This window comes from Oncorhynchus mykiss, chromosome 29 (assembly GCF_057628025.1).
Source record: "Oncorhynchus mykiss isolate SJ-2025 chromosome 29, ASM5762802v1, whole genome shotgun sequence".
NCBI classification, from domain to species: Eukaryota; Metazoa; Chordata; class Actinopteri; order Salmoniformes; family Salmonidae; genus Oncorhynchus; species Oncorhynchus mykiss.
Window position 1 is genome coordinate 29,766,740 of NC_143050.1, and position 144,179 is coordinate 29,910,918.

The 144,179-nt window shown below is 42.9% G+C and overlaps 3 protein-coding genes and 1 pseudogene across 23 annotated transcripts; all 4 read right to left on the bottom strand.

The window, feature by feature from the left end:
- Positions 1-2,510: 2,510 nt before the first annotated feature.
- On the bottom strand, positions 2,511-7,426 carry LOC149970414 (F-box only protein 15-like; annotated as a pseudogene).
- Positions 7,427-9,582: 2,156 nt separating this feature from the next.
- LOC110509741 (RIMS-binding protein 2) lies at positions 9,583-102,350 on the bottom strand. 19 transcript variants are annotated; one of them, XM_090227002.1, is made up of 26 exons: positions 100,633-100,965; positions 90,928-91,071; positions 49,562-49,651; positions 46,586-46,708; positions 40,145-40,249; positions 36,367-36,417; positions 34,720-34,740; positions 31,635-31,839; positions 30,670-30,821; positions 30,212-30,291; positions 27,973-28,082; positions 25,929-26,744; positions 25,696-25,719; positions 24,412-24,563; positions 19,121-19,921; positions 18,857-19,012; positions 18,549-18,695; positions 18,158-18,263; positions 17,597-17,728; positions 16,192-16,361; positions 15,797-15,974; positions 15,383-15,483; positions 15,201-15,272; positions 14,813-14,950; positions 13,881-13,922; positions 11,759-11,901 (listed from the first exon to the last, which is right to left on the bottom strand). In XM_090227002.1, exons 5-25 carry the CDS (start codon positions 40,244-40,246, stop codon positions 13,896-13,898), a joined length of 3,741 nt encoding a protein of 1,246 aa, XP_090083128.1. In that variant the 5' UTR covers positions 40,247-40,249; positions 46,586-46,708; positions 49,562-49,651; positions 90,928-91,071; positions 100,633-100,965; the 3' UTR covers positions 11,759-11,901; positions 13,881-13,895. The 19 variants fall into 19 exon arrangements, with proteins under 19 accessions (XP_036823532.2, XP_090083117.1, XP_090083120.1 ...); XM_036967637.2 differs by lacking the exons at positions 13,881-13,922; positions 100,633-100,965 and adding an exon at positions 102,222-102,350 and having other exon boundaries at positions 9,583-11,901; XM_090226991.1 differs by lacking the exon at positions 13,881-13,922 and having other exon boundaries at positions 9,583-11,901.
- Positions 102,351-108,525: 6,175 nt separating this feature from the next.
- LOC110509739 (syntaxin-2) lies at positions 108,526-115,432 on the bottom strand. The gene is made up of 11 exons (XM_021590815.3): positions 115,083-115,432; positions 114,311-114,400; positions 113,993-114,092; positions 113,343-113,417; positions 112,093-112,166; positions 111,888-111,996; positions 111,461-111,534; positions 111,150-111,287; positions 110,862-110,972; positions 110,197-110,301; positions 108,526-109,856 (listed from the first exon to the last, which is right to left on the bottom strand). Exons 1-10 carry the CDS (start codon positions 115,110-115,112, stop codon positions 110,197-110,199), a joined length of 906 nt encoding a protein of 301 aa, XP_021446490.1. The 5' UTR covers positions 115,113-115,432; the 3' UTR covers positions 108,526-109,856.
- Positions 115,433-139,136: 23,704 nt separating this feature from the next.
- Positions 139,137-141,791, bottom strand: LOC110485777 (uncharacterized). 3 transcript variants are annotated; one of them, XR_016493327.1, is made up of 3 exons: positions 141,534-141,791; positions 139,613-140,428; positions 139,137-139,502 (listed from the first exon to the last, which is right to left on the bottom strand). XR_016493327.1 is itself a non-coding variant. In XM_090227009.1 (3 exons), exons 1-3 carry the CDS (start codon positions 141,716-141,718, stop codon positions 139,494-139,496), a joined length of 441 nt encoding a protein of 146 aa, XP_090083135.1. In that variant the 5' UTR covers positions 141,719-141,789; the 3' UTR covers positions 139,139-139,493. The 3 variants fall into 3 exon arrangements, 1 of the variants encoding a protein (XP_090083135.1); XR_016493326.1 differs by having other exon boundaries at positions 139,138-139,502; positions 139,623-140,428; XM_090227009.1 differs by having other exon boundaries at positions 139,139-139,502; positions 140,182-140,428; positions 141,534-141,789.
- Positions 141,792-144,179: the final 2,388 nt, after the last annotated feature.

The following is a 144,179-nucleotide window of genomic DNA, read 5'->3' on the forward strand; positions in this document are numbered from 1 at the left end:
AAAACAAGTGCCCCTGTTAGTCGTCTAGTGTATATATAAATCATTGGCTGTGACTCACCCTGTGAGTTTTCCTTATTCATTCCCCTCTGTTCTGGCTCTGAAATTAGAATACATTTTCTATTCGGACCCCCAAAAAATTATACTTTAACATCAATGGTTCAGGAAACCTGTCCAAAGACAAATCCTAAGGTATAGTGCAATATGTGTAATATTATATTGTATATAGCAGTATATTTACCATTAACCCTACGATTGCCCCTCACTCATAAAACTTTAGGATCCTTTTCCTGATTTGCAGCCCTGCCCCTGCCAATCCCAGTCGAGATGAAACATGAGAAGAATGTCCATGAATTATCTGTAAGGACACAGGTCACTGGATGATTGGTGGCTCTGTTAACCTTTGCTGACATTAATCCTGTACAGAGATTGACATTGAGCTACTGTGCCTTAATCTGTCATCAACCTCTCCATTACTCTCCATTAGCTGAATGATGATGAGAGGGACTTCATTGTGTCCTTCAAACCTGAGCGGAGAGATTGCTGTAAATCAAATATGCCCGCTCAGTATTGGTACAGTGCTATAGGCTATTGGGAATCTCATGATCGATCATTAGCTCATCAAGTTGAGGTATTTTTTTAATATCACTTAAGACAATATGGTTTGTGAAATAATTTATGAAGACCTATGCGTTGTTGTTATCACGGCCTCCACACAACCTCTAGACAAATCTGCACCATGTTGTCTTGTCTTAAAGGGGGTTCAGTCCAGCAGTTAAGTCAGTCCATATAGGAAGCTCTGGGAGCTCTCAAGACTCGGTTGAGGGGAGGCGATGCCTCGTGGCTAGCCCACTGTGAACGGCCCAGACGAAGATGAATGGCTGGGACTAGGCTGAGCTGCCTGCTTTCCTGGTGTCAATGGCATTACAGTGTGGGATGAAGAATGAATGTGGCTCTCAGAGCGTGGCCACCATACACATCACTCCTCTGCCCCGCGGGAGACCAGGATGAGTTACAGGCCAAGCGGATGGTCCTCCCACCGGCACCTGCTCTCACACATCAATGACAGGCAGGTCAGAGTCTTGCCTTTAGCTACATCCTGGGAAGGAAACCTAATGGGTTGAAGTGGCAGAAGGGTATTCAATGTGATCACACTTTTTTATTTGACTATTTATCACTTGTGCTGACTTAGGGATACGTCTTTTTTTATATGGCATCATTAATTATGGCATCAACTCAGGACTCAAACAAACGCACAAACACACACATGCACGCACACACAAAGGAATGCATGCACACACAGGCACACAATTATTGTTGGAAAAGCTATTTTAAACCTTAACACATTCTCAAGCCAAGTTAAAAGCAGTTAAAGGAACTATGAGGGATTTAAACACACACCTGGCACCAGAAGGTCAGCTGGCACAATACACTACCTAATCTTTACCATCTTTCTCCTTGTAGAGATCCAAGCTGTCTGTTGAGGTTTCCGGGAGGGTAATGGAGATGTGATGGTGAGGTTTTACACAGCACTATTAGGCCCTGTAAAATATTCATCAGAAAAGGCCACCAGAAGATGGATGACTGGTCCCGCCCCTCTGGTGGAGTACTAGGTAGAATGGGTGGCAGAGATGGAGAGGTCACAGCCAGTGAGCATTTTAAACATCCGATGGCCTAAGAGGCCCTGGGAGCTAACAGCTCACTCAGGATCCGAAGGGAGGCACAGGAGCCAGGATGCAGTGATATATGAGTGTAATCTCCACTGTCTTTTTCTCTTTCTTGCTTTTTTTTAGAACGTACGCAGAGCCCCTGTGCCAAATGTACTGAGGCATCGCTGCTTTCCACTCTATCAATAACTCTTTACTAGCTTCTGTACTGTATTGAAAAATACTTGTATGAATGAAGGCTTTGATTTGCAGCCAGTACTTAGAAATAATAACGTGATGCTTATAGAAGGTTTATCTGTGCTGTTAGACAGTTGGCGTCAGTGCATGGTGTATGCACAGTTAGTGTGATGAGTCTTCACTCAGCTTCGACGAAAGCGTTCATGGCCAGCACTGTGAGGGAGCACTTGCTGCAAAGGCCTTTGCACTTTACTCATTCTGGATATATTGCTATTATGGGTGAAGATGACTGCTGCCATCCTGAGGATGTAAAGTCGAACACAGCAGTATGCAGGCAGTTCCCTCTAATGAGCTACTACAGCGCTCTGCTGTAAAATTCCCTATGATTTAGGTCAACTGGTGATTTTAATTAATGCACTATGGCTCACTAAAAAAACAACACCGAAATATATACATCAAAATGTTTTCATACAATCAGATAATCCATCTGTAACATAAACATTCTTAACTCTCTTAACACATTTCACATTTATTTTACTCTATATAATATCTAGGATCACATTTTACCGATGTGTACAAATGATTCACAAAGCAATGCATACAAATATATAAATACATGGAAGAAAACTAAAACTTGCAGGGGCAAACCTCTGGCATAAGGCCTACATAGCTAATACTGTCCTAACAGTGACTTACAAGATGTCATAAACAGTTGTCATGACTGTTTAGGACACCTCGTCATCATTATTTAATCATTATGACAGAGGTATGTAGTACAGTGCCTCCTCTACATGCAGCGTCAGTAGGCTCTCCCAAAGTGCTTGTTGACTTTGGCCGTGGCAATGAAGACTACCAGTTTGATGAGGAAGTACTGTCTCTGCTTTTCCAGCCACACCTACAATACTAAAGAATAAATACATTACTGTTATTATGGAGAAAAAAGTTACATCCACTTCCTGGTTGAGGTTGGTTTACCTTGCCCTCTGGGTCATATAGGGTTGGTTTACCTTGCCCTCTGGGTCATATGAGGTTGGTTTACCTTGCCCTCTGGGTCATATGAGGTTGGTTTACCTTGCCCTCTGGGTCATATGAGGTTGGTTTACCTTGCCCTCTGGGTCATATGGGGTTGGTTTACCTTGCCCTCTGGGTCATATGGGGTTGGTTTACCTTGCCCTCTGGGTCATATGGGGTTGGTTTACCTTGCCCTCTGGGTCATATGAGGTTGGTTTACCTTGCCCTCTGGGTCATGTGAGGTTGGTTTACCTTGCAGCCAGTACTTCATATCCTGGTACTTGATCAGGAAGTGCTGGCCCTCGTATTTGTCGGAGAAGGGCTCCTTGTTGTTTAGCATCATTGAAACGGGCGTGCTGACACACCAGAAGGGATTCTGGTACTCATCCATCAGGGTCAGGCTCATCATGCAGCAGTTCTACAGAGAGGAGGGAGAGATAAAGATACATACAGTGGGGAGAACAAGTATTTGATACACTGCCGATTTTGTAGGTTTTCCTACTTACAAAGCATGTAGAGGTCTGTAATTTTTATCATAGGTACACTTCAACTGTGAGAGACTGAATCTAAATCCAGAAAATCACATTGTATGATTTTTAAGTAATTAATTTGCATTTTATTGCATGACATAAGTATTTGATACATCAGAAAAGGAGAACTTAATATTTGGTACAGAAACCTTTGTTTGCAATTACAGCGATCATACTTTTCCTGTAGTTCTTGACCAGGTTTGCACACACTGCAGCAGGGATTTTGGCCCACTCCTCCATACAGACCTTCTCCAGATCCTTCAGGTTTCGGGGCTGTCGCTGGGCAATACGGACTTTCAGCTCCCTCCAAAGATTTTCTATTGGGTTCAGGTCTGGAGACTGGCTAGGCCACTCCAGGACCTTGAGATGCTTCTTACGGAGCCACTCCTGTTGCCCTGGCTGTGTGTTTCGGGTCATTGTCATGCGGGAAGACCCAGCCACGACCCATCTTCAATGCTCTTACTGAGGAAAGGAGGTTGTTGGCCAAGATCTCGCGATACATGGCCCCATCCATCCTCCCCTCAATACGGTGCAGTCCTCCTGTCCCCTTTGCAGAAAAGCACCCCCAAAGAATGAGGTTTCCACCTCCATGCTTTACGGTTGGGATTGTGTTCTTGGGGTTGTACTCATCCTTCTTCTTCCTCCAAACAAGGCTAGTGGAGTTTAGACCAAAAAGCTCTATTTTTGTCTCATCAGACCACATGACCTTCTCCCATTCCTCCTCTGGATCATCCAGATGGTCATTGGCAAACTTCAGACGGGACATGCACTGGCTTGAACAGGGGGGCCTTGCGTGCGCTGTAGGATTTTAATCCATGACGGCATAGTGTGTTACTAATGGTTTTCTTTGAGACTGTGGTCCCAGCTCTCTTCTGGTCATTGACCAGGTCCTGCCGTGCAGTTCTGGGCTGATCCCTCACCTTCCTCATAATCATTGATGCCCCACGAGGTGAGATCTTGCATGGAGCCCCAGACCGAGGGTGATTGACCGTGATCTTGAACTTCTTCCATTTTCTAATAATTGCGCCAACAGTTGTTGCCATCTCACCAAGGTGCTTGCCTATTGTCCTGTAGCTCATCCCAGCCTTGTGCAGGCCTACAATTTTATCCCTGATGTCCTTACACAGCTCTCTGGTCTTGGCCATTGTGGAGAGGTTGAAGTCTGTTTGATTGAGTGTGTGGACAGGTGTCTTTTATACAGGTGACGAGTTCAAACAGGTGCATTTAATACTGGTAATGAGTGGAGAACAGGAGGGATTCTTAAAGAAAAAATAACAGGTCTGTGAGAGACGGAATTCTTACTGGTTGGTAGGTGATCAAATACTTATGGCATGCAATAAAATGCCAATTAATTCGTTAAAAATCATACAATGTGATTTTCTGGATTTTTGTTTTAGATTCCGTCTCTCACAGTTGAAGTGTACCTATGATAAAAATGACAGACCTCTACATGCTTTGTAAGTAGGAAAACCTGAAAAATTGGTAGTGTATCAAATACTTGTTCTCCCCACTGTATATAGAGAGAGACATATAGAGCGAAAGACACAGAGAGCGAGAGAGACATATATAGAGAAAGAGAGAGAGAGAGACACATATAGAGAGAAAGACATATAAAGACATAGAGAGAAAGAGAGAGAAAGACATATAGACAGAAAGAGAGCGAGAGAGACACATATAGAGAGAAAGACATAAAGACATATAGAGAGAGACAGAGAAAGACATATAGAGAGAAAGACATATAGAGAGAAAGACATATAGAGAGAAAGACCTATAGAGAGAAAGACATATAGAGAGAAAGACATTTAGAGAGAAAGACATATAGAGAGAGACAGAGAAAGACAGATATAGAGAAAGACCTATAGAGAGAAAGACCGAGAAATATCTATAGAGAGAAAGACATATAGAGAGAAAGACATATAGAGACAGAGAAAGACATATAGAGAGAAAGACATATAGAGAGAAAGACCTATAGAGAGAAAGACAGAGAAAGACCTATAGAGAGAAAGACATATAGAGAGAAAGACATATAGAGAGAGACAGAGAAAGACATATAGAGAGAAAGACATATAGAGAGAAAGCCATATAGAGAGAGACAGAGAAAGACATATAGAGAGAAAGATCTATAGAGAGAAAGATCGAGAAAGACCTATAGAGAGAAAGACATATAGAGAGAAAGACATATAGAGAGAAAGACATTTAGAGAGAAAGACATATAGAGAGAAAGACATATAGAGAGAGACAGAGAAAGACATATATAGAGAAAGACATATAGAGAGAAAGACCTATAGAGAGAGACAGAGAAAGACATATATAGAGAAAGACATATAGAGAGAAAGACATTTAGAGAGAAAGACATATAGAGAGAAAGACATATAGAGAGAAAGACCGAGAAAGACCTATAGAGAGAAAGACATATAGAGAGAAAGACATATAGAGAGAAAGACATATAGAGAGAGACAGAGAAAGACATATAGAGAGAAAGAAATAGAGTGAAAGACATATAGAGAGAGCACAAGAGACTGTCTATGTCTGCTGTTCTGTTATTACAATATCCCCATCATCTAGGCCTATTGGTACGCACGCATGACTAAGCCGCTTTCGATAAATCATCTGCTAAATGGCATATATTATTATATAGTGTAACCTCAACCAGTGTACCTCCACGGTGCCCTCCAGAGCCTCACACTTCCAGGGCATACTGATTCTGCCAGAGAGAGGCGTGTGCTGGGACAGGCTTCTCCTATCGATTGACGTTCAGCTGGATGACACTATCATGGACCTGAGCTGGACAACCCCAACCAAAGTCAACTACAGTGTGTTATGGTACAGCTGCATTCTGGTACCCAAAGTATATACAGTAGGTCTAGAATAGAAACTCTCTTGGTAGTAGTTTGTTTACTTTTGCGGCAGTAGAGTTGAGAGAAGTGGCCGGGCCATTATCTGGATTAGAGTGTTGTGCAGTATAATGCAGAGCGTGTAATCATGGAGGCCGAAGTTAGGGTCCACGTCATCAAAAGGAGGCTTGTCCTCTTGCATGGAGTAGGGGGAGGGAATTAATGACTGAATGATTTAATTATTTAATCTATCATGCATTCCATCATCCTTTTCTGCTGAAATGAAACCTGAAATAGAAAGGACATAATCCAGCTCTGCTCAAAAGTCCCCTTTAACCCACCCTTGTCAGACACTGATCTCCCAGGTCACACGCTGGCTCCTGAGGCAGAGGAGAGGAGAGCAAAATACTTTAAATTTAATTGAATCTGGTCCAATGAGTTTCAATGAGTAGGTTGTGACAATACTACAGTAGCATATGTTTTATATACTGTATGTTTTATACTTAACAACAGAGGCAGTACAACTTGAGCACTGCCTGCAGTTAGTCTAACCTGAGGACACTCTCAGTCTGACTGGGCAGGCCTGTGAAGGGGTGAATGTCTCTCAACTGCTTCCTCCACTTGGTGTCGTTAAAGTCAGCCATGGTCCTAAAATATAGCCTTCTCCAGTAGCCCTCTCCTCCACCACCACCACACTCAGCTTGTCCAGCACCTGGTGGGGGGAAACACCAATGATATTACAAAAAGTACTGTGCTTACAAGCATATAGTGCTCATAGCAAGCATCCCTGGTGGGATAAGCAAAAAGGAGTGTTCTAAAATTGAATTTCAATGACCCTTGTCTATACGCTTGAGCCTCCACTTCTTACTCTGTACATACTCCGCCGAGTACATATCGTGCCACGTTCCACTGCAACAAAATACTGTGGGTCAAAAATGATCATGCAAGACTGTAGGGAGGAAGAATAGCCTACAATGTGACCAGTAATTCACTCCTTACTTATTGTGAACCATCTCATAGAAGCGCTTGTTGACGTAGCCTACAGAGAAGAGAGGCATCCATGTACGACAGGATCTTCAGAAGGATCTCCGGTGGCATCCTAATAAAACACCAACTAGACATGATTACAAAATGAATTAGAAAGCTCAATCTTTCCCATCTAGAGCAAACCCAATTGAGCAATCAGATTGCAGGGCATGGAACCAGTAACATTATGCCACCTTTTTATCTGTGTCAAGAGGGTACCATAACAACCCACTTTTACCACTCTGTGATTGTGAGTAACTACACAGCTGGCATGTCCCGTAGACCTCGGCGGCACGCTGCAGGTCAAGGTACAGTGGCCTTCACTGCCTTGTTTTTCCTCTTATTATTTTGTGACAGTGCTTGACTTGGGCAGAATCTCACAGGAGCTGAGTACTGGCATCTCACATGTTTCGCTGCTTGAGCTCTGTTCATCTTAAAATATTAACTTGTGGAGCTCCTGCACCTAAATATAAACTGTTGTGCCAAAAATCTCCCGCCCTGACAGAATCCCCCTCAGAACACGCACACACTCAATTCTTCATTGCTGCGACTTGCTTGCTAGTTAAGAGTTCTGCTCTTCACTCCATTGTCAGTTTAACCGACATTTCACTGATCTTAGTAGCAGAAATTCTTTTTTATTTGTGTCCTTCAAGGCAGATGTTAATGATCACGTTAGATGTCCAATGTCTTATTCGACTAGTAGTTGTTCTGAAACAGTTTACTCCCTCCTCTATGTTTACTATAACACACATACATTAATTATTCATTTTGGTTGCCTTTCCTGACGTGAAGTTTGTTCTATAGAAAGTATTTGACTCTGATGTGTGCCACAGAAAGTATTTGACTCCAGTGACAAAATTAAGGAAATTAGAAGGAGATGGGGGGGGTTTCGGCAAGGTCATTTTCTTGCCTGCCAAAATTCTCCTCCTCCTTCTATCTTGGGACTGCAAGGCCTGGTACACTTCATAATAATTTTGGTAGCTCATGTTGACCAGTAGTGTGTGCCACAGAAAGTATTTGACCCTAGCCACAAATTGAAGGAAATTAGAAGTGGGGGGGGACGACAACTTCTGCTCTACTCTAACCCTGGAAACCTCAACGTGCCTCTCTCGCACGGAACATGACTGATCCCCAGCTCCATGGGCACCCCTACAATTAACACATTCCACTACTTTCCCTAATACTACACATTCCTTTTTATCATGCATTTCTGCACACTTCTCACACCTTGGGCCCTCCCTCCTACACACCGCTACCACATGCCCATAAGCTTGACACCTATAAAATGTATTCGGCACATATGCTTGTACAGGATAACTTATACATACTAACTGCACTTTGTCGGGCAAAGCCTCAACTTCAAAACTCAAATGAACAGACAATGACTCTTCTGTTTCCTCACTCTCGCCAGCCTGTCTGCGTCACATCAAATGACAAGCATCACATACACCGGGAATCTTTCCCCTCAGCTGTTTTATATTTACTGCTACCACAGTTATCACTCCTTTCATTTGTGCCCTTTTCTTGAGAGTGAAACAAGTCACTTTTCTTGCCCCCATTCGTTTTACTCTGAGCACATTCTCCCTCTGACTAACAGAAACACAAACAATTATCACTAGACCACTTCTGGTTACCCTCACCGATTCCACATTACCCAACTCTTTTTCACCCACCGTGAAACCACAAATGGATCATCCATAAGGCAAGAGTCCACTTTTCGATATATACAGTACCTCGGTCTCCGATAACTTCACCACACCTACCACCTCCGATACTTCACCCTCACTCACTTCCATTTCTCCTCCTGTCTTCAGCTCCCTCTGCTTACACTTTCTACCATTCTTCTTTAACAAACCATCTCTCTTTTTCCCACAATTTTTATCAGACTCAAGCTCACCCTCCATCTCGTATGCCTCCTCCTTCCATTCCTCCTCCGTTTTCCAAGTACATGTCTCCTTATGATAATACTGCACTACTCCTGACAACCATCTTGTTCTTGACTCCATTTCCGCAGAGGCCCGTTCCCTCCACCTCCTCTAAGTGCCACCGAAGCTCCCTCCCACTCCGCCATGTGAGTTTGTTATTGTTCTTATCACATTTAAATGGCCATCGGGTCCAGATCACTGCTGCCATCCATAGGATGAAAAGTGTAATAGTAGGCAGTAAAGCTGATCCCTTCAGTAGGTTTCCCCTTTAATGTCTGGTAGACTGTGCTTCAAAATCCACTTTTAATGATGTTATTAGTTTTAATTCATGCGACATGCGTGAGTAATTACATGAATAGGACACTGAGAAAAAGAAAAGAATCACACATACATGAAAGTAATCCAAACACAGATGTTCTACAAAATATCAAATTTATTTTTGATTAAAAAAAAAAATGTTTTTTTTGCACATGCACATGATATTTGATCACCATAAATGATATTTTTCTTTTTCTCTTTGATTCACAGAGCAAGCACATAACCACAGACTTAAACATCTTATCTCGAGGACACCATGGAGAATGCTTGCACTGTTTACAGTAAGAATACATCTCAAAGCACTCAAAAGGCAGTCTGAAAATCAAGTATAAACATTTAGAAATGATCGACAAATGGAAAAAGTACAGAAATGCAACAACATAGACATACACGCATTCACAAATGAATGATTGGGTATTATGACTTGAACACCTTTTAACAAATGGATGCATAACATAATGCATAACTTTGGACACATAATAAAATATAAACTATTTTGCCTGCTCAACACCTCATACATTCCTTTTTGGCAATCCATCGTTAGATTTTCTATTTTTTAATAAACATAGAAGATCCCTGTAATCCTTATACAGCGGGATATTACACTTGCCTTAAATATCTTAGCTGATGGGCATGTCTGATAGGTCTCTCTCCGACTAGTTTTCACTATCAATCGCATTTCAACATATTTCATTGTGACTCATGGATTGACATATTGTCCCTGATGATCATGCACATCAAATGCTGGCTGTACAGCAACTGTAGTGATGCTAAACTCTTACAGAATGGGATCATGGGTTATGAAAATGGGTTAATATAGGGCTTTAAAAGCTGTCAAAAATACAGGACAATGTTTGTCTAACAGCCTCCCTAGTAAATGACAATCAGCTGGATGCATCCTTTATTTAGCCCTCATTTAGCCCATAAGCCACAACTACTGGTTTAGAGGTTGTAGGTACAGTATGTAGGTCATCCCTCCCTTTCTCTTGCCAATAGGTCTATAATAGTGTAAACAAGTAAACGGTGCAGAATCTTGAGGGCACACACCTAGACATCTTTACTGAAATGGCTGAGTGGGTAACACAACCCTCAGAACTGAACATTACTGAACATTACACCGGCAATGTAGTTAGCGGCACACCACTAAGATCACATGACTCCTAACCACGTGTCCTCTTTTTTGGGAAAAAAAGAAAGAACGCACAGACATGAATGCACACTGAGCAAACACACAGCCTACACCTACACCCACACACACAACAGTACTTTTCCATTCATCAGACAAAACATACCCCTTTGTGCAATTGGAAGGCATCATCAAACAAAGCTGCAGAGATGCAGCAGGGGTTCTTGGCAGACTAGTGTTAGTTTAAAAACAACCTTGTTCAACCATAGAAAACGAGGAATGTCATGCTCTATATTGTTTTCATAAAGGCCACTGAGATGGTTCAAACGTCTTACCCAATGTAGCTTCCTCTCCTTGCTGTAATGCTCTGTGGCCAACCACCCTGCAGACTCCTAGGTTCTGTGAGTGATTCAACCATTTGTCACCCTCCTGTCCGTGATATATTGCACTGAATAAAGCCTCTGTGTTAGCAGCCAGCATTACTGACAGAATGCCATCAATAACAGTGTCGTTGAGTTGTTGCTCTAGTGTTCCAGGAGTATGGTCTGTCTCCTAGTATTGACATCTGACTATCACAACAACTTGTTTTTGCCACGCCATGTATTTTAGAGACCTTATATTGACACAATTGCCATGGAAACCAGCTCGGGTTGTAACAAAAAAGAATAGGCTACTCTGTTGTTACCCTACAACAAATGCACACAAATGCATTATCAGCATTGTCCTGATTTCCAAAGTCCCTTAATAACCATTTGATTAAAGAAAACAGCGGTAAAATGTAATGAAAGTCCTAGTTTATACTCCTATTTTTTTCCTCCACCTCAAATATATCACAGTTATACAGTATGTGAGCAAAGTTCTCATTGAATTTGGCACTGAGTATATGTACGTAAATATGTGTATTCAACACTAGAACATGAATGTTGTATCACTGACTATATTAGATTAGGCTCACATATATTGTCCTGTAATACATACGAACACGTAGCCATTGTAGTTGTGTGCTGTAGATTCGGCTGATTTGATTGTGTGTACTGTATGCAATTTACAATACTGGGCCCAGCATCTTTTCTGGGGTCAGCTGGGGACAGTTTATTTAACCGGAGAGAGTCTCTTGAGCAGTTTCTTCCCCTTGGAAAGCAGTCCCTTTTTCTTTTTGTTGTCCCGGGGGTCCCTGGGGCCCCTGGCGGGGCTGATGGGCCGCATGGTGCCTGGAGGACACAGGGGACGCACTGTGGGGGACGCTGCTCGGACAGGCGGGGCCGTACTCTCTGTGGTATCCATGGCTACCTGAAGAGAGATGCCATGGTGGGTGTAGGGGCAGGGAATTACAAAGCAAGTAGTTGTCCTTTGTGGCTTACCCTTTCTCTGTCTGAGGTAGGACTAGGACACACAGTCAGCACTGTGTCCTTCAATAACACTATCACCCCACTGTCACACTATAAGTCCAATGGGACATTAAAAGACTTTGGGTTCAGTGCTCAAGTAGATAATTACTGAAAGTTTCCCAGCCATAGAAATAGAATGAAGGGTTGACATGCCAAAATATCAATTTCTAGAGTCTAATTACAATTCCAACGATACTTGAATTTGATATGCTATGTGTGTTGACCTTGAGACTTCTCAACAATAGCTATCAACATACACAAGTCTGCATACATAACTCTGTATAAAGTTATAGGAAAAAAATACAACAATGCCATTACAGATCATTATACTTACTGTCGGTTTTCCACTAAAATGTGTGTCAAATACATACGTAACATTAATGTTTGGGCAATTCCACGATAACGTAATTATGCTAAGACTCCAATTTTTTCACTTTAAAATGTATGCCAAAAGCAAACCATTGACTTCAAAGTTTAACAAACCATGCTATGCACAATGATTACTTTGAACAATTTAGAATAAAAAAAAAACAGAATCCCTCAGTTTTATTCTGTTACCAAACTGTATCTGCACAGTTCTGTCTTTAAATGTGTTTTTGTAACATTTTATGTGGAAGTTGTTAGAAGTGGTCCTTGTGCATATAATTATATTGTTTATTAAACTTTGAAATCAATGGTTTTTGTTTGGTATACATTTTAAAGTGAAAAAATCTGAATCTCAGCGTAATTCCATTATCGTGGAATTGCTCGTTTCAAATATATATGGGCTGATTTCCCAGACACAGATTTAGCCTAGTCCTGGTCTGAAAGGCATGCTCAATTACAATTCTCCATTGAAATACGTTTTAAGTTCAGGACTAGGATGAATATGTCCAGGAAACCGTTTTTCACCTCTGGAGTGAAATTATTCAGCGTGTCAAAACTGTGTGATTGTACTGTACTGTACCTACAGCTCTGGTTTAAAAACAAGAGAGAAGAAACAAAGAGGTTTATAAAAGAGGTTATGAATCAGGTATTGCTTTTGGACTGTTATTTAAACTATTTCTTTTAGACTCCTGTCCCTCTGTTGATGGGGGACTGAAGACGTTGGTGGGGCTGGTGAGGTTTTATACAAACAAACACTGAGTAGGAAGCCATCAAACAGGTCGTTACTAGTTACCACATCCACAAAGCCTTAACCCCACTTATTTCTACAATGTATCTTCTTGAAATCTGAATTTAAACCTAACCTTAACCACACTGCTAACCTGATGCCTAACCCTAATACCAAAAAGCACATTGTTTTCCAGAATTTGTACGTTTTGACTTTGTGGCTGTGGTAACTAGTGAAAACAGAGCACAACATCACAATACCACAGCTTCTGATAGGTCACCGATCATGAGGGACACACAGAGTCATTTACAACACTCAGGGACACAACTGTCGATACCATCCCTCTTGTCTAATGCACTGGGCTGGCAACCAAACATGCTACCACACAGTTCACCTAGGACCTTTAAAATGGTATCTCAAAGTTAAAGAGGAATCATAACTTTGAAACAAATGGGGATTTGCAGTTCCCATTAGTAAATGGTTTATCAATGACTACAGATATAGGGAACTTTTGAGCTTGCAAAATAGAGCACTATCTCAGAGTGTGGTAGTAGTCCACTGCAAATAAACATTGTGGTTATACTGAAAAGAGGAAAGGCTTTCCTCATTACACCAACTGGTATGTAATACTTTAACGTGCAAGCATGATGAATGACCATGTTGCTATACACCTGTGAATGTGTAAGCAGAATGTTTACTGGCTGCAAATAAACCATTTAACACAGGTGTAATAATCACAATGCCCAGCATTAGATCTGTCAGGCTCGTATCTCTAGTTGCTCACTTACTGTACGAGGCAGATTTTATGATGTGAAATGAACAATCTTCTTCTGTTTGTATTTGCCAAGCAGGTGAGGAAAAAAGGAAATCAGATGTGGTGACATCATCATTTCAGTACAACCCACACGACAACTATGAGGGAAAAAAATAAAAAAAATACTACAATACACACGAACACAGGTCGCGAATGAAAATTATTCATATCCAATTTCTGATTTTATTGTTCCATTGTACCATTACAGTATGGATGTCTCACTGTGGCTGTTATTTCATCTGGTTTAGATCAAACATGGCATATCTATCCAATTTCATCAAGACCTGAAAAATATATATATTTTTAAGTGTGTGCAGTATACAAAAAGAAACAAAGCCTCTCCCAGGAAATACAGCAGTCGGGCCAATAAAGTCTACTATTATATAAAAGGTATCAAGTTTATTTTTGAAAAGGCATGCTTTGCTATATTATCAACCCCTACAGTTTACTCAAATCCTTTTCTTCCATTGGAGAACAACTGATAGAAATCAGGAACTCTTCAGATGTGTTCATAAAGCACTATTAATAGACACAATATCCAGCGTTTGGTTTTGTGTTTCAGTGCAAAGAGGGTACCCAATTAATGACTTAAACCTTTTTCAAATATCCACTGTCCTTTGTCACTGCTATGTGAATATCACCTGCCCCGTACTGACATAGGTCAAGTGTTCTATTTCTCTGTCCACTTTGGCCTTCGCTTCTTCCTTTCTAACAATCAGAAGGTATGACTGTGTTTGTCCCTTTCACCAGGCGGGGGATAAGGTTTGTATATTCACCACTGTCACTGTCAAACACGGACAACACACACACACAGAACACAGACGGCAAGTGGAGGAAGCGAGACGTAAATCAAGAGAGGCGGAGGATGGATGGACAGAGGGCCTAGCGCTGAGAGCGGCGATGTACCCTTTTGGCCTCGGCCCGGTTGGCGGGCTCGTCCTGGGCATAGCGAGACGGAGTGTCCGTCAGGTACACCTCCACGTCGTCAGGCACTTCTTCTAGAAAATTAGAGGGAACGAGGCCGCGGTGGCCATTGATTTCACCCTGCAGAGAGAGGAGAGGAGGGGGCAGTGGGGATGAGAACCATGGCTAGACCCACTGAACTCTGGTGGTCAGGGAAAGAGCCCTCTCCTGTGCAAAAGGACATAATATGTGTATGAACCAGGTTCATTCAATGGCATTTCTTTAAAAAAATGAGTAACTGAAACATCCCTGACTTTAACAACTTGTGAATGGCCCTGTGTAATAAAACAAGTTAGTCACATCATGGAACCAAGAAAAGAGGCAAACTCACATAGTAGAACCCGTCTTCATCAATCTCTCCAAATACAGAGATGATGTCACCAGCACAGAAGGTCAGCTCAGCCTATCAAGAAACAGAAAGGTCATTAACACCCTTACAATGTCTGTCTATCTGGTTACATGTGCAGTGTCAGTATGTTTGTCTGTGTGTTTTGTGTGTTTGTGTGGCAATACCTCCACGTCCACATTGGGGGAGCTCTCTCTGGGGTCATAGTCGTAGAGGGCCACCATCCTCCTGGTGGCCTGGTGCTGGCGGAAGCCACGTCTGTCCTGCCCTGTGAGAGGAAACAAGAGGACACTCCAGGAGGTGATATAGTGACAGATGTTTGTAGAGTCACAGAGAGATACTTGTGCCCTGCCCAGTGTGTTACCTAGGGAAAGTTCGGAAATTCCTATCTACTCCGAGAGTGAAATGCTCTGAATTTACAAACAACCCAGAGCGCACTCTGACACACTGGAGGCAATTTACGAACACACCCCTTGAAAAAGAATACATGGGTACAGTCAAAATGGCTGCCAGTCCACCTATTATGGAATCATTGACTTGAATGAGGATGTCTGTTCTACTCAATCTAGTTCTGTGGTTACCTATTCCTACTTTATCCACTGGTGTGTTGAGTGGGAGGAAGCCCTGCTTGATGAGCTGGTCCATGGTCTCCTCGTCCTCAGCCCTGATCTCTGACACCATGTTGCAGGGCAGGAGCCCCATCCTGCCTCCCCTGATCTCCCCTCGGTAGAAACCATCTGTGTCCTTATCACCATATACCTGGAACAGACCGAGAGAGAGAGAGAGAGAGAGAGAGAGAGAGAGAGAGAGAGAGAGAGAGAGAGAGAAGAAAAGAGTGAGAGAAAGCGCAACAAAAGAGACAAAGAGAGGGAAAGAAAATAATCTTTTCAATGCTGTTTTATGTTGTTCCTCAATTTTTTCAAACACAAGCACAATATCTCAAAACGTATGGCCTAGCCCTGTGTGTGACACCCACCCTAATGATCTGGCCCTCTTTGAAGGGCAGTTCCTCATCTGCTGCGTCCGGGTTGGGAGACATGGACAGGGGGTCGTAGTCAAACAGAGCCACAAAGATCCGGAACGATTCCTCTGGTTCCGACTCATCGTAGTTAGGAGGGGAGCGGCGTTCCCGGTCCCTGTATCCCTCTTAAACACGGGAGAGAGAGAAGAACACATCCACCTGGATCTCATGGGGTCACAGTCTATGGCTTTATGTTACTCTGAAATTAAATTACATTAATCATAGATTCATATAGCATGAGTTTGGCAACTCAGTAACACTAGTGAGTGGTAGTGAGGCAAGTTACGCATGCTATTGTGCATGGCATATACAGACAGGTGTGTTGTTTACAAGTGTTTGACAAGTGAGAGAGCCAAACCATTTAGGTGACCATGCAGTACTACATAATGGATTGAGCTTGCTTCGTTAAACCAACACTTAATTTTGTAGCATGCTAGCAGAATTCTGTGGTCAATCCATCAATTGGTCCCATTATCAGCACAAAGTATATCATGTTATGTGCATCCATCTGACACCACATGTGAGCTTATGACGTTATCAGGCATTACATACTTTACAGTTACACATGGATGGAGGTTGGATAGCATGCCGGATGTGATGGGTTACAAGAACATGGTAGACACCATAGACAAAAGCACTATGACACACAGCAACACGCACACAGACACGAGCACATCGAACACAAGACTGAGTTAAGCATGCATACTATTGAACCCTCAGGTAGTGATCTGACTATTGTGTTAGGCTCCTCTAAAGTACGCTGGGCCTACAGTTTGTCCTAAAACACGTCGCTGTCGGTCCTTCAGTTGACCCCTTGCTTAGAAACGATAAAATAAGACCAGGCCATTAGCAAAGTAAACATATGAAATCCCAAACAAACAAATGAGTTTGTCTCTATGTAAGATGTAAAAATGTATTTTCACTATAACGTTCTGTAACAGTCATTGAGTTTGCTCAGAAAGGATAGCATTGCTGTATAACTGTGTTGCTATATAACTGTGTCTTCAGCAACTATGACTCCTCCCACCCAGTCATGCATAGTAACCCCAGTAAAGGTGTGGTGGGGGTGGTTAGATTGAGAGGGAGAGGGGTTTAGCAGGCATCTGATGGAGTTCAGTGCAAGGGAGGGAGGGGAGAAGCATTCTCTGAGCAGCAGTCATTCCAATCCGCAACATTGGGTGGCCAACATGGGCCCAGTGTGGCTCAGTAAGCCGCCATTTTGGTGCAGTGCAGTGGATCATGCTAGGCGTTCTGAGGCCTGTTAAGCCACTCGTTGATGTCACTACTGTTCTCTCCACTAGCACTGGTGGCTTTTGGCACTGCTTTGGCGGAGGAGCGAGGGAGAAACCACTGCACGTACCATTATAGGAAGGCTTGGAGCCCGTGGGGTGTCGGCGGGACGACCATGTCCTGTGCCGTGCTACACTGCCATAGTAAACATCCTCCGTGACGGATGAGAGGTTCCCATCACTGTTACTCTCTGTGGTTATCTCTACAGGAAACACCAATCAGATGGTGGTGGTTAAAGCGCGGAGGTCACTCATTGGTTGGTTCGTTCTAAGGTCTCTTCCCGTTGATAATCCTAACATATCGCTGGCCATAAACAGAGAAATCAAAAGCAGTTTTTTATAATTGGAATATTCATTGAATTTGATAAATGTGTCTGTGTCCACTGTCACCCTAGAATCCAGGGAACTTTCTAGTATCTGATAATACTGTGTTGATTGATCTCTATAAGTAAGCTGTCAGTACTGGGAAGGCATGAACATGGTTCAAAGACACAGAGGTGATCTGTAGAAACCGAGGAGCTCATGGAGGATTAAAACAGGAAGCAGAATATCTATTAGGGCACGGAGAACATCAAAGCACAAAAAGACTACAATACCCAGAGTCCTCTCTGTGTTCATGTAACCCTACTGACCAATGGAGGGCACCATGAGAGGGCGTCTCTGGGGCTGTGGACCGTCTCGGGGCATTCTTCTCCCCGTCTCCCGATCCAGCTGACCCCCAGAGAGGGTGTTCCCAATCTTAAAAATATCCCACAAAAACAGTGTTTAATGTTCCCACAACTAGCCAAAATGACTTCCGTGCATGTCATTGCTCCAAATAAAGGAGAATGTGAAGGTCAATCAATCAAACAAGATAGAGTAAAGTGTCCTACTGTAGACACATGGCTCGACACGTGCCATATTATCCAACAGTAATAAAGGCGTTTGCATGTTTGCTTGTTTCCATTGTCCGAGTGGTAATCAGAACCAAACTTAAAATGTAACATTTCAATGTTGAGCGTTGAGGAGCTTTGTTATTCATACCTTGAGTGCATTGTGGGAGTTGCGTCGTCGTCCCTCCTCCAGCTGCATCTCAGAGTAGAGCTCCTCCTCATCCTCCTCCATGATGTCAGAAAGGTCAGAGCCTCGGCTGCTGTCACTGTGGTACTCCTCACTGTGGCTGTAGTGGGTCTGACACACACACACACACACACATACGCAAACACACACACACATGCAAACACATATACACACGAACACACAAAAGGTGTGAAATCATACCAAGATATACAGCATCTGCACAAACCTACGGAGATGCGAGTATGTTCGATCCTTTTTATTCTGTGTCTTACCGGCCTGCCCAGCTCGGACCCTCTGAGAAACTCATCCACTGAGGCCCCCTGTCTCCTGCGGCTTCGACCATACCCTTCCTCATCCTCCTCCTCCTCGTCTGAGTTCTGTTGGTGGAAGGCCTGACACTGCTCATTGTAGATGACTCTCCTCTCCATCTAACCCAACCAATAGGAAGATATGTGTAATTTAATTCAAGAGAAAAATGATCAGACTAGAGCTCTAACCAGGGTATCATTGATTGAATTTATGTATGAATGACTCACTCTGCCACTCTCTGCAGCCACCCTCTGTGCTGCCTTGCGGGCGATGGCTTTGGCCATTTGGTCTGGGATGGGGGTGCCCCTGGGCTGGGGCAGGATCCTCTGGGGGGAGGGCGAGCGCAGGTTAGCAGAGGGGGGCGCCTCCAGGGTGTGTCCATGCATGGGGGTAGGAGGAGGCTGGCCGGAGGGGGAGCAGGTAGGGTCCCAGGGCTGGCTGGGGATTCCCCCATGGTGAGCCACCTGCTCTTTCGGTTTCAGGTCTCTGGCACTAACTGGTCTCTGGTGGAGCTGAGGGGGGGGATGAGGCAGCAGGGGTAGGCGGTGCTGGGGCATTGGGTGAGGTGGGTGAGGCTGGAGGTGCAGTGGCTGTGGAGGACCACCAGGGTGAGGGGGGTGAGGCTGTTGGTGAGTCTGGGGCTGGGAGACAGGATGAGGTTGCAGGGGTTGGAGGTGTGTCTGGGGTTGAGGGTGAGGAGGGTGGTTAGGGAGGGGTTGTCTGTGAGGCAGGGGTGAGAGAGGCTGGGGGTGAGGCATGGGGGGGTGGGGGAGGTGAGGTGACTGGAGGTGGGGTGAGGGGGCATGGGGGTGAGGTGGAGGGGGCCCTGCGTGTAGGTGCGGAGGGGACAGGGGGGCATTGTGAGGAAGAGGCACCAGTAGGTTGTTTGGAATGGGGGCGACTTGGGAGTCCTGGGACTCTCCCTGTGCTGACAATGTCCTGACGATGACCTCCCTGGCCTCCAGACACTGGATCCTGTTCAGCTCCACTGTTACATAGTCAGCCAGGGGGTACAACACCTCCGCTATCTAACAGGAAGCACAACATACATAACTCGGGTTGGAGACAGTTGACATTTAATTAATTGTTGCATTCCTTTCAACTGCTTTCACCTCTATTGCTCTTAAATTCAGAGCAAAGCCCACTACTATAGACACAGTTTAACTAACACAGACCCTTTGCAAGTCTACAAAGGGAGGATGTCAATATGTATGTTCACCAGCAGAGGGAGAGAGAGTGCTTTCTAGGGTTTTCACAGACCCATGTATCCTGAACAAAAATATAAACACAACATGCAACTACTTCAAAGATTTTACTGAGTTAAAGTTCATATAAGGAAATCAGTCAATTGAAATAAATTCATTAGGCCCTAATTTATGGTTTTCACATGACTGGGAAGGGGTGCAGCATGGGTGGGCCTTGGGGGGTTTAAGCCCTCCCAATTGGAAGCCGAATTAGGTTTTCCCCAAAAAAGTGTTTTTTTTACAGACAGAAATACTCCTCAGAACCACCACCCCACCCACCCCCGATCCTGCAGGTGAAGAAGCCGGATATGGAGGTCCTGGGCTGGCATGGTTACACGTTTGGTTGTCCTGACAAATTCTCAAAAAGGAGGCAGCATATGGTAGAGAAATTAACAACAGCAGCAGACATTCCTGCAGTCAGCATGCCAATTGCACACTCCTTCAAAACTTGAGACATCTGTGGCATTGCGTTGTGTGACAAAACTGCTCATGTCCTTTTTATTGTCCCCAGCACAAGGGGCACCTGTGTAATGCTCATACTATTTAATCAGCTTCTTGATATGCCACACCTGTCAGGTGGATGGATTATCTTGGCAAAGGAGAAATGCTTACTAACAGGGATGTAAACAAATTTGTGCAGAACATTTTTGAAAAATATGCATTTTGTGCATACGGGAAATGGCAGCTCATGAAACATGGAACCAAAACGTTACATGCTACGTTTATATGTTCCTTCAGAAATTATTCACACACCTTGACTTTTTCTACATTCCACAATTTTACCATCTACTCCAATTTCAAAATGGAAGAAAATTCCAACTTTTCCTTAAAGACTAAAGGAAAATAATATAATACAGTATATCTTCATTAGATAAGTTTTCAACCCCCTGAGTCACTACATGTTAGAATCATATTTTGCAGCGATTACAGCTGTGAGTCCTTTGGTGGTAAATCTATAAGAGCTTTGCACACCTGGATGGTACAATTTTTGCCCATTATTCTTTTTAAAATTCTTCAAGCTCTGTCAAGTTGGTTGTTGATTACTAGACAGCCATTTTCAAGTAACCAACAATGCAGTTTTAATAAAAATAACTGTTAAGTAAAAAAGTTAGTGAATTAGTGAAAAATAGAAAATAAAAGTAACAATAGCGAGGCTATATACTGTACAAGGGGTACCGGTACAGAGTCAATGTGCGGGGCACCAGTTAGTCGAGCTAATTGAAGTAATATGCACATGTAGATAGAGTTAAAGTGACTATGCATAGATAATAAACAATGACTAGCAGCAGCGTAAAAGAGGGGTCTGGGTAGCCCTTTGATTAGCTGTTCAGGAGTCTTATGGCTTGGGGGTAGAAGCTGATAAGAAGCCCGTTGGACCTAGACTTGGCGCTCCGGTACCGCTTGCCGTGCGGTAGCAGAGAGAACAGTCTATGACTAGGGTGGCTGGAGTCTTTGACAATTTTTAGGGCCTTCCTCTGAAACCGCCTGGTATAGAGGTCCTGGATGGCAGGAAGCCATGTTTTGTCGTGCCCTCTTCACGACTGTCTTGGTGTGTTTGGACCATTATAGTTTGTTGGTGATGTGGACACCAAGGAACTTGAAGCTCTCAACCTGCTCCAATACAGCCCCGTAGTCTAGATCAATTACTGAATAATGTGGCAATTAATTGAGGAGACTAAACTGCTGGGTGTAACCCTTGATAGCAAGCTGTCATTGTCAAAACATAAAGACTCAATGGGAAGAAGTCAGTCCATGATAAAATTGCTCTGCTTTCTTGACATCTAAATCAACCAGGCAGGTTGTCTCCCCTGGACTACTGCCCAGTTGTGTGGTCATGTGTGGCAAATAAGAACATTGGAGAATTGCCGTTGGTCCAGAACAGAGCAGAATGTAATGCACATAGATGTGTACATGGAGGGTGAATGTCAGTGGCACGCATGTCAATCTCTCCCAGCTCAAAATTGAGGAGAGATTATAGTGACTGCATCACTATTGGTCTTTGTGCGAAGTGTTGGTTCGAGGTACTGAATGGTACTGAACTGTCTGTTCAAGCAGTTGGCCCACCGTTCGGATGCTCATGAGTACCACACAAGACATGCAACCAGAGGTCCCTTCACAGTCCCCCGGTCCAGAACAGAGCCTGGGAAACGGACAGTATTAAATAGAGCCTTGACTACATGGAACTCTGTCACCCCAGGTAACTCAAGCTGGCAATAAAAAGAGGTAAAATAACACCCACATTTTTGTATATACCGAACAAAAATATACATACAACATGCAACAATTTCAAAGATGTTACTGAGTTACAGTTACAATAAGGAAATCAGTCAATTTAAATCAATTTGTTAGGCCCTAATCTGTGAACTTCACGACTGCTGGGAAGGGGCGCTGCCATGGGTGGACATAGGCCCATCCACTTGGGAGCCCAGCCAATCAGAATAGTTTTTTTTTATTACAGAAATAAATAGTCCTCTGTTTCATCAGCTGTCCGGGTGGCTGGTCTTAGACGATCCCGCAGGTGAAGAATCTGGATGTAGAGGTCCCGGGGTGGCGTGGTTACAGTTCGTCTGCGGTTGTGCGGCCGGTTGGACGTACTGCCAAATTATGTGCTTAGCTCTATTACGTTTATTTTTACCCTAATAAAACTCACTTGTCCTTGCCAATGACGAGCATATCCATAACATGATACAGCCACCACCATGCTTGAAAATATGAAGAGTGATACTCAGTGATGTGTTGTGTTGGATATTCCCCAAACGTAATACTTTGTATTTAGGGCAAAAAGTGTATTTCTTTGCCACATATTTTGCAGTATTAATTTAGTGCCTAATTACAAACAGGATGCATGTTCTGGAATATCTTTATTATGTACAGTTTCTTCCTTATCATTCTGCCATTTACATTAGTATTGTGGAGTAACTACAATGTTGTTAATCCATACTCAGGTTTTTCCTGTCACAGCCATTAAACTTTGTAACTGCTTTAAAGACACCATTCGCCTCATGGTAAAATCCCTGATCGGTTTCCTTCCTCTCCGGCACCTGAGTTAGGAAGGATGCCTGTATATTTGTAGTGACTGGGTGTATTGCTATACCATTCAAAGCGTAATTATTAACTTCAAAATGCTCAAAGGGCTATTCAGTGTCTGCTTTTTTTGTAATTTACCCATCTACCAATAGGTGCCCTTCTTTGTGTGGCAATGTAAATCTTCCCTGGTCTTTGTGGTTGATTCTGTGCTTGAAATTCACTACTCACCTGAGGGACTTTACATATAATTGTATGTGTGGGGTACAGAGATGAGGTAGTCATTCAGAAATCATGTTAAACACTATTATTGCACATAGAGTCCATTCAACTTATTATGTGACTTGTTAAGCACATTTTTACTCCTTACCTTACTTAGTTGTGCCATTACAAAAGGGTTTGAATGCTTATTGACTCAAGACATTTCAGCTTTTCATTTTTAATTACATTTGTTAACATTTCTTAAATCATAATTCCACTTTGACATTGTGGGGTTTTGTGTGTAGATCAATTGGCACAACAACAATGACACAATTACACACATACGCCACGTACTCTGCCACTGTTGTTCACTCACTCTCACATAGTGCATACTTTCTCCCTCACTTCTTTGTCTCTGACCTTCAGTGCACACTCTCTCAACCACCCACTCCCTCACTCACCCTCTGACCTTCAGTGCACACTCTCTCAACCACCCACTCCCTCACTCACCCTCTGACCTTCAGTGCACACTCTCTCAACCACCCACTCCCCCACTCACCCTCTGACCTTCAGTGCACACTCTCTCAACCACCCACTCCCCCACTCACCCTCTGACCTTCAGTGCACACTCTCTCAACCACCCACTCCCCCACTCACCCTCTGACCTTCAGTGCACACTCTCTCAACCACCCACTCCCCCACTCACCCTCTGTCCTTTAGTGCACACTCTCTCAACCACACACTCTCCCACTTACCCTCTGACCTTTAGTGCACACTCTCTCAACCACTCACTCCCCCACTCACCCTCTGCCCTTTAGTGCACACTCTCTCAACCACCCACTCCCTCACTCACCCTCTGACCTTCAGTGCACACTCTCTCAACCACCCACTCCCCCACTCACCCTCTGTCCTTTAGTGCACACTCTCTCAACCACACACTCTCCCACTTACCCTCTGACCTTTAGTGCACACTCTCTCAACCACCCACTCCCCCACTCACCCTCTGTCCTTTAGTGCACACTCTCTCAACCACCCACTCTCTCACTCACCCTCTGTCCTTTAGTGCAGACTGCATATCCGATGACGCTGGCTCCATTGGAGGTTCCGGTGGGTGAGAGGACAGGGGGCTTCCAGCGCACCTGCAGGACCCCTGGGGCCTGGCCACACTGCACCTGCACCTCCTGAGGGGGTAATGGGGGGCCTGGAGGGGGGATGAAATAATAGATACTGTCTACACAGGTTTTACACACACAAACAGGGAGGGAGTGTAGCATTCATAAGACACCAAGTGCTGTTAACTTGTTGAATCCCATCTCTTTCTGTTGTGAACTACATGATTGTGACATGTCTATGATACACAAAGCAGTTCCCTTTCCCAATGTTGGTTGTATACACCAATTAAATCACAATTTAATGGTCACGCAATATCTGGTCAAATTTGAGTGGATTGTTTTTAGAGTGAATTCCAAATGCATTAAACGTCTTATCTGATTAACATCAAACTCTTTGTAATGACACTCAAACAGATTAAAGTGCATTTATCGATATAGAATTCATAAGCTAAGCTATTTTGGAATATAGGTGTATTTAACGATATAGCATTTATAAGCTAAGCTATTTTGAATGTTTTATGTGAAGCATTGCCATGTTGCTTGCCATGTATTGTATGATGCAAATATTGAAAGTAGAAGGCACAAAGGGAGGCCCAAGGCCACCTGAAAGCATGAGTGTGTGTGTTAGTGTGTATGCATGTGTGCATGTTTGTGTGTGTGGGCGTGTGTGTGTGCATGGGTCTGTGTGGCCGCCCGTCTATGTAGTTTGTCTATGTGTATCTGTCAATGTTTGTGTCTGTGTGTGTCTTATGCGTGAGAGGCGTCAGTGTGAGTTGAATGAGTCCAGCCTGTTCTCTCCTGGTTCACTGGGTACACCATGCAGGACGTCACAGTGATGTCACAGCTCAGGCAGAGGGAAATGCACACGGATACTGATGTGGTCATCTCAGTTAAGTATCGAGTGGGAGGGAGTTACTTCGGCAGCTTTAGGCTTGTGTCCCAAATGGCACCATATTCCCTGTATAGTCTACTACTTTTGACCAGGGCTCTGGTTAAAACTAGTGCACTATATAGGCAATAGTTGGCTATTTGGGACGTACCTTAATTTATTATGTATATTAGCATCAAGCCAATGGCAGGGAAAAGCTGAGGAAGTTACTCATGATAATTTCTTAGGTTTTAAAGTGCTGTTAGCTTGTTTTCATTCAATGTGTCAGTTACCCATGCCAATCAAAAACTACTTCCTACTTTTCCCATAAACAAACTGGTCTTCCTTCTGACCTGATCTGGAATATGGTCCAGGACCTGGACAAAACATAACAGACATACATGGCACGGGTAAAGACATGAGTTATCTATCTATCTTAATGGTCTATATCTTAAGTCCAATGTACTTTTATCCAACCTTTCCCTAACACATTATAGATGTCAGAAAAACAATGTATTGGACAAAATAATATATAACATATGTTGGACAAAATAAATAGTTGGACTTAAGAAGAACCAAGCCTCACCAGCAGCTTGTGTGCAGAACTCCACAGCAGTCTCCTTCTTCTCCCTCTGCTCCATGAGCAGTTGCCATGGCACCTGGTGTGGCCGGGCCACCACCCTCACCTTGTACACCGTCATGGCCTTGAGGTTGACGAAGCGCAGCCTGTACCTCCCCGGCCGCACCACCGCATGCTCCGCCCCATCCAGGAACACCGTGTGCCCATAGTTACTGTTGCTGGGCAACCAGGAGAGCTCGGCCGAGTCGCGCAGGATGTCGTCCACACGCAGGCCATATGGAGCGACCACCACGTTGGCTCCCACCATCAGGGTGCAGCGTAACTCGTCCGACAGTCCCCTGTCTGTCACACTCTGCACGGACACGCGGTGCGTATACGTGTCCAGATCCAGCTTCTCCAACAAAGACTTGGTCCTGCCCCCGTAGGGCACGCTGGCACGCACCTCACCATCCACCATCACGTTGTAGCAGCTGACGTTACCCCAGCCCAGAGTCACCATGGGGGGCTCCCAGGCCACAATGACGCTACGGGCCAACTGCTTGATTAGAGTGATCCTCCGGGGGTAAGGCACAATGTCATCAGACAGATCCTCAGGGTCCAGGGTCCCTGTGCCGTTGCTGCAGGGGCCCAGTGGGTTGGTGGAGCCCAGTAGCCCATCCTGAGGGGGCCCTCCATCGGCCCCCATTAGGCCCAGGGAGGTATTGTCCAGAGAGCCCAGGTCCTCCCCTGTGTCCCCTGGCTGGATGGATGGTTTCTCCTTGTCTTGGACAAACTCCACAAAGTTGGAGGGGACCAGTCCTCGCTGGCCATCCAGCAGCTCCCCTGGAGCACACAAAGACAGAGACAGAAAGAGATGCTTACTTTATTATCAACAAAATTCAAACTCACAACCCTATGTCTTCAAATTCCTCTATTAATCTCATCCCAAAACATACAGTATATTCCAAATAATTAAATGAAAAAGTACCTTTAGAATGTATAGAGGAATGTCTAATATATTTATACGGCAACGAGGTATGTAAAGACGAGATCAAAAGAGTAAAGCAGAATATGGATATTTCAATTGTCAGCAACATGTAATATCACTCAGGATTAGCTGGCTGTGAAGATTTTATTGAGTGATTATTCAGGCAGACACAGTAACACCTTCCAGGAACCCTGTTCTGTTCTGATACACCTCAGACTGAAGGTAAAGACACCAGTCTCGCACGGCTGTCTCAGGGGGAATCTATGGAACACTCAAGCCTTTAATGATGCCTGCTGCAAATGTTACCATCAGCTAAAAATAGACCATCCCATTAGTGAAAAAAGAGAAATTAAAATAATGACTAGAGCCCTTGTGATTCAATGCAAGTGTTATCTGTGAGTGTGAGTACTACTGGTGTGGAAAGAGAAACTCTGTGGTGCCCGTCCCCAAGGTTGGGACAGTTCTCTTGAATCAAACAGAGAAGGTATGATATGATGTCATCAATTTCTCCAGGAAGTATAGGGGTTAAAAAAACTATTCCTGCACAATGGAGAGGGTGGGTATTAAATCGCACCCAGTTCATTATAGTGACCACCAACCTCTTTCTCTCATCAGTACTGTACTTGCTTTTCGAAGACAGCCTAACTGTCCTCTCCCTCTCTATCTTGTAATTCCAGTCAGTACATTAGTTAGGCTGGGAGGCCCTAGATGGCTCTCCATCTGCAGGGGAATATGTCTGTGATTAATCAGAGCCCTGTTGCCGGATTAGCCTTCTAGCTACGGGGATCAGGCTGCATCTTGACAACAGCTTGGTCTGAGCCCCAGTATCCCTGTGGTAAATACAAACATCATCCATCTCCAAACAGCCAGGCAGGCAGGAGCTAGGCTAACACTAGGCAATCTCACCCACCACCAACAATGGCAGCTAGAGATGACTCACCAGAGCTGCTGAAGTCTGGGCCAGGGATGCTAGGAGGATTAGCGTAGCCATGGATTGAAAAGCCTTCATAAAGCTAATGAGATTGCATATGTTGCTACTGATGCTAGTGGTGAGGTGTGTAGTAACCCTGGATTCCCTCTCACCTTCGTAGAAGCCGTCGTCATCCATCGTGCCGTACACATACAGGTACTTCCCAGCCACCAGGGGGAGCTCTGCCTCTGGGTGCTCATTAGGCCCATCATAAGGGTTGTAACTACACAACAAGAGAGAGGAGGGTTCAACATACAGTACCAGTCAAAGTTTGAACAAACCAACTCATTCTAGAGTTTTTCTTAATTTTACTATTTTCTACATTGTACAATAATAGTGAAGACATCAAAACTATGAAATAACACATATGGAATCATGTATTAACCAAAAAAGTGTTAAACAAATGAAAACATATGTTATATTTGAGATTCTTCACAGTAGCCACCCTTTGCCTTGATGACAGCTTTGCACACTTGGCATTCTCTCAACCAGCATCATGAGGTAGTCACCTAGAATTCATTTAAATTAACAGGTGTGTCTCGTTAAAAGTTAATTTGTGGAATTGATTTCCTTCTTAATTCGTTTGAGCCAATCAATTGTGTTGTGACAAGGTAGGTGTGGTATATAGAATATAGCCCTATTTGGTAAAAGACCAAGTCCATATTATGGCAAGAACAGCTCAAATAAGCAAAGAGAAACAACAGTCCATCATTACTTGAAGACATGAAGGTCAGTCAATGTGGAACATTTCAGAACTTTGAAAGTTTCTTCAAGTGCAGTCACAAAAACCATCAAGCGCTATAATGAAACTGGCTCTCATGAAGACCGCCACAGGAAAGGAAGACCCAGAGTTATCTCTGCTGTAGAGGATACGCTAACTGCACCTCAGATTGACCTGTTCACTGGACGTGCTACCTGTCTGAGACCTATTATTTGACCATGCTGGTCATTTATGAACATTTGAACATTTTGGCCATGTTCTGTTATAATCTCCACCAGGCACAGCCAGAAGAAGACTGGCCACCCCTCATAGCCTGGTTACTCTCTATGTTTCTTCCTAGGTTTTGGCCTTTCTAGGGAGTTTTTCCTAGCCAATGTGCTTCAACACCTGCATTGCTTGCTGTTTGGGGTTTTAGGCTGGGTTTCTGTACAGCACTTTGAGATATCAGCGGATGTACAAAGGGCTATATAAATACATTTGATTTGATGTTATTTAGATTGCAGCCTAAATAAATGCGTTACAGATTTCAAGTAACAAACACATTTCAAAATCAACTGATTCAAGACTGCTTGAATCAGGCCTTTATGGTGAAATTGCTGCAAAAAACACTACTAAATTACACCAATTATAAGAAGAAACTTGCTTGGGCCAAGAAACATGAGCAATGGACATTAGACCGGTGAAAATCTGTCCTTTGGTCTGATGAGTCCAAATTTGAGATATTTAGTTCCAAGCGCCTTGTCTTTGTGAGACGCAAAGTAGGTGAACGGATGAACTCTGCATGTGTGGTTCCCACCGTGAAGCATGGAAGAGGAGGTGTGATGGTGTGGGGGTGCTTTGCTGGTAAAATTGGCAGTGATTTATTTAGAATTCAAGGAACACTTAACCATCATGGCTACCACAGTATTCTGCAGTGATACTACATTTCATTTGTTTCTCGCTTAGTGGGACTATCATTTGTTTTTGAATAGGACAATGACCCAACACACCTTCAGGCTGTGTAAGGACTATTTGACCAAGAAGGAGAGTGATGGAGTGCTGCATCAGATGACCTGGCCTTCACAATCACCCGACCTCAACCCAATTGAGATGGATCAGGTTGAGTTGGACTGCAGATTGAAGGAAAAGCAGCCAACAGCTGCTCAACATATGTGGGAACTCCTTCAAGACTGTTGGAAAAGCATTCCAGGTGAAGCTGGTTGAGAGAATGCCAAGAGTGTGCAAAGCTGTCATCAAGGCAAAAGGTGGCTACTTTGAAGTATCTAAAATCTAAAACTTATTTTGATTTGTTTAACACTTTTTTGGTTACTACGTGATTTCATGTGTTATTTCATGGTTTTGGTGTCTTCACTATTTTTCTACAATGTAGAAAATAGTACACATAAAGACAAACACTTCAATGAGTAGGTGTGTCCAAACTTTTGACTGTTACTGTAGATGTGCTCCTGACTACAATATATACTACAAGATGTTTATGGAGAAAATAGTGCTTCTGATGTGCATGTGGAGGTACTTAGTGATCTAGCACTGGTCTAGAGTGTTATGTGTGGATTTCTGGCGCTGCTCGGTGTCAGCAAGCTATACGTGATTCAGCTTTCCCAGGTGTTGTGTGACAGACCCACTGGTCTCACCTGTAGCGGGCAGTGCATAGACGGACTGTGCCAGTGTAGCGAGGCTTGGACCTGGGTGCACGACGGATCTCATCCTCCATCTTGGGAAACACACGGGCAGGGAAGCAATCACAGAGTTGCATCTAAATACCATAACTCTGATCCAATTCAAACACAATGGCTTTGCTTATGATCATAGCCACTCATAATTATGTCTCCAGTGGAATGACTGATCTGACACAGAAAAACTTCCCAGCACTCGTATACTGTCTAGTTCTACTGTCTGACAATTGCCACAGGAGACTCATGTTGCTGTCTGGTGCTAAACCAATTGGTTTTACAGCTATTGCTCAGCTGATGGCTATCAAGTGCAAGTATACAGCTCGTCCATGAATAGCCCATCTCTTGAGCAATAGCACCCTTATGCTTTAGCAATGGGACTGTGTCTCTGTATGAGAAGAGACGAGAGCAGGACCCACCTCTGAGGGAGTCGCCCGTCGCGGGCTGCTGGGGCAGCTCGTTGTCACGGCGGAGTGTTTGACAGACAGCAGCTCCGGCCTGTCTCTGTCTCCGATCTGCAGTGGGCGGAGGAACTTGGATATCAGCCGAGTGTTTGCCGAGCTCTCATCGCCTGGGAAACATCGATTTCCACACCAAATAAAGAGCATCTGTCATTCCTTCTGCTCTCATTCATGGCACAGCTATTGATTTCCTGTTCAGGGGAGTACACAGCAAACACTCTTTATGGCCAGCACCTGGCTCTGCTCTCTGCCTGACACATCTGCAAGGCATTTCTCTGATGCTTAACACTCTCTACTCTCTGAAGACATAACTGACACGGAACGGGACTCTACCATCACAGAGTTCTAGCAGCCACACCCCTACACAAAGCCATGCCTAGGTAATTTCCCATCTTAGACAAAAATATAACATTTGAATTCTTGGTGTTTGGATTTGGTTAATTATGCTACAGATGAGTTCTGTCATTGATCATGAATAAAGCAGCATTTCTTCCATTTCCTGTGATCCAAACTGGCCTTGAAGCCTGTTCTGCTGAGATGGACTGAAGAGAAAAGAGGTGCCTTACTGTGACTCACACCAGGCCGTTTAGTTGCCAACTTTCCCTCTCTTTCTCCCACTCTCCCAACCTCACCCCACAGGGTTCTGACAAAGGTCATTGTTGTGACAACTAGATTAAACGACTGTCTCATTCAATTTTGAATTAATTAATTACCCAGGCATAATGACTGACATAGACTGTGCACATAGACCTTCAGAACTGTATTTTGGTCTTGATTGATGAGATACACTGTTTGAATCAAATGCCAGACATGATGTATATACTTTTATTCTCTAGTGATAAGCACTTTTCTGCTTCATATCTATGTCGTCTGACACCATCATTTTCTCACAGTGGGCAGGGTTGGGAGTTGGGAGTGCTCACCTTTTCCTGCCTGGGCTGCCAGTCCGTTGAGGATTTGGGAGAGTTTATTTTCTGGGAGAAAGGGAACGTTTTGTTTGGAGAAAAGCTCAGTGCTGAGGATGTCTACAGTATCCGCCTCCAGACGGAAATCCTCCAGGTCCTTGGACAGCTGGCCAAACTGTTCAGTCTGTGACCTGCATTTCAGCTCCAGGTCGCGAACCTTGACCTTCCGTAAACAGGGATGTGTGGAGGAGAAAGAGATAAACACAAACGGTCAATGGAAGGAGGTTTTCTGTGCTCCTATGTAGCAAATCTTTAGAACAGGATACACTAAATTGCAATGCATGTTTTATGTTAATAACACGTTAGTAATATACCACTACATGGACATGAGTTAAACTTATCATTGGCTTAAATCCTTTACTGGTGCTGCAGATCGCAAGCTGAACCAATTATGGCACGGGAACCCAAAAGAGCCATTTCTAGCTTAGAACAGCTCATTCATATCAAAAACACTGCCTGCCGAGTAATCAAAGGATCTGGAAGTAGAGGCTGTGCAACGCTGATACACTTTGATAACAAAGCCAAGCAGTGTGACGAGTTAAGAGGCTTATAAAAGTATGTACTTTAAAGACATTATCTAAGTAGCTCCGAGATTACATTTAGAGCCTTGAGTTAACAACCGTTGGGTTTTCTCTGAAAGCTACAAGACTGAAACACCATGGCCTGCACAGTAAGAGATAAGGCAAGCCAGGGTCCTAGTCACGAGGAAAGTTGGTTTCACCCAGCGATAAAACTAGAGAGTCAGAACACTTCAGAGTCAGAATACTTCAGATTCAGAACACTCAGCTACAAGATGGGCTGAGATACAGAAACTGAGGATGAATGAACAGCCATCGGGGAGCCACTACTTTGGTCTGATTGGTTTAAAAAAGAAACAAGGAAATCAAATGTGCTTGGATCTTACAGGACATCTGGTATTCGTCCCAAATGGCACCATATTCCCTATACAGTGCCTTGCAAAAGTATTCACCCCCCTTGGCATTTTTCCTATTTTGTTGCATTACAACCTGTCATTTAAATGGATTTTTATTTGGAGTTTGTGTAATAGACAGACACAAAATAGTGAAATGAAAAAAATTACTTGTTTCAAAAAATTATAAAAAATAAAAAACGGAAAAGTGGTGCTTGCATATCTATTCACCCCCTTTTCTATGAAGTCCCTAAATAAGATCTGGTGCAACCAAGTACCTTCATAAGTCACATAATTAGTTAAATAAAGTCCACCTGTGTGGAATCTAAGTGTCACATGATCTGTCACATGATCTCAGTATATATATACACCTGCTTTGAAAGGCCCCAGAGTCTACAACACCACAAGCAAGGGGCACCACCAAGCAAGTGGCACCATGAAGACCAAGGAGCTCTCCAAACTGGTCAGGGACAAAGTTGTGGAGAAGTACAGATCAGGGTTGGGTTATAAAAAAATATCAGAAACTTTGAACATCCCATGGACCACCATTAAATCCATTATTAAAAGATGGAAAGAATATGGCACCACAACAAACCTGCCAAGAGAGGGCCGCCCACCAAAATTCATGGACCAGGCAAGGAGGGCATTAATCAGAGAGGCAACAAAGAGAACAAAGATAACACTGAAGGAGCTGCAAAGCTCCACAGCGGAGATTGGAGTATCTGTCCATAGGAACACTTTAAGCCGTACACTCCACAGAGTCGGGTTTACGGAAGAGTGGCAAGAAAAAAATCCATTGCTTAAAGAAATAAATAAGCAAACACGTTTGGTGTTCATCAAAAGGCATGTGGGAGACTCCCCAAAAATATGCAAGAATATACTCTGGTTGGATGAGACTAAAATGTAGCTTTTTGGCCATAAAGGAAAATGCTATGTCTGGCGCAAACCCAACACCTCTCATCACCCCGAGAACACCGTCCCCATAGTGAAGCATGGTGGTGGCAGCATCATGCTGTTGGGATGTATTTCATCGGCAGGGACTAGGAAACTGGTCAGAATTGAAGGAATGATGGACGGCGCTAAATACAGGGAAATTCTTGAGGGAAACCTGTTTCAGTCTTCCAGAGATTTGAGACTGGGACAGAGGTTCACCTTCCAGCAATGACCCTAAGCATACTGCTAAAGCAACACTTGAGTGGTTTAAGGGGAAACATTTAAATGTCTTGGCCTAGTCAAAGCCCAGACCTCAATCCAATTGAGAATCTGTGGCATGACTTAAATATTGCTGTACACCAGCGGAACCCATCCAACTTGAAGGAGCTGGAGCAGTTTTGCCTTAAAGAATGGACAAAAATCCCAGTGGCTAGATGTGCCAAGCTTATAGAGACATACCCCAATATACTTGCAGCTGTAATTGCTACAAAAGGTGTCTCTACAAAGTATTGACTTTGGCGGGGTGAATAGTTATGCACGCTCAAGTTTTCAATTTTTTTTGTCTTATTTCTTGTTTGTTTCACCCCCAAAATATATCTTGCATCTTCAAAGTGGTAGGCATGTTGTGTAAATCAAATGATACAAACCCCCCCTCAAAAAATACATTTTAATTCCAGGTTGTAAAGCAACAAAATACTGTAGGAATAATGCCAAGGGGGGTGAATACTTTTGCAAGCCACTGTATAGCCACTGCCCTATGGGCCCTGGTCATAAGTAGTGCACCATATAGGGCAGGGGTAATCAACTCTTACCCTATGAGGTCCGGAGCCTGCTGGTTTTCTGTTCTACCTGATAATTAAAATGCAGTGGAACTGGCTTGGAGGTCCAGAGTTGAGTTTGAGGGATATAGTGAACATGTGTGATTTGGGACACAAGCTTGGACTGGAGTACAGAGGCAAAAGAGGATCTATAGTGTGATGCAGTACCAGCACTGGGTTTTGTTCATCTGATATACTTCAATTGAATACGATATTAGTACGTTTCATTGCCTAATTACCATACCTTTTATAACATATGCACTAATGTGAATTAGAGCCTGCGTGATTCACTGAGACTATTTAAAGGTTATAGGACAAATGTGACAATGGAGATGATGAACATTGGGGATTCTAGATGTTTCAGGGTAGGAAACATAAATACCTGCATTCTGTCCAAATGGTTCTGTTCAGACACAAAAGAAACACATAGAAACACACAATGACATTGAACAAAGATGAAAGAAAACAAACACCCAAATCAAACTGTTACACCGTATGAGATCAATGCATACGTAATACAGTAATCCATGCAAAATCATGTAAATAAATGAGAAAAGAGAACCCTTACAAAACAAGTAAGAACGAGTCCCCCATGGGGAACATCAAGTTACTTACAATAAATATAAAAAATTAAATAAAAAACACCCAAAATCATAGCCAAGACAGTGTTGAGAATCAGAAATTATGGAAAGGAACAATACTCAGGTCCCTAGATAATGTTAGTGTCATCTCCTCTCTAGGTTAACTCGTTTTAACGCAGGAACTGAGCATGATATTGGAGTTCTATGTGAACAGTGCCAGTGCTCCTAATGCATCTCCTCTACACTGTAGATATTTCATCATCTGGATGGTTGGGCTCTGATTTTTTTCTGTAAAAGAGGTTTCTCCAGGAGCCATTAGTGCCATGGCTGGTATGAGAGCTTCTGAGCCTGAGCAACGGCGATGTTGAGCGGTCCTAAAGGAGGGAGTTATTAGCAGGTTTTGCTGACCCAACTCTCTGTAAAAGTGTTCTATTCTCATTACAGCTAAAATCACCACTCAACGAAAGCCTCAAAAAGCTATATATACTGAACAAAAATATAAATGCAACATGCAACAATTTCAAAGATTTTACTGATTTACAGTTCATAAAGGAAATCAGTCAAATAAAATAAATTCATTAGGCCCTAATCTATGGATTTCACATGACTGGGCAGGGGTGGAGCCATGGGTGGGCCTGGGACAGCATAGGCCCACCAACTTGAAAGCCAGGCCCACCCACTGGGGTGCCAGGTCCAGCCAATCAGAATGAGTCCCCCCTCCAGACGATCTCACAGGGGAAGATGCTGGATGTGGAAGTCTTGGGCTGGCGTGGTTACACGTGGTCTGTGGCTGTGAGGCCGGTTGGACGCACTACCAAATTCTCTATCACAACGTTGGAAGCAGCTTATGGTAGAGAAATGAACAGCTCTGGTGGACATTCATACAGTCAGAATGCCAATTGCAAGCTCCCTCAAAACGTAAGACATCTGTGGCATTGTGTTGTGCGACAAAATTTAAAATGTTAAAGGGGCCTCTTATTGTCCCCAGCACAAGGTGCACCTGTGTAATGATCATGCCGTTTAATCAGCTTCTTGATATGCCTCACCTGTCAGGTGGATGGATTAACTTTGGCAATGGATACATGCTCACTAAGAGCGATATTAACAAATTTATGCACAACATTTTTGAGAAATTAGCTTTTTGTGCATGTGGAAAATGTCTGGTACAATTCACATGTTGCGTTTACATTTTTGTTGTTCAGTGTAAATACAGTATGGAGTATGACCTGGGATGAACCAGGCTTACCTCAAAACTAGCTTTTCATGAAAGGCAATATGTATTTAGTGGAATTCAAACAATACAATGGAGGTATTTTTCATACAGTATCCATCAATCAATGTGTCTTGCATACACAAACAAAACCACATATCAGTCAATTGACAGCCATTTTGAAAACAGCCACCGAAGCCATCCTCATTTTGCCCATCGGACCTCCATGTCCACTTACCTCTAACAGGTGGACCGCTCCCTCATGCTCTTTCTCAGCTTTAACCTGAGCCTGGAGAAAACACAGAAACACAGTCATATACTGTAGGACCTGCAGGTGACACAGTCAGCACTGCACAGTATCTCTCTGTCAGTGTTACATCAAACATACAAGTGGCATAGCTCTTGGTACACTGCAGACATACAGGTAACTGCCAAAGTAATGGGATCAGTATATTGAAAGTAGGTGTTACCACACAGGTGTGGTTCCTGAGTTAATTAAGCAATTAAACATCTTATCAAATCAAATTTTATTGGTCACATACACATGGTTAGCAGATGTTAATGCGAGTGTAGCGAAATGCTTGTGCTTCTAGTTCCGACAATGCAGCAATAACCAACGAGTAATCTAACCTAACAATTTCACAACAACTACGTTATACACACAAGTGTAAAGGGATGAAGAATCTGTACATAAAGATATATGGATGAGTGATCGTACAGAACGGCATAGGCAAGATGCAGTAGATGGTATCGAGTACAGTATATACATATGAGATGAGTAATGTAGGGTATGTAAACATATAAAAGTGACATTGTTTAAAGTGGCTAGTGATACATGTATTACATAAAGATGGCAAGATGCCATAGATGGTATAGAGTACAGTATATACATATGAGACGAGTAATGTAGGGTATGTAAACATTGTATTAAGGGGCATTGTTTAAAGTGGCTTGTGATACATTTTTTTACATAAATGTTTCCATTATTAAAGTGGCTGGAGTTGAGTCAGTATGTTGGCAGCAGCCACTCAATGTTAGTGGTGGCTGTTTAACAGTCTGATGGCCTTCAGATAGAAGCTGTTTTTCAGTCTCTCGGTCCCTGCTTTGATGCACCTGTACGGACCTCGCCTTCTGGATGATAGCGGGGTGAACAGGCAGTGGCTCGGGTGGTTGTTGTCCTTGATGATCTTTATGGCCTTCCTGTGACATCAGGTGGTGTAGGTGTCCTGGAGGGCAGGTAGTTTGCCCCCGGTGATGCGTTGTGCAGAGCTCACTACCCTCTGGAGAGCCTTACGGTTGTGGGCGGAGCAGTTGCCATACCAGGCGGTGATACAGCCCGACAAGATGCTCTCGATTGTGCATCTGTAAAAGTTTGAGAGTGCTTTTGGTGACAAGCTGAATTTATTCAGCCTCCTGAGGTTGAAGAGGCGCTGCTGCGCCTTTTTCACCACACTGTCTGTGTGGGTGGACCAATTCAGTTTGTCTGTGATGTGTATGCCAAGGAACTTAAAACTTACTATCCTCTCCACTACTGTCCCATCGATGTGGATAGGGGGGTGCTCCCTATCATCTCCTTTGTTATGTGGATAGGGGGGTGCTCCCGATCATCTCCTTTGTTATGTTGACGTTGAGTGTGAGGTTATTTTCCTGACACCACACTCCGAGGGCCCTCACCCCCTCCCTGTAGGCCGAGGTGTGCATGGCCACCCAGTCGTGGGTGAACAGGGAGTACAGGAGAGGGCTCAGAACGCACCCTTGTGGGGCCCCAGTGTTGAGGATCAGTGGGGTGGAGATGCTGTTACCTACCCTGCGGCCCGTCAGGAAGTCTAGTACCCAGTTGCACAGGGCGGGGGGTCGAGACCCAGCTGAGCTGTAGTCGATGACTGCATTCAGTGTCCCTATCATGCTTAGGGTCATGTATAAAAATGCTGGGCAGGCCATTGCATTATTTTGGCCATTATTTTGGCTACTATGGCTGTGTCCCCATAGGATGACAACTCCCCCATCCACAGGACACGAGCAGTCACTGAATGGTTTAATGTGCATGAATACAATGTAAACCATATGCCATGGCCGTCTCAGTCACCAGATTGCAACCCAATTGAGTGGGTTGATTCTATATTGAATCGGAGACAGCGTTTTCCACCACCATCAACAAAACACCAAATTATAGAATTTCTCGTGGAAGAATGGTGTCACATCCCTCCAACAGAGTTCCAGACACTTGTAGAATCTATGCCAAGGTGCATTGAAGCTGTTTTTTTTACTTGTGGTGGTGAAAGGCCCTATTAAGACACTTTATGTTGGTGTTTCAATTATTTTGGTAGTTACCTGTAGAATAGACAGTCTGAGTTGAACAACAACTGATGTCAGCTCTGCACAGCATGAGGAGGAGAAGGCAGTTAATGCCTCACAGCTGAGGGCTATCTGAGGACCGGGGGAGACTGGGGGAGAACAGAGGGGGCGCGATGACTTCCAACACAAAAACCTGAAACTGAGGTGCATCAGAATAGCCTCATGAAATCAATCTGTTTCATCCAGATTGTCTTTGATATTGATAAGGACAAACTGCTGTTCTACTCCAATGAGATAATATCTGTGAATTGCTAATTGAATGGAATCACAGCACAATAAATTAGGTTAAGGAGTAAACAGAAAAAGGAAGGACAAGGACTCAAACGAGCACGCTGAGGCAGATGCATACAAACACATGGATTGAAGCACAGATAGTCACGGATAGACGTGCAGACACAGAAGCTGACACACATTCTCTCTGCGTCTCTCTAAAGTGAAGTGCTCGGTTTAGGCTCAGGGGAGTCTGATCTGTGCTGTGTTTGCCGTTTGCGCTAATTGCCTGTCATGGCTCCTCTCTGAACAGAACACATACACACAGGAATTCACCCAGCTCTCTAGAGGCTCAGATTATTGCTGCCCATAGAGACAGACAATCACAGGAGACCACTGATTATATGACCCCTTTTACTTTCTCATCAGTCTCACCAGGACTAATGGTAGAATGTTTTTTAGTTTTTTTCATGGAGTTAGGGTTTGGGGGGGATCATTTCATGATAGTTGCACAATACTTGTCTCTCCTAATCAAATCAAAGTTTATTTATCACGTGCGCCCGAATACAACCTTACAGTGAAATGCTTACTTACAGGCTCTAACTAATAGTGGAAAAAAGGTATTAGGTGAACAATAGGTAAGTAAAGAAATAAAAAACAGTAAAAAGACAGTTGAAAATAACAGTAGTGAGGCTATATACAGACACCGGTTAGTCATGCTGATTGAGGTAGTATGTGCATGTAGATATGGTTAAAGTGACATATATGATGGGCCTTCCTCTGACACCGCCTAGTATAGAGGTCCTGGATGGCAGGCATCTTAGCCCCAGTGATGTACTGGGCCGTACGCACTACACTCTGTAGTGCCTTGCGGTCGGAGGCCGAGCAATTTCGATGTTGCAGCTGTAGAACCTTTTGAGGATCTCAGCAACCATGCCAAATCTTTTTAGTTTCCTGAGGGGGAATAGGTTTTGTTGTGCCCTTTTCACGACTGTCTTGGTGTGTTTGGACCATTCTAGTTTGTTGTTGATGTGGACACCAAGGAACTTGAAGCTCTCAACCTGCTCCACTACAGCCCCGTCGATGAAAATGGGGTCGTGCTCGGTCCTCCTTTTCCTGTAGTCCACAATCATCTCCTTAGTCTTGTTTACGTTGAGGGATATGTTGTTATTCTGGCACCACCTGGCCAGATTTCTGACCTCCTCCCTACAGGCTGTCACACTGTTACCATGATAACAGTGTGAGGTAACTATGCTATTTTTTATTTAAATATTGCACTGCTGGTTAGGGTCTGTAAGAAAGCATTTCACTGTAAGGTCTACACTTGTATTCGGCGCACGTGACAAATAAATGTTGATTTGATTTGATTTGTCTTGTGACCACTGTGGTCATACTGTGGTCATGGAGGTTAGAGTCTAGGACGGAGGCGAGGTGGGTTATTATGGGCTTACCCTCTGCAGAAGGTGAATCTCCTGCTGCTTGGTGGTGAGGATAGCCAGGGCCTGCTCATGCTCCTCTTCCAACTGCTGCCTCCTCTCTGCAGCCTCTCGCATATGCTGTGGAGAACAAATCACAACACAGTCAATACATGGTCAAACGCTCGGGAGACCACAATCATATCACAACATGTTCAATATGTGGTTATATACTACAACACAGTAAGTTAATGGTCATAGTGAGGTAACTATGCCTTTAAAATCTCCAAATGGTTCATAGAATGATCACACAACAGTCCAAACACTTTTACAGCACCCGTAGCAGCTACACAATACATAAAAAGTACACAATACATAAAAAGTACACATTACATAAGAACATCTCGTTTTTCATTCAGTGGGTATAAAATTTGTCTACCTGTATTGACTACGTCTAGTCCGACTCACTGATTTCTGTGATCCATCACACAGAGACACCAACACAAAACCCAAATCTAGCCACTCCCAAATTAGCTGAGTCATTATGACTGTATCTGCAGAGTTAAGAGCCGCTGCCACCGGTAGGAATTGGAGTTAGGGAATACAATGTTTCTTGGAGTTTGTGTGTGTGTGTGTGTGTGTGTGTGTGTGTGTGTGAGTGTGAGTAGGAGAGAGTGGGGGTATTTGGGTACTGTGGTATTCTTTAATCAGCTTGGCTCATTAGACAGGTCAGTGTCCATGTTTGTAATTGTTGAGTGGTTTTTGGCAATACACTGTAAATGCATGTATTCCAGAGTAGAGACTAAAGAGTGTTTCAGAGTAGAGACTAAAGAGTGTTCCAGAGTAGAGACTAAAGAGTGTTTCAGAGTAGAGACTAAAGAGTGTTCCAGAGTAGAGACTAAAGAGTGTTCCAGAGCAGAGACTAAAGAGTGTTCCAGAGTAGAGACTAAAGAGTGTTCCAGAGTAGAGACTAAAGAGTGTTCCAGAGTAGAGACTAAAGAGTGTTCCAGAGCAGAGACTAATGTGTGTTCCAGAGCAGAGACTAAAGAGTGTTCCAGAGTAAAGACTAAAGAGTGTTCCAGAGCAGAGACTAAAGAGTGTTTCAGAGTAAAGACTAAAGAGTGTTCCAGAGTAGAGACTAAAGAGTGTTCCAGAGTAGAGACTAAAGAGCGTTCCAGAGTAGAGACTAAAGAGTGTCCCAGAGTAAAGACTAAAGAGTGTTCCAGAGCAGAGACTAAAGAGTGTTCCAGAGTAGAGACTAAAGAGTGTTGCAGAGCAGAGACTAAAGAGTGTTCCAGAGTAGAGACTAAAGAGTGTTCCAGAGCAGAGACTAAAGAGTGTTCCAGAGTAGAGACTAAAGAGTGTTGCAGAGTAGAGACTAAAGAGTGTTCCAGAGTAGAGAGACCCACAGTAGCAACTGTAATTGAGTACTGGCAGTGTCTGCTGTGAAAAAGTTACCTGAAAAAAGACTGAATCTCTCAAAGTTCATCTCAGTGTACCAAATCCATGCTGCTGAAATTACTTTTTTTTGTAGTGGAAGAATAACCCCGGACACCCCTACTGGCTTTGAGCTAAGCAGGCACTTCTTTGCATAATCACAGTCTTAAGCTCTGCTGGGGACTCCAGTGACTGAGGGACTGTCACCAGGCTCCTTTGTGAGGGGCAAGTGCTCAATGTGAAACCTTCCTCCCCAAATTCATAATTTACTACTGCTCCTATAGTCGAATTAACCTTTTTTTTTCACCATATACGTAAATACTGTGCAAAAGCACACTCCGTCATCACACACTGTAACCAAGCTAGCACCACTAGGCCACTGTTCACAGAGACATTAGCTGATTGTTAATGTACACTGAATGACCAAAAGTATGTGGACACCTGCTCGTCGACCTTCTCATTCAAAAATCATGGGCATTAATATGGAGTTGGACCCCCCTTTGCTGCTATAACAGCATCCACTCTTTTGGAATTACCAAAAGTATGTGGACACCTGCTCGTCGAACTTCTCATTCCAAAATCATTGGCATTAATATGGAGTTGGTCCCCCTTTGATGCTATAACACCTGGGAAGGCTTTCCGCTATATGTTTGAACATTGCTGCGAGGAGTTACTTCCATTCAGCCACAAGAGCATTAGTGAGGTCAGGCACTGATGTTGGGCGATTAGGCCTGGCTCGCAGTCTGCGTTCCAATTCATCCCAAAGTTGTTTGATGGGGTTGAAGACAGGGCTCTTTGCAGGCCAGTCAAGTTCTTCCACACCTAACTCAACAAGCCATTTCTGTATGGACCTCGCCATGTGCACTGGGGCATTGTCATGCTGAAACAAGAAAGGTCCTTCCCAAAACTTTTGCCACAAAGTAAGTTGGAAGCACAGAATCCTCTTGAATGTCATTGTATGCTGTAGAGTTAAGATCTCCCTTCACTGGAATTAAAAAGCCTTGCACGAAACATGAAGAACAGCCCCAGACCATTATTCCCACTCCACCAAACTTTACAACTTTACAGTTGACACCATGCATTTCTACCTGCATTTGGGCAGGTAGCGTTCTTATGGCAACCGCCAAACCCAGATTTGTCCGTCGGACTGCCAGATGGTGAAGCATGATTCATCACTCCAGCCGACGCTTGGCTTTGCACATGGTGATTTTAGGCTTGTGTGCGGCTGCTCGGCCATGGAGACCCATTTCATGAAGCTCCCGACGAGCAGTTCTTGTGCAGACGTTGCTTCCAGTAGCAGTTTGGAAATTGGTATTGAGTGTTGCAACCCAGGACAGATTTTTATGCGCTTTAGCACTCGGCGGTCCCGTTCTATGAGCTTGTGTAGCCTACCACTTAGCTGAGCCGTTGTTGCTCCTAGCCGTTTCCACTTCACAATAACAGCACTTACAGTTGACCAGGGCAGCTCTAGCAGGGCAGAAATTTGACGTACTTACTTGTTGGAAAGGTGCCATCCTATGACGGTGCCACGTTGAAATTCACTGAGCTCTTCAGAAAGGCAATTCTACTGCCAAAATGTTCTACAGAGATTACATGGCTGTGTGCTCAGTTTTATAGACCTGTCAGCAACGGGTATAGCTGAAATAGTTGAATCCACTAATTTGAAGGTGTGTCCACATTCTTTTGTATATATAATGTAGATAAATAACTGATTTATCTATACTGATTTAACTAGTCTTTACTAGATTTTCTGCTGCTGACATCTGCCTCAACAAACAGTCGAATTGCCCCTTCCAAGTCCCTGACATCGTGTATATGGTTTGTCCAATGCCAATATTCCGCCATTTGTTTTTGTCCAAATCAGGGGGGTATTCCTTTACAGTGAGAGATGCAACTTCAAAGTAGCCTACTACTCAACTTGCCACCAGGCACCCATATGCTCTGCATACAGGACATCTCACTGCCGCACTCATGGTAGCAGGAGGGCGAGGAAGGGTATTTTCCAGCATTCAAGGGTTTGAGAAATTAGCTTGCTTGATGATCAAATCATTACACTAAAATAGTCAACAATCAAAAGGGCATTTTTCTCATAGGAGGGCATGTACCTCTGTCGACGCCATGACAAGTTGGGGCAGCCGTGCTTCTAGTTCCTAAGCAACTATGCAATATTTTCTTTTATATGTGTTATTTCTTACATTTTTAGCCCAGAATTATTTTTGTGTTATTACATACAGCCGGAAATAACTTTTGGATATCAGAGCGGTGGTAACTCAGCATTACCAGCATTACCAGCATTACAAACCAGGAATATGACTTTCCCGAATTGGATCCCTTGTTTGTACCCCCCTGGGCAATTTAACTGATTCCAGAGGCTGATCCAAAACACCTTCGGCTGAGAAGAGGTATTCGGAGTGGACTTCTAGTCTGACTAAGGAGGCGCGCACAACACCCACTGCTTCCGAGTATATTACTCGCTAATGTTCAGTCTCTGGATAATAAAGTTGACGAGCTCAGGGCGAGGATCTCCTTCCAGAGAGACATCAGGGCTTGTCACATACTCTGTTTCAAGGAAACATGGTTCTCGTGATATATAGTCTGAGTCCGTTCATCGCACATACAGGAATAATGATCTCTCCGGGAAGGAGAAGGGCGGGGGTGTATGTTTAATGATTAATTACTCATGGTGTGATTGTGATAACATACAGAAACTCAAGTCCTTTTGTTCACCCGACATAGAATACCTCACAATCAAATGCTGACCGTATTACATCCCACGAGAATTATCTTCGGTTATAGTCACAGGCGTGTATTTTCCCCCTCTGAAATAACTACATTGGACTCTATGCAAGTTGTCCTGAGGCAGCATTTAAAGTACCCAATGATTTTAACAAAGCTAATCTGAGGAAAACGCTACCGAAGTAATACCAACACATTGACTGTAGCACTCGCTCTGAGAAAACATTGGACCACTGCTACTCAGCTTTTCGAAATGCCTACAAGGCCCTCCCTTCAGCAAATCTGATCATGACTCCATATAGGCAGAAACTCAAACAGGAAGTACCCGTGCTATGGACTATTCAACGCTGGTCTGAACAATCAGAACCCATGCTTCAAGATTGTTTTGATCACGTGGACGGTGATATGTTCTGGGTAGCCTCTGAGAATAACATTCTCGAATACACAGAAACGGTGACTGAGTTTATCAGGAAATGTATAGGAGATGTTGTACCACCAACAATGACAAGACAGCCTACAGAGAGGAGGTTAGGGCCCTGGGAGCGTGGTGCCAGGGAAATAACCTCTCACTCAACGTAAACAAAACAAAGGAGCTGGTCGTGGACTTAAGGAAACAGGGAGCACCCCCCCTATCCACATCAATGAGAGTGGAGAAGGTGGAAAGCTTCAAGTTCCTCGGCATACACATCACTGACAAACTGAAATGGTTCACCCACACAGACAGTGTGGTGAAGAAGGCACAACAGTGCCTTTTATACCTCAGGAGGCTGAAGAAATGTGTCTTGGCACCTAAAACCCTCACAAACCTTTAGAGATGCACAATTCGAGCATCCTGTCGGGATGTATCACCGCCTGGTATGGCAACTGCACTGCCCGCAATCGCAGGGCTCTCCAGAGGGTGGTGCAGTCTGCCCAACGCATCACTGGGGGCAAACTACCTTCCCTGCAGGACAGCTACAGCACCGGATGTCACAGGAAGGTCAAAAAGATCATCAAGGACAACAACCACCCGAGCCACTGCGTGTTCACCCCGCTACCACCCAGAAGGCGAGGTGAGCACAGATGCATCAAAGCAGAGATCGAGAGACTGAAAAACAGCTTCTCTCTCAAGGCCATCAGACTGTTAAATAGCCATCACTAGCACCGTAGTGGCTGCTGCCCTATATACATAGACTTGAAATCACTGGCCGCTTTAATAATGGAACATTAGTCACTTTAACAATGTTTGCATAATTTGCATTACTCATCTCATATGTATATACTGTATTCTATTCTATTCTACTGTATTTTAGTCAATGCCGTTCCGACATTGCTCGTCCAAATATTTATATATTCTTAATTCCATTCCTTTACTTTAGAAATTGTGTGTATTGTGTGTATTGTTGTGAAATTGTTAGACTTATTAGATATTCACTGCACTTTCGGAGCTAAAAACACATGCATCACGCTACACCCCCAATATCATCTGCTAAACATGTGTATGTGAACAATAACATTTGATTTGATCTGCTAGGCTCACTCTATCAGATGTGGTGGGGGTCATTCAAAAGGTCCAGAATGAACTGTCCTCTTGCTCTCCCACACAGCGATCAGACAATAGCCTACAGATTTTCATAATCACAGTCATTGGTATCGTCATTATCCCTGCAACATTGAGCACACTGGAAACTAAGGAGAATGCTCCACTTCGGGAAATCTTCTTTCTCTGCTTTCTCCATAATGTTCTCCAACATGCAGTCTACCCATCTGTACAAATCAATAGGCAATGAGAAAGCAACACACACTTCTTTTATTTTTCAGGAGCAGGAGTCAATTTCCTCTTGATGGGTACATTTTTCCCTCAAACATATCCACTCCTTACAAACAGACAATCAATATGGAATGGAGGGAAGCAGTGATTTGTAATGAGAGCATTTTCACACTGCTATGAGACTACTGCTGATTGCTATTGGCAAATAAGAGTCTAATGAAAAAGTGTGTCCTGCAAAACAGATAACAAAGCTCATGACTTACACCAATTTCTTCCAAGCTTATTTTGTAAAAACAATATGTATTCTATAACTCGAAGGACAGATTTCGTAGATAGATGCATTTGTCCAATCAGGTTTTCACAAAAGGTACAAGTGATCTGGCCTTACGTTAACCTAAACCAATCAGATTGCAAAGGCCTTATAGAACCGTGCCGCTGATGTTTAGTTCATATCTGATGATTGGCTGAGTTGGAGGAACAGTAGCAGTGAATTTAGGAGAGCTAGGATGGATTGATAGATGTTTGGATGGATGGACAGGCAGATGTATTCTCACCTTGAGGACCTGCTCGAGGTTCTCCAGTTTGCCTTGGAGCTGTTTCCTCTCCTCTTGAGCCAAGTCTCTCTCCTGACTCACAGTGCTATAGGTGTGTCTAAGTTGCTCATATTCTGACCTTACCTAGAGAAAAAGAAAATAAGGAAAGAGAGAAATCAAATCAGGGGAAGAGTGAATCAGAGAGATTAAATATACAGTATACGCATTTGGAGTGAGGGAAGAAAAAATTGGAGAAAACCAATTTTTCTTCTATTCCAACAATTTATTCTTCTTTTTCATTCATATCCATGTATTTCCGAAGTAGCAGAGGCATGCAAAATTGATGAAGATTGGTCTTACACCATTACATGAATCAGAGTTTCATGGGGGTGGGGTGGGGTGGGGGGGGGGGGGGGGGAGAGTTCACAAACTGAAGTAAAGTTAATCAGCCTATTTCCATTGTGACTATGAAAGGTAGCTGCTGACTCAAAATCGGTGGCTTCATTTCATCATCAATCTGAATGCCTTGAAGGTGAGTTCAGTTGGGTTCTCTGGAGTTAGGCTGCATCTGAACAGAATCATTCCTCACCGCTTTCCAACCCCTTAAGTCACTAATTAATTACCTCGACAGATTAGCTCATTCAAGGTAATTTGCAGACTCCACGAAATTGCACCACACAAGTTATTCATAATGTTATACTTGTACGCTGAAACAAATTATTTCAGCCAGACCCTCAAACAAATGAATCTATAATCATTCTTGGTTGTGGGTAAAGTTTGTGACAAGATATTATTTTCTGATATAAAATCAAATCTACTGTATATCTCCCTATAATTCCATAATTCTGACAACTCCACTTAGATGTGATACAATTATTTCTCTACACAGGGGTCAGTTAAAGTTCATCTGGGGATCATGAGGGGGAAAATGAGAAAATGATAATGACAAAGACCAAACTGACTGGCTTAAATCACCCACAGCAACTAGTCCCTCGCCTTCCCTCCCATCAATCAGACAGTCCTGACAAGTTCCTCTCAGCACTCGTTTACTCTCTCCCTTTCCTGTCGTCCATCTGGGGCTCTCTGTCCCCCGCTGCATCCCCTCCCTCTGATACAGGAAGACTGCTCCACTCACACCTCCCATCGATCTCACATCGTCCGCTTGAGAAATCGCCCCTTTGACGCGAGGGTTAGACAGAGGCGGTTATTTACTGAGTCTCAACAATCTCATTACATTAATACCCAGAGAGAGAGAGAGCACCTTGGCTAGCGCCCAGCACTAACGCTTACTGCTCCTGTGATTACTGCCTCTGATGCTAACGCTAAGGTAGTAACATCAGACCCAGGCTCGGGCACTGGTACCTCCCGTCTTTAATCTCAAAGACCCATCTTGGCCGGCGGAGAAAGACAGCTCCTTTTTGTTTACAGACAGATTATTTCACTCTATCACAATTCCAGTGGGTCAGAAGTTTACATACACTAAGTTGAATGTGCCTTTAAACAGCTTGGGAAATTCCAGAAAATTATGTCATGGCTTTAGAAGCTTCTGATAGGCTAATTGACATCATTTGAGTCAATTGGAGTTGTACCTGTGGATATATTTCAAGGCCTACCTTCAAACTCAGTGCCTCTTTGCTTGACATCATGGCAAAATCAAAAGAAATTAGCCAAGACATTAGACAAAAAATTGTAGATCTCCACTAGTCTGGTTCATCCGTGGGAACAATTTCCAAACGCCTGAAGGTACCACGTTCATCTGTACAAACAATAGTACGCAAGTATAAACAACACACAGCCGTCATACCGCTCAGGAAGAAGACGCGTTCTGTCTCCTAGAGATGAACGTACTTTGGTTTGAAAAGTGCAAATCACTCCCAGAACAACAGCAAAGGACCTTGTAAAGATGCTGGAGGAAACGGGTATAAAAGTATCTATGTCCACAGTAAAACGAGTCCTATATTGATATACTGAAAGGCCGCTCAGCACGGAAAAAGCCACTGCTCCAAAACCGCCATAAAAAAGCCAGACTACGGTTTGCAACTGCACATGGGGACAAATATAGTATTTTTTGGAGAAATGTACTCTAGTCTGATGAAACAAAAATATAACTTTTTGGCCATAATGACCATCATTATGTTTGGAGGAAAAAGGGGGAGGCTTGCAAGCCGAAGACACCATCCCAACCGTGAAGCACGAGGGTGGCTGCATCATGTTGTGGGGGTAATTTTCTGCAGGAGGGACTGGTGCACTTCACAAAATAGATGGCGTCATGAGGTAGGAAAATTATGTGGATGTATTGAAGCAACATCTCAAGACATCAGTTAAAGCTGATGCTTGGTCACAAATGGGTCTTCCAAATGGACAATGACCCCAAGCATAGTTCCAAAGTTGTGGCAAAATGGCTTAAGGACAAGTCAAGGAATTGGAGTGGCCATCACAAAGCCCTGACCTCAATCCCATAGAAAATATGTGGGCAGAACTTAAAAAGTGTGTGCGAGCAAGGAGGCCTACAAACCTGACTCAGTTACACCAGCTCTGTCAGGAGGAATGGGCCAAAATTATTGCGGGATGCTTGTGGAAGGCTACCCAAAATGTTTGACCCAAGTTAAACAATTGAAAGGCAATGCTACCAAATACTAATTGAGTGTATGTAAACTTCTGACCCACTGGGAATCTGATGAAAGCTGAAATGAATCATTCTCTACTATTATTCTGACATTTCACATTCCTAAAATTAAGTGGTGATCCTAGCTGACCTAAGACAGGGGATTTTTACTTCGATTAAATGTCAGGAATTGTGAAAAACTGAGTATAAATGTATTTGGCTAAGGTGTTTGTAAACTTCCGACTTCAACTGTATGCCCATTGATCAAGAGAGTTTAGCACTGTGCTGGGCTGTGCTGTCGTGCAGTTGAGCCCTATGGGCCCTGGTCAAAATTAGTGCACTATGTAGGGAACAGAGTGCCATTTGGGATGCATACTGAGAGTCTTACCTACCTGGTCATACTTGGATACCTTCAGGTTGTGGCTGGACAACTCAATGTTCAGCCGATTTTTCTCCTGCAACGCATCCTGGAGCTTAGTTTTCTGCGGAGGAATAGAGAGAGGGAAAATATAGGCAGGAGAGAGAGAAAGAGGGTGGTGAGAAAGAGAATGAGTCTAAATGCGACAGTACAGTCAATGGTGATATCGGTGTATTAAATCATAAAGTAATAGTGTGTACAGTACAGCAATAGGCTACAATGCATTTTGTACGTTTACTCCATCTGCAAACGTGTATTGTTATACACCACATAGACATTCATCCCAGGTTGTCGTATCCAGGTCACAAACCCCCTTTGTTATCTAGACAACAGAATACACTGCTGCACACGTCACCTTCCATTTGGTGTGTGACCGACACCATTAACAGTGCCACCCTGAGATCTCCAAGGACCCAGCAGATAAATCAGCACCCTATGAGCCCTGGTCAAAGTAGTGCACTACATAGGGAATAGGGTACCATTTGGGACAACATTGTTGAGAGGCAGAGGTCTTCCCTCTGACAGACGTTTATGCTAAATCTCACACAGTGAAAGAGGTGTGAAGTGACTCTTGCTTTAATACAATTATGTAACAGGCTTAAGTCCTGAACACACACACACAGAGAGAGAGAGAGAGAGAGAGAGAGAGAGAGAGAGAGAGAGAGAGAGAGAGAGAGAGAGAGAGAGAGAGAGAGAGAGCTGTGAGGGTAGATGCCAACTCTAGACCCAGGGTGGATGGAGGATTTGTGGGGAGGATAAAGCCTCAGCAGGCTCCCTATCGTCAAATTGTCTGCACATATGGAGGGACTCAATAAACAGCAGACTGCCACTGTGAGTGAGTAAGTGTGTGTGTGTGTGTGCGCACGCATTTGTGTGTGTGTGTAGGTGGTAAGGTGTCGATGACAACATGGAGACACAGAGGTGCAACACATTCTCCCCATCCCCTCTTCCTGCGGTGTACTGTACACTGTACGGTGGCTTTGGAGACTCCTCTCCCTACAGGGATAATCCTGATGTCAGTGTACTTCAGGTGACAGCTCCACTTTGTACCTTAGCCCTAAGAGGACTAGACAAGGCCTTACAGTCAACATCGCTGTCTGTCACACACAGCGAGAATAGAGGGGGGCGAGAAGAGAAGACAGGGAAAGAGGGAGATAGACACAGAGAGAATGTTCCTGGTCTGACCCCCCTCTTATGGGCATGACTGGGTACAGTTGCAGGCAGTGAAGTATCCTCCAACAACTCCTCCTATGAGTCAGAGATTCACAGCTTCACTCTCGTCACACGACCTGTCGACACAACCCTCTATTCCTAGCCTCTGGAAGGGATGGAAATGCTCATTCATCCCTTTGAGGTGTACAGACTGCATGCTGTTGTTGAACATTCTATGGACACTTCGAACCTGCTGTGAAAAGAAAAATCTAAATCAAACACGGACAATAAAATACTTTCAAACCCACTCCACAAAGGATTAACAAATGAAGACAAATGGAGCAACATGGTTAAAAAAAGACCAGGGTGCAAACGGAGCTGAAGAGCATTCATTTCCAGCAAGCAGCCGTGGTGTAGAAACAGACAGACAGACAGACAGTGTCTGTGTGTCTAAAAATCCATATTTGCGTGCCAGCCTGCTGGGTGGAGGGTGGACAGAGCAGAAGAGAGAGAGAGCCCTCAACACTCCCAGTGACTAATTCACACTGACATCTCTGGCTGTTTTCCTCCATCCTCATCATCATCCCAATCCTTTAATTTAGCCTGTGGCACTGCATCTGCTCCGGATGCTCTGTCCAGTCCCCAGAACACAGGCCCAGAGAAAAATAGATCATAGTGTGTGGGGACTCTGTCTATAACCCAACGCACACTGTTCATATTATATCGAATGCACTGCATTGTTGTTTTGTATCCACACACTTACAATTATGAACTACTGTCACTGTGCATCTGATTCAAATTCATCTCTGTCAGTAGGAGCTGATTAGAGAGCAAACACGTTATGGCTCAAGGCTACAAGACTACTCTTCTCTCCTCTGTATCCAGCAGTACCTTCATGTCAAGGTAGTGTCTCATTTTAAAGTACTAAGTCAATGTTTGAAACACACAGAGAGAAACACCTGTATACACACGTTCTCTCTCTCTCTCTCTCTCTCTCTCACCACAAGTGATCGCTCTCGCTCAGAACACCAAGGTAATCTGTCTAAATGACTATCACCCCATAGCACTCACATCTGCAGCCATGAAATGCTTTGAAAGGCTGGTCATGGTTCACATCAACACAATCATCCCAAACACCCTGGACCCACTTCAATTCGCATACCGCCTCAACAGATCCACAGATGACACAATCTATATTGCACTCTACACTGCACTTTTCTACCCGTATAAGAGGAACATCTATGTTATAATGCTGTTCATTGACTACAGCTCAGCGTTTAACACCATATTGCCCTCAAAGCTCATCCCTAAGCTCGGGACCCGGGGACTGAACGACTCCCTCTGCAACTGGATCCTGGACTTCCTGACGGGCTGCCCGTAGGTGGTGAGGGTAGGCAACTACACATCCGCCACCTGATTGCATGATCACTGACGACTATGAGACAGCCTATAGGGAGGAGGTCTGTGACCTGGCAGTGTGGTGCCAAGACAACAATCTTTCCCTCAACATTAGCAAGATAAAGGAGCTGATTGTGGATTACAGGAAACGGAGCACTGTAGTGGAGCAGGTGTCCACATCACTAAAGAATTAACATGGTCCACACATACCAACACAGCCGTGAAGAAGGCATGACAATGCCTCTTCCCCCTCAGGAGGCTGAAAAGACTTGGCATAGGCCCTCAGATGTTACCCCTTCAGCAGGTCAGGGTAACATCACTGCTTTGGCAGCTGCAGTGATGATGTCATCATCATCGTCTTCTGACATGGTATCATTCCCTGCTATTTTACCAGATATTAAAGACAATGACTAGGCATCCAATCACTCCAAACAATGACAGAAACAAGGCATACTGAACGTCTCCTAGGCCTATACACTCCAGTCTACCAATCCCATCTTATTTAATCACTAGCATTGTCTTGGTGAGAGTGTAGTGTTAATGTACATAACGTGGTTGGTTTATCTACAGCTATTTACCTAAATGTCTTAGACAGACAGTACGTAGTGTACATTATGTGTGTGTCTGTGTTTCTTCAGACTAAATTCAATCCTGTGGACCCCGTGGTTTCCCGCTGGTCCCTTTAAACTCCCGGGAGGATTTCCTAGGTTAATGAGACGACATGCAGCTTTGTTCCCGGGAACTGTAGGGAGACCCTCAGTGCCTCTACTAGGTGGCCTCCATACGGTCTCTTTGATGGGATTAGTGGCAGGCAGGTCACACTGGGATACACGGCAGTGTTGGAGCTATACCATAGCACTATCATCAGGGGCATCAGAGTTCATGTAGAACAAAAGCAGAAGATATCCTTATAGAGGGCACTGCAGTATTCATTGAACCATGTTTTGACGTGTCAAGTCTAACACACGGCTTAGGATAAAGCTATATATTTGGCATGCATTCTAAGTGGTACGCTAGTTTGCATGTTGGAACGCAGCCCATCTTTCGTAACTCTGGCCCCCATTTCCTCCAGTCACACCCCCACTCTGTGTTAGTCCAGTGTGATGTAGATGATGTAGGACAGCGAAAGGGCAAAGGGAACGTGACATGGCCCATAACCTTAATAGAAGGATCAGTTGTTTGTTCAGCACCATCAGGTCTGGAAGATTCAGAACCTCCCAGCCAGCTCTCAGCAGCAGTGAGGGAGGCCATGTGCCTACAGTCATACTATGATAGGACTTTCAGCTGATTCTACTTAACAATGTTCCTCTCACCTCACCCTGTTGGCTCTCTACAGGTCGCTCATTCATAAAACACAAGTGAGTGGGGCTAATCCAGTGTTTTGGTGTGTGTGTGTGTGTGTGTGTGTGTGTGTGTGTATGTGCTCTGTGTGTGCGTGCGCCATGAGTGTGTATGTGCTCTGTGTGTGTGTCAGTAGTAGCAGGCCTACGGGGCATCTCTAAAACAGTGCCAGGTTGAAACGAGGACTGTGCTGCCAAGACACAGCTGGCTCAGTGTACAGCAGAAAGAAGATCTGCACTGTGAGCAGTGCACACTGGATATGTTTGGGTTGCATAACCAGCAGCTTTTGGGAGGAGCTGCCTCTAAGCTCTGGTCCAGGGTCAGTTTCTACAACCTCAGTCTTAACTTATAAGGATTTAAACAACAAGACCCGGTCTTGTGGTAAAGGGAAACTTCTATTTCAGCCAACATCTTCCCTCAAATCTCTATGGTTGCATCCCAAATGGCATCCTATTCCTTATAGTTCACTACTTTTGGCCATGGTCCCTGGTCAAAAGTAACGCAGTATAAAGGGAATATGTCACAAGGCGCAGCGTGCGTAGAGTTCCACATGTTTATTAAATGAAACTCACAAAAACAAATTGGCGTCATCGCTGTCCTCCCTTCTCTTCTTGCGTCTGTTTCCACGGCAGGCTTTCGTATCTTGCCAAGACTTCCTCCCAAATCCAGGATATTCTCTCCTCGACCTCCTCCAAAGACCAGGAGTCCATCTCCTCCCGGGCACGCTGCTTGGTCCAGTTGTGGTGGGATCTTCTGTCACGATCATTGGAATAAATGGACCAAGGCGCGGCGTGTGTAGAGTTCCACATGTTTATTAAATGAAACAATAAAGAGTAACGAAATGTGAAGCAAATGCAGTGCTCACAGGCACTACACAAAAACAAGATACCACAAAAACCCAGTGGGAAAAGGCTGTCTAAATATGATCCCCAGAGACAACGATAGACAGCTGCCTCTGATTGGGAACCATACCAGGTACAAGATAGAAATACAAAAACTAGAGTACCCACCCTAGTCACACCCCGACCTAACCAAATAGAGAAATAAAAAGGCTCTCTATGGTCAGGGCGTGACAGAATAGGCCAGTGTCAGTTAGGACGCAGATTTTTGCTATTGCAGTCTCGCTCTTCTGACATGCCTAGGGTGTGTGCTATCTCTCTCCTGTGCTGTCTGAAGTGTGTATATTTTTGGATCCTTTGATATACATTCCATAATACATGCCACCTATCATTGTCATCAGGACTACCTGGCCTGATGACTCCTTGCTGTCCTCTGTCCACCTGGTCGTGCTGCTGCTCCAGTTTCAACTGTTCTGCCTGCGGCTATGGAACCTTGACCTGTTTACCGGACGTGCTACCTGTCCCAGACCTGTTGTTTTCAACTCTCTAGAGACAGTAAGAGTGGTAAAGATACTCTGAATGATCGGCTATGAAAAGCCAACTGACATTTATCCTGAGGTGCTGACCTGTTGCACCCTCTATAACCACTGTGATTATTATTACTTGACCCTGCTGGTCATCTATGAACATATGAACATCTTGGCCATGTTCTGTTATAATCCCCACCTGGCACAGCCAAAAGAGGACTGGCCACCCTTCATAGCCTGGTTCCTCTAGGTTTCTTCCTAGGTTCTGGCCTTTCTAGGGAGTTTTTCCTAGCCACCGTGCTTCTACACCTGCATTGCTTGCTGTTTGGGGTTTTAGGCTGGGTGTCTGTACAGCACTTGGTGACATCAGCTGATGTAAGAAGGGCTTTATAAATACATTTGATTGATTGATTGTCATCTTGCTATTTGACCAAATGACAGTCAGCCTTATCCTTGGACTCACCAACATAACAACAAGCCAGGCCATACTTTAGAGTTTGTCCTTGTCCTTTTTCACAGGCTAAAATGAAGAGGCTGGATTGATGGTGTAAAGTGATATGCCCAGCTCCTGAATTGTTAATGTATTTTAGTTGAGCTGTGTGAGCAAAGATACAAGATATAAGAAGGGGTTGGCCAGAGAGAACACTTTTAGGGGACAAATTCTAAGAGAGGTTTGTGAAGGGTGAGTTTTACGCCCGATTACAAGTCAGCAACACCTAGCCTACGTGTACTTGCGGAGATGAGAGAATCGTACAGGTGTAAGCAACATCATTTAGGATTGGTATCAGCAGTGGGTGCGGTATGCCTATATATTCCTGCAGATCGCTAGCGTCTCAACAACCACACAGTCAAAGGAATAAACTATGCGTGTAAAGGTTATTCTTCCCGAGCTGGCTGCTTGTGAAAGGCACAGAGAAAGACCCCCATAGCTTGCCCCCACTAAACAGGAGGAGTCTCAGCAAGGCTTTCACGAAGGAGACAGAGGAGAGTACTGTCAAGAGAAAGGCCAGCACTACAGTCATGAAGGATTAACTTCTTCACTGTATAATACACCTCCTCCACATCCTCATCTCCCTCTACCGTGCATAACCTCCCTGCCTAGGTTGTGTCTGTGTGTGTGTATGTGTGTTGAGTTCATGCTGTGCATGCGATTGAGTGAGTCCGTATGCATGTATGTGAGCATGTTTGTATGCAGTGTATGTGTGTATGTGTGTATGCAGTGTATGTGAGTATGTTTGTATGCAGTGTATGTGTGTATGTTTGTATGCAGTGTATGTGTGTATGCCAGGATGTGTGTGTATAAGTGAAGGGATCCAGCAGTGTGCGTGTCTCTGTGTGTATGTAGGGCCTGGGGCCAGGGTGACATGCATTGGCCCCTTTTGAGAACAAACGGGCCCCGGGGCTGTGAGGGACATGGGCTGTTCCACTCTGGCAAGGAAGCCTCAGGGGAGAGCAGAGCACGCTTCAGATGACGTGACTAAAAAGAGCTTTCAGTCAAACAGCTACCCAGGAAAGAGCAGAAAATAGCCCATATTAATATATGTAGCCTTAGAAATAAGTTTCATGTAATCAATAACTTGCTAACATCAGATAACATTAACATATTACCCATTTCTGAGACTCACTTAGATAATTCATTTGATGATACAGCAGTAGCAGTACAATGAAAGAACATCTATACAAGAGACAGAAATGCTTATAGGGGAGGTATTTCTGTATATTTTCAGAGCCATATCTCTGCAATTCTTAGAGAAGATCTTATGTCAAGAGTTATTAAAGTGTTGTGGTTGCAGGTTCACTTGGCACATCTAAAGCCTTTCTTTTGGGGTGCTGCTACAGGCCATCAAGTGCTAACAGTCAGTGTCTAAATAATATGTGTGAAATGCTTGATAGTGTATGTGATGTAAACAGAGAGGTTTACTTTCTTGGGGACCTGAATATTGAATATACTTTTATTAAATCAAGATGTGTACTCAGGAGGAAGCTTCTCACTGTAACTAGTGCCTGTAATCTCGTTTTAGGTTATTAATCAACCTACCAGGGTGTTTACAAACGCTACAGGAACAAGACCATCCACATGTATTGATCACATGTTTAATAATACTGTAGAACTTTTTTCTAAAGCTGTATCCGTTGGATGCAGTGATCACAATATAGTGGCTATATACAGGAAAGCCAAAGTTCCAAAAGCTGGGCGTAAATTAAATTGGTGTATAAGAGATCATACAAAATATTTTGCTGTGACTCTTAGGTGGATGATGTTAAAAAATATTTGCTGGCCTGATGTGATTAATAAGGAGCATCCAGACGCTGCACTTGATGAATTTATGAAATTGCTTCTTCCAATTATTTATAAACATGCACCTTTTAACAAACGTACTGTTAGATCTGTTAAGGCTCAACGGATTGATGAGGAATTTAAAAACTGTATGACTGAAAGAGATGTGGGAAAATGAGTGGCTAATAAGTCTGGCTGCACATCTGACTGGATGACATACCACAAATTGAGAAATTATTTGAGTAATCTCAACAAAAAGAAGAAGAAACTGTATTATGAAGCCAAGATAGATCAATGATATAAAGATTGATGGAAAAAAAACTTGAATACTTTAAATTAAATTACTTCAACTCTTTTATTGAATCAGATGGCTTATTCATCACGAAACCATTTGATGTTGCTATTTAGTTTAATGATTACTTCACTGGCAAAGCAGGCAAATTTAGGCAGGAAATGCCAACAATGAACAGTGAGCCATCGTATTCATGCATAAAAGAAAAGCATTGAAAAAGCAACAGTTTGAAGAAAAGCAACAGTTTGAATTTTGGAAAGTTAGCGTGGGAGAGGTGGAAAGATTATTGTTATCAATCTATAATGACAAACCTCCTGGCATTGATAACTTATAGCCAATCATATCTGTCATATCTTTATTCTGAGCCTAGATTAAAGTTGTTTTTTCTTAGGCCTGGAGCGAAGCCAAAGTAATTCCTTTACCCAAGAGTGGTAAAGCGGCGTTCACTGGTTCTAACAGCAGACCAATCAGCCTGCTGCCAGATCTTAGCAGACTGTTGGAAAAAATTGTTTGACCAAATAGAATGCTATTTCTCTGTAAACAAATGAACAACAGCATGACTTTCAGCATGCTTATAGAGAAGGGCAGTCAACATGTACTGCACCGACACAAATGACTGATGAATGGTTGAAAGAAATTGATAATAAGAAGATTGTGGGAGCTGTACTGTTAGAGCAGCCTTTGATATTATTGACCATAACCTGTTGATGAGAAAACCTATGTATTATGCCTTTTCAACCTTTGCCAGGTTGTGGATTCAGAGCAACATTTTCTTTAATGGAAGCTTCTCTATTGTCAAACATGTAAAGTGTGGAGTACCACAGGGTATCTTTTTAAGCCCTCTACTCTTTTCTATTTTTACCAATGACCTGCCACTGGCATTAAACAAAGCATGTGTATGCTGATGTTTCAACCATATACGCATCAGTAACAACTAGAGGTTGGCCGATTAATCGGATTGGCCGATTAATTAGGGCCGATTTCAAGTTTTCATAACAATCGGAAATCTGTATTTTTGGGTGCAGATTTCTGTTTTTTATATATATATTTTTTCATACCTTTATTTAACTAGGCAAGTCAGTTCAGAACACATTCTTATTTTCAATGACGGCCTAGGAACGGTGGGTTAACTGCCTTGTTCAGGGGCAGAACGACAGATTTTCACCTTGTCAGCTCAGGGGATCCAATCTTGCAACCATACAGTTAACTAGTCCAACGCTCTAACCATTGCACTCCACGAGTAGCCTGCCTGTTACGCGAATGCAGTAGAAGCCAAGGTAAATTGCTAGCTAGCATTAAACTTATCTTATAAAAAACAATCAATCATAATCACTAGTTATAACTACTAATCCAGTTTAGCAGGCAATATTAACAAGGTGAAATTGTGTAATTTCTCTTGCGTTCATTGCACGCAGGCAGAGACAGGGTATATGCAACAGTTTGGGCTGCCTGGCCCATTGCAAACTAATTTGCCAGAATTTTACGTAATTATGACATAACATTGACGGTTGTGCAAAGTAACAAGAATATTTAGACTTAGGGATGCCACCCGTTAGATAAAATACCGAACGGTTCCGTATTTCACTGAAATAATACATGTTTTGTTCTCGAAATTATAGTTTCCGGATTCGACCATATTAATGACCAAAGTATTTCTTTGTGTTATTAGGTTATAATTAAGTCTGATTTGATAGAGCAGTCTGACTGAGCAGCAGCAGGCCTGTAATCATTCATTCAAACAGCACTTTTGTGCGTTTTGCCAGCAGTTATTCGCAAGCACAGCGCTGTTTATGACTTCAAGCCTATCAGCCTAATGGCTGGTGTTACCAATGTGAAATGGCTAGCTAGTTAGCTGGGTGTGCGCTAATACCGTTTCAAACGTCACTCGCCTTTAGATTTGGAGTAGTTATTCCCCATGGGCTGCAAGGGCCACGGCTTTTGTGGAGCGATGGGTAACGATGCTTCGAGTGTGGCTGTTGTCGATCTGTTCCTGGTTCGAGCCCAGGTAGGGGCGAGGAGGGGGACGGAAGCTATACTGTTACTCTGGCAATACTATAGTGCCTATAAGAACATCCAATAGTCAAAGGTATATGAAATACAAATGGTATAGAGAGAAATAGTCCTAGAAATTCTATATTAACTACAACCTAAAACCTCTTACCTTGGAATATTGAAGTCTCATGTTAAAAGGAACCACTAACTTTCATATGTTCTCATGTTCTGAGCAAGGAACTTAAACGTTAGCTGTTTTACATGGCACATATTTTACATGGCACACATTTTACATGGCACACATTTTATTGATGTATTATATTAAGTTAAAATAAGTGTTCATTCAGTATTGTTGTAATTGCCATTATTACAAATAAATTGGAATCGACTCTTTTTGTCCTCCAATAATCGGTATCGGCGTTGAAATATCATAATCGGTCGACCTCTAGTAACAACAGCTAAAGAAGTCACTGAAACCCTTAACAAAGAGTTGCAGTCTGTTTTGGAATGGGTGGCCAGTAATAAACTGGTCCTGAACATATCTCAAATGAATAGCATTGTATTTGGTACAAATGATTCCCTAAGTTCTAGACCTCAGCTGAATCTGGTAATGAATGGTGTGGCTGTTGAACAAGTTGAGGAGACTAAATTACTTGGTGTTACCAGAGGGTTTGGGTTAAATGCAGAAGATACAGTGCCTTGCGAAAGTATTCGGCCCCCTTGAACTTTGCGACCTTTTGCCACATTTCAGGCTTCAAACATAAAGATATAAAACTGTATTTTTTTGTGAAGAATCAACAACAAGTGAGACACAATCATGAAGTGGAACAACATTTATTGGATATTTCAAACTTTTTTAACAAATCAAAAACTGAAAAATTGGGTGTGCAAAATTATTGGCAAAAGGTGGCAAAAGGTGGCAAAGTTCAAGGGGGCCGAATACTTTCGCAAGGCACTGTATATTTCAGTTGAATATATTAAGTTGGACAACTGACTAGGTATCCCCCTTTCCCTTTTTTTTTACCTTAGATTGTAAACTGTCATAGTGAAAACATATAGATTCAATGGTTATAAATATCGAGAGAGGTCTGTCTGTAATAAAGAGATGCTCTGCTTTTTGATACCACACTAAAAAAAGAAAGTCCTGCAGGCTCTAGTTTTATCTTATCTTGATTATTGTCCAGTCATATGATTAAGTGCTGCAAAGAAAGACATCGTTAAGCTGTAGCTGGCCCGGAACAAAGCGGCACGTCTTGCTCTTCATTGTAATCAAAGGTCTAACATTAATACTATGCATGCCAGTCTCTCTTGGCTGAGATTTGAGAAAAGACTAACTGCGTCACTTCTTGTTTCTATAAGAAACAATATGTTGGAAATTCCTAATTGATTGTACAGTCAACTTACACACAGCACTGACACACACACTTACCCCACCAGATATGCCACCAGGGGTTTCTCCCAGTCCTCAGGTCCAGATTATATTCAAGTAAATATACAGTATTAGACAGAGCAATGAGTGCATGGAACGCCCTTTCATTTTATATAGCGGAAGTGAACAGCAAACCTGGTTTAAAAAAAATATTTAAGCAACATCTCAAGGCATAACGCCTCTCCCCCATGTGACCTACTTGTTGTGTGCATGTACTGTTATGTATGTATAACTGATAGATTCACACACACACACTGCATATTCATGAGTACCTGTAAAAAGTTTGGACACACCTACTCATTCCAGGGTTTTAATTTTGAATTTTTTCTATTTTCTACATTGTAGAATAATAGTGAAGACATCAGAGCTATGCAATAACACATAGGGAATCATTTAGTAACCACAAAAGTGTTAAATAAATCAAAGTCTATTTTATAATTGAGATTCTTCAAAGTGGATGACAGCTTTGCACACTCTTGGCATTCTCTCAACCAGATTCATGAGATAGTCACCTGTAATGCATTCCAATTATGAAGTGTGCCTTGATTAAAAGTTAATTTGTGCAATTTCTTTCCTTCTTAATACGTTTGAGCCAATCAGTTGTGTTGTGACAAGGTAGGGGTGGTATACAGAAGATAGCCCTATTTGGTAAAAGACCAAGTCCATATTATGGCAAGAACAGCTCAAATAAGCAAAGAGAAATTAGAGTCCATCATTACTTTAAGACATGAAGGTCAGTCAATCCGGAACATTTCAAGAACTTTGAAAGTTTCTTTAAGTGCAGTCGCAAAAACCATCAAGCACTATGATGAAAATGGCTCTCACGGGGACCGCCACAGGAAAGGAAAACCCAGAGGTACCTCTTCTGCAGACAATAAGTCCATTAGAGATTACTGCAACTCAGATTGCAGCCCAAATAAATGCTTTACAGAGTTCAAGCAACAGACACATCTTGTTACGTTCGTTAGAATAAATATCGAACCAAGGCGCAGCGGATGTTGAGTTCCACATAATTCAATGAATAAAGTGAAACTTAGCAAAGACAAAAACAAATAACAGTAAACTAACAACGAACTGTGACTACAGAGATGCTACGTGCACTAACTCAAAACAATATCCCATAAAACACATGTGGAAAAATTCTACTTAAATATGATCTCCAATAAGAGACAACGATAACCAGCTGCCTCTAATTGGGAACCATATCAAGCACACCAACCTAGAAATATGAAAACTAGAATGCCCACATAGAAATAATAAACTAGAATACAACATAGACATACATATACTAAATCACCCCCCTAGTCACACCCTGACCTACTATACCATAGAGAAACAATGGTTCTCTATGGTCAGGGCGTGACACATCTCACCATCAACTGTTCAGGTGAGACTGCATGAATCAGGCCTTCATGGTCGAATTGCTGCAAAGAAACCACTGCTAAAGGACACCAATGAGAAGAAGAGAATTGCTTGGGCCAAGAAATACGAGCAATGGACATTAGACCGGTGGAAATCTGTTCTTTGGTCTGATGAGTCCAAATTTGAGATTTTTGGTTCCAACCGCTGTGTCTTTGTGAGATGCAGAGTAGGTGAACGGATGATCTCCACATGTATGGTTCCCACCGTGAAGCATGGAGGAGGAGCTGTGATGGTGTGGGGGTGCTTTGTTGGTGACACTGTCTGTGATTTATTTAGAATCCAAGGAACACTTAACCAGCATGGCTACCACAGCATTCTGCAGCTATACGCCATCCCATCTGGTTTGCGCTTAGTGGGACTATCCTTTGTTTTTCAACAGGACAATGACCCAACACACCTCCAGGCTGTGGAAGGGCTATCCAAGAAGGAGAGGGACAGAGTGCTACATTAGATGACCTGGCATCCATAATCACCCAACCTCAACCCAATTGAGATGGTTTGGGATGAGTTGGACCACAAAGTGAAGGAACATCAGCCAACAAATGCTCAGCATATGTGGGAGTTCCTTCAAGGCTGTTGGAAAAGCATTCCAGGAGAAGCTGGTTGAGAGAATGCCAAGAGTGTGCAAAGCTGACATCAAGGCAAAGGGGGGCTACTTTGAAGAATCTCAAATATAAAATATATTTGGATTTGTTTAACACTTTTTTGGTAACTACATGATTCCATATGTGTCATTTCATAGTGTTGATGTCTTCACTATTAATTGACAATGTAGAAAAAAAAACATTGAATGAGTAGTTGTGTACAAACTTTGAACTGGTGATGTATGTAAATTGTGGTCTTTTTTGACAGTAATGGCTTTTTCGTTATGTGTCCGACCCCAGCAAGACTAGTTGTCGCCATTGTCATCAGCTGATGGGGATCCTAATACATCAAAAATCGAATCAAATCAAAATGACATAATACATTTGATATCACCGGGCCCTATTGCTCCCATTCGTCACACTGGAGCATATAAAAGTGTAAATAAAAATGTTAATCCCCCGAAAGTCACTTAGGTGGATCAGTGAACTTTGAGGTGATTAAAAATCCCTATGGCAAGGACTTACCCAAGTCTGACTAGGACTCCATCCCGCAACACACAAGACCCAAATCTCTAGCAAAACATGAAGAACGGCTAAATAATTCAAGGTTGACCCCATTGCACAGTTAAAACGTATGCTATTAATACACTGAACCCTGTCATGTTGCTTAGCCCACTGTTTCCATGACGATGGTACTGTATAGCACATAAAAGGGGATCCCAATAGGTCCTGTAAGCCTATATTGTTGACTCTACACTCTACAGTACATGCAGTTTGGCTTGTGGACCCTCATCCTTCTCTAGTGAGCCCAGCTCGGTGACACCATGTGACTGAGGGGCAGTCCCAGGTAGAGGTGGCTATCATGTTGGCTGTGTTTGAACAGAACCATATACAGTCTCCCTAATGTCCCCATGGCCTGGTCCCCTCAGCCTGTATTTAGTCCTGCTGTGGCTCAGTCCTCCATTCAACTGCCAAGCACAACACCACTGTACTGAGGACAAGGAGATAGGGGGAGCAAGAGAGAGGAACATGGAGAGAGGATAGATGAGTGGAAGATGGATAGATACTGGAAAGAGAATAGGTATAACGATTAAGGCAGAGAGAAATAAAAAAAGAGAGAGAGAGAGAGACAGAGAGAGAGAGCGTGCGGCGAGGGGCTTGTAGATAGCTGGGAGTGCCAGCTAGCCCACTGTTGTGGAAGAAACTAGTGTTTTCCATTAATGCCAGCTGTCGGCTAATCAGCCGGTTACAGACTCATTTTCAGCCAGCTACATTTTCCACTTCATATTAACTAGGCTACTTTTCAATTCAATTTCAATAATTCAGACCTCTCTCGCTAGAATGAATGATATGCACCTTGTCTATTGATAAGATAAGCACCTGTAAGTCACAAAACCAACAATCACTGGAAAACGCAGCAGAGAGGAAGAGACAAAGCGAGAGGTTTCACTCACTCACTCAAAGTATTAACTTAAGGGGCTGAATAATTTTGCACGCCCAATTTTTCAGTTTTTGATTTGTTAAAAAAGTTTGAAATATCCAATAAATGTCGTTCCACTTCATGATTGTGTCCCACTTGTTGTTGATTCTTCACAAAAAAATACAGTTTTATATCTTTATGTTTGAAGCCTGAAATGTGGCAAAAGGTCGCAAAGTTCAAGGGGGCCGAATACTTTCGCAAGGCACTGTATCTACAACGGAAAAGCCATGTGTACGTGTGTGTATAGTGCATATGTTATCATGTGTGTGTATGTATGTGTCTGTGCCTGTGTGTGTCCCTCTTCACAGTACCCGCTGTTCCATAAGGTGTATTTTTATGTTTTTTAAATCTGATTCTACTGCATTAGTAGCGGCAGGGTAGCCTAGTGGTTAGAGCGTTGGACTAGTAACCGGAAGGTTGTGAGTTCAAACCCCCGAGCTGACAAGGTACAAATCTGTCGTTCTGCCCCTGAACAGGCAGTTAACCCACTGTTCCCAGGCCGTCATTGAAAATAAGAATTTGTTCTTAACTGACTTGCCTGGTTAAATAAAGGTAAAATAAAAATAAAATAAAAAAATAAAAATTTGTTACCTGATGTGAAATAGAGTTCCATGTAGTCATGGCTCTATGTGCGCTTCCTATAGTCTGTTCTGGACTTGGGGACTGTGAAGAGACCTCTGGTGGCATGTCTTGTTGGGTACACATGGGTGTCTGAGCAGCATGTTTAAACAGACAGGTCAGTGAATTCAACATGTCAATACTCACAAATACAAGTACTCACAAAGTCAATCTCTCCTCTACTTTGAGCCAGCAGAGATTGATATTCATGTAATGAATGTTAGCTTGTTACATTTAACAGCCAGCCGTGATGCACTGTTCTGGGTCATTTGTAATTTTCCTCACCACACAACTGGACAGTAGTCCAGGTGCGACAAAACTAACGACAAGTTGAAATCCACAACTTAGCCTAATTATTGTTTTCTATTGTGTGTTTAACATAGCCAGCCACACAGAGTCGTGTCGCATAGAACGCTATTTACTGTGTGTTGATTGGCAACTGAACAGCAAGCATTGACTACAGCGGCGGACGCTGATTGGCTGAATACCAGGGGCGCGAAGTGGTTGGAGTTGTCAACAAAGCAGCATGACACAAATACAATAGCAAGTTTTCTTTGAGAATATGACCACTGCAGAATATGCTGCCACTGTTTTGAACAATTTATTTTATATGATTTAGAACGAGCAACCAGCTCACGTCACGAACGAACGAAGGAGTGCACCAGGGAGAATGCAAAAAACATGCAGGTGCACATTATCTAACTGGGGATAGCTAGCTAACACAATGTCACAAAACATGGAGCACTAGCCAGTTAACTTTCCTTCTGAAATAACTAAATATTTCAGAGTTAGATATTATTTTATAAAGACTTGAAATTGACATGGAAGCTAACTAGCTAGAAAGTTAGCTGCATATCAAATGTAGATATACTGGTTAATTTGACAACAAAAATCTACAAAACCATGTATCTCAAAATGACTGTAGCTGGCTAATTAATTTGAACATGACTAGAACAGACCCAGAAGTTCTGACTGAACGGACGCACATTTGAGCGCCCCAGGACAGTTCATTTACTTTGTTTTATCATTTCTGCTACATTGGGGCGGTTCCCCCTCATAGAAAATAGCTGGGAAAACAATCGAAGCAATGTTCGCACGACCTTTGCGCCCACTGAGGCGGAGATGCTGCTGCTGGCAGTCACTGAGGGACTGAGTAGTAACTGAACGGCTTGTTTTGAACAATATATTTTTGAAATAGGAAAATGTACACATTTACCGTACTTTTAAGAGCGTTTAAAACATAAATACGTAAATGTACATAAATATTATTATTTTTTAATTGGGGGGGCATCGCCCCTAATACCAAACTAATGTCAAACTGACTGAATAAAGTCTATCTCCTATATTTCTTTGCCATTCATCATGCAGTATGGTTATATTATATGCCCATGGAATCGCATCAGGACAAATAAAGTAAAGGATTTCCTAGGTTTCCTTTCCTAGGATGTCAGGGCTTGCCAGACAGTGACGCTAAAGTGAGTGATTCTCTTCAGTCAGTGTAGCCTACTGAATCGCACCGGTGAGAGAGTTCATACATTTTCAGTCATTTAAATTGTAAAGTCATGTTTTTCTACACAGTAATACATATTTTTCCAATCTGGTAGGTAAACTCTATATAGTATGCAATAATTTAGCTGTGTATTTCAGATGGAATCAAGGCATAAGACCATTTTGTCAACCGATATTTCTTTAGTCGAGCAGTAACAAAAAATATATATAATTTCATGGTGAACAAGACACCTACCTACCTGTCTGATCTACACCTGTCCTCCATTGTGGAAGCCGTGGGGATGGCACAGTCCATCGCTAAGACGTGCTACTGCAATTGTATTTGGTTATATTATGTAAGAACAATGGCGTAACACTAATAAAACTAATATTATTTTGTAACAAATGCGCATTCTTCTGCATTGGAAATTGGCACCTTTTCATAGACCATGTTGCTATGTGTATAACAGCAAAGTTAACCAGCATATTGGTGTAGAGAACAATGCGACGGAGGAAGCAGGGGAGTTAGGTGACGAGGAAACAGCACTTGCCTTAATTGTTTAAGAAAAGTGAGGAGAGAGGAAACGCCATCTTAATTAGGTCTATAATCAATAGCCTAACTTAAATGTGCCTGGCTTTATAAATCATCCATATATATCTATAGAAATAAGACAGATCCTGCTTCTGTTAGAGTGTTTGTTTAATAGCCTACTGATTCCGTGAGGTTTGGCAACCACCACGTCAGATCAGAAAATTCATAGAAATTGACTGTTTTTAGTCTTCGCGATGCTGTAATAAAGGCTTTGCACTTTTTTCCCTTTAGAACAGCCTCTCTGTTATTACTTAATTTATTTAGTCTTGTTTACACTCTTCCAAATTGTCAGAAACAATTTATTTAGAATAATAATAACCCTCTTTCTTGATCTCCTTCTTATTGTTATTATTATTATGATCATCATTATAATAATAAGTAATGTCATTAGGCTTATATTTCAATACTTATATAGGCTACTGTATCAATCAATCATTCATTTGTTAATGTCATCACAAAGCATATGAGTCATTCATGATTTTAAATGCAGTCAAGCATTTATTTTAAAATAAAATAAAGCAACTTTGAATAATTAGCTTAAACAATAAATAAACTGTTCCATTTCGTAAATTGCATTCACTAATGAATGTGACTGTTTTTTTTTTTTTTTTGTTGCTGTAATAAAGGCTTTACAAAAAAAACAGACTCTCTGGTACACTTCGAATTTATTTATTGTTGTTTACATTGTTCCAAACCATCATTAAAATGTTATTGTAATCTAACAGCACATGTTTCGCACACATAATATGCATGCAGCCCTTGCTCCTTACCTTGTTTCTTGATCTCCAGTATTTTCCCAAACAAGTCAAATTTATTCCACACATCCAACTTACCCCCTGAGCAACCAGTAAACATTCCCCCGTTTCAAGTTCGTTTGTCAAGTCCTCAGCATCCATTTTGCTTTCACATGAGTTCAGAGTTTGTAATAACCAATTTATTGATGTGATTATGATATGCTATAGGTAAGGCCCTATTGGTCACGTGCATGCGATGCATACATGTGTCACGTAAAGAGAGCAAGGGTTGAGGCAGCTACAGCAACATGGACAGCACGATAAACATTGTTGAAGTTCTGTAGTGGTTGTTAAAGCATGGAGGAAAGAGAGACAACGAGTGCCAGTCACACAGTCACTTGCTGTCATTATTTTTAACAGCGTAGCAAATCTGAGCAAGTTAAATCATTTGCGGTCGGACTCCCTCTCGTCATTTATGTGTCTTCATTATTTAATCAAACAGAGCCCTTAAAGCATCAGACAATCTCAGTGCAAATAGTTAATTTGATTAAAACACAAATTCAGCAAAAAAAGAAACATAATCTCACTGTCAACTGCATTGATTTTCAACAAACTTAACATGTGGAAATATTTACATGAACATAACACGATTCAACAACTGAGACATAAACTGAACAAGTTCCACAGACATGTGACTAACAGAAACAACAGGACAAAGGGGGAGCCCTTAAGGAGGGGGGGTCAAAATCAAAAGTATCTGGTGGCCACCAGCTGCATTAAGTGCTGCAGTGAATCTCCTCATGGACTGCACCAGATTTGCCAGTTCTTGTTGTGAGGTGTTAACCCACTCTTCCACCAAGGCACCTTTATTTATCCAGGTAGGTCAGTTGAGAACAAGTTCTCATTGACAACTGCGACCTGGCCAAGATAAAGCAAAGCAGTGCGACAAAAACAACAACACAGACTTACACATGGGATAAACAAACACAATAGAAAAATATGTATACAGTGTGTGCAAAGGAAGTAAGGTGGTGTAAGGCAATAAATAGGCCATAGTGGCAAAGTAATTACAATTTAGCAATTAACACTGGAGGGATAAATGTGCAGATGAGGATGTGCAAGTAGAAATACTGGTGTGCAAAAAGAGCGACATCATTGATATATACAGAGAATAGAGCCTGAGAATTAAACACTGTGGCACCCCTATAGAGACTGCCAGAGGTCCAGGCAACAAGCCATCCCATTTGACACACTGCACTCTATCTGAGAAGTAGTTAGTGAACCAGGCGAGGCAGTCATTAGAGAAACTAAGGCTGTTGAGACTGCCGATAAGAATACGGTGATTGACAGAGTCGAAAGCCTTGGCCAGGTCGATGACGACGGCTTCACAGTACTGTCTTTTATTGATGGTGGTTATGATGACCTTGAGAGTGGCTGAGGTGCACCCGTGACCAGCTCGGAAAACCGGATTGCATAGCGGAGAATGTACGGGGGGATTCGAAATGGTCGGTGATCTGTTTGTTCACTTGACTTTCGAAGATTTTAGAAAGGCAGGACAGGATGGATTTTGGTCTGGAACAGTTTGGGTCTAGAGTGTCTCTCCCTTTGATGAGGGGGATGACCACGGCTGAGTTCCAATCTTTAGGAATCTTAGACGATACGAGGTTGAAGAGACTAGTAATAGGGGTTACAACAATGGCGGAAAATATTTTTAGGAAGAGATGGTCTAGATTGTCTAGCCCAGCTGATTTGTAGGGATCCAGATTTTGCAGCTCTTTCAGAACATCGGATGTCTGGATTTGGGTGAAGGAGAAGTGGGGGGGCTTGGGCCAGTTGCTGCGGGGGGTGCACAGCTGTTGGCCGGGGTTGGGGTAGCCAGGTGGAAAGCATGGCCAGCCATAGAGAAATGCTTCTTGAAATTCTCGATTATCGTGGATTTATCGGTGGTGACCGTGTTTCCTAGCCTCAGTGCAGTGGGCAGCTCGGAGGAGGTGCTTATTTAACCTGTTAGAGCTCTAGGGGCGCTATTTCATTTTTGGATAAAAAACGTTCCCGTTTTAAGCGCGATATTTTGTCACGAAAAGATGCTCGACTATGCATATTCTTGACAGTTTTGGAAAGAAAACACTCTGAAGTTTCAGAATCTGCAAAGATTTTGTCTGTAAGTGCCCCAGAACTCATTCTACAGGCGAAACCAAGATGATGCATCACCCAGGAATTAGCAGAATTTCTGAAGCTCTGTTTTCCATTCTCTCCTTATATGGCTGTGATTGCGCAACGAATGAGCCTACACTTTCTGTCGTTCGCCCAAGGTCTTAGCAGCATTGTGACGTATTTGTAGGCATATCATTGGAAGATTGACCATAAGAGACTACATTTCCCAAGTGTCCGCCTGGTGTCCTGCGTCGAATTCGGTGCGCAATTGCCAGCTGCTTCCACTTTACCATTTGATTCAGGGGAGAAAGCATGTGTCCAAGAACGATGTATCAATGAAGAGATATGTGAAAAACACCTTGATGATTGATTCTAAACAACGTTTGCCATGTTTTCAGTCGATATTATGGAGTTAATTTGGAAAAAAGTTTGCGTTTTGAGGACTGAATTTATGGATTTTTTTTGGTGGCCAAATGTGATGTATAAAACGGAGCTATTTCTAATACACAAGGAATCTTTTTGGAAAAACTGAGCATCTGCTATCTAACTGAGAGTATCCTCATTGAAAACATCAGAAGTTCTTCAAAGGTAAATGATTTTATTTGAAGGCTTTTATGTTTTTGTTAATGTTGCGTGCTGGATGCTAACGCTAATGCTAACGCTAAATGCTAACGCGAAATGCTAACTCTAGCTAGCTACTTTTACACAAATTATTGTTTTCCTATGGTTGAGAAGCATATTTTGAAAATCTGAGATGACAGTGTTGTTTACAAAAGGCTAAGCTTGAGAGATGGCATATTTATTTCATTTCATTTGCGATTTTCATAAATAGTTAACGTTGTGTTATGCTAATGAGCTTGCTGATAGATTTACACAATCCTGGATACAGGGTTTTTTTCATAGCTAAACGTGACGCAGAAAACGGAGCGATTTGTCCTAAACAAATAATCTTTCAGGAAAAACTGAACATTTGCTATCTGAGAGTCTCCTCATTGAAAACATCTGAAGTTCTTCAAAGGTAAATGATTTTTTTGAATGCTTTTCTGTTTTTTTGTGTAAATGTTGCCAGCTGAATGTTAATGCTAAATGCTACGTTAGCCATCAATACTGTTACACAAATGCTTGTTTTGCAATGGTTGAGAAGCATATTTTGAAAATCTGAGATGACAGTGTTGTTAACAAAAGGCTAAGCTTGAGAGCTAGCATATTTATTTCATTTCATTTGCGATTTTCATGAATAGTTAACGTTGCGTTATGGTAATGAGCTTGAGTCTGTATTCACGAACCCGGATCCGGGATGGGGAGATCAGAAAGGTTAAGTTGGTGAGGAAAGCACTTTTAAAGAACAACCAGGCATCCTCTATTGACGGGATGAGGCCAATATCCTTCCAGGATACCCGGGCCAGGTCGATTAGAAAGGCCTGCTTGCAGAAGTGTTTTTGGGAGCGTTTGACAGTGATGAGGGGTGGTTGTTTGACTTCGGACCCATAACGAAAGCAGGCAACGAGGCAGTGATCACTGAGATCTTGGTTGAAAACAGCAAAGGTGTATTTAGGGGGCAAGTTGGTCAGGATGATATCTATGAGGTGCCCATGTTTATGGATTTGGAGTTGTACCTGGCAGGTTCCTTGATAGTTTGTGTGAGATTGAGGGCATCTAGCTTAGATTGTAGGACGGCCAGGGTGTTAAGCATATCCCAATTTAGGTCACCTAACAGTACGAACTCTGATGATAGATGGGGGAAATCAATTCACATATGGTGTCCAGGGCACAGCTGGGAGTTGAGGGGGGTCAATAACAAGCAGCAACAGTGAGGGACTTATTTCTGGCGAGATGGATTTTTAAAAGTAGAAGCTCGAACTGTTTGGGCATAGACCTGTCATGACATGTATGTACAGACAAGGATAAGGTAGGGTGCGAGTACAATGGAGGTAAACCTAGGCATGGAGTGATGATGAGAGAGGTTGCATCTCTGGAGGCGCCAGTTAAGCTAGGTGCGGTCTATGCATGTGTGGGGGGGTGGGACAATGGGGCTGAGGCATGTTGAGCGGGACTAGGGGCTCCGCAGTAAAATAAAACAATGAGAGCTACCCTAAACAACAGTATACAAGGCATATTGACCTTAGAGAGAGGCATAACGTAATAACAGGTGTTGATTGGGAGATCTAAGACAACAACGGGTGAGACAATGGGTAAACAGCTAAGACAACAACAAAGGGTAGATGGTGATGAATGGGCAGAGAGGGTCAGTTAGTTACATACTGAGTTCAAAGCTGGGGCCGACAGATAGACAAAATGAAGTAACGTGTTAATGAACAGTCCAGCAGGCATCAGCTGTGTAGCCGAGTGATCATAGGGTCCAATGAGCAGCAATAGATGAAACAGGGAGCCGTTCGGTAGTCGTTACTATGCTAGGCGAGCAGGAGACACAGTGTTCAGAAAAGCTAGCGGGCCGGGGCTAGCAGATGGGACTTCACCGACATCCACGACCCAGAGGCCGGTTGAGAGCACATCGGCCGAATTACGTCAGCCGACCAGCAGACCAGTCGTGATGGATCGGCGGGGCTCCGTGTCGACAAAGGGTCCAGGCCAATTGGTAAGAGAGGTATTGTAATTGGTGTACTTCGTTTACTAGCCGGGAGATGGGCCTAGCTCGAGGCTAATTGGTGCTTGCTTCTGGACAAGGCGTTAGCCACAATAGCCACTCGGTAGCTGCTAGCTAGCTGTGATGATCCGGTGTAATGCTCCAGAGCTTGTGGCAGGAATCCAGTGATGTAGTGGGGAAAAAAGCAGTTTGATATGCTTAGGGCTGATATCGCACTGTGCAGACTGGCAGGTATTATCCGGGCTATCCGGGCTAAAGCGGCTGGTGTCTGAGCTAAAGGTAAATACCACTAGCGGTGGCTAACAATGACAAAATAGCTAGTGGCTAATTAGCTGGCTAGCTCCTGATGGAGGTTACAGTTATAAGGTCTAAAAAATTGCAAATCCGTTCCACATTGGATGAGGAGGGTTGCCGTAAGGTATATTTAATCCAAATATGGACAAAATAGATATAAAATAAATATATTGAAATGTATACAATAAACTGAATATTTACACGGGACAAAAACAAGTTTTACTGCTACGCCATCTTGGAATACATGAGAGAGGAGGATTTCTTCCCTGTAAACTCACAACGTTGAGATTGCCTGCAATGACAACAAGCTCAGTCCGATGATGCTGTGACACACTGCCCCAGACCATGACGGGCCCTGCACCTCCAAATAGATCCCGCTCCAGAGTACAGGCCTCTGTGTAATGCTCATTCCTTTGACGATAAACGCAAATCCGACCATCACCCCTGGTGAGACAAAACCGCGTCTCGTCAGTGAAGAGCACTTTTTGCCAGTCCTGTCTGGTCCAGCGACGGTGGGTTTGTAACCTTAGGTGACATTGTTGCCAGTGATGTCTGGTGAGGACCTGCCTTACAACAGGCCTACAAGCCCTCAGTCCAGCCTTTTGCGGACAGTCTGAGCACTGATGGAGGGATTGTGGGTTCCTGGTGTAACTCGGCCAGTTGTTGTTGCCATCCTGCACCTGTCCCGCAGGTGTTGTTACACGTGGTCTGCCACTGCGAGGACGATCAGCTGTCCGTCCTGTCTCCCTGTAGCGCTGTCTTAGGCATCTCACAGTACGGTCATTGCAAATGATTGCCCTGGCCACATCTGCAGTCCTCATGCCTTCTTGCAGCATGCCTAAGACACATTTACGCAGATGAGCAGGGACCCTGGGCATCTTTCTTTTGTCAGTAGAAGGGTCTCGTTAGTGTCCTAAGTTTTCATAACTGTGACCTTAATTGCCTACCATCTGTAAGCTGTTAGTGTCTAAGGAGCCGCTCCTTTTTTTCAATTTTCGCCTAAAATGACATACCCAAATCTAACTGCCTGTAGCTCAGGCCATGAAGCAAGGATATGCATATTCTTGGTACCATTTAACTTCTTCGATATAGGGGGCGCTCTTTTAATTTTTGGATGAAAAACGTTCCCGTTTTAAATAAGATATTTTGTCATGAAAAGATGCTCGACTATGCATATAATTGACAGCTTTGGAAAGAAAACACTCTGACGTTTCAAAAACTGCAAAGATATTGTCTGTGAGTGCCACAGAACTGATGTTACAGAAAAAAACCAGATAAAATTACAATCAGGAAGTGCCGCATTTTTTTAAACCGCCTCATGGCGATGACTCCTTTTTTTTTCTTAGCCAAACGTCATGAACAAAACGGAGCTATTTTTCTTACACAAATAATCTTTTTGGAAAAAATTAACATTTGCTATCTAACTCAGAGTCTCGTCATTGAAAACATCCGAAGTTCTTCAAAGGTAAATTATTTTATTTGAATGCTTTTCTTGTTTTTGTGAAAATGTTGCCTGCTGAATGCTAGGCTTAATGCTATGCTAGGCTATCAATACTCTTACACAAATGCTTGTGTAGCTTTGGTTAAAGCATATTTTGAAAATCTGAGATGACAGTGTTGTTAACAAAAGGCTAAGCAATGTATTTATTTAATTTAATTTGCGATTTTCATGAATAGGAAACGTTGCGTTATGGTAATGAGCTTGAGGCTATGATTACGCTCCTGGATACGGGATTGCTCGACGCTAGAGGTTAAAGGAAACACTTTGAAGTTTGTGGAAATGTGAAAGGAATGTAGGAGAATATAACACAATAGATCTGGTAAGAGATACTACAAAGAAAATAACAACTGATCTTTTGTATTTTTTTTGTACTATCATCTCTGAAATTCAAGAGAAAGGCCACAGTTTATTATTCCAGCTCAGGTGCTATTTAGATTTTGGCCACTAGATGGCAGCAGTGTATGTGCAAAGTATTAGACTGATCCAATGAAGCATTGCATTTCTGTTATAATGTTTGTATCAAGACTGCCCAAATGTGCCTAATTTGTTAAGTTAATTAATAACTTTTCATGTTCAAAATTGTGCACTCTCCTCAAATAATATGATGGTATTCTTTCACTGTAAAAGCTACTGTAAATTGGACAGTGCAGTTAGATTAACAAGACTTTAAGCTTTCTGTCAATATCAGATATGTCTATGTCCTGGGAAATGTTCTGTTACTTACAACCTAATCGCATTAGCCTACGTTAGTTCAACCGTCCCGTGGAATGGACACCGATCCCGAAGAAGTTTTAACGACCGTTCCACAGATGCATGTTCATTAATTGTTTAGGGTTCATTGAACAAGCATGGGAAACAGTGTTTAAACTCTTTACAATGAAGATCTGTGAAGTTATTTGGAATTTTATGAATTATCTTTGAAAGACAGGGTCCTGAAAAAGGGACGTTTCGTTTTTTTGCTGAGTTTAGGATGTGTCTATATGTGGAAAAATACACGTTTTAACATTTCGACCAACCGATTGGTCAAAAGAACAGACGACTCTCGGTCGATTTAAGATAATTTTTTTTCTCGGATACAGCCCTAATTAGAATGTACCAGAGTCCACCAAAGTAGAGCTCCTTCGGCAAAACATTGAGGGGGTTGGGGGGGCTATTCTATGTACCTGTGGAAAACACGATGACCAACATGACCAAAAGACTACAAATGACCAAATAAACTACAACAAAGCCTAGACTAAGAAGCTACTGTAGCATTCTACTATAAAATGCAACTGCCCAATGCCTGTGGTACTACTACTACTACTACGCACATAGGTCTGAAATGCTACACACTCCCTTAAGCCAACTGGCTTAATGACAATAATGTTCATGGTGCGCTTGCGAGCAGTCATCCTCACATTTGTGAGGAGGTGGGGAAAGGAGACCATGGGGTTGCTATAGATACCCTTTTTTACAGGTAGAATATCAGAGGTAAAAGTACTCTTCCACAAACCTAATTTGCACCATTACACTGCCAGTGTTTTCAGATCCCAGAGTATCAGATGTTCTTTTGAGTATTATAAGTGTGAGCAAGCAGAAAAGCAGTGTAAGCAAATGCTCCTTATTTAATCTGTTATTCAAACAGGCAGGAATAATTAAATGAGTAAATTAATCTATCAAAGATACGCAGTCTGCATGGGAACATTGAGTCATCTGGTCTGACTCACCTGCAAACACTGATACAGATACTACAGGATTAGTGGGAAGAGACAAGATGTTTTCTTGTGCTTACGCCTCTCTTACACACTGTACTGTACTCCACACGTGTCTGTGTGCACACAAAAATGAATCTACATGCTGTGCTGACCAGCAAATGCATCATGGATGGGATTCAGTGTGTGTCTGTGTGTTGGCAAATGTAAGTGCATGCATGCTTGTGCATATGTGCTTGTGGGTGTCAGCACATGGATGTAAGTGTGTGTGTATGCCCAAGCATGCGTGTGACTATTCCGAGCCCTCTCCCTGGCTGTGTGTCCTCAGGAACATTGAGATTAGTCAAGGCTGTCTTTTTGCTGGCAGACTATTCCAGCTGGGGATTCAAAATAGAAGTTTAGTCCCCCCCTCTCCCTTCATCCCTCCTCTTTCCCCCCTCACCCCCTGGCATCCGGATGAGCTCAGCTGGCAGTGGCTACCAGTCTGCGCAGAAAATAGAGGGATGAAGAACAGAATGAGGAAGAAGAGGTGGTGGGTGCCCACGAGCCAATAATGTCATTGCTGCTGCTGTTGTTTGAGGATTCACACCAACAGAACGAGAGAGAGAGAGAGAGAGAGAGAGAGAGAGAGAAAGAGAATCATGCCTGTCGAAATACTGCAGACTGAGAATTTAGGTTATATACCCTCCCTCACATCTACACTCATCTTCCGTTGGTCCCTTTCACACACCCACGCAAAAAGACACACACACTTTCATATACATCCTTTGTCAATATAATTGTGACTAGAGCAAATTATTTACTTTCAGCTTTGTTTCTAGAACCTGCCTCCACCTATGAGAAGAGAGCTGTAGTCGAGACCAGAATCAATGCAGTTATGATGTAGTAAGTGGAGAAAGGCAATATTCCCAAAAGCCTCCATCCTGTCCCCCAAAAAATGTAAAGCAGTCAGTCTTTATGTTGTAGAAGCGAAATATACATTGTGTAAATCTATGGTACAACACAGTATTGGGATCAAATAGCATTTCTGCTGAGGAGACTCCCATTGTCTCCATGGCAACCCCATGGCCAGGCAAAGGGAGAGGTTCAGGTTACACAACCAACATCCAAAATAAGGAAAATACACAACACACACGCACACACAATTACATTGTACATTGTTTCGATAGTATAGAGACAGGTATTATAGAAGATTTACATTTTGAGTCTGGGAGCTGACATGACAGGCCTAATGACCACACAGACCACACACAGCTATGAAAAACAGGTGGCAGTGTACAATGAAGAAGAGCGTGACAATGCAGGAGCGCCCAGCATCCCTACTGTGTCCCAGTAGTCACAATGTGCTATTGCACCCCTCCATCTCTCAGCGCTCCTCCGGCACAGTAAATGGGAGAGACTTCGCTCAGCCAGCCACAGACATACAACCACACACATGCTCAGAACACAGGCACGACACCCAAGGGATAGAGGGAGGGATAAAGGGAGGAAGAGAGCGAGTGAGAGAGAGCGAGAGACTATGCAGTAGTTAGTGGAAGCAGAGTGGTGATGATGGAGCAGTATTTACCGTATCTGCTGGCTAGCTAGCACTGTAGCATTGTGACTGAGATGCTGCTAGTGTTCCTTCCTCTTATCTTGGGAGGCTAAATGTCAGGCGGCTGCATCAGCAGCAGCAGCTCCTGGGCCTGCGTCTCTCCCTCCCTTCCTCCCTCTCTCTCATTCCGCCCGACTCTCTCTTCCCCCCTGTCTCTCTCTCTCTGCCTCCTGTCTCTCTCTCTCTCTGCCTCCTGACTCTCACTCTGTCTCTCTCTCTTCCTTCTCTTTCTCTCACGCTCTCTGGTTGTGCAGCTAGCTACAGAATCCCCGGTGCTGTATTCATCTCCTACCAGCAGCAGTAGCAGCAGTGTTCCGGGAGCTGTCCATATAGGGGGAAGCTGCCCTGCCTGCCGGGGGCTGGGCTTCCAGTGGGCTGGCTGCCTGACTGACTGAATGCTGGAGATGTTTGCTGAGGGGTTGGTCTGAGGCTGGATAGACCCCTCCTCCGATCCCTTCCTCCGCTCGGCAGCTCCCCTTCATGCAGCTGTGGAGCAGGCATAGTCGATGGGGTGGGGCTAATTGGGCAGGGCTTTATTGATACTGCTCTCTGTCACACACACAAGCAAGCAAACACTCAATGCTAATTGCTAGCATGCTAAAAGTGTATGCTGCCTGTGACTGCAGCAGGAGGGGCAGAATGGGTGGAACCTGTTTGACTGTAGACACATAGCCTACTGTAGTTCTCAGTCAGAATGGGCGGAACCTGTTCAGTCCCTCCAGGATTCTGTGATTCGCTGCCACCAATTCTTTTTTTCAAAATCAAATTTGACCAATCACTGCACTTTTTCCGCATAAAACAGTCAAATCATCACAATTTCATCACATAAAACTGACCCATCACACACAGTACAAAATGAGGGCTCGCAATTTCAACTGATAACTGCACATTTACCGCATAATATGGTTCAATCAAACCACAAGTCAACAAATGTTTCCCTCTTCAGCACATTTTCACAACAAATTGGACAACATGAGAGAAAAGAGAAACCTGCACACTGCTCTTGCTAGTATCACTGTTCTTTACTAAGATTTACGTATCAGCCTCAAGGACTTTGTCAGAGCTCAAATACGCGAGTGCCTTTTGAATTTTGAACAACATTTTTCATTGTATATTGCCAGGAAAAATGGCCAAATCAAGCATTTTTGGCCACAAATATGTGTGTGTGTGCAGGGTTTTTTCTGCATATTGTTTTTATGGGCCGCAGTATTATTATTTTTTTTAAATAATTTGTGAGGAAATTTTTTTTCAGTCTGTACTTAAATGACTAAAAACAGAAATAAAGTACACTACATGACCTAGACACCTGCTCCTCGAACATCTCATTCCAAAATCATGGGCATTAATATGGAGTTGGTTCCCCCTTTGCTGCTATAACAGCCTCCACTCTTCTGAGAAGGCTTTCAACAAGATGTTGGAACACTGCTGTGGGGGCTTGCTTCCATTCAGCCACAAAAGCATTAGGGAAGTCTGCACTGATGTTGGACGATTAGGCCTGGCTCGCAGTCGCCAATCCAATTCATCCCGAAGTTGTTGGATGGGGTTGAGGTCAGGGCTCTGTTCCGGCCAGTCAAGTTCTTCCACACCGATCTCGACAAATCATCTCTGTATGGACCTCACTTGTGCACGGGGCAATTGTCATGCTGAAACAGGAAAGGGCCATCTTCCCCAAACTGTTGCCACAAAGTTGGAAGCACATAATTTTCCAGAATATCATTGTATGCTGTAAAGTTAAGATTTCCCTTCACTGGAAATAAGGGGCCTAGGCTGAACCATGAAAAACAGCCCCAGACCTTTATTCCTCCTTCACCAAACTTTACAGTTGGCACTATGCATTGGGGCAGGTAGTGTTCTCCTGGCATCCATCAAATTCAGATTTGTCTGTCGGACTGCCAGATGGTGAAGCGTGATTCATTACTCCAGAGAACGCATTTCCACTGCTCCAGAGTCCAATGGCTGCAAGCTTTACACCACTCCAGCCCATGCATGGCATTGCGCATGTTGAAGTTAGGCTTGTGTGCGGCTGCTCCGCCATGAAAACTCATTTAATGAAGCTCCCGACGAACAGTTATTGTGCTGGTGTTGATTCCAGAGGCAGTTAGGAACTGGGCAGTGACTGTCACAACCGAGAACAGGCAAATTGTATAAGCTACGTGCGTCAGCATTTGGCGGTCCCATTCTGTGAGCTTGTGTGGTGTGGCATACCACTTCACGGCTGAGACGTTGTTGCTTCTAGACGTTTTCACATCACAATAACAGTACTTAGTTGACTGGGAAGAAATTTGACAAACTGACTTTTTGAAAAGGTGGCATCCTATGCCATGTTGAAAGTCACTGAGCTCTTCAGTTAGGCCATTCTACTGCCAATGCTTGTCTATGAAGATTGCATGGCTGTGTGCTCGACTTTATACTCCTGTCAGGAACTGGTGTGGCTGAAATAGCCAAATCCACTATTTGAAGGGGTGTCCACATACTTCTGTATAGAAAGTGTCTATTATGTTATGTACATCCATTTAACATCACATATCAGCTTATGGCAAAAAGACGTTACATACTTTACAGTTACACATGGATGGAGAGTGGATAGCAAGCCAGATGTGATGGGTTACAAGAACATGGTAGACACCATAGACACACAGCAACACACACATGGCTGAATCCACTAATTTGAAGGGGTGTCCACATACCTATGTATATAGTAATGCATTCGGAAAGTATTCAGACCCCTTCCCCTTTTCCACATTTTGTTACATTACAGCCTTACTCTAAAATTGACAAAATATTGTTTTTACTCATCAATCCACACACAATGCCTCATAATGACAAAGCGAAAACATGTTTTTGGAATGTTTGAAAATGTATATATATATTTTTTTTAAAACAGAAATACCTTAGTTTTCAGAAGTATTGCATCCTATGGTGGTGCATCCTGTTTCCATTGATCATACTTGAGATGTTTCTACAACTTGATTGGAGTCCACCTGTGGTAAATTCAATTGATTGGACATGATTTGAAAAGGCACACACTTGTCTATATAAGGTCCCAGAGTTGACATGCATGTCAGAGCAAAAACCGAACCATTAGGTCAAAGAAATTGTCCGTAGAGCGCCGAGACAGGATTGTGTCGAGGGACAGATCTGGAGAAGAATACCAAAACATTTCTGCAGAACTGAAGGTCCCCAAGAACACAGTGACCTCCATCATTCTTAAATGGAATAAGTTTGGAACCACCAAGACTCTTCCTAGAGCTGGCCACCTGGCCAAACTGAGCAATCGGGGAAGAAGAGCCTTGGTCAGGGAGTTGACCAAGAACAAGATGGTCACTCTGAAGGGCTCCAGAGTTCCTCTATGGAGATGGGAGAACCATCCAGAAGGACAACCATCTCTGCAGCACTCCACCAATAAGGCCTTTACGGTAGAATGGCCAGACGGAAGCCATTCCTCAGTAAAAAGCACATCAGCTCGCTTGGAGTTTGCCAAAAGGCACCTAAAGGACTCTCAGACCATGAGAAACAAGATTCTCTGGTCTGTTGAAACCAAGATTGAACTCTTTAGCCTGAATGCCAAGTGTCACGTCTGGAGGAAACCTGGCACCATACCTACGATGAAGCATAGTGGTGGCAGCATCATGCTGTGGGAAGTTTTTCAGCGGCAGGGACTAGGAGACTAGTCAGGATCGAGGGATGTAATTTGAATGGAGTTCATGGAGATGGAGCGAGAGAAAGACTACGAAAGAGTGATCACTCGAGTACTGATTTAATGCAATGATATTCGAGTGATAGGCTGTTTTAAAACTGCAGCTGCCATTTAAATATAATAATCTTTACAAAATAAGGTGACCCCCGAAAGCCAGTTGGAGATGGGTAAATTAGACCTTCTTTCGGTCTTTAAATTACTGTAGCATAGACTATCCTGCAACAAATGCAGGCCTACCTGTCACACAAAAAAAGTTACCATGATGAGATGATAGGTCTCCATGCATTGGGAACTGTGGATTATATGTGTGAAATGCTTGATAATGTACGTGATATCAACAGAGAAGTATACTTTCTGGATGATTTGTGTGATCAATTCAGGCCTGGAGGTAAGCTAAAGTCATTCCGCTACCCAGGAATAGCAAAGCCCCCTTCACTATCTCAAATAGCCGACAAATCAGCCTGTTACCAACCCTTAGTAAACTTCTGGAAAAAATTGTGTTTGACCAGATACAATGCTATTTGACAGTAAAATTGACAACAGAATTTCAGCACTTTTATAGGGAAGGACACTCAACAAGCAGAGCACTTACACAAATGACTGATGATTGGCTGAGAGAAATTGATGCTGTCTTGTTAGACTTCAGTGCAGCTTTTGACATTATCAATCATAGTCTGCTGCTGGAAAAACTTATGTGTTAGGCTTTACAACCCCTGCTATAATGTGGATAAAGAGTTACTTGTGTAACAGAACACAGAGGGTGTTTTTTAATGGAAGCCTCTCAAACATAATCCAGTTAGAATCAGGAATTCCCCATGGTAGCTGTTTAGGCCCCTTGCTTTTTTCAATTTTTACAAACGACATGCCACTGACTTTGAGTAAAGCCAGAGTCTCTATGTATGCGGATGACTCAACACTATACACGTCAGCTACCACAGAGACTGAAATGACTGCAACACTCAAAAAAGAGCTGAAGTTAGTTTCAGAATGGGTGGCAAGGAATAAGTTATCCCTAAATATTTCTAAAACTAAAAGCATTGTATTTAGAACAAAACACTCACTAAACCATAAACCTCAACAAAATCTTGTAATAAATCATGTGGAAATTGAGCAAGTTGAGATGTATAAACTGCTTAGAGTAACCCTAGATTGTAAACTGTCATGGTCAAGACATATCGATGCAGTAGTAGCTAAGATGGGAAGAAGTCTGTCTATAATAAAGCAATGCTCTGCCTTCTTAACAACACATTGACATGCATATTATTAATATTAGCTTTCTGTGTACATCCAAGGGCCAGCCGTGCTGCCCTGTTCTGAGCCAATTGCAATTTTTGTGGCACCTGACCACATGACTGAACATTAGTCAAGGTGAGACAAAACTAGGGCCTGTAGGACCTGCGTTGTTGCAAAGATGCTTGTCCTTCTGGAAGGTTCTGGCTCAAAGTGGAGGAGAGATTGACTTCATCCCTACTTGTATTTATGAGATGTTTTGACATGTTGAATGCACAGACATGCTACAAGTGGTCTCTTCACAATCCTCAAGTCCAGAACAGACTGTGGGAGGCACACATGACTACATAGAGCCATGACTACATTGATAAAATAAAACAAATAACAAAAACACCTTATGGAACAGCGGGGGACTGTGAAGCAGAAACATTGGCACAGACATGCATGCACACACACACAATAACACACGCACTATACATCCACATGGATTTAGTACTGTAGATATGTGGTAGTGGTGGAGTAGGGGCCTGAGGGCACACAGTGTGTTGTGAAATCTGTTAATGTATTGTAATGTTTTAAAATTGTACAAAACTGCTGAAAATACAAAAATTTTGCTGGACCCCAGGAAGAGTAGCTGCTGCTTTGGCAGCATCTAATGGGGATCTATAATAAATACAAATACAAACTGTGATCCATACTGAGATGGGCTGTCTGTCCCCACCCTGAGCGTTGATGATTCATCATGCAGAGGCCGTAGAGAAGCCAGATTTCGACATCGCATATAATGTAATAGTTCCATTTCACGCCATGCTGTTCATATAAATAATGTATTATAATTTCTGGTTTCTTGCTGTTATTTATCCCGGGAAAAGGGAAGTGGTTTTGGTTGGTAAATCCTGGTAAATCTCGGTAACCGGGTTCTCACCATTCAACCCTAGCGCACACACCTCATAACTGTATATCATATTGCCCTAATCAGTGCTGTTACAGCCTAAAATTACATAAACTGTCTAGTGTTTCCAGATTTCTATCATTTACTTACAATATGAGTGAAATAGCTTTCCTTGCAAATACAGTATAATTAAGTATGTTAAAAAGCAACTTTTCTGTGTTGGAATGGTGTGGGCATACCCCAACAACAGAATGGTGTGGGCATATATCGTTCATAAAAATATGAATGTGAGGAGACCGCTCATTGGCCAGCTCATCCTCGTCTAGACCATTGATTGGTCAGCTCATCCTCCCCATGAGTATTCTCATCGACGGGGCTGTAGTGGAGCAGGTTGAGAGCTTCAAATTCCTTGGTGTCCACATCAACAACAAACTAGATTGGTCCAAACACACCAAAACAGTCGTGAAGAGGGCACGACAAAGCCCATTCCCCCTCAGGAAAACCTGGTTCAGTCTGTTTTCCACCAGACACTGGGAGATGAATTCACCTTTCAGCAGGACAATAGCCTAAAACACAACGCCAAATCTACACTGGAGATGCTTACAAAGAAAACAGTGAATGTTCCTGAGTGGCCGAGTTACAGTTTTGCTTAAATCTACTTGAAAATCTAAGGCAAGACCTGAAAATGTTTGCATAGGAAAGCTTGAAGAATTATGAAAAGAAAAATGCGCAAATGTTGCACAAGCCAGGCATGGAAAGCTCTATGTAATACATTTTGAATTCAGGGTGTAACACAACATGTGGAATAATACAAGGGGTATGAATATTTGCTGAAGGCACTGTATGGTGAGCAATATGTTTGGAACATCGAATCGCAATACATATCGTATTGCCACCAAAGTATCGTGACAATATCATATCTTGAGGTCCCTGGCAATTCCCAGCCCTAGTTGGTAGGTAGTTATATATTTAAACTGACCTTTCAATTACTTAGCCTATGTGCCAGCAATGAGCTCTCTGCTCTGCCTCCAATTTGATTATGGGTTGGCTCAGTCTGTTCAGATCTGGATCAAGTCTGCTTTGATTAATGCCGACACAAACCTTGCTGCCCAGCTGAACTCAGTGCCCTGGCTGGCTACATCAATGATGAATATAAATGCTGGATTGCTGATGCAATGTATTGGCCATTGAGATACTTTGAAGTCACTGGTCAGTCATATTGGCACTCCCCAGTAGGAGCAGTCTTCCATAGGAATAAATGGAATTCTACACTATTTATTTATTATTTATTTATTTGTGAATTTTACCCCTTTTTCTCCCCAATTTCATGGTATCCAATTGTTTTAGTAGCTACTATCTCGTCTCATCGCTACAACTCCTGTACGGGCTCGGGAGAGACGAAGGTTGAAAGTCATGCGTCCTACGATACACAACCCAACCAAGCCGCACTGCTTCTTAACACAGCGCGCATCCAACCCGGAAGCCAGCCGCACCAATGTGTCGGAGGAAACACCGTGCACCTGGCAACCTTGGTTAGCGTGCACTGTGTCCGGCCCGCCACAGGTGCGCGATGAGACAAGGATATCCCTACCGGCCAAGCCCTCCCTAACCCGGACGAAGCCAGGCCAATTGTGCGTTACCCCACGGACCTCCCGGTCGCGGCCGGTTGCGACAGAGCCTGGGCGCGAACCCAGAGTCTAGGGTGGCACAGCTGGCGCCCTTGGAATTCTACAGTATTTCAATTAAATTCTTCAAGGACATAAAGTTCCAGTCAAGTTTGGACACACCTCCTACTCATTCAAGGGTTTTTCTTTATTTTTACTATGTTCCAAATTGTAGAATAATAGTGAAGACATCAAAACAAGGAAATAACACATTTGGAATCATGTAGTAACCAAAAAAGTGTCAAACAAATCAAAATATAGTTTATATTTGAGATTCTTCAAAGTAACCACCCTTTGCCTTGATGAGAGCTTTGCACACTCTTGGCATTCTCTCAACGAGCTTCACCTAGATTGCTTTTCCAACATATGCTGAGCACTTGTTGGCTGCTTTTCCTTGATTCTGTGGTCATACTCATCCCAAACCATCTCAACTGGGTTGAGGTCAGGTGATTGTGGAGGCCAGGTCATCTGATGCAGCACTCCATCACTCTCCTTCTTGGTCAAATAGACCTTACATAGCCTGTTGGGTCATTGTCCAGTTGAAAAACAAATTATAGTCCCACTAAGTGCAAACCATGGTGTGGGATGGTGTATCGCTGCGGAATGCTGTGGTAGCCATGCTGGTTAAGTGTGCCTTGAATTCTAGATAAATCACAGACCGTGTCACCGCCAACGCACCTCCACACCATCGCACCTCCTCCACCATGCTTCACGGTGGGAACCACACATGCGGAGATCATCCATTCATCTACTCTGCGTCTCCCAAAGACACAGCGGTTGGAGCCAAAAATGTCAAATTTGGACTCATCAGACCAAAGGACAGATTTCCACCGGTCTAATGTCCATTGCTCATGTTTCTTGGCCCAAGTAAGTCTCTTCTTCTTATCGGTGTCCTTTAGTAGTGGTTTCTTTGCAGCAATTCGACCATGAAGGCCTGATTCACGCAGTCTCCTCTGAACAGTTGATGCTGAGATGTATATGTTACTTTAACTCTGTGAAGCATTTATTATTTTTATTTATTTATTTATTTATATTTATTTGGGCTACAGTGGTGTAAAGTACTTATTAAGTAAAAATACTTTAAAGTACTACTTAAGTAGTTTTTTGGGGTATCTGTACTTTACATTTTTGGCAACTTTTACTTCACTATATTCCTAAAGAAAATAATGTACTTTTTACTAAATTTTCCAATTCACACATTTATCAAGAGAACATTAGTAAACACAAATGCGCCATCAATAAAAAAAACTAGAAATTTGTGCCGTCTGGTTTGTTAAATATAAGAAACTTGAAAAATGTTCTTTTTACTTTTGATAGTAAGTACATTTTAGCAATTCCATTTACTTTTTATACTTAAGTATATTAAAAACCAAATACTTTTAGTATTTTACTCAAGTAGTATTTAACTGGGTGACTTTCACTTGAGTCATTTTCTATTATGGTATCTTTACTTTTACTCAAGTTGAGTACTTTTTCCAACACTGCTGGTAACTCTAATGAATTTATCCTCTGCAGCAGAGGTAACTCTGGGTCTTCGTTTCCTGTGGCGGTCCTCATGAGAGCCGGTTTCATCATAGCGATTTATGGTTTTTGCAACTGCACTTGAAGAATCTTTCAAAGTTCTTGAAATGTTCCAGATTGACTGACTTTCATGTCAATCATGTATTTTTTAAAAATTGTATATATATATGTTTAGCTCACATAATATAATTTAAAAGTATACATTAACGTGTCTGTAATAGAATAAATGTGCTAAAACAAACCTAGACATGTATAAATGCATTTATATAGCTTCCCCCCAAAAAATGTAAATGGTGGGGGAGTGCCGAGATGGAGGCAAGGTGGCTTCAACACAGCGCACCATATTAGTCATCTAGCGTATATATAAATCCTTGGGCTACACCCAGAATGCATGGGACTTGTTAGAGGAGTGGTGGGGCTTGGTAAATAAAGTGGTGGGGGGTAAAGTAGGATCCAGACAGATTGTGCAAAGGAGGGGGGGGGGGGGCGACAATCTATTGCTTAATTAACCCAACATTTTATGGGTAACTTTATGTTCCTTTCTGTCACCATACTGCTACTGTGTCTCTCATTGTGGAATAGAGGAATCATGTCGGCCCTGTACATTTCCTCCCTCTATGAAAACGGGGCTGTACTTTTAGCGGTCTCCTGGAGAGGATAATGGATTTATGGAGGCTGCCTGAGAGATAGAGAGAAACAGCTAAAAGAGGTCTGCTCTGCCTGGGTCAAATTCAATTAGGGAGGATGGAGACCTCAGCCAAAGCAGACTGTGACGAAAATCTCTTTAGGAACCCTTCGTCAAAACTATATGAACTTCCTGGGGGTGAGTTTAATGGGATCTAATAAGATTGCAATGTACTGAATTTGAATGGGATATGTTAACCCTGTGATTTTGTCTTCATGCATTTGAATAACACACATTAGTGATGCAAATTATGACCCTGACACTACACTGTCATTAGCCTTTATTGTTAATTCGCCGTTGTTCCAGTGAGCGTCCACATTGTTCTTATCATGAGGACTATCATTGCAGGGGCTGTGCCCGGGGCTCGCACAGTGGAGGTGTTGCCATGGGGATGGTGTCCGGAAAGATGGCTGTCGCCTTTTAGCGGGAGCCCTCCTTAAAGACACACAGAAGGTCATTTCTCACCAAGGGTCCACTCCTGCTATGCCCTGTCCAACACAGAGGGTCGCCAGGCAACAAGCAACAGGGCTTCAGCAGCCCTCTCTGTCACGAGATACACAAAAGTATGTGGACAACCCTTCAAATTAGTGGATTCAACCATTTCAGCCACACCCGTTTCTGACAGGTGTATAAAATCGAGCACACAGCTTTGCAATTTCCATAGACAAACATTGGCAGTAGATTGGCATTACTGAAGAGCTCAGTGACTTTCAAAGGGGCACCGTCATAGGATGTCACCTTTCCAACAAGTATGTTTGTCAAATTTCTGCCCTGCTAGAGCTACCCGGTCAACTGTAAGTTCAGTTATTATGAAGTGGAAACATCTAGGAGCAACAACAGCTCAGCCGCGAAGTGGGAGGTCTCACAGAATGGGACCACCGAGTGCTAAAGCGTGTAAAAAATCACTAACTACCGAGTTCCAAACTGCCTCTGGAAGCAACGTCTGCACAATAACTGTTTCTCGGGAGCCATGCGCAATGCCAAGCGTCGACTGGAGTTGTGTAAAGCTTACCACCATTAGACTATGGAGCAGTGGAAACATGACTGATGACTCACGCTTCACCATCTGGCAGTCTGACGGATGAATCTGGGTTTGGCGGATGCCAGGAGAATGCTACCTGCCGCAATGCATAGCACAACTGTAAAGTTTGGTGGATGAGGAATAATGGTCTGGGGCTGTTTTCATGGTTTGGGCTAGGCCCCTTAGTTCCAGTGAAGGGAATCTTAATGGTACAGTATACAATGATATTCTAGATGATTATGTGCTTCCAAATTTGTGGCAACAGTTTGGGGAAGGCCCTTTCCTATTTCAGCATGACAACACCCCATGCGCAAAGCAAGGTCCATAAAGAATTGGTTTGTTGAGACTTGTGTGGAAGAACTTGACTGACCTGCACAGAGCCCTGACCTCAACCCCATCGAGCACCTTTGGAATGAATTGGAATGCCGACTGCGAGCCAGGCCTAATCGCCCAACATCAGTGCCCGGCCTCACTAATGCTCTTGCGGCTGAATGGAAGCAAGTCCCCTCAGTAAAGTTCCAACATCTAGTGGAAAGCCTTCCCAGAAGAGTGGAGGCTGTTATAGCAGCAAAGGGAGGACCAACTCCATATTAATGCCCATGATTTTGGAATCCATATTAATGCCCATGATTAACACATCCCCACACTGTTAACCCAGTCTCTGTCATAACTTAATCCCAATCTAGCAACCCAGTCTGCGTCATAACAAATCACCACAATGGCATAGATCCCAGTCACTGTCACAGTACACTACCAATCTGGCAACCCAGCCACTGACATATAATATACCTAATCTGGCAACTGATTCCTAAGTGGAAAATATAACTCCTCGCCTCTCTACCATGCTGGCTGATATGTGGTGAGCGTTCTGGCACGAAATGGTTACCGTGCATCACCCAAGTGGGTGCCACAATGGATCAGGTGAGCCCTTACTATGTAAAAAACTTTGATTACCTCACTAGGTAGAAAGTTGCTATATAAATCTAATTAATATATACATGCAACTGCCAAAATAAAGACACACTTGAGAGATACAAAGTATATTGAAAGCAGCAATTAACATCCCATCATGCTTAGGGTCATTTGGTATTTTATTAGGATCCCCATTAGCTGTTGCAAAAGCAGCAGCTACTCTTCCTGGGGTCAACACAAAACATGAAACCTGACATAATACAGAACATGAATAGAAAAGAACAGCTCAAGGACAGAACACGTAGCCTACATATTAATACATACACACAAACTATATAGGTCAAATAAGAGGCGTTGTGCCGTGAGGTGTTGCTTCATCTGTTTTTCGAAACCAGGTTTGTTGTTCATTTGAGCAATATGAGATGGAACGGAGTTCCATGCAATAATAGCTCTATATAATACGGTTCGTTTTCTTGAATATGCATCCATACATATTAGGGTCAGGTATAAAACGCCCAGTTGCCCATTATTTTGGCTAACATGGCTAGAAGAATAAATCTCAGTAAATCTCAATTGGAAAGAAGGGTCTCAAAAGAGGATAGGGGATTTAAAGGGTGTATGTGCCAAGGCACATTGAAGCTGTTCTGGCAGTTCATGGTGGCCCAACTCCCTATTAAGTTTTTCCTTTATTTTGGCAGTTACCTGTATACAATCCAGCATGTCATAACACATAGAAAACCAGTCGCTGTCACTTTAACACATCCCCACTCTAACAACCCAGCCTCTGGTGACTCATCATCCATTACATTTCACACAGCTGGAACAGGAAAGCATTACTCCTGCACAAGGACCATGGAGTTACGAAATGAAACATGCACACAACAATGTGGATGTGTTAACAGGTTATGCACATACACGCCTAACACATACACATATGCATACAGTGCATACACAATAGTGAACCACATTAAATTACCATGAGAGCATTAAGATACTGGACAGACGTGACAGCTGATCATCAAGTCATATGGATGCCAGAAAGCATGTTCCGGCATTTAGGCCTAAGCGTGTTGGCCAATGACAAGCCAATATTGTGTGTACAAGTAAGTACCCATCTCTGCCTTCTCCACCTCACATCTCCATTGGGTGAAATTGATTTGGAACAAGTGAGGCTTGCAACAGCAAGCAGCCATTACGGTCTGTCAGTTTCCCTTTACCAATCTGTCCCTATCGTGCTAGTGGGCCTGTTGCCAGGGCAATGGCTTTTCCACTTTCACCCATGGGACCAGGGTGAGCCCCAGAGGACTTCCTCCCCTTCCCCTGTTCTCCTCTGCTCTTCTCTTCTCTTCACCTCCATATCTTACACACTAACCTGACTGCACAATACACAGTGGCACGACAAACCGCACAACATCTGCTATGCATGAGAGCTTGCCATAAAGGAACGAAACATAAACTCGCTAGTCTATACATTAGACATACTCTGAGCACAAATATTGTGATCAAAATAAATGCAGTAAAGAGTATGATAAATCACTGCCTTGAAGGCCCAAACTGAGGGTAATCGGGATAGATGGAGACTGATCAAAAACACAGATATGGTGTAATATGCTATACTCTGGAGAATAGATGGCCCATAACAAAACACCTTTTAGTGATTGAGCGCTGTCTGGGCTAGTTGTGTGGAGGAGAGAGGAGAAAGTCCAGACTCACCAGTGTTCTGTACTGCTGTTTCTCCTGGCGAAGGGTAGCCACCTCAAGCTTTAGGGCTCGGTTTCTATCCTCCAGAAGGCGGAAGAGGCTGACGTTGTGGGATGAAAGAACTGTGGAGTGCAGGGGAGTAACCTCATGTCTCAGCTGCAAGAGAAGGAGGCAAAGATATACGCTAGCCAGCAGTCTTATCCTGAATCTCCATGCAGGCTTTTGAAAGAGGAAGCTGAATAGGCTTGGGTCTGGTCAGTATTTGAATGGGAGACAACCTGGGGGGGAAAAAAACAGGTTGGGGTGTTCTAGATTTAGAGGGCCACTAATACAGAGTGACAAACTCCTCCATCTGGTCTAAGGAGACCCCATTGCCAAATAACAGTGATGGGGACACTGCCCTGCAAAGGGTGCCATCCCTTAAACCAAGGACATAATAAATGCCATACCCCAAATGAACGTTTTTAGCATCCCCCAGTGCTACAGTGCACATTATTTCTGTAAGACAACTGTACAGGAAGACATAGGAGATTATTTCATCATTGCCAGTCTCACATGATGACATGTGTGCCCAGGCATAGGTCCTCCCCAGGAACTGTCATACAGCAGGTAGGGGACAGGGTTGTGGCTGTGACTGCATGGAACTAGGGATCCAGGGCCAGATTGACGGGACAGCTGACTCAAGGGAACACTAATGCTGCCTCTGTCCCTGTCTGCTGAAATTAGCCACGCTCCAGTGGACACGTCTCCCCCATGACTCTGTCTAAACACTCCATCCCCTCAGGGTGGGAGGGAGGTGTGTGTGTGTGTGTGTGTGTGTGTGAATGGTAGTTGATGAGCAAACAGATATATCCCTCAGACCCGTTCACCCCACACACAGCTCTGTGGAAGGAAAAAGGGAGAGGGCCGGCCGGGCCGAAAAGACATCCAGGCCTCTCACAAAGCATTATGGGGGAATGATATAGGGCTGAAAGTTGGTCAGCTGCAGTTTGAAATCCCTAGTGAGGTGTAGTGCTCCTGTTGAGCCCCTAAGCGAGGCACTTAGCTGGCTCAGGCACTCCAATATCTAGAGATATAAAAAGCAACGTATCCACCTAGACAAAAGCAACCTGTAGAGCACTACTTTGAAAGCCTCCCTGTACGATGTAATGGTTCTGTCTTCCTTTTCTGTTTCATGCCCACTCTTCTGTGATACATCTTTCTCTTTGAAATGTTTAATGACCATAGTGTATAATGAGAACAATGTGTCTGAAAGACAAGCTTGTCAGAATATCCATTTAGTCTCTCTAAAAGCTTTTCAGATAAATACCTTTGGTCCCTCAGTGACCTCTGATCAGAAGGTCTTCCAACCACATGAACCAAGTCACAAAAACACCAAGAGCCAAGACCACAGGTGTGTGTTTTATTTGGGCTATTTGTTATTTAATTGCTAGGATATGAATGTGTTTGGGATCTTAAACTGAACCATCCAGGGGAGGATTTCCTAATCCTGACATACACACACGCTGCTGTGCAAATCACTAACACTTACCATTGGAAGACTGTTTGTCAACCATCCAGCTGGTACCCACACACAACAGCCCCTCTGACAGATAGACCAACAGCCAACCAACACCAACCAGGAAACCAGGCAGGAAGCCAGCCAGACAAACCTGCGGATAAGCCAACCAGCTCATATAGCAGAAAAGTGGCAGATGGACACATACGCGAGACATCTGATTCACAAGCCATTAAGACCAGAGAGAGGGTCGTTCCATCAGCAAGCCATGACGCCCCCAATCTCAGATTGTTCTGAAATTGTTTCTGTAGTTATAAACGAAGAAGATTAGCATTCAAGCAACATTATTTTGTTGCAATGTATTTGATCTCTGAGAAATTAAGCTAATTGACTGCACTGAAATTGGCCACTTTAAATGATAGGATTCAAATATTCAATAAATATAGTACATCACATCTGACATTTGGACTCCCAAAATTCTAACAATGAGTAAGATATAAGGATTCCAAAGAAAGCCACCCACGGACCCAATTCTGTCACCCCCAGCCTTGAACTCAGGCCCTGTGTGTAGATAACTGCCCATCTCTGCCCATTCATCGCCATGTACCTGTTGTTGTTGTTTTAGCTGTTTACCCGTTGTTGTCTCACCAGTTGTTGTCTTAGCTCTCCCAATCAACACCTGTGATTGCTTTATGCCTCTCTCTAATGTCAATATACCTTGTATACTGTTGTTTAGGGTAGCTCTCATTGTTTTATTTTACTGCTGAGCCCCGAGTCCTGCTCAACATGCCTCAGATAGCCCCCTTGTCCCACCCCCCACACATGCGGAGACCACACCTAGCTTAACTGGTGCCTCCAGAGATGCAACCTCTCTCATCATCACACAAACCCTAGATTTACCCCCACTGTACTAGGACCCTACCATATCCTTGTCTGTACACTATGCCCTGAATCTATCCTACAACGCCCAGAAATCTGCTCCTTTAATTCTATGTTCCCAAAGCACTAAACGATCAGTTCATTAGCCTTTAGCCATACCCTCATCCTACTCCTCCTCTGTTCTTCTGGTGATGTAGAGGTTAACCCAGGCCCTGTGTGTCCCCAGGCGCTCTCATTTGTTGACTTCTGCAACCGTAAAAGCCTTGGGTTCATACATGTTAACATCATGTATCGCAAAATTTGCTTTACTGCTTAAGCACACTCCGCAAACCCTGATATCCTAGATGTGCCTGAATCCTGGCCTAGGAAGGCCACCAAAATGTCTGATATTTCCATCCCCAATTACAACATTTCCATCAAGACAGAACTGCTAAAGGGGGCGGAATTGCAATCTACTGTAGAGATTGCCTGCAGAGTTCTGTCATACTATCCAGGTCGATGCCCAAACAGTTCGAGCTTCTACTTTTAAAGATCCATCTCTCCAGAAATAAGTCCTTCACAATTTCCGCTTGTTATAGACCCCCCTCAGCTCCCAGCTGTGCCCCCCATCTATCGTCAGAGTTCGTACTGCTAGGTGACCTAAATTGGGATATGCTTAACACCCCGGACGTACTACAATCTAAACTAGATGCACTCAATCTCACACAAACTATCAAGGAACCTACTAGGTACAACCCCAAATCCGTAAACATGGGCACCCTCATAGATATCATCCTGACCTACTTGCCCTCTAAATACACCTCTGCTGTTTTCAACCAAGATCTCAGCGATCACTGCCTCATTGCCTGCCTCCGTGGTCAAACGGCCAACCCTCATCACTATCAAACGCTCCCTAAAACACTTCTGCGAGCAGGCCTTTCTAATCAACCTGGCCCGGTTATCCTGGAAGGATATTGACCTCATCCCATCAGTAGAGGATGCCTGGTTATTCTTTAAAAGTGCTTTCCTCACAATCTTAAATAAGCAAGCCCCTTTCAAAAAATGTAGAACTAAGAACAGATATAGCCCTTGGTTCACTACAGATTTGACATCCCTTGACCAGCACAAAAACACCCTGTGTCATTAGTTCCCGCGAAATGCAACCTTTCAGGGAAGTCAGGAACCAATACACACAGTCAGTTAGGAAAGCAAAGATTTTTCAAACAGAAAGTTGCATCCTGCAGCGCAAATTCCAAAAAGTTTTGGGACACCGTAAAGTCCATGGAGAATAAGAATACCTCCTCCCAGCTGCCCACTGCACTGAGACTTGGAAACACTGTCACCACTGATAAATACCCGATAATCAAGAATTTCAATAAGCATTTCTCTACGGCTGGCCATGCTTTTCACCTGGCTACCCCAACCCCAGCCAATAGCTCTGCACCCCCCGAAGCAACTGGCCCAAGCCCCCCCCCCCCGCTTCTCCTTCACCCAAACCAGACAGCTGATGTTCTGAAAGAGCTGCAAAATCTGGATCCCTACAAATCAGCTGGGCTAGACAATCTGGAACCTCTCTTCCTAAAATTATCCACCGCCATTGTTGCAACCCCTATTACTATTACCTATTACCTATTATTAACCCCTAACTCTCTTTCGTATCGTCTGAGATTCGTAAAGATTGGAAAGCGGCAGCGGTCATCCCCCTTGGGGGAGATACTCTAGAACCAAACTGTTGCAGACCTATATCCATCCTCATCTTGCCCTGCCTTTCTAAAGTCTTTGACTGCCAAGTGAACAAACAGATCACCAACCATTTCGAATCTCATCCCAATTCTCCGCTATGCAATCTGGTTTCCATGCTGGTGACCTCAGCGACACTCAAGGTCCTAAACAATATCATCACCGCCATCGATAAAAGACAGTACTGTGCAGCCATCTTCATCGACCTGGCCAAGGCTTTCGACTCTGTCAATCACCGTATTCTTATCGGCAGACTCAACAGCCTTGGTTTCTCAAATGACTGCCTCGCCTGGTTCACTAACTACTCCTCAGACAGAGTTCAGTGTGTCAAATGGAAAGGCCTGTTGTCCGGACCTCTGGCAGTCTCTCTGGGGCTGCCACAGGGTTCAATTCTTGGGCCGACTCTTCTCTGTATATATATCAATGACGTCGCACTTGCTGCGTGTGATTCTTTGATCCACCTCTACGCAGACGACACCATTCTGTATACATCTGGCCCTTCTTTGGACACTGTGTTAACAAACCTCCAAACAAGCTTCAATGCCATACAACACTCCTTCAGTGGCCTCCAATTGCTCTTAAATGCTAGTAAAATTAAATGCATGCTCTTCAACCGATAGCTGCCCGCACCTGCCTGCCCGACTAGCATCACTACTCTGGACGGTTCTGAATATGTGGACATCTATATATACCTAGGTGTCTGGATAGACTGTAAACTCTCCTTCCAGACTCACATTAAGCATCTCCAATCCAAAGTTAAATCTAGAATCGACTTCCTATTTCGCAAACAAAGCATCCTTCACTCATGCTGCCAAACATACCCTCGTAAAACTGACTATCCTACCGATCCTTGACTTCGGCGATGTCATTTACAAAATAGCCTCCAACACTCTACTCAGCAAATTGGATTCAGTCTATCACAGTGACATCCGTTTTGTCACCAAAGCCCCATATACTACCCACCACTGCGACCTCCTCGCTACATATTCGTTGCCAAACCCACTGGCTCCAGACCATCTATAAGTCTTTGCTAGGCAAAGCTCTGCCTTATCTCAGCTCACTGGTCACCATAGTAACACCCATCCATAGCACGCACTCCAGCAGGTATATTTCACTGGTCATCCCCAAAGCTAACACTTTTTTGGCCGCCTTTCTTTCCAGTTCTCTGCTGCCAATGTATGGAACGAATTGCGAAAATCACTGAAGTTGGAGACATATCTCCCTCACTAACTTTAAGCGTCAGCTGTCAGAGCAGCTTACCGATCAGAGCAGCTTACCATCCAACAACTGCCTACCTCATCCCCATATTTGTTTTTCTGCTCTTTTGCAAACCAGTATTTCTACTTGCACATCCTCATATGTATCACTCCAGTGTAAATTGCTCAATTGTAATTACTTCGCCACTATGGCCTATTTATTGCCTTACCTCCTTACTTAATTTGCACACACTGTATACATATTTTTCTATTGTGTTATTGACTTGTTTGTTTATCCCATGTGTTGTTGTTTTTGTCGCACTGCTTTGCTTTATCTTGGCCAGGTCGCAGTTGTAAATGAGAACTTATTCTCGACTGGCCTACCTGGTTAAATAAAGGTGAAATAAAATTAAAATGTTTTTTCCCCTGTTCAGAGAAAATTGTAATTTAAGTTGTTATGTTTAGGTCCCATCCTACATCCTGATATGACCAGATTCTGACCAAAGATGGTGCTGTTCCTGCTATTAGGTGTGATTTTGTTTATTCCCCCCCCCCCCCCCCCCCGCCCCCCCCCCCCCCACCCTAAATGTTATAGGGATAGTTCACCCAAATTACAAAATTATATATTGATTTCCTTACCTTGTAAGCAGTCTATGGACAAGGTACAACAGCACCCCATGCTTTGATTTTGTTTACCTGGACACTGTTTCAAATGTATGTCTATATAAGTATGTCCACGCTTCATATCCAAATCATCTCAGGTAACATACACAATCAATTTTTAGATACTTTGGGATTATTTGAACATTAAGTGTAACAATGCAAATATAGGTACCATTAACTTGCATTGGATTTGTGCCACAAATGCTAAAAAAAATTGAGGCAGTGGACAACAAAACTAAAGCAGGGGTTGCTATCAAACCTTGTCCATAGACTGCATACAGGGTAAGGAAACCAATATGTCATACATCCAATCAGAAAATCAGCCAGCCAGGCTGGAAGAAACAGGCTTCAAAGACCATTCAGATAGCCAGATATTCTAACCATGATTTTTAGCTAGCAGTGAATGTAGCCAGATGCTTTGACACAACGCCAGGCAGCCATTCTACCACTAGTCCAACTACTTCAGAGAGATAACTAGTCTACCAATTAGCCAAAATATAATTGGAAGTCTCTCAACATCCCTATGAGAAGCTAGAAGCCTGAACTATTCTGTCCATCACGCAGAGGTTGATTTTGGAGGAACTACAGTGCTATCAAGGCATTCATGAGTCTGATTGTGTCCCAAACGGCACCCTATTCCCAATGTTGCACTAATTTTGACTAGAGCCCAAGTAGTGCAGTATATCGGGATAAGGGTACCATTTGGGACATAGCCTGTGATGGTTGTAATGAAGTGAAACCCAGCGAAAGCCAACCTCAGCGCAGATGGACTGGAATGGAGTGAGTTGGAAAAAACCTGAGGTCTGTTAGCCGCAACATCCAATGTGCTAAATGTCAACCTCAATAACGCCACCTTTAGCACCCACTGTGACCTTGACACACTACTATACTAACACAGCCTGTGGGGGCGTTCTCTCTCTCACTCTCTCTCCATTTCTTATCTTTTGAAAGCTATACCAACTAGTCACATGCTACCACACACAGATATTCACTCTGAGTCATCACACACTCACACACTCAATGGCTTCGTCCACAAAAATTATATTTTTACCTGGTCAAATCTGCTCAGGTATATTCAACTCTGCTTTACCTTCCCAGTTCCACCCATCCTACCTCCCTAGCCATGAGGAAGCCTCACCCAGCCTATACTCTTCCCACTCCCTCCACAGCCCATGCCAATTCCTGCTGGCACCAGCCAACCCAGTTAAATGGCATATGGCACTGGCAAACCCCACACTGCCTTGCCCTGCCATGGCTAGCTCCATTTAGCCCTAGACTGAAGCACAAAAGCCTGCACGGTCCTACAGACTAACATGTTTAGACCCATGCATGTAGTCTAGCCAAGCTCTCCACAGGCCTTCCCAGCTCCATGGCGCCATGGCCCTGTCTAATGTAGCTACTCAGCCTGGCCCAGCCTAGGCTAGAGTGTTTCCGCTGCAGTCCCAGCCATAGCAGTTTTCATAACAGCAGAGTAGAGCTGAGGAGGGGCTCACAGCAGACACGTCGCTCTCTCGGCAACACAGAAATATCGCCCACGCAAACAAGTCAATGGGCAACCGTGTACAAATCACAAACACACACACGTAAGCGTGCTAGCACACACACACCTGGTTAGTCGTGATATATTCCTCTTCAGTGGATTGAAGAGGGAAGTCACGGATAACATCTGGTTTATGATGCAAGTGCAACTATGTACATAGTCAATGAACACTGGTCACTTGAATAATGTTTACATACTGTTTTACCCAGTTTATATGTATGTACAGTATTCTAGTCAAGGCTAATCCTATATAACTACTGCTGCACAGAACCTTTCTATTCATATACTGGCCATACTGTCTTCACACTCCATTATAAACACTACATGACCAAAAGTATGTGGACACCTGCTTGTCAAACATCTAATTCCAAAATCATGGGCATTAATATGGAGTTGGTTCCCCCTTTGCTGCTATAACAGCCTCCACAATTTCTAGAAAGGCTTTCCACTAGATGTTGGAACATTGCTGGAAGAGCATTAGTGAGGTCGGGCCCTGATGTTGGGCGGTTAGGCCTGGCTCTCAGTCTGCGTTCCAATTCATTTCAAAGGTGTTCGATAGGGTTGAGATCAGGGCTCTGTGCAGGCCAGTCGAGTTCTTCCACACCGATCTCGACAAACAATTTCTGTATGGACCTCGCTTTGTTCACGGAGGCATTGTCATGCTGAAACAGGAAAGGGCCATCTTCCCCAAACTGTTTCCACAAAGTTAGAAGCACTGATCTTTCTAGAATTTCATTGTGGGTTGTAGCATTAAGATTTCCCTTCACTGGAACTAAGGGGCCTAGCTCGAATGATGAAAAACGGCCCCAGACCATTATTCCTCCTCCAAACTTTTTTTATTGTTGTATTTTACCCCCCTTTTCCCCCTAATTTCATGATATCCAATTGCGATCTTGTCTCATCGCTGCTCGGGAGAGACTAAGATCAAGTCATGCGTCCCCCAAAATATGATCCACCAAACCGCGGTTCTTAACACCCGCCCACTTAACCCAAAAGCCAGCCGCACCAATGTGTCTGAGGAAACACCGTTAGACTGACAACTGCTAGAGCGTGATGAGCCAAGTAAACGCCGGGTCAATTGTATGCCGCCCTATGGGACTCCCGGGTATGGCCAGTTGTGACACAACCTGGGATCGAACCCGGGTCTGTGGTGATGCCTCAAGCACTCTGGAGGCCTCCACCAAACTTTAGAGTTGGCACTATGCATTCAGGCAGGTAGCGTTCTTCTGGCATCTGCCAAACCCAGATTCATCCGTCGGACTGCCAGATGGTGAAGCGTGACTCATCACTCGAGAGAAAGCATTTCCACTGCTTCAGAGTCCAATGACAGCAAGCTTTACACCGCTCCAGCCGACACTTGGCATTGCGCATGGTGATCTTAGGCTTGTGTGCGGCTGCTCAGCCATGGAAACCCATTTCAAGAAGCTCCCTACGAACAGTTCTTGTGCCGACGTTGCTTCCAGAGGAAGTTTGGAACTCGGTAGTGAGTGTTGCAACTGACAACAGACGATTTTTATGCGCTAGGCGCTTCTGCACTCTGCGGTCCCGTTCTGTGTGCTTGTGTTGCCTACCACTTCGCGGCTGAGCCGTTGTTGCTCCTAGACGTTTCCACTTCACAATAACAGCACTTACAGTTGACCGGGGCAGAAATTTGACTTGCTGACTTGTTGGAAAGGTGGCATCCTGTGACGGTGCCACGTTGAAAGTCACTGAGCTCTTCGGTAACACCATTCTACTGCCAATGGTTGTCTATGGAGATTGCATGGCTGTGTGTTCAATTTTATACACCTGTCAGCAACGGGTGTGGCTGAAATAGCCGAATTCCCTAATTTGAAGGTGTGTCCACATATTTATTTGTGTACAGTGTACATACTGTATATATTTATATTCCGGACTCTGACATTACCCGTGCTGATATTTCTTAGTTCATTTATTTTTCAGGTTTGTGTGTATTGTTTTGTACTGTTATGTATAAATGCACTGTTGGAGTTAGAAACATAAGCATTTCCCTGTGCCTGCGATAAAATCTGCAAAATATGTGACCAATACATTTTGATTCTGATTTGTGTGTGTGCGTGTATGTTTAGTGTAACCAAGCATGTATATGCCTATGCTTTTTCAGAAATGTGTATGCTGCATTTTGCTAAGGAATATGGCAATAACAATTCCCGCTGAGACAGTGGCACAACACTAGTGGTGCAGAGGGTAAAAAAGCTCCATACCTCAAAGGCAGTTCCCCCTTTGTGTCAAAACGACTGTATCCTCCCTCTCATCACCGGCTGGCAGGGCTGACACCCCAGTGGTGTGTGTGTGTGCCTACGAGTGTGTGCAGCGTGAGCGTTCCGCAGGCTTAATGGTTGGTCCAGTCTGCAGCTTGTAGCCGAACGGAGAGCCAAAAGACAGACAGTGAGAGAGCCTCTCAGCCCTCTCAGAGGAAAACTCAAGCAACAACACACCCTCCGAGAGTCAGATACACACTAGTGCTCTCTAACACACACACCATTTCTGTCACTTGCTTATGTTCCCGCTCTCTCTCGCACTCTCTCCTCCTTAGTAGCTCTCTCAGGTTCTCTACCACGACACTCACTATCTCCCTCCCTCCCTCCCTCACCTACTCTACTTCTCCATCTCTCTCTCTCGCTCCCTTCCCTCTCTCACAGATGCATGCACATGCTCAGTGCAGTCCACATCCCTCCTCTTCATCCCAGTCACAAGAATTCACAGACACAAACCCACTGAAGTGTGTGAGCATTCATATCATTGGCCTGTGTAAATGATTGCATCATGGATGAGCGTTTCCTTTACACGCATCTCCTACCTGCAGCCGTCCCTGAGCAGCCCTCACACCCGTCTCGCTCTCACCATCTCTCTCTCTCTTTCTAAAACAGAGAAATGCATGACCTGAGCCCACTGCGTCAATGGATTCCTCCCCTGGTACACGTAACCTTGCTCAATGCTGCTTTTTCCATCCTCTTAGCCATGATTCATCATCCTTTCTCCCCTCCCATTCAAACACTGACATACATCCCTCACTTTTTAATCTCAATTCCTTTATGCATTTATTTTCTTAACTGCTACGTAACCTCTAAAAGACACTTATACTAAAGTACTGGAGGACAAGGACCAATGGAAAAAACAAAACCCCCAGGACAGACCAATCAAAACGAACTGTCACATTGACAGACCAATAAGCATCAGTGCCCTCTCAGCCCTCCCCAATCCCAGATCATACCTCTAAAAGCAGTGGTGTTTTTAGGGAGATTACAAAATAACAGCTGCAGGTATTGGTTAGCAGATCTCTATGTACAGGGATGGAGAGGGAGAGGAAAAAACTCAATCTCCTCCATTATGTTGCCTAGCAACACCAACTGCTTTGAGTGTACACACTATCTCCCTCTCTCGCTCTTTCTCTCTGTCCTTAGATACAGTTCTTTATAAGCCAGTTGGTTTTCAGGCACAATGCAAAACCTAGGTGGGATTGGACAGCCAAAATCCAACCACTCCCTTCAAAATGTAAATGAGTCTGAGGAAGCAAGGTGCCATTTGACAAGACATTCTGGCCACACCCACTAAAGATGCTAATAACACGTCAACATGGATTTCACCCTTTTTCTTCCTCTGATTGGTGAATCCAGACACTGCTTTTTACCATAGAGTCATTGGTGTTTTCAGAGAACTATGCTGTCCTCTCCTGGACACATTGACAATTGATTTATAGTACAACATATGAACAGATGGACCTTTAACAAGGATATGCATACAAAAGCAAGGTCAGAAGGCCAAAAGTGAGCTCACGTGGGTGGCACCTTACCTTCCCTTGGACCTGCAGGTGATGGGAGTTCCTGGCAGCGATGATTGACAGCTGTCTCTGGATCCACAGCAGCTCTGAGTGAGACTGTCTCAGAAGCTCCTCAATGTCACTTGACCTGTGACCTCGCATGATGTCCTGGCAGTCTGGCGCACACACACATCGTAAATCACAAAGAGGTACAGACACACTACAAATTTAGACTTTGTGTATTTAAAAACATACTCATGCTCACACATATGCACACTGTACTCACATTACAAACACAATACGGCTTCATCCCTGGATTAGGTGTAAATCCAATGACCTGGTGCTCAAGCCTTTCACCTCCCTGTAACACAGATACCTGTCCATAGTTTACCAGTGCTGCTGCCATGCATCCAGAGTTCCCTGGCTATCCCCACAACAGGCCGCTTCTGCTGCTCGCTGCGCCCACTCATTGACTGACTGACGGTGTATGCGTGTGTGTGTGTGTGTGTGTGTGTACAGAGACAGAGGCAGGCTGGGATTATTAATGTGTTCTCCAGTCCGTTACATAAGAGGGAGCAGGGGGATTATTGTATCACAGCACTACAATGACAGGAGGAGCTGCTGGAGCCAGGTCAGCTTTTATCAGCCACAACTAAATCTTCCTCTCCATACCTCAGCTCTGCACCTGTCCTCCTCCTTCCATCCACTCATTGTCATTAGCCATCACAAACACCATTGTATGGTGACTGATGGGGTTAAGGGGGTTAAATAAGCAATTAGGCCCGAGGGAGTGTGGTATATTTAAGCAAAAAGACACGAGGTGAGGTATATTGCCAATATACTGCAAATAATAGCAATAAGGCAACTTGGGGGGGTTGTGGTATGTGGGCAATTTACCACGGCTCAGGGTTGTATACCACACCTCCTCGTGCCTTATTGCTTAAGTATACCATGGCTAAGGGTTGTTCTTAGGCACAACTCTAATACTGCTTAGATCCCGGGGAGAATTATACAGATTAGGCTACAAAAACCCCAGGAAACATGATGATATGGAAGATTCTCACGCAGGTTTTATATAATCAGTACTCAGATGCTCCTTGGCTTAATCTCAAAATAATGGTTTATTTTATTGTTGATAATAGACTACGGTTCTCTACAATAGCTGTTCAAAATGAGAAATGTAATTTATCTGCCTAAATGCTAAAGTATGTATTGTGGTCAGCACCTTTTTCCCCACTACCACAAGGACAACACTATATGGCAACATGGTGTCACAATTTCTGAGAATTTTAATTCCAGGTCCTAACTTCGATTGATTGCACAGATAGCACTGAAATACTGCTCTTATTCATACACATTCACATCCTCAGACGTTCCAATTAACTTTTTTTTCTCTCCAGCTGCTGGGGTTTATTACAGCAGGGCTTTAACCTACCTGGTGAAAAAGTCAGTCTATGCATTCACCCCATTAGTCATTTAGAACATTTCCATGTTCTAATTTCTCACTGAATAATGACATTCTATCATTTGACTCTTTAGCCTAGAATAGATGCCAATATTTTGTGGCTTTAAAAAAAGGTGCTTTAGAGGAGAGCTGTCCTGTTATCCCAAACCAAAGCAGACTGCCTTCCCTTTAAACCTTGAACATGCATGCACGCACGCACACACACACACTGCACACTCGTGCATGCACGCAAACACACATACTCTGCCAAATTCATACACACCTCACAGCTTCTTAATGACTCACCTTGGAGAGCTTTTGTATTGCTGCAGGGAGAAGAAGAAACAGAGAGCTCGGGGTTGTTTTCAAACGGCAGGAAATTAAATGCGTACCTCATTACATTTCAAATTAGTCCCCATGTTATGCCTGCTGAACACGACGATGGTCTATTGTTGTAGGCATGAGAAATTAATGTCCCCACAGCAACCCAACCCTTGCCCCCTCACAACCCACCAATTAGCACTTGTGTTGTTATTTATAGGCAGGATTTTCACAAAATAGAAAAAACAATGATACCTACCCCTGAGTCATGTATATTTTGATTCTAAATTTAGATAATAAGAATGGAAATGCAATGATGTTCATACATATACCACATAGACAAAAGCATGTACACCCCTTCAAATTAGTAGATTTGTCTATTTCAGCCGCACCATTTTAATTTTTATTTAACTAGGCAAGTCAGTTAAGAACAAATTCTTAATTTCAATGACGGCCTAGGAACAGTGGGTTAACTGCCTGTTCAGGGGCAGAACAACAGATTTGTACCTTTTCAGCTCGTGGATTTGAACTTGCAACCTTTCGGTTACTTGTCCAATGCTCTAACCACTAGGCTACCCTGCCGATGACAGGAGTATAAAATTGAGCACAATGCCATGCAATCTCCATAGACAAACATTGGCACTAGAATGTCTTTACTGAAGAGCTCAGTGAGTTTCAACGTGGCACCGTGTTAAGGGAATTTTTATCAATGATGACTAATTATGTATACATTTCAATCAGGACTGACTAGTTCAAATGCTATTATGTACTGTACATATATGAATTTTCTCTCTTGCTCCCATTCCCAATTGTATATAATATAGTCAGGAGTTTAGTAACAATGACGGTCTGTTCCTTTGTACAAATGAATGAACTATCTCCAGATGGCAGGGACGGACTATCTCCAGACTGTCTAGAATGCTGATTTACAGTGACTGACCTTGGCTTTAGGAGAGGAGGAAAGGCTCGAGAACTATAGGGCCTCTCTACTGGTGTCATGAAGAGATAGAACATTTAGAAAACGCTGACGTCCTTTTCAGTTTATAACCTGTGGTAAAATGTGTATGTACCCAGTACTCTCTTGAATTAAACGCTATTACCTGACTTTTAAGACTGGTCTCGATCTATTTCATGCATAATTAATGAATTTACAACTCATTAATGAAATAGAGAGAGTGCGAATTTGGTTTTGGCTACAAAACATATAGGAATTTAGAATTCCTCTAACACACCGTCATAGGATGCCACCGGTACAACAAGTTATTTCGTCAAATGTGTGCCCTGCTAGAGCTGCCCCGGTTAACTGTAAGTGTTGTTATTGTGAAGTGGAAATGTCTAGGTGCAAAGTGGTAGGCCACATAAGCTTACAGAACCGGACCACCAATTGCTGAAGCATGTATGAATCGTATGTCCTCAATTGCAAAACTCACTACCGAGTTCCAAACTGCCTCTGGAAGCACAGTCAGCACAATAACTGTTCGTCGGGAGCTTCATGAAATGGGTTTCCATGGCCAAACACCCGCACACAAGCTTAATATCAACATGCGCAATGTCAAGCGTCGGCTGGAATGGTGTAAAGCTCACCACCATTGCGGCAGTGGAAACACGTTCTCTAGAGTAACGCTTCATCACCTGGCAGTCCTACGGACAAATCTAGGTTTGTCGGATGCCAGAAGAACACTACCTACCCCAATACATAGAGCCAACTGTAAAGTTTTGTGGAAGAGGAATAACGTTTCGGAATAGGCCCCTTAGTTCCAGTGAAGGGAAATCTTAACACTACAGCATACAATGACATTCTAGACAATTCTGTGCTTCCAACTTTGTGGCAACAGTTTGGGGAAGGCCCTTTCCTGTTTCAGAATGACAATGCCCCCATGCACAAAGCGAGGTCCATAAAGAAATGGTTTGTTGAGATTTGTGTTGTAGAACTTGACTGGCCTGCACAGAGCCCTGACCTCAACCCCATCAAACACCTTTGAGATTAATTGGAACACCGACTGCGAGCCAAGCCTAATCGCCCAACATCAGTGCCCAAACCTCACTAGACCCTGCAGTAATGTTCCAACATCTATTGGAAAGCCTTCCCAGAAGAGCAGAGGCTATTATAGCAGCAAAGGGGGGAACCAACACCATATGAATGCCCATGATTTTGGAATGAGATGTTTGAGCAGGTGTCCCCATACCTTTGGTCATGTAGTGTACATAAATGCTCATGTACACTTTGTGTTGACTGTTCTCCGTGTAGTTGGTAAAATATACTGAACAAAAATATAAACGCAACATGCAACAATTTCACTGAGTTACAGACAATCAGTCAATTTTAATTAATTAATTTGGCCCTAATCTATGGGTTTCACATGACTGGACAGGGGCGCAACCATGGGGGGGCCTGGGAGGGTATAGGCCCACCCACTGGGGAGCCAGGACCTGCCAATCAGAATAGTTTTTTCCCCACAAAAGGGTTTTATTACAGACAGAAATACTCCTCGGTTTCATCAGCTGTCCAGGTGGCTGATCTCAGATGATCCTGCAGGTGAAGAAGCAGGATGTGGAGGTCCTGGAATGGTGAGGTTACACATGGTCTGCGTTTGTGAAGCCAGTTGGACAGCGTAGCCTAGTGGTTAGAGCGTTGGACTAGTAACCGAAAGGTTGCAAGATTGAATCCCTGAGCTGACAAGGTACAAATCTGTCGTTCTGCCCCTGAACAGGCAGTTAACCCACTGTTCCTAGGCCGTCATTGAAAATAAGAATTTGTTCTTAACTGACTTGCCTAGTTAAATAAAGGTAAAAAAAAATATATAGAATTCCAAATTCTCTACAATGACATTAGTGGTGGCATATGGTAGAGAAATTAACATTAAATTCTCTGGTGGACAACTCCCTAAAAATACATCTGTGGCATTGTGTTAAGACACAAAACTGCACATTTTAGAGTGCTCTTTTATTGTCCCCAGCAGAAGGTGCAACTGTGTAATGATCATGCTGTTAAATCGTCTCCTTGATATGCCACACCTGTCAGGTGGATGGATTATCTTGGCAAAGGAAAACATGCTCACTAATTTGTGAGCAAAATGTGAGCAATAAGCTTTTTGTGCATATGAAACATTTCTGCTATCTTTTATTTCAGCTCATGAAACATTGGACTAATACTTTACATGTTACGTGTATATTTTTTGTTCAGTATAGACATACAAATAATTTCCTCAGAGGATGGATTCCCATGTTTTTTCAAATTGTCTTACCTCAGTGGTAATCAACTCTTTTTCACTATACTCTCTCCTCCCTTCTTTGCTGCAGATGACCCGACATTCCTTGGCAGTGTATTCTTTTGATATCAGTTGGTTTGGTCCTCCTTAGTCATGTAATAAAGGCAGCTGTGTGGCAGAAAGGGCAAATGTAAGAGGATGTAGTGTGCAGATCACTGAGTGTATCCAGCTAAATGCTGGACCCAGCTACAAATGAGTGAATATTTGCATGTCTGAATGTGTCGTGCCTCCAGAGATAACACAGCAGGTTCAGTAGTTTCCATGGTTCCTATGGTGTGTGTTGGTACGTGCTAATGCAGGAGATTGTCATTAGATCTGTATTCTTGAAACACAGCCCAATGTGTTGTCTTTCTCATCCCAGCATTGTTGCACCCGGAGCTGCTTGCTGTGTGGCCATATGGCACATATACAGCAGGAGCAGAAGAGAGGGATGAGAAAATGAGAAAAGGAAAACAGTGACTAGAGGTGAATTTCACCTGTGATCGTAGCCGGTAGAGAAACTGCCCCCATGCCGGTATAACCAGAACTCATGAAGCTTCAGGTCATAGTCAAAGATAGTCATCGTGATCCCTACTGACATCTTCTACAATATCAAAAGTATAGACATGGGCTGTAACAACATTCAGTACAACACACTGGAACAAGTGGCACTTTCAATTATTGTTCATAACACCATGTCCTATTGAAAGCAGAAAGGTTAAACACCTTAAAATTACAAGGATATAGGATGAGAATAGGTTTAATGAGGTGGGGTCTATAAATAGGCACTAGACTTAGCTGCGCAGGTTCTGGCTGTGTCCGTCTCTCCTGGTGAGGACTGCAACACTATAAATACCAGTGGAGGCTGGTTGGAGGAGCTATAGGACAGGCTCATTGTAAATGGAATAAAAGGAAGAGTCAAACATATGGTTCCATTTATTCCATTCCAGCCATTACAATGAGCCTGTCCTCCTATCGCTCCTCCCACCAGCCTCCACAGACAAATACCCTCTCTCCTCCTGTAAGTGTGTTTGGATACATGGGCTAGAGCTGCTGATACCTCTACTACAGAGAGCGAGGGGGTAAGGGAGATGGTTGTGTATAGTGTAAAAGCCAGGACAGGAGCCAGAATGGATAATTGTTCAGCTCCTTTGATTCTTCAGTGACCAACAGAAAAACAGCTTTTCATTGAGGCAGAAGGAGTTGTTAAAGTAAAACAAGGATGAGTAGCAATATCAACCTCACTTTGCTCAAAACATGTTCAAATTAAGATAATTTGATTTCTATGAAACAGCAGGATTAACACAAACTATTACAGGAAAGCTTTTTTTTTTTTTTACACTGCTTTATTTTTGCTCTCTCTTGGTTGGCTATCATAGATACTTTTGAAGTGAAAGAACATTGAAAGAGACACTTTACATATCAGCTGGATTCACTTTAGACAAGTGATGTCATATCTTGAAGACTTGGACAGTGCTGTGGTTAACTTAGTCATTTGTTGTAAGGCACTTGATGAAAACCACAGGCATAATGAAGTGTGTCCTGACACCATTCCCACCTTCCTAAATTAATTCTGACAACTGCAACACTTGGCTAAATTACATCCACTGTGCTGTGAGCTTAGTGTTTTGTGTATGGAAATATAATATTTTAAAACAGGTGCAGTAGTACAATATGATGTTTGTCTCAACTCCGTCAAGCACTCAGTCAGCAATGTCATATCAAGTTCATTATCACAGCTGTTAACAAAATACAGCACAAATAAATAACGAGTAACATCGGATACATGTTCAGGTGACTATAAAAAATACATTCTACAAAAGTTGAAAATATACATTTGCAATGTTCAGTGGTGTAAAGATATTTGATAAAGCTCTGGAGCTCGAAATGTAATAAGAGGCACAAAGAAACAGTCAAACATTCATTGATAGAACACATCTTCAAGTAGGGAGTACATCCAACCAATTCAGGAGAGGGAATACAAACAAACATGTAACTGGGATTTACTGATGCCATTTCAAAGAATACCAGAGGTTATAAGTAAACTGAGCGTAGGCTATGTGTATCTATTCTCATGGATACCTAAAATCCCCAAAAGGATAGTCAAACAAGGACAATTCTCCCTTGCGGGGACATTTCCCAGGTCCCCACAAAATGACAAAGGCTATTTTAGGTGTTAGAATTAAGGATAGGAGTTTGGAGAAGTAGAATGGAAATCAATTTTAGGTCTCCACAAGGATAGTAAAACATGCTGTGTGTATGTTTGTTCCTGTCAAAAGTGCATAGTGCATGTCTGGTTGAAAAGGTTTAGGAGTGAAACAGGAGATTCAGCACCACCCTCTGGTTGATACTGCAGGTGCAGAGTTGTCTTCTTCCTCAAATGCACAGCAGAAACTCCGCATTGGAGCTTTTACTCACTCCATGAGAGAGGAATCACTTCACCCAGCAAGGCATTAGTGGTCATGGTAGATATTTCAGATGGAAGAATGAGGTTGAGACTGATCATATATTGATAGTTTTTGTTTAAGGTTGTTTTTTTGAGGGGGGGCTTGGACAAATCACTATGAGACACTCAACCCCATAATAATGGCTAAAACGATGACACTAACAACCCCACCAATAGCGAGATAAAGCATTTTCTGTGAAAAAGAAGAGCTGTCCAGGAAAAGGAGTGGGGAACAAAAGGAAAATTGAATCAGCTGCATTTCCCAAATACATAGTATACAGTCTTTCATTAAAAAAGCAATGAATTAAGAACTAAAAGATAAATGTTAAAAAAAGGAAAAGTTCAGGGCCCTTACTTCCTATAGCCCACAGGCCAGGGGTGGACAGTCTTACGTATAAGTTGCCATAGTAATAAACCGGTCAGTATTTGACTAACGGGACTGCATTTAGAGAGTTAAATGCAAACTGCTATAGGACATGACAGTATTTGTCTACGTGTGTGTTAAATCAGGACAGACAGTGTTTGTCTGTGTAGATCAGTAGTAATTACCTAAGGCTGTGCGGTTGAGGGCAGTTTTAGACCCAGAGACAAACCAACGATAAGTGCGATTACAGCAAGCAGGATCACCACGACTATGGCAATTATGACATACTTCTGCCAAAACAAACAAGAAGCACAATGTTAGGCTTTATGTCAAAATAGTGTGTACTAGGCCAAACATACATTAATAAAAATATTCAAATAATTGTCTGTTTTAATTTCAAGTCACATTTATTTCCAACGGTCATTACAGGTAAACAGCACAAACATCACACAAACAGAGGCAAGGGCCATGGCTAACATTTCACAGTTTGTACACTTCTACAGGCAGTTTGCATAGCAGTTCTGTGCTTAACCTATCGGGAAGCTCTATGGTGTGATACCATCTTCCCTTCATCAAATGTGACGCTAGACTCCTGAGAGATTAGGTTCTCTGTGATAAATCTAATAAAAGCTTCAGGCGTGCGACATTAGCTTCACAGCGTTACAAATGATTGGCTGACCTTGAACGGGACATTAGCTTCATTCACAGTGCTAACTTGAATGGCATGTTCATTGGCAGCAGGACAAGCTATGGTTATAGTGGCTCATTTGACAGCAGTGGGTTTTGGTTCGTTGGGGACGGCGGTGGTGTTGCTCTTGAAAAGGCTGGGGAAACGGGGGAAAAGTCTTACCCTGCGCGCCGCTTTCTGGTACCGCACTGCCTTCTTGGTTTCCACTTTGGCCACACCGATGTACTCTGCTGCACTGCTCACGTTCTTCTCTATGTTGTTGATCATCTCCCCCTATTGGACACACAGGACAACACACAGATCACAATACAGGTTTTCCAGGGGATCTTTGAAACCATATTTAAATTCGTATATGCTTTTACATTGACAAATGTGATTATATAGGATAGAGGATTTATACACAAAGCAGTTTTGTTCCAAGACATTTTTCCCTTGTGACATCCATCTCACCTGAGTCTCCACCAGCATGGCCATGTCAACAAACATCTCGTGGAGCTCCCTGATGCTGGACTCCAGGCGGATGATGTCCTTATGGCGAGACTCGATCTCATTCAGAGCCTGGCGCGTGATCTGGGAGTCGGAGATGATCTGTACAGGGAGGAAGAAGTACAGGTTGAGACATTTATGATGTGGCAAAATAATCCACAAAGCTGTAACCGTGTAGAAGGAAATGAGTGCAAGAATTCAATTCACTTTTATACTTACATCTCTTGATTTATTTGTGTAGTGATACATGAGTGTTCTAAGAATATGCCACTCACATCAGAGGTGAAGATGGCAGGATTTTCACTGTGCAGAATCTCCTCCAGCTCCTCATCAGTGGTCACTTTCCCAGCTTCAAGAAAGAAAATTTGTGAAATCAGTTTTCCAATTTAACTACAAGGGCTCACTAACAGCAGACCAGTTACTAAAGAGCACACCTCCTGTTCCTCTGGTCACCTGACTACATATATTGCAACCCCTCCCCCAGACAACCCTGAAAACCGTTGCTAAGGCAGCACTAAACACAGGTGTCTCCTGTTGCAAGCTCCCCTTTCTGTAATCTTAGGGCGTGGCCAGGGTATACCTCCCCCTCTCAGAACACTCCTGTTTGCTGATAAAGATGTACAGCACACAGAAAACAGGTGACTGTCTAGGCTAAGAAGGTAATAATGTTTCTCTCTCTGTGCACGCAAACCCAGCACTCACTGATCTCCAGCTGTCTCTGAATCCGTCCTTTGCACCTCTCCCTGAAGGACATCTGGGTCTCGTTGTACACCGTCATGACATCCACAAACCAGCGCATCAGATTTGTGTGCTGAAGGTGGGGAGACAAACGGCACACACAGAGAACTCCATTAGGGTCTATGTCTGAAACAAATGTATTGTAGTTAACATGTGGTCCAGTTCTGACCTGGTTTGTCTGGATGCGCTGGTCCACAGAGGCTGTGTTTGCATTCTCATCCTCAGGCAGGCTGTCCTGCATGGCTGCCAACACACAGCAAGGCCCGGTCAGCATGACGCAATATACACCGAGTGTACAAAACATTAGGACCACCTTCCTAATATTGAGTTTCACCCCCTTTTACCCTCAGAACAGCCGTCAGGGCACGGAATCTACAAGGTCTCAAAAGCATTCCATAGGGATGCTGGCCCATGTTGACTCCAATGCTTCCCACAGTTGTGTCAAGTTGGCTGGATGTCCTTTGGGTGGTGGACCATTCTTGATACACACAGGAAATTGTTGAGTGTGAAAAACCCAGCTGTGTTACAGTTCTTGACTTACTCAAACTGGTGTGCCTGGCACCTACTAACATCCCCCATTCAAATATTTAGTCTTGCACATTCACCCTAAATGACACATACAAAATGTCTCAATTGCATCAAGGCTTCTTTAACCTGTCTCCTCCCCTTCATCTACAATGATTGATGTGGATTTAACAGGTAACATCAATAAGAGATCATAGCTTTCATCTGGTCAGTCTTTTCCTGGAAAGAGCAGGTGTTCCTAATGTTTTTAACACTCAGTGTATTACCTAATGCACACACACACATACTGTATGCATCAATACATTACTTAAACTCCAAACATACACTTGCATATGAAAGCAAACAATTAGTCCAACTTACAAGTGTATGCATCATCCTAACATATTCCCATACATGCAGAGGCAGTTAAGACACACACCTCTACATACAGATATCTTATCTATATTGTTAGCAGTGGGGGTCAAACTATTCCAGCCATGTGTTTACCTATGACCAGGTGTAGCTTTCCCGTACGTACAGCTAATTTGCAAGTCAAATCTCCCTTATAAACTAAACTCCCTCTGAATTGAGGGAAGTGTTCCCAAACTCATTATATAGTCCTCTCTAGTTCTCCCACGTACATATTATTTCATTCATACCCTACCTTACAGTCTAACTGATGTATTATGAACTCAGTTTAACTCACTCACCTTCCTAATATTGAGTTTCACCCCTTTTGCCCTCAGAACAGCCGTCAGGGCATGGAATCTACAAGGTCTCAAAAGCATTCCATAGGGATGCTGGCCCATGTTGACTCCAATGCTTCCCACAGTTGTGTCAAGTTGGCTGGATGTCCTTTGGGTGGTGGACCATTCTTGATACACACAGGAAATTGTTGATTTATTATGAACTCACTTTTTAACTTGGCCCGCACTGTGTTGGCATTCCTCTTGATTTCATTGGTGAGCTGCTCCAGTTCATCTTTGGTGCCTGAAGGGAGAAACATGGAGACAGCACATCAAAGGCAGCGAGTGACTGGTCAGAGGTGCCAATTGAAGTCACTACATGCTGCCTTTTACAACTGTTCTGGGAACATCTATAATCTGTTGGTGGCATATTGACCTGGTCTCCCACCACAGTGCTGTATAATATTAATATCATTCAGTCCAATGCAGGCTATTCTGTTGGAGCCATCGTAGAATAAAATGTTCATGCCTAGATATGACTGCAGATTTCTCAAATGTGAAATCGACATCCATTTCCATCAGAAAACATATGAAGCATTTAAGCAATAAAAAAAAGATTGTCATCAGCAGCCAAAGGTTGTCTGGCACTTCCTTAATCATGTGATAACATATGACTATTAGAGGAAATGGGCAGGCTGGTTGGGCTGGAGTTATAGGCAGTGTTTCCTGCCTGGCTCATTTGTATTTAATATGTGACTTTTCCAGACTGGACAACATCCTGGAGAGGAACCATTTTCATTCAAATGTGGTTTTCCTGTACTTTTCACATTTTAAGACAATTTGTGTGAATGTGTGCAGCTGTGAGGAGACCATACTCACTCTCCTCAGGGTTGGGGGCAGAGAGGATGGCGCTGTGTTTCTTCACCACTTCATCTACCTGGGAAGAGATCTTATCGATGAGGCGTCGCACCTCCCCCACCTTCCAAACACAACATGTCGCATTAGTTTACACACAACAAAGAGGCTTTTATAATCAAAACATTGTATTACCCTCACTGAGGGTTACAGTGACATTTGAAAGGAATCAACAGTCAGCAAGAAACAGAATACATTTTTTAACACACATTGGCTAGACTTTGGCAAACAGAGTTAGAGAAGACGCTTGACTATGCAAACTTAAAGCTCCAAGTAGACTACCTGTTTCAAGAAGTCATCCCTGTGGGAATTGTTATCCACTGTGATGGTGCCATCATCATCATCCACATTAAAAGGGTTATTGTTGCTGTTCTGTGAAAATAATTGTCTGATCAGTGGAAGGCCTCGGTAACCAAAGAAAATACTAGGCCTGCCATGCCAATTACATGTTATTTCAGCACCCCATTGTGAAAAATTAACTGCACAGTCCTACCATTGTGAAGTGTAATGCCAGAGGGAGAATAAAATAATTCCTAAAATATAACGTTACTCACATTAGAATAGCCTTAGTTAAAGCTATAAAATGTAAAAAATATATATTTTTTAAAATGACCTTTGGAGTCATAGGCATCAATAACCTTGACCAACCCATTTATAGGTACAAGAAACACAACAGTTCATAATAAATAAAATGTAACATCGACAATAGTAGCTAGGTGTAGGCCCTCATTACACTAACCTACCTGGCTGGCACACGGATTAAAAGGCTAACATATATATATAGTTATCGTACAGTACACCTGTTGCCATCGAAGAAACCGACAATACCAATAGTTCCTTAATGTTATGCTAAAGTTCAATAAAGCCTACAGCTACTGTAACAGACAAGAGTCGTAGTTGACTCGAAATGACTCGACAGAAACAATTCACATTTTCATGAACAATTTAACTGAAACTTAAAGTGAGAAGGAAAAAGAAACGCAAAGCAGACGTCCTAGTTTCTAGATATAAATGTTAACTAGTTATTTCCATTCTCTCCGATAGTGATACTCACCGCTGTCAAATCGCCCAGGCGGTCCCTCATCACGCCCTTCAACAACTAATTTGTTCAAAGCATGTGTAAGTAGACTTAAATACCATATAAATTCCTCTCTTGTTTAAATGTTCACGATAATAGTAAACCGTTATTCATTTTAGCAGTTTGTCGATTTTAAAAATAGTTCGCATTCAACAAAAAAAGCGCTTTTCAGAGACCCGCGAGACGTTTGGCCACGCCTGCATGAGTGGAGTTCTATTACCTACCTGACGTCAACAGCAGTGAGCTCTACAGGTGACTATAGGGGGTGATAAGTGCCAGAATTAAGCCTCGTGATGCTACCAATATCTTTCATCAAGTCACCAAACATCTTTTTTCAAAGTGCCAACGACGCGTTCACGTCACGTGACACGTACACGTCATGTACAAGTAGTGTTTAGTAGTGTTCATGTGGTGTAATGTGGCACTGACACATAATGTGTCAGTTTGCTTGTATGTTTATTATGAAAGATCTTACCTTATGTCACATGTTAGTTGAAGTGTCTGTTTTGTTCATTATTAAAGATCTCACCATGAGCGAACGTCTACATGTACATGATTTTGTAAAAAAATATTTTTAATTGCCAGAGTAACCTAATCAATTTCATTTGTCGATTTAGCTAAAATAGGCATATCACCTCAATACACAAATTATTAGGCTAGTTGATATCGCAGCAAGTCACCATTACTGTGTAGATATGCCTATTTCTCAGATCAATACAGACACAAGAGCCTTTTTGTTAGAGGTAGCCCTACTCAGAAATAAGAGGTCTCCAGCGGCAAATGTAAAAAATTTACTCGGAACTCGGCAATCTTTGACTTCTGACTTCAGTGTATTCAATACAACTGGGAACTCTGTAAAAAAAAAGCTCAGACTAGGATTTTTTGGTTGTTTTGAAGGGTCATCCAACTCGAAATTCCAATTCATAAACTCTGACTTCTTTCTCTGACCTGAAAATCACCGATGTCAATCTACTTTCACATATTGTTTGTCCACTCTGATGGCAATCATAGACTGACAATTGTAATTATGGTGTGTGGAATAGAGAGGAGGTGGGTGCTGTGTGAATGGGAGGTTCTGCATGTCACTTGTTTTCAACAGGCAGTCAGTCTCAGAAGGGGGACTCAAAGAAGGAGACTGCAAAGTCCAGGCGCTGCTGCTCTATTTGTTTTGAGTGTTTGCAGTGCTAGTGTTTTTAGCTAATCTGTGCAACTCACATTATGTGCCCAGTATGAAAGTGTTCTTGCTCTTTCTTAGCAGATAATGACAACATGACAACAACAGAAGCTTATGTAGTGAAAAGTTGGGAGGGTGGTTGGTAATGGAGGACATCAGGAGGATCCATGTCTGGGTGTTAGGCAGAGCTCCTAGGTCCTGGAGAACAGGAGCAGAGTAAAGGGAACAGGGTAGGAGACAGCAAACAAGCAAACACACAGGTTACAGGTTTATCAGGTATGTCAAAATACAGTTATTGAATTATTTAATTTAAATGTTTGATTAGACATACAATAATGTTATTGGCAGACAGAAAAGAAAGGATACCTGTCTGTAATGTTTTATGTCAGTGGGGTTGATGAGGGAGGTAAGGGATGGTCCCTGGAAAAGATAGAGAGATGAGATGAGAGAAACTCCAGGGTGGTGTCATGACCACTGGAGTTATACACCTTAACCGTACCTACATGGAAGCAGCTGTTACAAGACCCAGTGGTTAGCCTTGAGATTGGCTATTTGGAGAAACCCCTGGGCCAGTGTTGGTACTGCTGTTGTTGCCCACCACGAGGAGGCAAATGCAAACAGTTATCATCTAAGGTTTAATATTCACCTTAACGGATGGTGACCCCAGCTAGGAGCGAAAGAGCAGCAAGGTTTCCCAGGTCTGCTTTCCTTTTGTCCTTCTTCCAAGCCAAATAATTAACCCGGATAATTAACCCGCACTTGGTCCCCTTGATTCTCCTCCGGTGATTCTCCTTCTGTTTCTCCTGCGTCTTGTCCATATTCAGTCTCACCTTGATTGATGACAGAAATGAATGCAATTATATTTCATATTATTACAAATACATCTCTTATATATCTCTTGGAAGGCCAGAAAATAAATTAACAGTGGACAAGAAAATTTACTTGGTCTAAAACCTCCAGCCCATGCCTGAAGGTGGTCCTCGAAGGCGTTCTGATCTGGTTCGACAACTTCCACCACTTCAGGTGGAGTTTCAGTGATCTCAAAGTACGTCATACATAAATAGCAATAGACAAACACTAAGTCAATCACATGATTTTTATACCACGGTATATGCAATAATTGTATATACAATTGCATTGTTTATCTCAGTTAACAGCTGTGATTCCTGTCCGGAGAGCAGGCAATAGGGTGAGTACTCTGGAGGCCTGGACGCTGCTGTTGTATGCAAAGATAATTACATTTAGATTGTCCTCCCACCATTCCTGGTACCCGTCAAGATATTTGCCCATCCAAACCTGGAGTTCATCCAAACCTGGAGTCACCATACATGACACATTCACATTATAAATAACTCACTGAACTATCTATGTCAATTTCGAAAAAAAACTCTAAATTACTGGAGCCCTATGCAAAACAATGCTACAACAACTACATTATTAATCACTAACATGTAAGCTAACATTGACTGAAACTAACTAGCCTAGAGCTAACTAACACTTAGCCAAGCTAAATTTGGTTAGCATCAAGCTAGCGAACTGTTAAACGCTATTTTCGTACAAATATTAACACTAACACAATTTATTGTGACATCAAATATTTACATATATTACCAAAAGTAAACTGATCCTTTGCTCATACAAAATAAAAATAATTGGATCTAAAACATTGTTGAAAAAAATACAGAAAGTTCGGACGCCATCTTAATCCCTTCTCTTACATGTAAACCATTAGCAACCTAGCCAAACTCCATTACTTACAATGGGGAAAATACCAAACAGTTTTTCACTCAGCTAAAATTCCTTTCAATTGCCTTCAAACATCACCAAAGTCATGGACTATGTTATTACTGTGCCTTGCAAAACTATTCATCCCCTTGGCGTTTTTCCTCTTTTGTTGTAATTGAAATGGATTTTTATTGGATTTCATGTAATGGACCTACATAAAATAGTCCAAATTGGTGAAGTGAAAATGAAAAAAAGAACTTAATTCAAAAAAATTAAAAACGGAAAAGTAGTGAGTGCATATGAATTCACGCCCTTTGCTATGAAGCCCCTAAATAAGATCTAGTGCAACCAAATACCTTCAGAAGTCACATAATTAGTTAAAAAAAGTCCACCTGTGTGCAATCTAAGTGTCACATGATCTCAGTAAATATACACCTGTTCTGAAAGGCCCCAGAGTCTGTAACACCACTCAGCTACCGGACGTGCTACCTGTCCCAGACCTGCTGTTTTCAACTCTCTAGAGACAGCAGGAGCTGTAGAGATACTCTGAATGATCAGCTATGAAAAGCCAACTGACATTTACTCCTGAGGTGCTGACCTGTTGCACCCTCGACAACAACTGTGATTATTATTATTATTTGACTTTGCTGGTCATCTTTGAACATTTGAACATCTTGGTCATGTTCTGTTATAATCTCCACCCGACACAGTCAGAAGAGGACTGGCCACCCCTCATAGCCTGGTTCCTCTTTAGGCTTCTTCCTAGGTTCTGGCCTTTCTAGGGAGCTTTTCCTAGCCACTGTGCTTTTACACCTGCATTGCTTGCTGTTTGGGGTTTTAGGCTGGGTTTCCGTACAGCACTCGGTAACATCAGTTGATGTATGAAGGGCTTTATAAATAGATTTCATTTGATTGATAAGCAAGGGGCACCGCCAAGCAAGCGGCACCATGAAGACCAAGGAATTCTCCAAACAGATCAGGGACAAAGTTGTGGAGAAGTACAGATTAGGGTTGGGTTATCTGGACTATCTGTCTATAGGACCACTTTAAGCCGTACACTCCACACCACTGGTCTTCATGGAAGTGTGGCCAAAAAAAAGGCATTGCTTTTCGCCAAAAGGCATGTGGGAGACTCCCCAAACATATGGAAGAAGGTACTCTGGTCAAATGAGACTAAAATTGAGCTATCCGGTATTCAAGGAAAACGCTATGTCTGGCGCAAACCCAACACTTCTCATCACCCCGAGAACACCATCCCCAGTGAAGCACGGTGGTGGCAGAATCATGCTGTGGGGATGTTTTTCATTGGCAGGGACTGGGAAACTGGCCAGAATTAAAGGAATGATGGATGGCGCTAAATAGGGAAATTCTTGAGGGGAAACTTGTTTCAGTCTTCCAGAGATTTGAGACTGGGACAAAGGTTCACCTTCCAGCAGGACAATGACCCTAAGCATACTGCTAAAGCAACGCTCAAATGGACGAGATCAGGACGAGATAATTTCCGGTCACAACTTGCAGACTTGTTTACGTGTTGCTGTGCGTTTTGTTGTCAACCTTACTTTGCTACCTGACAACTTTACGGTTTTTACTTTTTAATTACCGTACATATTTTTAGGTTTTCCCTCACTCAACTTTTTTTCATTCAACTTTTTCACTCCGGACACTTTATCTGGACATGGTTCATCAGGACTTCCAACAGTCGACGCTAAGTAGTAACATTAACATGATGCCTTCTAATTGCAGTCGCTGTACTCATAATATACATGAGAACGATTGCCTTACGCCGAGGATAGCTGTGCTGCAAGCCCAGCTTCAGACGCCATCGTTAGGCAAGGGTAATTTCAGTGTAGGAAAGGATGAAACAGTGTCTGTGCCACCAGTAAGTCCAGATAGTAACGTTAGTATAAATCCTTTCTAAAACTGTTTAAATGATGTCTGTGAGTATAACAGAACTCATATGGCAGGCGAAAACCTGAGAAAAATCCAACCAGGAAGTGGGAAATCTGAGGTTTGTAGTTTTTCAACAAATTTTCATACAAGTGTTATACATCATAGCCTGGTTCCTCTCTAGGTTTCTTCCTAGGTTTTAGCCTTTCTAGAGAGTTTTTCCTAGCCACGGTGCTTTTACACCTGCATTGCTTGCTGTTTTGGGTTTTAGGCTGGGTTTCTGTACAGCACTTTGAGATATGTAAGAAGGGCTATATAAATACATTTGATTTGATTTGTTTAGGGGGAAACATTTAAATGTCTTGGAATGGCCTAGTCAAAGCCCAGACCTCAATCCAATTCAGAATCTGTGGTATGGCTTAAAGATTGCTGTACACCAGTTGAAACCATCTAGCTTGAAGAATGGACAAAAATCCCAGTGGCAAAAATCCTAGATGTGCCAAGCTTATAAACATACCCCAAGATATTTGCAGCTGTAATTGCTGAAAAAGGTGACTCTACAAAATATTGACTTTGGGGGGGGTGAATAGTTATGCACGCTCAAATGTTTTTTTTGTCTGGTTTGTTTCACAAAACAAATATTTTTTGCATCTTCAAAGTGTTAGGCATGTTGTGTCAATCAAATGATACAAACCCCCCAAAATCAATTTTAATTCCAGGTTGTAATGCAACAAAATATGAAAAATGCAAAGGGGTTGAATACTTTCACAAGCCACTGTAACCATGTTACCTCAATATTCTGAGTCATATTGCACATTTACACACTACATAACTGAATTAATAGGGTAAATTGATGAGACGGAGTTGTTAGTTTTCAGTAGTAGTCATTCTCCAAGATTGAAGAAGAAACCTCCAAGACATCACCATCTCACTAACGTACGCCATTGACATCAGAGCTCCCCCTAGCGGTAGTAATCATATACATACATTTCATGTAAATACCTGGGAGGCCTAGAAAATTATACAAGGGATGGTTCAATAAAATAAAACATAAAAAGTATGACCTTACGTGTGTGTCATATACACATGGCATATACTTGGGTACCACCTTGACATCTCTGATCTGCTTGCCTCAATAAATTAATGCCAGAACGTTGGTAGCCAGGATTAGCTATTTGTATCTAGTCTCCTAATAATTGGATAACGATGCCAGTTAGACACGCTCTCTTTTGTTTGCATGTGAGCATGTGTTTTTCTTGTCTGTCCTGTCAATGTTGAGTGGTCACACATGCCTCAGCACACATAGAATGTTACTTTGCCTGCTTGCAAACATGTGCTAAAAGTGGGGATATTTCTTAGTATTTCTGATCATCTTAACCATAGAACCACCACTGCAATATAGGCCTACACTCAGATAAAACAGGTGTTATCTATAAACTAAAAGGATTTTTCCGCTGTCCCCATGGGATAACCTATTTTCGTTCCAGGGAAGAACTCTTTCTGTGTCTCGATAGAACCCGTTTTGGGCTCCATTCCACAGAGGGTTCTACCTGGAACCAAAAAAAGTGTTCTCCTTTGGGGACAGCCAAAGGACCCTGTTGGAACCCCTTTCTCAAAGAATGTACTCAACAAGTTTACCCTGTTTCATGCTGTACTCAAACATCTGCCTGGTATTCAGGATAACACACAAAATATCACCACCACCTTAAGGTTTTCGTCAACCTCTGCTCAGACTTAAATAGCAGTGTTCCATGAACCTCCACCAGGGGTGACTGTAGGATCTTCAAACGGACAAAAAGGAGACACAAGTGGGCACCCCACACTCATTTTAGGTCCCAATAGGTCTTTATTTGTATACTGTATGCTCTCACTTTCATAACTATCTCCATTGCCATCTCATGTCTTTTCCTGGAACGACATCTATACACACACACACACACACACACACACACACACACACACACACACACAACTCTAGCATCTTGTTTAAATGTTTCACATTTTAGTCGTCCAGCTTAGCCCTTAGATGGATCATATTGCAATGAGATGGGCACAGAGGTATTTATGTACAGTCCTTTTCAGTGTGGCGGCAAATTAACCTCTCTAGGGTATGTGGGACGCTAGCGTCCCATCTGGCCAACATCCAGTGAGATTTCAGAGCGCCAAATTCAAATTCAGAAATATTCATTATAAAAATTCAGAAAAGATACAAGTATTTTACATTGGTTTAAAGATGAACTTCTTGTGAATCCAACCACGGTGCCAGATTTAAAAAATGCTTTACGGTGAAAGCATACCTTACGATTATTTGAGAACATCACCCAGCAGACAAATCATTACAAACAGTAACCAGCCAAGTAGAAGAGTTACACAAGTCAGAAATAGAGATATTATTAATCACTTACCTTTGATGATCTTCATATGGTTGCACTCAGAAGACATTAATTTATTCAATAAATGTTCCTTTTGTTCGATAAAGTCTCTCTTTATATCCAAAAACCTCAGTTTTGTTCGCACCTTTTCTTCAGTAATCCACAGGCTCAAACTCAAAGTTCAAGTTCATAGAAACATGTCAAACGATGTTTATATTCATTCCTCAGGTTGTTTTTAGCCTAAATAACTGATAATATTTCAACCGGACAATAACGTCATCAATATAAAAGGTAAACAAGAAAGGCGCGCTCTCGGTCTCACGCATAAAAAAGCTCTGGGCCACTGCAGTGTCCACTCATTCAGACTGCTCTTACTCCCTCATTTTTCAGAATACAAGCCTGAAACATTTTCTAAAGACTGTTGACATCTAGTGGAAGGCATCGGAACTGCAATTTGAGTCCAAAGTCAATGGATACTGTAATGGCATTGAATAGAAAACTACAACAACAACAAAAACAATCCTACTTCCTGGATGGATTTGTCTCAGGTTTGTCAAATCAGTTCTGATATACTCACAGACACTATTTTAACAGTTTTGGAAACTTTAGAGTGTTTTCTATCCAAATCTACAATTTATATGCATATCCTGTCTTCTGGACCTGAGTAAAAGGCAGTTTAATCTGGGCATGCTTTTCATCCAAAATTCCAAATGCTGCCCCCTACCCTAGAGAAGTTAATTGAACAGGAGAAGAGGATGTGGTAGCTTGTGGAGGGAGAGCAGTGTCGTGGTGAGTAGAACAGCTACAATGATGCTGATTGGTTGCTCTGGCTCATCACTTCTTGACTAAAAGAAAGATAGATTTAGAAATTAGTTCGACCTTGCCATAGTTCAACAGCTGAAAAGCTTTCATTAACATACTCCCAGAGATAGCAAGACATTCTGTATTCACTGAATAAAGTAGCCTATCCATCCTCATTTACAATTTCATTCATCACTGAAATAAGTTATACTATAGCACATTCATTGACATTATTATTGTAGACTATTGGCTACTCCTGTATCTACCTTGTACAATACGGTAATCATTGAATGAAGTAGCTTACCCATCCACATTTACTAATTCATTAATCAGTTAGATAAATAATACAAGCACATACCATTACATTATTATAGAATAGGCTACTCCTGTATCCACACTATATTAGGATACCTTTGTGATTTCATTGGTCTTGTCAGGCATGCTTTTAAGGTCTTCGATCGAAATTATATATATATATCGTACCTCGTTCACTTCTTCAGTGAAAAGTAGGTATGTATCCCCCATTCAATTCAGTTCGAGTGTGAATGTGTAGGCCTAGTGACAGGGGAAAAAGAAACCCTCCATCACACAATGGCATGTATTGGTAGTGTATTACAATGTAAAATATGTTTTTATCCTATAGCACCACATGTGTATATTTTCATTTACAATTTAATTCATCCATTAAATAAATAATACTAGCACATCAAATTATGTTATTATTGTACACTTGCCTACTCCTCTATCGACACAGTAAATAATATTGCCTTTGTGCTTTCAACAATACGTTACCAACAAAAAGTAATTATTTTTTAAATAAACCAAATTTGCCTTAACACAACTTTTGGTTGATGAATGCAACATCTGATCAGGGGAGGAGGCCTTGCTCCCCACCAGTTATCACAAGGTCTAGTTTTTGTTTTTAATAACTCAGTCAGAGTCTCAACTTAATGTTGAGAGTTAGAATAGCAGAATACAGAATCTGCAATTTCAAAATTTGGTTGTGTATCAGCAGTTTTTATCTTGTTATGTCAGTCACTTAATTAGCCCATGTCAGCTAACATGTTTTATATTGATTAGTCTTGCCAGCTATCTAAACTTGAAATAATAATGGTCAAATTACCGACTGGGGGACCCAATTGATATCATATTCAAATGATGGCAAAATGTGTAGAATTGCAGGAAATGAGTTATAAAATTGCACAATTATCTCTCATCCATACCCACACATGCAGTCAGAGCCGGCCCTAACCTTCTTGCTGCAACTCCACACATAGGGTATGCAGACCTGCATGCCACTGTGGTCCCTTATGATTGCTGATTTTGCCCATCCCTGGCATACATTTTTGTTTTCTCATGGCTTTCCTGGAGGCTGGATGTATTGCGGCTTGCTGCCGCTGACAGGTTACAAGACACACTCAGTTCAACAACAAAACATGTGTAGGCCTGCATGTTACAACAATAAGCTTGTATAGCAATATGTCACCATGTAACTTATAAACAGTAGTATCGATTTTGTATTGCAAATAATTACAATTCCACAAGGTGACACTATTACATTGCCAAAAAAGTAGTCTATAATGGAATGGATGGAGACATTTTGATAATAGATCAGCCTGGACAGCCGATAGTGATCGCTGTCTTTTGACAGCAGAATAGAATAGTGACCACTAGGCAGTCCAGGCTGATAATAAACCTGCTACAGGCTGTCTTGTTTGTCTTATGTTGTAACTGTATTATTTAATTGAATTGATAAATATTTTTGTCATATTGTATTGTCGTATTAATGTATTGTTGTCTCGACCTTCTTGCCCTTTGTGCTGTTGTCTGTGCCCAACAATGTTTGTACCCTGTTTTGTGCTGCTCCCATGATGTGCTGCTGTCATGTTGTGTTGCTACCATGTTGTTGTCATGTTACTATCATGCTGTACTGTCATTTGTTGATGCCATGCTATGTTGTCATCTTAGGTCTCTCTTTATGTAGTGTTGTCTCTCTTGTTGTGATGTGTGTTTTGTCCTATATTTGTTATTTATATTTTTAATCCCACCATACCCGCAAGAGGCCTTTTGCCATTTGATAGGCCATTATTGTAAATAATAATTTGTTCTTAACTGACCTGCTGTCACAGGAACTGGACCAAGGCGCAGTGTACATGGAGTTCCACATCTTTATTATAAAGTGAAAATTAAGCGAAACAAAAACGAACACCAAAACATGACTATGTGGTGCACATGCACAAACACAAAATAATATCCCACAAACACAGGTGGGAGAAATATATACTTAAATATGATCCCCAATCAGAGGCAACGATAAACAGCTGCCTCTAATTGGGAACCACATAGCACCAACATAGAAATATGTATACTAGATCACACCCTAGTCACGCCCTGACCTACTATACCATAGAGAACCAAGAGCTCTCTCTACACCTGCCTAGTTAAATAAAGGTTAAATACATTTTTTTATTAATAAATATTGACTTCAGCTTTTTCTTCTTCGCACCAGAATCTCACTGGGTTTCAAGTCCAAAAATCCTTCTTAACTACATTGAAGGGCAACTCCACTTCTTGATTTGGCCTTGTTTTTCATCATTGCTCATTAACAAATGCTAGCGGCCATGACTTGTCTATTTGGACAAATCTAAGGATTTGGGTGTCTAAACACACACTGACACGCACGGTTGAGTGATGTTCTGTCTTCAAGTCTCCAGTGGGTGATGTATTACCAGTTAGAGACAGGTTCAGTTAGGTGGCAGAAGGGGTGACACTCCATCCTGGATATGCCAGAATTTGCCTTAACCCATGGGTCCAGCAGGCAAAATAACTACAGGAAAATATGTGATGCAGGAGGATGGCACTTTTCTCATGCCACTCTGTAGGCTACTGACCTTTTTTCTGCAAATGAGAAAATAATATGAGAAAAGTAAAATGTATAAACTTATGTAGAAATTCTAAACAAAGTGTTTAGATAACTTTCAATTGTAACAGTTCAGTGTAGAATAAACCATACTTCACATAATGCTTTAGAAGTAGTGCCCCCCCCCCCCCCCCCCCCCATTGATAGTACCATTCGATTCAATAATAACAAAAGACGATAAAACGTAAGAGATGTGTGGTATAGAATTTTTATGCTCTGTGCTAGGTCTCTCTCAATTCTGACATCAGTATCAACCTGTCTTTCAGTCAGAGAATTCCATTGGAAAAGCATCTCTCCTGCCCATCTGTAGAAAAATGAGGAACAATTGATGAGTGACACATGTATTGAAAGGATGATATTACTAAACACTTGTGATGTACTGTCTTATTAGTAATCACGTTTTGTCCCATCTGATGCAACCTGGACTCAGGGGTAGACGTAACATAGTAAATCAAATCTGGGGCAGGCTACAGGGTTAAGGTTAGGTAACATGCCAAGTAATTGAAAAGCAGCTGAAAAAGCACTAAATATTTCCAAAGTTGCTAATTAGCAAAAATTCTTAAGTTGACCGTGATGAGATTTGAACACAAAACCTTTGGATTGCTAGACGTTCGTGTTATACACCCACCCACCCCTGCTTCGACCAACCACCCTCCTTTAATTTTTTATGTAACCATACCAAACGTAGCGTACAGTATCATACTAACTTGAGTGTCCTGGATCGCTGTCTATGAGACCAGCCTGTCTGAGGTGTTTGCCAACGCCTGATGGGCATGGCAGCGTATGTCTGTGGCTAACACAATTGTTTGGACATGATTTAGAAATAAACACACCTGTCTATACAAGGTCCCACAGCGGACAATGCATGTCAGAGCAGAAACTTTACCATGACGTCCGAAGAACTGTCAGTAGATCACTGAGATATAATTTTGATGAGGCATACATGTTGGTGTGTTACAGCCTGAAAATTGATTACATTGAGATTGTGTCACCCCATAATGTCAAAGTGGAATTATGTTTTTAGTATTTTTAACAAATGAATGTGAGTAAAATTAAAGATACCGTAACAGAAAATTACTCAAGTTAAAGTCACTCAGTTAAATATTACTTGAGTAAAAGTCTAAAATATTTGGTTTTTAAATATACTTAAGAATCAAAAGTAAATGTAATTGATAAAATATACTTAAGTAGTATCAATTGTAAAAGTAAAAGTATAAATCATTTGAAATTCCTTATATTAAGCAAACCAGATGGCACAATTTTCGTGTTTTTATTTTATTTACGGATAGCCAGGGGACACACTCCAACACTGACATAATTTATAAACTAATAATTTGTGTTTAGTGAGTCCGCCAGATCAGCGGCAGTAGAGATGACCAGGGATGTTCTCTTGAAAGTGTGTGAATTGGACCATTTTCCTGTCCTGCTAAGCATTCAAAATGTAATGAGTACTTTTGGGTGTCAGGGAAAACATATGGAGTAAAAAGTACATTCTTTTCTTTTGGAATGTAGTGAAGTAAAAATGTTCCAAAATATGCATAGTTGTAAAGTCTTCTTCCAACTCACTCTCAAACACGTAGATCCCCTGAACGCAGCTCACTCTCCAGATCCCAATCATCTGAATTCTGATCACCTGTTCACACACCTGTATGTCATCATCACACCTATTTAGTTCAGTTCTTTGTACCCCATCATTGTGAGGTATTGTTTGTTTTGTGATACACTGCTATTCGGAGCACTGGTTGTTTAGTTGTAATTTAAGCCTCCCGTGTATGGTAGTTTTTGCATGCCTCACTAACGATACCTATTCCCTGCCTATACTTGCTATCAGATTTCCTGTTATCAACCTATTGACTGATATCCTAGGTGACGTTACTAGCCTTTTTCCTGCCTGTACTGTTGCCTTTTTGGACCCCTGTGTATGACCTTCTGCCTGCCCCTGGACTGCCCCCTACCTGCCTCCTCCTGTGGTCCTTCACAATAAACACCTGCTGCGCCCTGCACTTGAAACCAGCTCTCTGTCTCCCATTGTGTTCATTACAACAGTAAAGTACAGATACCCCAAAAAACGATTTAAGTAAAAATACTTTAAAGTACTACTTAAATAATTTAAATCTGAGTAATTTAGCAGATACACGTATCCAGTGCGACTTACAGGAGCAATTAGGGTTAAGTGCCTTGCTCAAGGGTACATATTTTTCACCTAGTCAGCTCAAGGATTCAAACCAGCAACAGCTCGGTTACTGGCCCAACACTCTTAACCGCTAGGCTACCTGCCACCTTTACACTGCTGATAAGTGAAATGTGAGTGCGTTTCACCCATATGCAAACTTGACAACAAATGTCCACATGGCAGCTGGAGGCAGACCACAACGTGTTGTCTATGAACAATTGGGCATCATTGGCTAAAGTGGGCAGGCACTATAAGTAATCCATACCCAACCCTCCAGTATGTTATGCTCCAGTAACTTACTTACAAAACTCAGTTTTGGACGAGACTGACTTTTTGGCCAAAACGATCCTATTTATTCTTTGTAGTCAATTTTGACACTATAATTCATGTTTTTGACTCATATCGATGCCACAGAGACAATTTAAAACCAGAGAAGTTGTTTCGGTCCTTCAGAGTTCTCAGAATGAAAACTTAAAGGATGCTTTTATATATTTCAAATGGTATCCTATCTGAGTTCAACAACCAATCATAATGGGAATGCAAAGCTAAACATGATGTGATTGGTCAGATTTGTGCAACTAAATTATCAATTAAGTTTTGTATTCTCATTTTGATTGCTCCCTGAATCAGGAGGACATTTTTAAATGTATACAAGTATCCCTCCTTTTTGCTAGAAACTTCCTCCTCTGGAACTTCCTCTAGCCATCTGTGACTGAGTCCATGACCATCTTTCAGTCCCTCATAAAGCACCACCTCTTTGACAAAGCCTACCCTTAAGATCAAGCCTCTCTGTTCCTACTCCCCGCCTACAAGCAGCAGCAACTCAAGAGGCAGCCACCAACACAGAGAATAGTGATGCGCTGGACAGAGGAGGCAGATTCAATGCTGCAGGACTATTTTGAGAATACAGATTGGAATATGTTAAAAGATACATCGTTAGTCATAGGCTTCATTAGGAATTGTGTTGAAGATGTTTTACCCACAATAACAATCCGAACATACCCCAACCAAAAACCCTGGATGAATGGACATATCCATACCATGCTGAAAGAATGTACTGCAGCATTAAATGTCAGCAGAACAAACCCCGATGTCTCAGTGGCGCAGGATGCATACAAGGCAAGCAGGTACGAGCTCCGCAAATTCATTAGGGATGCAAAAGACCATACAGGCTCAAACATGAATTGATGTTCGACAACTCAGACTCGCATCGCATGTGGCAAGGACTGCAGACTATCATAGACTACAGAGGCAAATCCAGCTGTGGTGCCCACCGAAGCCTTCCTCCCAGACAAGCTTAACACATTCTATGCTCTCTTCGAGACAGACAATACCGAGCCATCCAGGAAGGCTCTTGCTGCTTAACCAGGTGTTTTTACTCACCGAGGCTGACGTGATGAAAACTCTCAAAAGAGTAAATGCTAGGGCGGAGCTAGCATGTTGGAGTGAACGGCTGTGTGTGAGAGGCTCCTGCAACTTTTTTGCAAAATAATCTAATTTAACCTACTTTATGGCACTTTTTACAACAAACGTTTCTTTCTAATACAAGGTTGTAACTTTTTATATGAAAATGCCAAGTAAGAAGCGACCAAAGGACAATAAATCCACAGCGGAGGCCTACTCCCCACTAAACAACGAGACAGACATGGCGGGAGGCACATGCAACAACGTGACACATGCAACTTACCCGGGCTTTGGGGGAGCTACGTGTTGCTATAGCTGAGGATCTTAAGGCCACTATTGCTGAACTGGACACCAAAATCGAGAGCATCATTCGAACGGTCGCTTCGCATGGCCTGAGTATTGTGGACCTTGAGAAAGCTTCTGAATTCAATGCTGGTAGGATCGACGAGTTAGAGAAGCTATGCACGTCATTGCAGGATAGTGTGAAGAGGCTTTCTGTGAAAGTGGTGGACCTGGAGGGCCGATACAGACGTAATAACCTTCGCGTTGTTGGTCTGGCAGAGGGGGTAGAGGCGGGCTCTCGCCCCACCGACTTCTTCGCCAAGCTATTGAAGGATGCAATGGGATCGGATGTTTTGGATTCGGATCCCCAGCTGGACCGTGCACATCGCTCCCTTGTCCCAGTGCCTGGACCGGGCCAACGTCCTCGCCCAGTAATCATCTGTTGTCACAGTTTCAAGACCAAGGATCTTATCCTGCGTGAAGCTCGAATGAGGGGCAACCTGTCACATAAAGGGCATCCATTCCGTGTCTATGAGGATTATGCGCCCGATGTGGCAAAGCATCGCGCCGACTACAGAGATGTCATGACCAAACTCTACAAACTCCATCTTCGCCCAGCCTTACTCTTCCCTGCAAGACTAAGAATTACCCCGCCTTCCGGTGAGAAGATTTGGCTCTCCTCGGTTTTGGATGCAGAGAAGTTTATCCGGGGATATACACCAATCCCCCGTACAGGTTAGAGTGCCTTGTTATTGCGTGTTAGGGTCTGCTCATGGACTCGAATCCATACTATACCATATTGGGTGAAAACGTATTAAACGGGCTCAACAAGGGCTACCGAACATGTAAGACGCTGAGCAGACCAATGGATGGCGGTCAGAGCTCTCATTTAACGTTAAATTCACTTTCATCCCGGCTGTGCTCAGAGCGATGCATATTTTTTACTTCCAGGTTTGATCACTGACACCTTCGGACGGATATACTTATATTCCCTCACTTTTGTTTTGTTTCGTTATTTATTTTACAATCCTTACATTATTCTTACTACCATACCATTTATTTATTGCTTGCAGGGGACTGGGGGTGATGGTTGGGAGGGGGCAGACACCTGGTTAGCAAGTTGATGTTTTGTGCCGTTCTGCCTTTGTCTGGCCGTGGGCCTCTCTCCCGACTAGAGTCCCACCAGCCCTCTGTAGTGCTTATGTCTGTGTAGGTGTGCGTACATATAATTAATATTTGTACTTTATTACTATTTTCTCTTAGCATTTTAGTATTATGTGTATATTTTAAATCAGTGTAGATTGTTATTCTGGGGTATGAATGTTTGTATGTGTATATGTGCATATGGATGTATATACATAGTCTTTAAATATATATTTTTATATATGATTTTTTTGTGTGGGTATGTATACATACATATGTATGTATGTATGTATATGTGTGTGTATATGTGTGTGTGTGTGTGTATGTGTGTATGTATGTGTGTATGTATGTATATGTGTATATGTGTATGTGTGTATGTGTGTGTATGTGTGTATATATATATATATATATATATATATATATATATATATATATATATATATATATATATATATATACAGTATGTAAAGGTACGGCTGACTATGTCGGTTGCGGATGGTTTATTTTTTGACCGGCAGTGCTTAGCAATATAATATTGAGGCTATATCTTGCTTATCTCTGGGATTGACCCAGGATGACGCTTAAATGCGCAATATGTTTAAGTTGCAACTTATTCTGTTTAGGTTTATTAGATGCTAACTGAACACTTAACTCGCGGGAGCCTCCTCAGTTCATATGTTAGTAGAAGTTCTAGGATAGTGAGAGGTGAACGTATAGTTGGGATTTTATTTTTGTTTTACCTCTTGTTCGAGGTCGCGCCGTGCTTTTTTGGCATCGGCCAGACAATGTGTTTATTATTTTTATTTTTCCTTTTTTTTCTCTCCTGTTTGTGCATGCCTGTTGGGGGGGTAAGAGTTGGGGAAATTAGGGGAACAGGGTGGGAAGTAAAGGTGCTTGCAGGGGGGAGGGGTGGGTTGGATACTGCTCGGGTGTAGGTGCTACATATGCTGATCGTGATGGTTTGGTGCGCTTTCTTACCTTTTTATCAAGTTACATGGTATGCAGGCCACCATAGGAACTACAAACGAGAGGAGGGCGGGGCTTACATTCACTTCCTGGAATGTCAATGGTTTAAACGAACCAATTAAGAGGGGCAAGGTCCTAGCCCACTTGAAAGCACTCTCGTCTGATATTATATTTTTGCAAGAAACCCATCTGAAGAATAACTCTCATAGCAGACTTAAGTGTAGGTGGGTGGGGCAAGTGTATCACTCTCAACTTCTCTGCCAAAACGAGAGGCACAGCAATTCTGGTACGGAAAGGAATTCCCTTTCTACATAAAACCACTATTGCGGATAAAGAGGGTCGGTATGTGATCGCAATAGGAGAAATCCACTCTACCTCAGTAACTCTACTAAATATCTATGGGCCAAACATTGACAACCCCTCTTTTTTCAAAAGAGTCCTTGCCCTGATTCCAGATATCTCCCATACTAACCTGGTCATTGGAGGGGACCTTAACTGTGTGCTAGACCAATATTTGGATAGATCCTCTACCCGGCGAACCCCTACCTCCTATTCAAGCGAATTCTTGAATACCTACATAAAAAATTATTATTATTATTATTATTTGATATATGGAGGATCGCTAACCCTATGGGTAGGGAACACTCCTTTTACTCTCATGTTCACAAGGTTTACACTCAAATTGACTACTTTTTGTTGGATGCTAGACTACTCCCCTATACCTGTAATGTGAGGTATCATGATATTATAATCTCGGACCACAGTCCACTCACCTTCTCCCTGAGATTGGGTGACATTGTACCAAACGAGAGGGTCTGGAGGTTGAATCCTCAGCTCCTCACAGAACCAACATTCTGTGAATATATTTGGTAATAGACCAAATAATATTTTTCTTTGATACCAATGACAACACAGAGACCTCCCCAGCATTATTGTGGGAAACACTGAAGGCTTATCTGAGAGGCTGTATCATCTCCTTTCAGGCTGCCAAGAGTCGGCAAAACAGAGGAAAACTGGAAGAACTGGAGGGACAAATTCACTTACTGGATAGGGAGAATTCTAGCCACCCATCTATGGAGAAACATAAAAAAAATACCTCTTTAAAATTTGAATATAATCAGATTCTCTCAGCTAAAATTGCTAAATCTTTTCTCTATGCCAAGCAAAAATATTTTGAGTTTGGTGACAAACCACACAAATTACTCGCCAGACAACTTCGAAAAAATGTGAGTGACCGAATGATTCACAGGGTTAAATCTGCATCTGGGGAATTACTCTCTTCCCCCAAAGACATCAATGACAGATTCCGGCAGTTTTATGAGACTGTATATACATATAAAGCGGATCCTAACCCTTAATTATGCAAACATTTTTGGAGGACTGTAATCTTCCTACCCTGAACCAGGAATATTCTAACTTCCTGAATAAGGAAATATCTCTTGATGAAATTAGAGAAACAATTAAATCTCTAAAGAGTGGCAAGACCCCGGGCCCAGATGGATACCCTGGTGAATTCTATAAAACATTCAGCAACATGCTCTCTCCCTACCTGCACAAAATGTTGGTTCAGGCCAATGAGGATGGAGCTCTCCCTTCTACTTTGGACAAAGCGTTCATTACAGTTATACATAAGAAGGGTAAAGATCCAGAAGAGGTAGGGTCATACAGACCAATATCTCTCCTTAATACAGACCAAAAGATTTTAGCAAAAACTCTGGCTAACAGGCTTAGCACTTTAACTGGCAAATTGGTCCATTCGGATCAGACCGGCTTTATCCCTAACAGAAACTCATTCTTCAATCTCAGGCGCCTCTTCAATATTATGTATTCTCAGAGGTTACCCAACGTGGACCTTGCCGTCATATCTCTTGACGCCGAAAAGGCCTTTGACCAAGTTGAGTGGCCCTATCTATTCAAGGTCCTACAGAAATGTAATATTGGAGATAGGTTCATAAATTGGATCCAGCTTTTATATAGGAACCCCTGTGCCAGAATACTCACTAACCAATCATTGTCGCCCCGATTTAACCTCAACAGGGGGACAAGGCAGGGTTGTGCGCTGTCGCCTATGCTCTTCGCCCTAATTATCGAACCGCTCGCTCAGACGATTAGATCTCATGCGGCAATACACGGCTATAATACTAAAGATACTCTAAATAAGATCTCCCTATACGCAGATGACATCCTCCTCTATGTAACAGAACCCCAGGCTAGTATCCCAGCTATTCTTGATGTGATCAATTTGTTTGGTACCTTCTCGGGATACAGAATAAATTGGAACAAGAGTGAATTAATGCCCATACGGTCGCAAAATACCTCCTCGCTAGAACATCTCCCATTTAAGTTATCTTCAGAAAAATTTAAGTTACCAAACAATACTCCTTACTATTTAAAGAGAATTTCCCCTCTCTGATACAAAAACTCAAAGCAAACATACTATTTTGGAGAACTCTCCCAATTTCTCTGCTCGGAAGAATTAATGCCATTAAAATGGTCTTCCTCCCACAACTGCTCTACCTATATCAGAACATCCCAGTATTCATACCTAAATCCTTTCATAAACAACTGGACTCAATTATCAATCCTTTCATCTGGGATTATAAAACACACAGGATAGGTAAAAAACACCTGTGTAAATCCAAGATGGAAGGAGGATTGTCTCTCCCAAATGTTATATTTTATTACTGGGCCGCTAACCTCCGCGTTGTTACGTTTCTGTTGGATGACGTACTTCCGGCATCCAGCTGGTTTGGTATGGAGCGTGAGGAGTGTCACCCCTTCTCTATTGGCGCTGTGATTTTGTTGCCTGTCAATCTGGAGATGTCACTTTATTGTAACAATCCTATTATACATAGCACAGTCCGAATCTGGAAGCAAATTAAAGTCCACTTTGAGCTTAGACCAATGTCATTCATGCTCCCTGTCGCCAGGAATCCCTCCTTTGCCCCTTCTAACCTTGATAACACCTTTGAGCGATGGGGAGAGTTGGGGATAAGTACCATAGGGGATTTATACATAGAAGGGACATTTGCTTCCTTTGAGTTGCTGAGGGAAATGTATAATCTTCCCAGAAGTAATTTTTTCAGATACCTACAAATTAGAGACTACGTTAGAAAGCACCTCCCAACATTTGGGAATGCTAAACCTTCCATGTTTGACGGATGCATAAAAATATGCCCCACCTCAGATAAACTGATATCGCGTCTATATGATGCTTTTCAATCTGTTAGCACACCTTCTACAGATGCCATCAAGGCAAAATGGGAGGAAGAACTAGGGACTGACATCTCGGTGGCAGACTGGGAAGAGAGCTTGGAGTATATCCACACATGCTCCATTAATTCCAGACATCGTCTCATACAATTCAAGGTATTACACAGATTACACTATTCCAAAACTAAACTGCATAGGATATTTCCTGACACATCCCCTACATGTGATAAATGTCAGTCTGCGCAGGGTACACTACTCCACTGCTTTGCCCTATGCTCTAGCTTGCATGGTTATTGGTGTGGAATTTTTGGGATCCTCTCTGAAGTTTTGGAGACTTCAATAGATCCAGACCCGCTTCTGATAATCCTGGGAGTATCTGAGTCCCTAAACGGATTAACCAACCCCCAAAAACAACTAATCTCGTAGGGTCTCATCTCGGCAAAAAAACGAATCTTGTTGTTTTGGAAAAGGAGGGAAGCGCCCTCTACCAAATTATGGCTCAGTGAATTGGCAAACACTGTACACTTAGAAAGAATTAGATATATTCTGAACAATAAATGATCAACATTTGATCAAATCTGGCAGCCTTTCCTCTCCTACTTGGACGAGTCGGCGCTGTGAATTTGTACTTATTAACGCACTCTCAATTGTAATATTTTAATCTACCTTTGGGCAGCATGTGCTGGCCCTGCCACCCGAGCAGTTGGGAGGGGGGGGGGGGGGGGGAATAGGGGGAATAAGGAGGGGGGGATAAGGGAGGGGGGGGGGTAGGGGGGACATCTTCCCTCTTTATTTCTACTTGTCCTTGTTTTGTATGTCGTGTTTTGTATTATTTGTTCTGCACCCAGAACTCTGGGTCTTGTTGTTCCTGTATGCTCTTTTATGTTTAGATAAGAATTGTATACCTGTCTTGTACACCATTCTTGTGTGTGTTTAATAAAAAATATTTGAAACAAAAAGAGCAAATGCTCACAAAGCCGCCGGTCCTGACGACATCCCTGGCCGCATCCTCAGAGTGTATGCTGATCTGGTGGAGGTCTCCTCTGACATTTCAACTTGTCCCTGTCCCAGGCTGTAGTCCCCAACTGCTTCAAGGAGACCACCATCACCCCAGTGTCCAAGAAAAACTAGGTGACATGCCCAAATTACTATCACCATGTTGCCCACTGCTCCAACAGATCCACGGAAGATGCCATTTCCATTGCTATTCACATGCCCTAACACATCTGGACAAGAGGAATTTCTATGTGAGAATGCTGTTCATTGACTAAAGTTCAGCATTCAACACTATTCTTCCCTCCAAGCTCGACACCAGGCTCAGAGCCCTGGCTCTGGACACCACCCTCTGCAACTGGATCCTGGACTTCCTGATGGGCAGATCACAGGCTGTGAGGATTGGCGAAAGCATCTCCTACACAGACTCTTAACACAGGGGCACCCCAGGGGTGTGTCCTCGGCCCTCTGCTGTTCACCCTTGACTGCATTGCTTTGCAAGACATCATCTCCATAATCAAGCTTTGCTGATGAAACCACCGTTGCAGGCCTCATAACCAACAACAAGTTGGCCTATAGGGAGGTGATAAGTGGGTTAACTGCCTTGTTCTGGGGCTGAACGACAGATTGTTACCCTGTCAGCTCCGGGACAACAACCTCTCCTTCAACATCAGCAAAACAAAGGAGTTGATTGTTGACTTCAGGAAGCAGAGGAGGGAACATGCCATAATCCACATCAACGGGACTGCAGTAGAATGAGTCAGCAGTTTGAAGTTCCTCAGCGTCCACATCACCGAGGATTTGACATGGACCAACAACACCACCACTTGTAAGGCGGCTGAAGAAATGTGGCATGCCACCCCGGGTTCTCTCCAAATACTACTGCTTGCACCATTGAGAGCGTCCTGACTGGTTGCATCACGGCCTGGTACTGGAATGACTTTGTCCACGACCACAAGGCACTCCAGCATGTGGTGAAGATGGCCCAGTACATCACTGGGACCGTCCTCCCACCCATCTAGGAACAATGTCTGAGGAAGACCCGCAGCATCATCAAATACCCCACACACCCCAGTCGGGAGCTGTTCACTCCGTTACCGTCGGGCAGACGGTGTCGGAGCATGAGGTCTGATACCAACAGGCTCAGACTGCTGAACACTTGAAGTAGACTGACCACTTGCATGGACTTTCCACACCTTAGCACACATGCACTCACTGACACCCACACACACATATACATACACACACATACATACACACACATATACATTCATGTTGTACACACATCACAACTGCTGCTACCAGACTTATTATTTTTGCAAAATACTCCACAATATAAACACTTTCCCCCGAATCCCCCCTTCCCCAAAACACCTTCAAATATTGGATTATAAATTGTGCTTCCAGTATTATACTTATGCTAAAATGTTTATTCTAGTCTACTGAGCCATTTACTTTATGTTTGTATTCTTATCTTTTCTTATTTCTTAATTTTGTTGCACTGTTGAGAAGGAACCCTGTAAGTAAGCATTTCGGTGATTGGTGTATACCATGTGTATCCTGTACATACAGCTAAAACTGGAAACTTGAAAAGCTGCCTTCTTTCCACATACTGATCAAATATTTACATCTGTCTACAGAAAACATTGTCATAAGAAACAAACGTTGTGGGAAACATTCATTGACAACTAATAGACTAATGTTTGATATACTAAGGACACACTTTTAGATAAGCAGTGGTAGTGCCTTTTACACCATACATCTGCCCTCCAGTCAAGGAGTACTTACCATAAATGCTGATGATTTGTTCTCATTCATAGTCCATCCCCTTAGGCCTCAGCTGATAAAGGGAGATATTGATTAAATACAAAGGAAGGGTGTGTGCACCATGCACTTACTCTAGCCAATGTTCCCCTGGTGCCCGTAAGAACTTCAAAGGAATGGTTTGCAGCTCATCAGATAACATATTTTATTCAGAGCCCTTATAAACTTCATGACAGGCTTGAAGTCAAAAGCATAGCGGTATGCAGATAAATAGACATATTCACAATAAATAAAAACACACACAAATAAACAAAATGGAGGATTTTTGGACTTGCAATGGTAAGGGAACACTGATGATAAGTCGCTATTCAACCAATGTGCACATGGAGCACACACACACATAAAGCACAGTCAAGGTTGACTGAGATTTACGATAGATTTAATAAAGGCTGATTGAAAGGGACTAAGTCAACAGGGTCATTGAGCTGTGATGCCATGGAAACAGCCAGGAGTACATTCCCAAACCAGAAACAGTGGATTGATGGCAGCATTCGTGCAAAACTGAAACCACAAACCACTGCTTCTTAGAACTACCCCCCTACTTTGTGCAATTTCCGCCTGAAGACATACCCAAATCTAACAGCCTGTAGCTCAGGCACAGAACCAAGTATATGCATATTCTTGGTACCATTTGAAAGAAAACACTCTGAAGTTTGTGTAAATGTGAATTGAATGTAGGAGAATAACACACACTAGATCTGGTTTAGATAAAACTATGGAAAAAAACATGCGTTTTTTCTATTTATTTTTGTATCATCATCTTTCAAATGAACAAGATAAAACAAAAATTCAGATAAGATGATGGGGACAATTTTCTTGAAAAAATTAAGAGGGCAACAGTACTTGTGCAAAATTTCAGAATGATAACTTCCAAAATGAGTGTGCTACATAACATTTATTATAAAGTCACCCAGGTGTCCCACACAAGTAGACCAAATGTACCCAAGTGGCCAAATTGGTGAAGTACACATTTTGAAACCAATAACTATATACAAAATACCAAAATGGTATTCTAACACACCCCCCCCACAAAAATTTAAAAAATTTATGAAATTTTTAAAATTTCTGAAAAAAAATTTCAATTTTTTTTTTTTAAATTTCAAAAAAAAAATGAAATTTTTTTGTAAACATTTTTTTTTTTAAAAATGTTATGAAAAAAAAAATATATATACACATTTACAAAGTAACATGGGTAACTATTTACACACTTTTACACATCCTCAGTCCTGTATCAAATAGGAAAAACAGGAAAAACAACCTAGAAAGGCAAAAACCTAGGAAGAAACAAGGCAATGAGGGGTGGCCAGTCCTCTTCTGGCTGTGCCGGGTGGAGATCACAGTGTTTGTAGAGTGTGCAACAGTACAGCACCCCAAGAGAAAAAAATGTACAGTTTAGGGTTCCATAGCCGCAGGCAGAACAGTTGAAACTGGAACAGCGGCAAGGCCAGGTGGACTGGGGGACAGCAAGGAGTCATCATGTCAGGTAGTCCTGAAGCATGGTCCCAGGGGTTCAAGTCCACTGAGAGAAAGGAGAGAAAGAGAGCAGACTTAAATTCACACAAGACACCGGATAAGACAGGAAAAAATACTCCAGATATAAGATATAGCTCAGCTAGACTGCAGACAGACCTTCACACACCTGACAACATGATCCCCACTGAAGGACTTGTGGATAGTGGAGCACATCACCACCTCTCTGGTATCCATCCACTTTACAAAAAGCAGGCCATCTTCACGGATCCATCGCATGCTCCCCCGCTCAGCCCGCTTAGGCATGTCGTTCACCTTAGTCTTCGGAAAGCCCACCCTGTTGGTACGAATGGTGCCACAAGCCCATACATCCAGCTTCCTTAGGTCTGCAAACAGGGTAGGGCTTGTGTAGAAGTTATCCACAAACAGTTTGTAGCCCTTCCCTAGCAGTTGAAAATCCAATAACTCCATTACAGAGTCATAGCTGAGTCCCTTACCGGTAGCAAAACTGTTCTTCCCCTCGTAGACAAAGAAATTGCATGTGTAGGCACATACAGAATCAGCCAAAACAAACAGCTTGTAACCCCACTTGGTTGGTTTGTTTCTCATGTATTGTTTGAGGCCAATTCTTGCCTTTGAGGCTACCATCCTCTCATCGATTGACACGTTCTGGGCAGGCTGAAAGTACGTCTTGCAGGCCTCGACGATGCTGTGGTAGAGCGGTTCACCTGAGGTCCTGGCTTCCTTTTCGGCCTGAAAGTTGGTTGTGGTGGCTCCACATCATCTTCTAGGATGGTGTGCCAACGCCCTTCTGTCCCTCTGTTAGTGGGTGGCACACTTCCCCTCTTCCTCTTCACACCTCTAGATGGCCCGGGAGGTGTGGAGCCAGAGACAGCAGGGGTACAGCTGGATGAACCAGCTTCAGAGGGGGATGGACACCTTGGCACTGGGGGCTCCCAGTCGGAGTCAGTGCCACTGTGAAAGAAAATTTTCAGTTAGAATAGTTTCACATATGAGCCCTGTATCAACAGCTATAATAAACATACATATAGAGTACAGGGAGTAGCCCTGTATCAACAGCTATAATAAACATGCATATTGAGGACAGGGAACATAAAGTGCTGTTCCATATCACTTTGGCAATTGATGTGGGCCTGCCTCAAAATAGGCTATTTGGGTAGACCATGCGTTCTCAAAGAAACAGGCACTCACAATGACAAGCTAACGTGCACTTTAGCCATTTCATTACATCGCTATATATTGCTAATAAAATGTAAAAACAGCTATAATAAACATGTATATAAAGTGCTGTTCCACATCAACTGACAAAGTGAAATGGGCCAGCCCCAAAATAGGCTATTTGGGTAGACCATGCGTTCTCAAAGAAACAGGCACTCACAATGACAAGCTAACGTGCACTTTAGCCATTTCATTACATCGCTATATATTGCTAATAAAATGTAAAAACAGCTATAATAAACATGTATATAAAGTGCTGTTCCACATCAACTGACAAAGTGAAATGGGCCAGCCCCAAAATAGGCTATTTGGGTAGACCATGCGTTCTCAAAGAAACAGGCACTCACAATGACAAGCTAACGTGCACTTTAGCCATTTCATTACATCGCTATATATTGCTAATAAAATGTAAAAACAGCTATAATAAACATGTATATAAAGTGCTGTTCCACATCAATTGACAAAGTGAAATGGGCCAGCCCCAAAATAGGCTATTTAGGTAGACCATGCGTTCTCAAAGAAACAGGCCCTCACTCACAATGGCTAGCTAACGTGTACTTTAGCCATTTCATTACATCGCTATATATTGCTAATAAAATGTAAAAACAGCTATAATAAACATGTATATAAAGTGCTGTTCCACATCAATTGACAAAGTGAAATGGGCCAGCCCCAAAATAGGCTATTTAGGTAGACCATGCGTTCTCAAAGAAACAGGCCCTCACTCACAATGGCTAGCTAACGTGTACTTTAGCCATTTTTGCAAATAAAATGTAAAAACAATCACTAATAATATTTTATATTAAAGTCAAACAACGGCATTAGCATGAGAGCAACTTACCAGTCCAAAACGATGTCCTCTCCGTTCAAAAAATATGCCTCAGTTTCAGAATCGAAACTATGGGAGCTAATGGAGTCTTCAATCTCTGCCAAATCTGTCTCACTTTCCCGGTCAATCTCTTCCAAAATCATTTCTACATTCGTGTATCTAGTCTTAGAGGTAGCTTTCTTAGACTTATTTGCCATTTTATTCGCGAAATAAACAGTTGAAGTAGCAAATTACTGAAAAACGTCTGTGCGTAATTAGTCACTCCTTCACGGTTCAATTGGCAATGGCGAAAGAACGGTCTTTACGCCAGCATCCAGTGAATAGGTTTGTCTTACAACAATGAATCATGGGATATTTCCAGTTACATCTGCTCATTGGCTATCTACCCAGCTAGATTTCAAGAAGATCAGTGGTCATTGGGTTAAAATAGAGTCAATCAACAAGACAGTGGTCATATAATTGCTGCGCAATGGGCTCCTCACGTGTTGTCTTCCAATCGGTATTACCATATCAATAGAGCCCGCAAAATGGCCCATCAGGGTTGATTGCGTTCCAAACAAAGAGTTGATTGCAAGTAAACCAAACATGACTGGAAAGAGAGGGAAAAGACGAGGAAAAGAGAGTCTCTTTACGTTGGACGTTACTTTGAAAATTGTATGACAGGAAATTCAACGAGATAAGCGTTCACAAAATGTTTCGTGTTAGGCTATAAAACATGGATTTAACCGAACAAACGACCATTCATTGTGTAACAATGAGCCTTGGGATTGCAACCAGAGCAAGATCTTCAAAGGTAAACGATTTATTTCAATGCAATCTGTGACTTTGTTACGCAAGTGCTGGTTGAATAAGTAGTTTGATATGGGGGTCTATGCTCAGATAAACGCAGCTTATTATTTCGCAATAAATTATTTTTTAAATATGACAACGCAGTTGGATTAGCAAGATTCTAGGCTTTTGAAGCATGTGAGACACTTGTATTTTCATGAATGTTTAATATGACTATTTGTGGCGAACACCGTATGTTGTTGAATTCAAACCCGGATCCGGGATCGGTAGATCAGAGAGGTTAACCAGGGCAAGGTGACCGGAAAACATGACCGAATACAAATAGTGTAGCTATTCTCTCCGCAAGGCAATCAAACAAGCTAAGCGTCAGTATAGAGAAAAAGTAGAGTCGCAATTCAACGGCTCAGACACAAGAGGTATGTAGCAGGGTCTACAGTCAATCACGGATTACAAAAAGAAAACCAGCCCCGTCGCGGACCAGGATGTTTTGCTCCCAGACAGACTAAATAACGTTTTGCTTGCTTTGAGGACAATACAGTGCCACTGACACGGCCCGCTACCAAAACCTTCACTGCAGCCGATGCGAGTAAAACATTTAAACGTGTTAACCCTCGCAAGGCTGCAGGCCCAGACGGCATCCCGAGCCGCGTCCTCAGAGCATGAGCAGACCAGCTGGCTGGTGTGTTTACAGACATATTCAATCAATCGTTATCCCAGTCTGCTGTTCCAACATGCTTCAAGAGGGCCACCATTGTTCCTGTTCCCAAGAAAGCTAAGGTAACTGAGCTAAATGACTACCCGCCCCGCAGCACTCACTTCCGTCATCATGAAGTGCTTTGAGAGACTAGTCAAGGACCATATCACCTCCACCCTACCTGACACCCTAGACCCACTCCAATTTGCTTACCGCCCCAATAGGTCCACAGACGACTCAATTGCAACCACACTGCACACGGCCCTAACTCATCTGGATAAGAGGAATACCTATGTGAGAATGCTGTTCATTGACTACAGCTCAGCATTTAACACCATAGTACCCTCCAAACTCGTCATCAAGCTCGAGACCCTGGGTCTCGACCCCGCCCTGTGCAACTGGGTACTGGACATCCTGACGGGCCGCCCCCAGGTGGTGAGGGTAGGTAACAACATCTCCACCCCGCTGATCCTCAACACTGGGGCCCCACAAGGGTGCATCCTGAGCCCTCTCCTGTACTCCCTGTTCACCCACGACTGCGTGGGCATGCACGCCTCCAACTCAATCATCAAGTTTGCGGACAACACTACAGTGTTAGGCTTGATTACCAACAATGACGAGATGGCCTACAGGTAGGAGGTGAGGGCCCTCGGAGTGTGGTGTCAGGAAAATAACCTCACACTTAACGTCAACAAAACAAAGGAGATGATTGTGGACTTCAGGAAACAGCAGAGGGAGCACCCCCCTATCCACATCGATGGAACAGTAGTGGAGAGGGTAGTAAGTTTTAAGTTCCTCGGCGTACACATCACGGACAAACTGAATTGGTCCACCCACACAGACAGCGTTGTGAAGAAGGCGCAGCAGCACCTCTTCAACCTCAGGAGGCTGAAGAAATTCGGCTTGTCACCAAAAGCACTCACAAACTTCTACAGATGCACAATCGAGAGCATCCTGTCGGGCTGTATCACCACCGGGTACGGCAACTGCTCCGCCCACAACCGTAAGGCTCTCCAGAGGGTAGTGAGGTCTGCACAACGCATCACCGGGGGCAAACTACCTGCCCTCCAGGACACCTACACCAAGGCCATAAAGATCATCAAGGACAACAACCACCCGAGCCACTGCCTGTTCACCCCGCTATCATCCAGAAGGCGAGGTCAGTACAGGTGCAT

What these genes read in the sequence shown, in the direction of transcription:
- LOC110485777 (XM_090227009.1), bottom strand. Translation starts at nt 141,718, where the DNA reads ATGGCAAATAAGTCTAAGAAAGCTACCTCTAAGACTAGATACACGAAT. An exon ending in GAGGACATCGTTTTGGACTG is followed by an intron (nt 140,429 to 141,533) that starts GTAAGTTGCTCT and finishes TTTCTTTCACAG; the next exon opens with TGGCACTGACTCCGACTGGG.
- LOC110509741 (XM_036967637.2), bottom strand. Translation starts at nt 102,350, where the DNA reads ATGCGAGGTCACAGGTCAAGTGACATTGAGGAGCTTCTGAGACAGTCT. An exon ending in ACTCCCACAATGCACTCAAG is followed by an intron (nt 18,264 to 18,548) that starts GTATGAATAACA and finishes GATATTTTTAAG; the next exon opens with ATTGGGAACACCCTCTCTGG. An exon ending in AAGAGGGCCAGATCATTAGG is followed by an intron (nt 15,975 to 16,191) that starts GTGGGTGTCACA and finishes GGTCTGTTCCAG; the next exon opens with GTATATGGTGATAAGGACAC.
- LOC110509739 (XM_021590815.3), bottom strand. Translation starts at nt 115,112, where the DNA reads ATGAGGGACCGCCTGGGCGATTTGACAGCG. An exon ending in TGCCCCCAACCCTGAGGAGA is followed by an intron (nt 113,418 to 113,992) that starts GTGAGTATGGTC and finishes TTCTCCCTTCAG; the next exon opens with GCACCAAAGATGAACTGGAG. An exon ending in TCAGAGACAGCTGGAGATCA is followed by an intron (nt 111,535 to 111,887) that starts GTGAGTGCTGGG and finishes TCTTTCTTGAAG; the next exon opens with CTGGGAAAGTGACCACTGAT.